Below are 144,179 nucleotides of genomic sequence, written 5' to 3'. Positions count from 1 at the left end.
ACATGCACAGTATGACTATTAGCAAGCAAGGTGGGTTTTCTTACTTTTCATTAAAAGTATTGGCTCATTTTTTTGCTATAAAATATGATAGCTCCATTGTAGGAAATGTAAATCATATGAGTTAAGCAGAATAAAGAAATATTTTAAACATGTATATTCCCATCATTTCAAAGAAATAATCATGGGCAGTATTTTAGAGTCTATCATTCCAGATTTTTTTCCTGTGTCTATATTTAACAATTTATAAAAAATATACATTTGAAAGATTTTTTCAATTTTATTTTTAAATTCAGTAATACTTCAAAAACATCTTTGTATATTCCGCATCTACACAATTTTTAATTGCTTCATCGTACTGCTCTGTTGGGTAGCTGTAACCGAACTTATTTAAACAAGACTATTGACATTTGCTTGTTCCCAATTTATTCTATTATGCCATTCCATAAAAAGATTCTGGCATTCCCCTCTTTGTGCAGTTGTTCAATTATTTCCTCAGGTAATGAGGATTAGAACTAACGTGTCAATGAAATGTACACTCTTTTATGCTTTTGACACATATTGCCAAATTGTTTCTGGGGGTGAGCAGCCTCCAAGATGGACCCCAAGGATTCTCATTTCTGGTTTTTATGTCCTCAAATGTGTGCACTAGAGTGTGGGCTAGACTGGTGTTTCTGAAAAACAACCATAAAGAATTGGAGGCCTGTTACCAGCAGGGAGGTGGGCCCTCCCCTGGGAAAGACTTGAGATGACTGGGCCCCCAGCCAACCCCGTGACTGTAGCCTTGGGGGAGTCCCTGAGCTAGAGGACCCAGTGAGGCTGCACCCAGATTCCTAACTCAGGGAACTCGCATGGTAATAAATGTTTATTGCTTTCATCTGCTAAATTCAGGGCAGCTTAAACATATCCCCTCAAAATACCATCCTAATCAGAGTCTCATCCATGGGGAACACGAGTGTATGTTTCCCGTGTGCTCTTCAACACTGAGCTTTTAGTCTGCGCTGGACTGTTTGTATATCTTTGATTTTTACCAAAGCTTAATATTTAAATATATATGTGTTGTTTACTTGTATTTCTTTTTTATTGAATTGTCCATTCATGTCCTTTGTCCATTTTTCTATGAAAGGTTTGTCTTTTTTCCTGCATTTATGAAGAGTGCTTTATATATTTGGGACATTGCAAATTTCTGTTCCATGTCCCTACACACATACACACACACACAGACACACACATTTTCTATATTTCTATTTTAATTTGATATTTTTGTTACAAAAACCTTTTGCAGTTTTATGTGGTCAAATTTTTACTTAGTAGATTTTGTCCTTTCTGTCTTTGATATTGTACTTTATATTTTCTTCCAGTAATTGTGTAATTTCAATATTTCTTAATAACTTTAAATCTGTCTAGAACTTAATTTGGCATAACATGTAATATTTATTTCAGCTTTTCCTTGAAATAATTAATCAATTGACCTAGTACTGTTTATTTAATAATTCTTTTCTCAATTATTGTAAGTGCTGAGAATTTAGAATCTGCTTTCATATCTTATAGGTCAAATCCCCTACCATTACCATTTTCTATAAAAATTTCTTAGCTATTTTATATATTTATTCTTATAATTAAAATAAAATTTTGACTCATAGTTAATTAGAATTAACATGTTTACAAGGTAACTATTCCCATCCAGAATATAGTATATCTCCACTTATTGAACCTTTCTTTCGTGCACTTCAGCTAAGGGCTAGAATTTTCTTTAAAATGATCCTGCATATTTTATCTTACATCTATTCCTGAGAATTTTGTTTTGTGCTATATTTTGTTATTATTATCATTTGTTATTATTATTATTAATGTAGTGGTGGTGCTGGTGGTTTTGATAAATTTTACACTCCAAGGGAGGATATAGTTGGTTGTGGTCAATATTCCATTGTCAGCACTGAGCACAGCTCCAGACTCAACAGAAAGCACTCGATTCCAACTTCTTGAATAAATGGATGAATTAACCAAAAGTGATATATTGAACAGTTTTTCATTATATTTTCTTGCACGTTATTGATAACACACGGGAAAGCAAATGGAATGGAAATTTCACACATAAATATATACAACTACTATACACATCTAGAATGCCATTAAAAATCTGCAACGTGAGGAAAAAAATACTTACAAAAGGGAGAAAAATATAAACATACCCTACTGTACAAAGAGCTCTTTCAAACAGAAAAGATTACGCCACAAAAAGGGAGCGAAAGACTCAGTAGGTAATTCATAAAAGAAGAAAGGCAAGTGGCCAATATCTCTATGAAGAGGAAAAACGCAAATGAAAACAGTACGAACTAGTACGTGGAGAACAATGTTGGAAGACAACGTTGATAATAAAAGTCAGGTTTGTCACCAGTAAAGAAACAACCAGTTTCTTGCAACCTTACCAGACAGGGTTTTAAACAGGGACAACCCCTATGGAGGACAAATGCATGTCAAAATTTTAAATGAGATTTTTAGTATATGCAGTGAGTTAATCCTAATTTTATCTTAATTTAAATCTTTCATTCCTTCTTAAAATAATTACACAGAAAAGTACATTTAGAAGAAATTAGTAAAACTAACCGTTAGGGAACCAGCTGCTTGGATCAATCGTCTTGAGTCTGTTTTCACGCCAATCCATGACCTTGTGAAGCTTTGCTTTTCTTGTCTTTTTTCTCCTCGTCCTTCTCTTTTCTTTTTTCCTTTGGGCACAAACAAAAAGGAGCATTAACTGAGAAGACTAATGAATAGTGACTGAGAACAGTGAAGGGTTGTTATTGTTTGCATTCTGTTGCCCAGAAATGTATGTTTCTCTAATCATGATACGATCGTTAATCATTTATGTCTATGGTTCCGCCTTCTGTAGGAAATCGAATCTGCTTCACGCACAGGGGAGTTCTCTCCATTCAGAACGTAAGCTGGAACCCAAAGCAGGCGATTGCCTTGGTGATGCTGCCCAGTCTTACCCAGTGCTGGCCAGAGGAAATAAACTTCCCGGAATCGAAAACATAGGTGAAACCTGACACATTTCTGACCATTTTCTGACTTTGAAACTCTACCAGCTGATTTTCTTTTTCTGCTGTGTTTTCCTGATAGCTGGAGGGAGACACCCTGGGACACTCAGTTGCAGGAACACTGCCTCTCCTCCATCATGGCCTTTATGATTTGAATCAGGTCCCAGAACAGATGCTGAACAGATGCTAAGGATTATTCCTTCTTCTTAATCAGAGATACAGAATCTTGATCATTGACCCTGTGTTCCTCTCTCTTCCTCTTCAGTAGGGTTTCTCCATCTTAGTATTTGAGGTCTGGCCACTTTTGTTGAGGGGGGCTGTCCTGAGCAGTGTAGGACATAGTATGTAGTGGGCTCTACCCACTAGATCCCAGTAACATTCCCTTCTCCCCAGATGTGACAATCAAAAATGTCTCCGGACATCGACAAATGGCCCCTGGGGGCAAAAGCATCTCTAGCTAAGAACCATGGCTCTAGACCCAAAAGTATTTCCTAAACATATTTATATGCAAACCATGTGCTAGGCTTTTTTTTTTTTGCTAGGCATTCTTTAAAAAAATAAAATAGAAGGGAGGAAAGGGGAGGAAAGGAAGGAAGGAAAAAAGGAAGGAAGGAAGGAGAAAGAAGGAAGAAAAGGAAGAAAAAGCCTGACCTAGGCCACTCTCAAGGCACTCACATCTCAAACAAGACATTGCACAGACATAAAAATATACAAAATGTTTGATATTATGGAATTGCATTGTGCAGTCAAGAGAAAACTAAAGACGATTTTCAACTCTTCTTTGTCCAAAGGGCAGATAACTCTTAATATCTTTCACATGAATCCGAGTAGAGAGACTGAGAACATTTTCAGATTTTATTTACCTAGCAAATTAGTCAAAATGCAGGATCTGAAGTTGAGGTGACCAGATGTCCAATTCTAGTAATTCCACTAACAGTGACTTTGAGAAAACCATGTAAACATGTTAAATCTTTGTTTCCTCTAAAATGTCACTCATCTCCCAGGACTCCGATGTGTGGAGCATTTTCAGACACATCAGGTACTATCCAAATGGTCGGGACTGGGTAACTGTACATTCTGAGTAAACAGGTAGGATTCTCTTCTCAAGGAAATGATGGTCTCATGTACCTACTTTATATCTATTTGGAAGGCTCTGGCTTTATTCAAGAGCATACAAAGAAGCAAAGTACTTTCTAAAGTAGTTCTAGGAACCGGAGAGCAAGGCCTCTGAGATACAGCAGGACAGTGTGGTGGGCTGTGATTCTGGTGCACAATTAAATTGTGCCGCCAGCTCCGTTTGGTTTGACTCAGAACTGGTGGTCCAGAGGCACTCGGAGGACTTTGTCTTTCTTTAGAGAAAAGGAGAGTTGAGGCACTCTGATGAAAGGGGTTGGCTTCATGGGTGTGCAACTGGCAGGTGGCGGTGACAGGCCCTGTGCTCCGTGTGATGCCCTGTAGTCGCCATCTTGAAACCCTTGCTTTTTTTAACAGGAGGGCCTGCATTTTCACTTTGCGTTGGACCACACAACTTCTGTAGTCAGTCCTGCTGCTGAACGATGTTTACTCCGGGTCCTTATAAACCGAATTAATCTCCTTCATTTCACCTGAAACCATCCCTCCCCTGTCCCCTAGCGATAAGTCTTCCTGTCTCTGAGGCTCTCGCTTAAAGACCAGTGGTAGTAACTACTAGCCTGTAGTAACCTGGCGTGTCTCAGTCACTAGGCACTTTATAGCCATTATTTCTGTTCATCTTCACAACATCTCAATAGAACAGTGCTATTAGTGCATCCATTTCACAGATGGGGGAATGGTTAAGGAATGAGCCCAGAGTCAGAAAGAGAAAGAAAAATACCATATAATATCACTTATATGTGGAATCTTAAAAAAAAGACACAAATAAACTTATTTATAAAACAGAAACAGACTCACAGACATAGAAAACAAACATGGTTACCAGAAAGGAAAGGGAGTGGGAAGGGATAAATTGGGAGTTCAAATTTACAGATACTAACTACTATGTATAAATAGATAAACAAGTTCCTACGGTAGAGCACAGGGAGCTATATTCAACATCTTGTAGTAACCTATAATGAAAAAGAACATGAAAAGGAATGTATGTATGTATATGTATGACTGAATTATTATGCTGTCCCTCAAAAATTGACACAACATTGTAAACTGACTATATTTCAATTAAAAGAGAAGAAATGTGCCCAGGGTCACACAGCTACAGTGGTCCCCCCTATGGTTTCACTTTCTGTGGTTTCTGTTACTCATGATCAGCGGCATTCTGAAAATATTAAGTGGAAAATTCCAGAAATAAACAATTAGTAAGTTTTAAATTGCTCATCATTCTAAGGAGTGTGATGAAATCTCACTCCACGCTGCTCCATCCCACCCGGGGTCCCCAGCATTTGCAATCATCTGCTCCTCATATGTGACCGTTGCCATCATCCTGGCTCAGAGATCCAGGATCACTTGAAGCAGGTGATCCTCCTTCTGCCCTATCATCAGACGGTCAACAGTAACCTAATGCCATGTCACAATGCCCACGGCATTCCCTCTCTTCATCCCATTACAGAGGCATCTGACTCCCACCATCACAAGAAGACGGCTGAGTACAGTACAATAAGGTATTTCAGGAGGAAAAAAGACCACATTCACGTTAACTTTTATTCCGGTGTATTGTTATAACTGTTCTATTTTATTATTAGTTACTGCTGTTAGTCTCTTACTGTGTCTAATTTATAAATTAAATTTTATCACAGGTATGTATGTATAGGAAAAAATGTAGTATATATGGGGTCTGATAGTATCCTTGGTTTTAGGCATCCACTGGGGGTCTTGGAGTGTGTCCCCCAAGGACAAAGGGGGGCTGCTGTGTTAGGGGTGCAGCCGGCATTCAGACCCACAGCCTGTGAGCCTGCCCACACTGCTGCCTCCACTCACCCCTGCTCTGTGGTCTTAACATGTAACAGGCATGCTTCAGGCACCATGTTGCCTGGCATTTAAACACGGGTCAAAGATACTGGTCATCCTTGACAGCATCTCTCTTTTTCTCACATCTCACACTCAGTTCAACACTATCTGTGAGCTCTCTTTTGGAAATACTCCCAGGGTTCAGTATCTCATCACCTTTCCCCATCTCCCCTCTGGTCCAAGCTGCCACCAGTCCTTCCCAGGATAATGTGTTTCTGTGGCACAGACACTGGGGTACCTCTGAAATGTAAAATCGCATCTCCCCTGTGACTACTGATCTCCCATTGCACTCAAGACCAAATCCTTCCTTGTGTGGCCTCTGTGACCCCAAGTCATGCGGCCCCAGCTCTCACCACTGTCCGCCTTAATGTCTCTGCTCTCCCCTCCCTGACCTTCTGGTGGTTCTGAAAGCAAAACCACCAGAAATGTCTTCTGCCAGATCTCTACACGGAACACTCCGTCCATTACTCCCTGCACGGCTCTGCTCAGATGTGCCCTCACCACAGAGCCCTTTTCGGACAATGCAAGAAGGAGAGAACCTCTCTCCTGGTACATTCTGTCTCCTTACCCTGCTTGATTTTTCCCCTTAGCTCACCCGTTACATACACAGGCCAGAGACAGCCTCGTATATCAACTCCTAGTTTATCTTTTTCTTCACTGCAGGCCAAGCCCCAATAGCTTAAAAGCCTCCTGGAGCCAAACTCAAATTTTTACACATCCAATTATTTAAAAAATAGCCCACACGTGCAGGTCACTGGTAAGATGGCAGTATAGACACCGGCCCAAGCCATGCCGCCCTTCAGAGCAGACCCAGAGACTCCCGCCCTGCTTCTGGGCGAAATCACCCAGGCATGGAGCCCCCTCCCCTGGCCCCCTCTCCATGAACATCTGGATGGAACCCCTCCCAAAGGCCACCCAGTAAAGCCTGTTGTGTGTTACTGCCTCTCTTGCAGGCATCTCTTTTCTCTTGATTGGTCCCCAAATCCATCGACCTCAACCCCTCCAACCTACCACTTTTGTGTATTTTCTGTCTCCTCTTAGAGGTAGGTAAGTCTCAAAGAGGAGGGTCCCTGTTGTCACTGACGTGTCCCCCACGCCCACAAACGCTCCCAGTAAAACGTTCCGTATATGTTTGTGGACCTACGTGATGAATGAATGAATCATCATGTTCTTCAGCTCCCCTCCACTCAGTCGCATTCTTCCACCTTCCACTTGTTTACTTCGCCTCTCCCAGCAAAACTTCCTTCGAGTCAAGAGTGGCAGAGCAGAAACGGAGGCTGCCAGCCCCTCGCCTGCTGCTACACCTGACCGTCTGCAGCTTCAGCCTCGACATTCCGGCATCGCCTCTCACCAAGTTTTCCCTGAACTCAGACGGGCCTTGCCCTCTTAGAAGAGAACAAAATAACCCAGCTCTTCTGAGAAAAACGTGTGGATCCGTGGGAAGGGCGGGTCCCTACCATTTGTAGGTGCAAATGTGTTCCTCCTATAACATTTGCTGGCGGGCACGCGTGCACCCCGACGTGCTTTAGGGAGGAGGCTGAGTTCTCTGGTACATTTGTTAGAAAGCCTGAGAGAAGTTCCCTGCGCTACTCAGTGCCGTCCGGCCGCCCTTTCAGAAGAGCACAGCGGCACTCGTGTGGTTGTTTCAGTTCACTCCCAAAGCCACAGTCTTGACTTTGTCACCGCTTTGGTCTGTTCTCCCAATGGCATCTCAGATTCCAACCTAGACTTAACCTACTGCTGATCCACAGACTCTCCCACTCCGGCAACTTCTACAAAGTCTCTTTTCGTTCTCGACAGGACCTTTCAAGTCCTTCCACCCTCTTTGGGTACCAGGAACGCAGGATCGTTCCCCATCCACGGTTTCTTAAACATTAATTCCTTCCATGTCTCAACCTGTGACCCCTTTGCCCCACTTGCATTGCAGGGTCCTGCCCAAACCGTCTCATTTTCCCCTCTCTTTCTGTTCCTGCATCCCATGTACTCTAGGGTTGACCTGAACATGCCAGGCAGTTAAATGGCTGCTCTCTCTGCTGGATGGATCGCACCCCCCACCCCTCAGCCAACCCCTGCCCACACACAGCCGCGCAGCCAACTCCGTCACTTCCTTCAAGTCTCGGAGGACAGTGAAGACCTCCCTGAACACCTGATTTAGAATTTGAAGTCCCAGCTCCCCGACCCCACAGCAACATCTGCTTTCCTGTATCCTGATCTATTATTTTCAGACCATACTTCACCTTCTAGCATTCCATTCTACTTACCAATTAATTATACTTAACTCTTTATTTTTAGTCCCCTTCCCCAACTAGAATAGTTCCCAAAGGCAGGGATTTTTTTTTTTCTCATTTGCTCACTGATACAGCCTCATTTCTTAAAATAGTGTGACCACATTAAGTAGTTCTTAAATGCAAAAAAAAAAAAATGTGAGTGAACAGTGGGTTCCAAGATGATACTGACCCTCACACGAGGTCTCTCCCTCTGCAGCTCCCCTTTTCTGCAAACATGCCTCATCCTTTACTTGCTATTCTCCTCACCTTTGGACACGACATCTGTATCTGTTTATATTCATATGTTGTGTATTTATCATATATCATGATGAAATATGAAGGGACACTGGCCCCAGTTCTCCCCAGTTCCCTTCTCCCCAAAAGCACCTTCCAACACGGCCTCCTTCTCTTCTTTTTCTTAGATTTTTTTTTTTTTTTTTTTGGTGTGTGTGGTGGGGCGGGGGAATAATTAGATTTATTTATTAACTGGCGGTACTGGGAATTGAACCCAGGACCTTGTGCATGCTAAGCACGCACTCTACCACTGGGCTGTTACCTCCCCCTCCTTTTAAAGTCTGGCCCTTCCGCCGGTGCTCTCTCTTCTGCTCTCCCAAGTTTTTAGGAGGAAGGGCTTCCTCAGTGAATGTTCTGGCAAATTGGTGGGGTTTGCACTCCGAATGAGGCACCCTTCTTTCTGTGAGAAAGTGAGAGGGGTGTTCCTGCACTCTGGGGTTGGGGAGGGGAGCTCTCAAGAAAGAAGCAGAGCCGTGCGGCTCAGAGTTTGTGCAACCGACGCAGGATCCCCGGACGCGGCCAGGACGATGGTGAACGCGTGCCTGGGGAAGGTGCAAAGACTACAGGTTTAGGCAGTAGAATGCTGAGTGCAGGTTGCCCAGCCACAGGGGCGCAGGTCTCAGGGAGAGACTCTTGGACACAGTGAGTCCGGGAGACTCCAGGGAAAGAGGCAGGTCCGAAGTCTCCAAATGTCTTCTCCTAAGGCGGCAGCTGCACAGGAGCTGGGGGAGAGATGGAACCCATCCAGCAGCCTCCCAGGAGCGTGCTATTCCTATCCAGCCCCTCTCCCCGCCTTCTCCTTTCCTCCCCCCTCCCCCCCATCGGTCCCACTCCCCAAGGTCAGGGACCGCTGCGGCCGCTGGAGAATCAGCGCCACCTTGTGGCCACTATAGCACAGGCCGCCCCTGCAGACAGAGCTGGCTGTCCGTTCTCTTTGCTTCCACTCTCCGTCCAGCGGATATCTTCATTAAATGCTTCATGGAGGGCTCAGTGCCTAGGCTGATCTTAAACAAGATTCTGGGGCCTTCTGGAAGGATATTTATCACACTGTCAACGTGATGCTCAAGCCTAGGTATTTATTTTCTAGGGCGCTCTTCACAAAAATACCACAAATTGGTGGGTTTAAACCCCCAAGAGGTGGCTTAAAATGTATTGTCTCCCAGTTCTGGAGGCTAGAAATCTGAAATCAAGGGGTCAGTGGGCCATGCTCTGTCTGATGGCTCTAAGGGAGGACCTTTCTTTGTTTCTTCTAGTTTCTGGGAGCTGCTGCCAGTCCTTGGCATTTCTTGGCTTACAGATCCATCCTTCCAATCTCTGCCTCTGTCTTCACTTGGCCTTCTGCCCTGTGGGTATCTGTGTCTCCACATGTCTCTCTCTCTCTCTCTCTCTCTCTCTCTGTAAAGACACCCATCATTGGATGTGGGGCCCACCCTAGTCCTCATCTTGACTGATTACATCTGCAAAGGCCCTATTTCTAAATAAGGTCACATTTCCAGGATCCGGTGGTTAGGGCTTCAACTATCATTTGAAGGGATAATATAATTCAACCTGTAACAGCCTGTATGTTGGTATTTTTTACAATGACAATGCATGACTTTTATAATGTGAAAGCATATTTCTATTAAAAATAACACAAGACATCTTTTAAAAAATGTACTGGACTAGCAAAGGTGAAAAAGAATGATGATACGAATTTATGAGAGGCTAGGAGGGAAGAGGGACCCACACTGAGGAGAGAGGAAGGAGTGATTCACTCTATTAAATTGCAGTGTGCAAATAAGTTTTTAAATTTTTAAATAAGCACACATACCCTTTGACCAGAAATTGCACTGCTGAAAATTTAAATTAAGAAAATACACAAATGCTCCAAAGGATGTGTATAAGGATATTCACAATAGCAGGGGTTATGAAACAAGGAAAAAATTGGAACCTACTTAAAATGATTATTTTTTAAAAAGCAGGTTATCAAACAGTACTTTTGGTAAGAGAGAGGGTGTGCATGTGGGGGGGTTTATAGAGAAAAAGGTATGGAAGGACATTGATCAGAATATAAATTCCGACAGGTGTACAGTGACTGAATGTTAAAAGTAGGGCTGGAGGAGGGAGGGTCCAGGTTACCTGGTCCTCACTTGAGATCATTCTGACTGCCTTCCCTAATGCCACCTCTTCCATGCAGGTCCTCCTCTAGAAGGCTGGTCCCTGCCCCTCTCTAGCCCCCTACTGTGGCTTTGCTGAAGAGCTCAGCTGGAAGGACATGTTCACCCATCCCAAGTCTAGGCTTATTTCTGGGTAGTGGGCTTTTATTTCTTTTTTTTAATTTTGTTTTTGTTTGAAATATCTCTCCATTTATTTATTTTTGTGTGTATTTTTTTTTAAATATGGAATGCTTCCTGAATTTGTGTGTCATCCTTGTGCAGGGGCCATGCTAATCTTCTCTGTATCGTCCCAATTTTAGTATATGTGCTGTCGAAGTGAGCACTAGTCTTTATTTCTTTACTATACATCTCTGTACTTTTTTACTTTTTTGCAATAAAAATATGTTATTTTTATAATTTACAAAAAAGCACTTATAGTCTTTTGGTAAAGAGGTGGGTAGGTGTTTGCCAGGCAGATGACAGGGGCAGGAGGGGGAGTGCGTTGCAGGCAAAGGAAGCAGCAGAAGCACTGTTGGGCTGGAGGGACAGTGGAGAACAGGGTGACATTTTAGGTAAAGTGCAGTTCTATCAACATGATTAGAGTTTAGGAATTACAACTCTAAAAGGAAAGAGGGATGGAGAAACCAGGCAGAAGTCAGCGCTGGGACGCTTTGTTTGACATACTGAGTTTGCCTTTTTATATGGGTCAGGGGAGAAGGATTTTAAACAGGGGAGTTAATTGATTGGAGACAGATGTATGGATGGTAGCAAACAGATGAAGAGGGAGAAGGAGATGAGAATGGATAAAAGTTGAGGGGCAACCATAATATCCCAGGCCACCCTGAGGGTCTGAGGCAGGAGTAAGGGATAGAGAGAAGCAAATGGATATGAGCGGTACCAAGAATGGGAATGGACAGGAACAAGCAATTGCTAGTCCATCGAGGGGGAAGAGGAGGAGGAGGTGTGTGTCTTGAGTGATGGAGTGGATGATGGTATCAATCACTTAAATTAGAGAATTGAGGAGGAGGAGCAGATCAGGGGAGAAAGTGCATGGGTTCACTTTGGGACGTGTTGGGTGCTGGGTGTCTGGAGTCATCCAAGAGGACAAGAGCAGTTAGGCAATTAGCAGGTGCACAGGTCACGAGGGAGCCCTTGGCTGGAGATCTAAGCAAGGAGTAGAGGACGTACGGGTGGTGGCTGAAGCCATGGGAGTGGATGGGATGCCTGGAAGATCATGTGTGATGAAGAGAGGTGAACCCAGATCCTAGGGTATCTGTTAGAGGTCTCTAGTTTCAGGGACAGAAAACAAACCTAACACATGTAAGCAGTAGATGACAAAAGAGCAAATTGGAAGCCTGATGAGCAGGTCACAGAATAAATAGCTGAATGAACAGACTGCAGGGAGGACAGGAAGGGAAGGAGCTCTGGGGTCTCTGGGCAGAATTTGTGGCCTGCTGTCTTTGTGAGTTCAGGCTGCGATACAAGAATATCATGAACCAGGTGGCTCAAACGACAAACAGTTTTCTACAGTGCTGGAGGCTGGGAAGTCTGAGATCAGAGTGCCCACAGGGTCAGGTTCTGGCGAGAGCTCTTTTCCTGAGAAAGTGGCAGTAAGCTGTCTCTCTTTCTCTCATACATAAGGGACATGTCTCTTCTTATAAAGAGCACTAAACAGTGGGGCAGGCCATCAGGAAGGGTAGGCTGGGGCTCTCCTGCATGGCCTGAAGCTGTTGTCCATATGCAGAATTTCTTCTTTTCAGGGACACTTCCACCAGGATCTGAAAGTCTTTCAACCCACTCAGATTCTCTAGGATAATCTCTCTTATTAAAGTCAACTGATTATGGACTTTAATCACATCTACAAAACACATTTACCATCCCACCTAGATTGGTGTTTGGCTGAGTAACTGTGGACTGTAGGCTAACCAAGCTAACACACCAAAAGATCTTCATGAACATATTGTAAATATTGAACATACTCTAAACATTATCCCAAATATTTTAGCCAGAACATTCCTTTGAGGTTCTATGCTTACTCTTTTTTTTTTTCCAAACAGACGAAGACATTAAAACTCTGAATGAGTAAGCAACTTGTCAAATGTCTTGCAGCTCATGAAAGTTGGAGCTAGAGTTTGACCCAGACAATCACTCCACCACCAACCAGCTGAGCCATTTACCCAGCTGCCTCTGGGGAGCAGAATAGAGTAGGTGCCTGCAAAGCAGAGACCAGCTGTACTTATTTTATATCCTTAGCACTCAGCCTGGTAGCTAATAGGGACCCACTTATTGTATTAGCTAGTCAAGGAATAGCATTTAAAATTGTGTGTACTCAGGGGGAAATCAATGAAATCCATTTAATGGGTTCCTGAAACTGTAAACTCCTAAAAACAATTTTCTTAATTTCTATTTAATTGTTCTTTGGTTAGCTACAGGAATTATGCAGTATTTAGTTCAGAACTGAAGATTTTAAGTGAAATACTTCAACTGAGATTTTTTTAATTCCCCCTTTAATTTTCTACCATGTGGCTTTATCCCTCTATGTGTGATATGAAGCCAGATTTCATATTTAATTAAAATTTAATATCTTTATGAGAATACAGGATGTATTTTTATGAGTTCTTTCTTTGAAAACTAAGTAGAACATGTTTAAATTTACTTAGTGACAAAAATTAAATTGGGGTTTTCAGTATTTAAGTATTTTACTGACTTTAGAGCCAAACATAATTAAATTGCAAAACAAATTCTATGTAGCTCACAAAATTTCTTTCAATCAAGAAAAGTAAAAGAAAACTACAATTATTCCAAATTCTGGATAATCCAAGTGGAAGAACACTTCACAAAAGAAGGGAGAAATGAGGCACATAAACCCTATTGTATTCATGAAGCTTCTTTTAAAACTGAATGATAGTTGATGTGAATCAAATGCAAATCAAAACTACAATGAGGTATCACCTCACACCAGTCAGAATGGCCATCATTCAAAAGTCCACAAATGATAAATGCTGGAGAGGGTGTGGAGAAAAAGGAACCCTCCTACACTGTTGGTGTAAGTAGAGTTTGGTGCAGCCACTATGGAAAACAGTATGGAGATTCCTTAAAAAACTAAAAATAGATTTACCCTATGGTCTAGCAATCCCACTCCTGGGCATATATCCAGAGAAAATTCTAATTAGAAAAGATATATACACCCCAATATTCATAGCAGCACTATTTACAATAAATAGCCAAGAGATGGAAACAATCTAAATCTCCATCAGCAGATGAATGGATAAAGAAGAGGTGGTATATATGTACAATGGAATATTACTCAGCCATAACAAAGAATGAAATAATGCCATTTGCAGCAACATGAATGGACCTGGAGATCATCATACTAAGTGAAGTAAGCCCGAAAGAGAAAGAAAAATATGATATCACTTATATGTGAAATCTAAAAAAAATGACACAAGCGAACTTATTTACAAAACAGACATAGAAAACAAACTTATGGTTACCAGGGGGAAGTGGAGGTTGGGGGGATAAATTGGGAATTCAGGATTTGCAGATACTAACTACTACATATAAAATAGATAAACAACAAGGTCCTGCTGTATAGCACAGGGAAATATATTCAATAGATTCTAATGGCTTATAATGAAAAAGAATATGAAAAGGAAAATATATACATGTACAACTGAATCACTATGCTGTACACCAGAAATTAACACAACATTGCAAATCAATTATACTTTAAGTTAAAAAAAAAAGAAAAACCTCAATGATAGCTGTTATTCTATAAGAATAAAACTCTGAAAGAGATTGGGCAGACTTGAGAGAACCCCAAACTCTAGCCCTTCAGAATGGGAAAGGGGCCTTGGAGATTACCTGTTCCCTTTTGGGGACTCAGCTTACCTTTGTACATTTCAGCTGTTTTCTCTTTTGGTCTTTAAGTTTCCTGGCTGTCCTGGCTAAAAACTCTCTGCTGCCTCCCCTGAACCTTGGACAGAGCCAGCCCTCACAGGGCATGGGAAGCCAGAAGTTCAAACACAGTGCTGTATCTCGGATTTGAGGTTAAGGAACGGGTTAAACTTCGGTAAGGAAGCCTGTCGGTAAGGTAGACTGGATGGTTATGTTCCCAGCATCTTGTACTTTTAAAGCCACAGAATCCCGGGTTCAGAGTCCATGTTTTGTTGTTATTGTTTTCGTTTATTAAATGAAGGGACTGGGGATTGAAGCCAGGACCTCGTGCATGCCAGGCATGTGCTCTAGCACGGAGCTATACCACCCATGTCTGAGCTAATCTTGTGACGTATGATTTACCTGGAGAGCGTTCTTGTCCTGGGATTGGTCCCAGTGCTTGGGAACAACAACCCATTCACCTTCAGAAAATTCTGGCTCTTAGAAAATGTTTTACATGGAGTTCAAAGTCTTTTCCTCGGAAGCTTCTATCAAGGAGCTGACAATGATGACTCTTGGAAAACAGCCCTGTGCTCCTGGAAAGCAGCCCCCTCCCGCCTTGCAATAATCCCTTTGAATGGTTTCTCCTTACTAATCCTGGATTTGTTTTATTTGACAGAGCTATTGAATATAGTCCCCTGTGCTCAACAGGAGGACCTCAGCCTCTCTCTTCATTGTCTCAATGGGGGCAATATCGCCCCCAAGAGGACAAAAAGTAGTTCATAGGGAGCGGGGCAAAAGTACCTAACTCCTTATGTATGAAGCACAGACACACATAAATGATGTACAGTATACATGTGGTATTCAAACTTCATGGGGCAATTAGGACAAAAATATCTAAAAAGCCTCCTACTTGTTCATGTTTACCTTCTAGATTAGAATCTTCATGAGGGTAGGGACTTTGTCCAGCTCATTCGGAAACCCCAGAACCGGAGATGGTTCTTGACACTGTGAAGTGAGCAGTATTTCCTGCAGGTATAAATCATGTGACTTAAGCTCAGATTTGGGGGACAATGTCATCATACGGCACTTCCAATAAGCTATAATATCTTTTTCACTAGCACTGCTAGTTAATTTTTCTTTGTTTTCTTGCTGAGTCTGCAATGAGGCCAATGAATCAGCATTTATACAAATCTCCTCCCTCTAGTGATTTCAATGCACACAGCATGGGTTAAAAACCATCAGACAAAGGAGAACCAGGACTACAATTATTCCCTGCTTGTGGATAGGAAATCTGGGGGGAGCAGAACTTGCTTAAATATGACAGCGGCAGTTTGAGAAAAGATGTTCCCTCAGCCTCACAGAAAAATACAAGAGAAAACATCCAGCTGAAAAAAGCCATCAGTTACAACAGAACGTGATGTCCACTCTAGCCATTTTTCCTAGAATGTTTTCTCTTTAAAATAATCCAGGAAAGGTAGATTCACAAGCTTTTTTAAAAAAAAAAAAAACTACCATCTGCACAGTTCCATCGCTGTGCCTTGCTCAGCACAAGGCTGGAAAAACAGCCAATGTTTATACAGCTTTCGATACACATGAACCAGAGGAGAGCTTCAAGGCTTAGGGAGGACCAGCTAGAGGTGTGCTGAAGCCTGATTGTATCAGCTCAGGAGAGCCGGTTGTGATTATTTCCTGAATCCATGTTCAGTCATGCTGCATATGCAACTTGACTTCAGCTATTGTGGGAGTATTTACACCATGAAAACTGGCAAAGGCTGCAAATCAATTTTCTTTTGGACTGCCTGATCCAAAAAGTCTGATGCTCACTCTTTGATAAACTCATGCCAAATATTCCCCTGCATCATTTGCTTTCAATGATGTGAAATTCTACTGCTGATTTTGCAGAGATGTGGTGGGGAGTCAGTGCACCGCGGCATTCAGCATGGCGCCATCCCATAGGGCGAGACTGGTAGGGTGGATACCAGGCCAGTCCCTTTGGTCATGTAGCTCACCTCTGTTCCAATTTTATCCACACTGATTGATCTCTGTTGGTTTTGCCTGTTTCATCATTTGGGGAACTTATGTTTGTTAGAATTCTGTATCACTTAATAATTAGACAGTTCTATCAGCAGTAACTAGAGATGCTCTTTTAAGTCTCACAAATTTGAAAACATCAACTGTGACATAGAAAACATCTAAAAAGAAAGCATGGAAGGATATTCTTCAAACTACTGACAGAAAGTGGAATTCCTCTCTCATAAGTGAGGACTATGTAATTTTTGTTGCTATTTTGAGTTAATTTGTAAGCTATGTGCTAATCTCATATATGGTATATGTAAAGGCCAATTTTTTTTTCTCAAAGTGGTATCCTGGGAAATTCAGAGACAATGTCATCTCAGTTCACATCATAAAATTTCTTTTCTTGAATAATTTGTCTCCGGGGGTGGTCAATTCCTATTCTATCCCGGACCTGGTAGACTTACTTTCTACTGATACAAATCATTTTAACGTAGAAAGACATCCCTTCTGTTACCACTTAATAAACAATCCTCAATCTCCTCATCCTTGGCCGCAGCATTTAATCTCCATCTGACATAGTACATGCAATGGGATTCATTGTTCTCTGCAGGGCTATGAACCCTGAATTGTTTCTATTCCCTCACACCATCAGTCCACTGAAGTATCTCTATTTTCTTGGCTTATTATTTGTTACTATTTGGCATCATTCAATACATATGGTGCCGCTGATGAGATGGGGCAGACATTCCTCAAGATGGAATGTAATTAAAAACTACTAGATTGTTTTTTAAAAGTTTAATCTATGCCACCTGGGGTTTTTGAAATGATTGATAAGTCCAAGAAAAACTGAGACTGAAGTCTGAGTTACTTAGCATCCATTTTCACATGGTTGCCAGAAATGACTATTTCGAGCCTTGGGTCAATGAGTGCAATACATTTATAAATAGAGTAGAAGTTATTTATAAATGTCTGTTAGTCCACTTCCCCGTGCAAGGGTCAGTATCTCTTTTTGGAGTGGCCCTGTCTGTAAGTCACTGCAGTGAGACGCCAACCTCTGCGCGCAAACCCTGGAGGGTAAGAAACGTCCTCCAGTGATTCCCACACCTTACCACTGGGGGCGCCAAAGAGCCAGCCATCCAGGTACAAAGCCAAGAGGCAACCAAAGATGCGGATGATGGCTGCCTGTTTTCCTACTTCACGTAGAATTTGTCAATAAATATGCAAACGGCCAAAAAAGTACGGTTTTAAAGCCAAACCGTGACAACTTATTTTTTCCAGAATGAACTGTTCAATTTTCCCATGCTTTTTTTCCCACAGAGCCCAAGCACATATGCCTTTCTCACATTTTAACTGAATTTCCAAACATTAATCTGTTTAAATGTTTATATGCTTTTAAGTAGAAAAAGAGTTACTAATGGTATTCTGCAGGAAAATTCAATTCATTACAAACTATCTGGGAGCTGGATGCGCCATTCCAGCTATGGAGAATCAATCCTTCGCAGGGAACTGATGAGCCCTAGCGTCTGTGAAACTGGTGCCTGTCATTTAGAATTATACACGGATGTGTACATACCTGCATGCGGGGTGAGTCATTTATATGTAAATACTACGTATGCCCTGTTTTTCTAAAAAGTAATTAATTTGCTTCAGACTTAAAAAATCTGTCTTCTTTACCTGTATTTTCAAAAAAAAAAATGTTATCAGAGCCCAAATTCAAAGCTATTTCTTCAATCAGCAAGCGAGAGTAGCAAGCAAATCCCTGAAGTGACACACGATGCAAAAGCAACGTGACTATTGATTAAATGATAGCTGCATTTCTGATCCCAAGCCTGCATCTGCCTCGAAATAGCAAGAGAAGACCAAACGTCCCCCATCCTGAGCCCACCCCTCACCAAAGGGTATGAATGTGTTGGATTCCTTTTGCATTTTTTCTCCACATCAGCACTAACATCCGGCTTCCAACAGGGCAGTTAGGGCTACTGAGCACAGCCACACGACAGGATTTGTAGCCTCGCAATGGCTCAGACGAAAACAAAAGCATAAATAAAAGACGTGGGCTGCAATGCCTGTGGGCGGGGAAGGTGGGGTCTGGAAGTGAAGGCGAGCTCCCTCCACGGGAAGACTTGGGCGAGCCAGCACACTGACAGGAAGATCGAAGTCCCTGAATCGGGGAGATTTAGACACCTCAAGAATAGTTGTTTGTTGGGAGGGTATAGTTTGTGGGGAGGGTGTAGAGTGCCTGCTTAGCATGCACAAGGTCTTGGGTTCAATTCCCAGTAGGTCCATTAAAAATAAATAAACCTAATTACCACCCCACCCCCCCACCAAAAAGGGAAAGAATAGTTGTTTGTAAACTGTGGTTACCAGGGTAGAGGGATAGGTTAGGAGTTTGGGGTTAACAGATACACATTACTACATATAAAATAGATAAACAACAAGGACCTACTGTATAGCACAGGGAACTATATTCAATTTCTTGTAATGAGCCATAATGGAAAATAATCTGAAAAAATATATATGTATGCATGTATATGTATAACTGAATCACTTTGCTGTATGTACACCTGAAACTAACATTGAAAATCGATTACACTTCAATAAAATGAGAATCAAAAAATGTATAAATATGAAATTATTCATAAAACAGCACTTTAAAAATCATCGGTAGTACCATTGCCTGAAGCATTTAAAAATCATTTCCTGCATAAAAGTGACACCATTTATTCTGTATTTGATTTATATTAGCCAAAATAAATCCATTTCATCTTCCTAAAAAAAATATAGTTGTTTATTTGTCAGTTGGTTTCCATGTCACTCTGTTTGAAAAATATGTACAATTCCTTCTTTTCACCATATTTTTAAAACAATATAACAATGTCTGCAAATATGGAGGGCAATGCTGGCCAGTGTTTCCTCCAGGGTTGCATCTATATATGTACGTAAAGAGGGAGACATACGTACAGTGGTGATGTCAATCATACCCTTCTCCCATGGGCACAGCCATGTCATTGGGCTCAGCAAATACGTGCATGCGCCCAAATTCCCAGGCAAATGTTTACTCCTATAATTTGCAATATCTGTAAAATGTGCAAGCCTAAATATGAGAGTTAATAGAAACATTTAAGATAATGCCTCTGTTGATAGAGCACAAGAAAAATTTTAGAACAAAGATGTAAAGGGCCATTTAATTTTATTATTGTTTTTACTGAAGTATAGTAGGGCAATTTTAGTAACATCAGAAATGTCAAAGTTTCACACTCAGCTGACACAGACTTTAAAGTCTTCGCTGCTATAATTTTAAAATTTTCTTTGAGAGCCAAGTTACAGGTTGGTACTAGAAATGCTTATGAGATATTTGGGTCTGCCCTACTCAGTTTTATAGTAGGTAAGTTTTCTTTATGGGGTCTCAGTTTCTGCTTTGGGGGAATTTTTCTCTGTACCTGCAATGTCTTCTGTCTTCAAGCTTTATTTATTTACTTGTGAAAAATCTAATCTTAGAAAAAGAGCTGATAACCTCAATTATGATAAAATATAAAACTGGAGAAGAACTCCCTGGAGTTAAGCCTTAAGCCAACACTAAAACAAATTCTGACAGTGGAATTTTAACCAAAATCACGGTAACAACTACATTTTACACTTAAAAATATTAAGAAGGGACTGGTAGTTTTTCCCTGAAGCATAAATAATACCCATGAATGAAATACCTTGGCTAAATTCTGTAATTAGAAATGAGTGTAATCTAAACATTTGCCAGGGCTAGTCATTTAAAAATTTGTAGCAAAATTTCAAGGTGAGCTAAAGTTATTTGAGAAAAAAAAATCTCTTTATCCATAGTGGAATGCATGTGATAAAACAGACATGTCTGTTTAGATTCATTATAGCCATATTTGTAATAGCAAAAAACTACTAACAACATAAATATCCACCCATACAAGAATGGTAAAATGATTGAAATATAAAGGAATATATGCATGCAGTAATTTTTTGGTGGTTAAAAATTCTGGTAAAATACACATATGAAACTTCCCATTTTAACCATCCTTAAGTGTACAGTTAGTGATAAGCAATCATTTAAAAATCAGGGTGATCTCTGAATGTTAAAATGATTTAAACCTCCAAGATACATGGGTAAGTGGAAAAAATACAGTTCAGAACATTGGGTATCGAAGAAATCTACTTTGCTTTTAAATTTTGTATTTGACATACATTTAAAAATACATAATGTACAGAGAATACATTTCACCCATAAACCGACTCCTGAGACTGGCAATTCTTAACATTGGTCGTATTTCCTTCAATGTGTGTGAATGTAAAAACAAAATCCCGGTAAATTTGAAGTCCCTTGTCCTTTATTCCTTATCCCTTGCACCTCACTCACCTCTTGAGAATCATGAGTTTCGTGTGTGTCTGATTAATCTATTTTTATCCTTTTTCATACATACATAGGTAACATGAACACAATAGTATTATTTTGTGTGCCCTTCAAATTTTGCTTAAATGTTATGACCTCTGCAACTTACTTCCTTAGTTCTCTATCACTCTGAAGTTTGACATTGTTTTTGAGTGTGGACCCCAGTTGTGCTTTTTGTTAAAAAGATGTGTGTATATGCTTGGTTTATACGACGACTTCCTGGGGGCACACAGAAGACACTATTAATAGTATTCACATCTGTAAAGAAACACTGGGAATCAGTGGTGGGGGTAGGTAGGATTTTTACTTTTAATTTCACACCCTCCAAAGTGCTTGAAATATTTCTATAGTTGTTATTTTGTAATGAAATAATTAGCTTAAAGATGTAAGATTTTGATCCTGTTCATGTGGCAAGGGATGTGAACGTATTGTGGCAACTTACATGGGTAAAATGACTTTTCCCTGTCCACACACCACATTGCCCAGGTGAAACAGGGCTGTCAGGGATGCTGTGCATTTCAGTGAAAACATGAGAACTTCTACAGAAGTTATAGGTTCTAGAGGGTAGGTGGTTGAAAGATTATACAGAGAAGGTCACTCAGCTCCCAGCTCACTGAGTTACTGAAAAACTAAAGGAAATTTGTCCACTGGGAATGCACTGAATAGAAGCAGAGGTGAATGGAAGCCACCAAAACACGGTCAGCCAAAACACAGTGGAATGGGAGTCAGTAAATCTTATTTCAAGTCCTGGTTCTATCACTAACAACCACATGTTTTGACCAATTCACTGAACTTTCTCACTGTAGTCTTTTTCCTCCATAAAATGAGAAGACACAGATTTCTCATTCATTCATTCAGTAAATATTTCTAGAACCTCTGGTAGGTGCCAGGCACTGTATTAGGTACTAGAAATATAAAAGTGAACAAGATGGAACTCTTAGCCTCATTCTAGAGGCTGCCTGACATCCCAAAAGCCCAGCCACCAAAGGCTAGAAATGAGCGGAGTGCCAGCTGTCAGAGGCCAGAGACTTCTGGCTATTTCCCTGGACAGACTCAGTGATGCTAAGCCAGAGGCCAGGTGATGGATGAGACAATTGTTACTCCAAAGGTTCCAGCAGGAGTCCTCCCCAGGAAAACAGAAAAAGTTCCCATGTTTCCTGAGACTTGGGAAACTCAGTTTCAGCTGAGGAGCAGCAGAATTAGGGGACTCACAGCCCTGACTACAAGAGGGAAACTGGAAGGGGAATGAAGCACTTAATGAATAGAAGAGGATATTTGAATCTTTTAACTTCAATCATGTGACATGAGAATATGGAATTTATTCTACCTCTTATTAGCTTATACTTTGAGATTTCCTTTAAAATTTTTTCATGTATATGAACTTTAAAGTGGCCGACCACTTCAACTGTACCAAAATGGGTCGCATAGGAGACAGTCACTATTAGGGGGAAATCTCCCTTTTCACATTGGAACTGCCTGTACAATCACTGCAGTGACACCATGAGTCATCCAGAGGCGGTTTCTACATCCCGGGCGGAGTCTGAGGAGGGTTCCAGGGGGATGTCAGGTTGCTCTGTGAGGCATTTGTCCACCAGAAGTGGAGCCAAAGTTGTGCATGAGCTGAAAAACACTGATTGCCTTGGGGTTAAACTTTGAGATCCACCCACCATTTAAGAAAGTAAATTAATACCTTGTAAAACGGGATTAACAATACCTACTTCAGAGGATTATCATGAGGAAGAATAAATGTTAAGACATGGACATATGGTATAAACTATCAAGGGCTTTACCAGCACGAGACTCTTATGATTATTTTAATTGAAGTTCTGGAAGATATAGGTAATATAGTTCCAGAAACTGTTTCATTGCCTGGACTCATGAAATGTACCAAAAGCCCAATTGGCTTCATCTATTTTAAGTCTCAACCTGTGAACAGTCTCCTTATCTCTTATTTGTGACAAGGACTCTCAATCCTGGAAGGTAGATTATGTGACCTAGTTTAGCAGAGGTCTGAGGACATTTAGAGAAATACGATTTTGACAAAATCCAGAAGGGGAATTCAGATAAGCATTTAAATCAGGAAACACAAACACACCAGAACCTTAAAAGTCCTTATGAGGTTGGGTGTATGATAGCAAATGAATTACAATTCAATTGAATTACAGTCTGTCTTTCTTAGATTTGTCTCAATTATTCCTAAATGTGACAAATATATTGTCACGAGAATCTGAAATCTAGGAAAACATTTCAAGGACTTCCAAGCTAATAATGGCAGTAATAAAATTTGTCTTGTAGCTTTCTTTTTCTTACTATCTTTACAATTTTTGTCACAAAAGATAAAGCACTCAATAGCTACGCATTTAGAGAGAAATGAGCCCAAAGATAAAACACTTTTGAAATTGCATGGTTCTTTTTTTTCTGTAAACACAAACAAGAAAAGCAATTTCTTAGCCCAATACAATCAATATCCTCAAAAGATTTTCCAGTGTTCCAATGATGAAATGCTTTATGCATACATAACTCAAATTTAACAATTTCTAGTCATTATTTAAATGAGAAACTTGAATATGTTAACAATTTAGAAGACATTTACATAAAAAGAAATCATTTAGACTTGATAATTATCCAGTCCACAAGAAAATTATGGGGCACTCCTCTGGGAAATACAGAGCAGAACAAATGGAAAGAAAGAGAAATAGAATATAATGGAAATTTGGAAAACAAAAAGAGGAAATCATGTCATTTGAAAAAGGACGAGTTCATATAATAGCTTTTGACTAGTTTGTGAGAGAGAATTTTGTGTGTGTCAGACCCAGGTACATATCTTTGGAAACAGTTTCAGGACAAATAGTTCTCCATTGGGAGTCTCTTTTTTTAGTTTGCATTCTTTTTTTTTATTGAAGTATAATCAGTTTGCAATGTTGTATAATTTCTGGTGTACAGCGTAATGTTTCAGGCATACATGTACATACATATATTCATTTTCATGTTCTTTTTCATTATAGATGACTACAAGATATTGAATATAATTCCCTGTGCTATATAGTAGGACCCTGTTGTTTAGCTATATTGTATATAGTAGTTATTCTCTGCAAAGCTTGAACTCTCCATTGGGATTCTTGAAACCTTAGGTGATGTGGGGATAAATCAAAGCCCAAAGATTAATGACAAAGGGAGCACATCCTTGAAAGAAAGTCATGGGCTGGACCAGCACAAGCCTAAAACAAAGGGCGACTAGAACAGGGACCAGACAAGCAAAAACACTAGATGTCCACCAAGCAGAAACACGGGGATAGGAGTGCATCAATGCATCTTGTACTAAAACGGCCCGTGAGGAATCTGAACTCACTCAAGAACAAAAATGAAAGTTTCTAATTTTTTTCCCCAGAAGCATTTACTTACTGGGCTCTACTAACCCCTCATTTGCATGCATTGTTCTGGTAGGTGATAGGCTCCCTCAAGGGCATCTCAGTCTGATTCCATAACTTGTCGAACATGCTTGGTTGTTAAGACAGGGTCACCGTCTTTGTTAAAAATGAATCATCTCCACTTAAAATTTCACTCTTACATTTAATTTAAAGATCTCTTCTCACCCTCTTGCTTCTCCCTGCAATCAACTAGCATGGACTAGCTTGAGGCTCCAGAGGCTTGGCTGGGAGGACATGGGATGGGTTTTGGGGAAAAGAGGGTAGAAATGGAAAAAAGTTGTATTCTTATGAGGTTACACAAGGCAAGTTGACTTTTTTCTTTCTATCGGTGCTTTGTCTGTGGTAATGAGGTTGCTGGTCCTGTTCTTTTGCTAATATAGTTCATTATCTATACTCATCCCGAAGAACTTCCCCAGGCACCATAAACCAAACTCTGGGGCCTCAGTTATAGGCACACCCTTGGAATTTTGGGGACAGTCTTGTCCTTTCTCTACCCAGCCATGCCACTGTGTAAACTTTCTTTCTCCCACTTGGAGACACCAAGAGATGTCATCAAACCCGATGGCCAAGCAAACATTCAATCAGGAAACAATAAACCAGTTTCCCCTTTTTAAACAAGACCACAGATCTTTACTGGATAAAGAAGTTGTGGTATATATACCATGGAATACTACTCAGCCATAAAAAAGAATAAAATAATGCCTTTGCTGCAACATAGATAGACCTGGAGAATGTCATTCTAAGTGAAGTAAGCCAGAAAGAGAAAGACAAATACCATATGATATCACTTATAATTGGAATTAAAAAAAAAAGACAAATGAACTTATTTACAAATCAGAAACAGACTCACAGACATAGAAAACAAACTTATAGTTACCAGGAGGGGATAGGGATGGGAAGGGATAAATTGGGAGATTGAAATTTGAAGATACTAACTACTGTATATAAAATAGATAAACAACATGTTTCTACTGTCTAGCACAAGGAACTATATTCAATGTCTTATAGAAACCTATAATGAAGGAGAATATGAAAATGAATATATGTATGTGTATGTATGACTGAAACATTATGCTGTACACCAGAAATTAACACAACATTGTAAATTGACTATACTTCAATAAAAATAATGAGTCTCTTGTCTGGAGGATCATTAGAGACCAGTGCCATACCAAGACAGGGTGCTGGGAGTGGTCTACCCAGGGGGCAGGCAGTGAGGCAGCACGTTATCTGTAGAGAATTTAAAAACAATAATAAACCAACTCTAAGTCCCTATGCTTTTTATCATGACCATACGTAGCAATTCTAATTCTAAACCACATCAATGATAAAACACTTCTTCCTGTAAATATCTTTTGTTGGTCTAAATTCTAAACAATTATTGGGGGAGGTGTGTTTCAAATTCATACAATTTATTGCTTATCCTTTAATAGATATTTATTCTGTATGGAAGTTAATTTGAAGAACTCCCCGTGAATCAGCATTCCTTTCAAGAGTAAGTTCATAAAGGTTCATTTTGGACACAACCACTGTGGTATTCCATATTCCTTCTTTTAAGCAGTGTTTCAGTTACTGTTTAGTTAGCTAATGTTAGCACGGTGACTGTGAAGAGAAAGAAGCAGAATTAGAGAGCTCCGATTCTGTTATTTCATGCAGCCACTTGGAGTTTTTATTTGTGTTTGAAATGTAAAGGAGTAAGACTGCAAACTGTGCGGTCTGACATGTCTGGTTGGTTTGTGCAAATTTCAGTTTGTACATGCAGTATTTTACTGAATTTGAATGCTATCTTTAAAGAGTTGAAATACATTCTCCTTTTTAAATTGCTAACTGAAAAATGAATCAAGAAAATAAAATGGTACCATTCAGCAGTGGCAGAGATTTAAAAAGCACATCACTTAGGAATTATTTTTGCTAGTATTCTCCATGTTTCGCTGGTTAAACACGCAAAGTGGTCAGATACATCCATATTGAAGAGAGTAGAGCTGAAATAAAGGAATCATTCTGGGGCTTCTTTGCTATTTCTGGAAAACTTATTGCTGAGCCCATAGAAGAGATGTTGGAACAACTGAGTGCTGGCAGAGGGGCACCATCACCTGTCATGGTCAATGGTATGATAAAGCTGACACCATGACCGATACCCACAGTGGTGTAAGGTGACAATCAAAAAACTACTCCCAAGGAGGGAGGGTATAGCTCAAGTGGTAGAGCACATCCTTAGCATGCATGAGGTCCTGGGTTCAATCCCCAGTACCTCCTCTAAAAGTAAATAAACCTAATTACCTACCCTATGACTACGACAACAACAACAAAAACTACTCCCAATCTTTCTGTGTGTCTTATATAAAGCACTCTGAAACTGCAGAATTCACTTCTTTTGGAAATGTTGTTTCAGATGTGGTTCTTCTGTAACTTTGGAAAACACTTCTTCGTTCATTCGATTTCACCTTGTTGATGGAAAACACCACAGAATGTGTGTGTAACAGTGAAAAGACCTTCCCAGACTACATGGAACTCCCATTCTGGAACTCTACAGTCAAAACAAGTTTGAAAACTTGATTTCAGTCTTCCAAGTACTATACCATCCAAAAGAAAATGTGGACCCAGGAAGATTCACTTAAAATTTCTCTCTGCTGCATGCAATTTTTCTTCTCAGAGTTACCTCTTTTTCTGTTAGATGAAATTCATCAGATCCCAAAATATTTGCAGAAATCCCAAATCAGCCTTGAACAACGTACAGCGGAACAGCCAGCTTTAACATTGCTGCTTGAATATCAACACACAGAAATTCTGAAGAAGGCTGTAATTATGCCACGTAACATTGAAAGGACCAAAAACCCACCAAAATGGTCTCAGAGTGCAAACATCTGAGCCGCAGCAGATGCAGAAAGAAATCAGACCTGAACTTTCCTTTTTCTTTACAATCAGTTGTCATAGAGGCAGCTGTCCTTGGGCGCTGAGATATTCCAAAAACTTGTGTAAACAAGCCTCACCAGAACCTTCTTCCACCCTTTGAAGCTCTAATTTGGCACCCCTTCCCCTCATGCAGCTGCTGTATAAACCTTTATCTCTGCAGGTCTCTATAAAGTACTCTCACAGGTGTAATAACATTTTTGTCCTGTTAATCTGTCTGTTGTCTTTTTTTTAATGGAACTATAGTCAGATTACAACATTGTGTTAATTTCTGATGTACAATATAATGATTCATTTAGACATATATATATATATATATATATATATATATATATATATTCCTTTTCATATTCTTTTTCATTCTAGGCTATTGCAAGGTACTGAATATAGTTCCCTGAGCTATACAGTAAGAACTTGTTTTTTTTTTATCTATTTAATATACAGTAGTTAGTGTCTGCAAATCTTGAAATTTCAGTTTATCCCTCCATCCCTTCCTTTCCCCACTGGTAACCACAACTTTGTTTTCTATGTCTCTGAGTCTGTTTCTGTTTTGTAAATAAGTTCATTTGTCTTCGTCTTCTTCTTCTTTTTTTTAGATTCCACATATAAGTGATACTACATGGTATTTTTCTTTCTCTTTTTGGCTTACTTCACTTAGAATGACAATCTCCAGGTCCATTCATGTTGCTGCAAATGGCATTATTTTATTCTTTTTATGACTGAGTAACATTCCATTGTATGTTCTTTATCCAGTCCATCTTCTTTATCCAGTCATCTGTTGATGGACATTTAGGTTGCTTCCCTGTCTTGATTATTGTAAATATGAACATTGGGGTGCATGTATCTTTTCTGATTACTTTCCTCCAGTTATATGCTCAGGGGTGGCATTGCTGGATCATATTCAGTTAATTCACAGGCCCCTGACCATGGGGACCTAAGCTGGTGGAGAAAGTTTTTCCTCCCAACAGGATATAAGAAAATGGATGTTTACATCAAAAAAAAAATAAATAAAATTTTAAAGAAGAACACCAGGAGAAGTAAAAAGAGTTGCTGATCTTACATTACTGTTTTTGCTTCTCCAGGCTAGATGTATGAGAGTCTGAAGGTGAATGATTCTCTTTGGGGGCTCCTCTTGGGAAGTCATCAATGCAGGACCACAAATAGCAGCCTAGGCTGTTCCTTGGTCAAGAAGGGGCCAGCTTTTGTTTTCCTTTTCCTCCTGTCACTGGTTGGTGATTTAGGGTCTGGAGATCAATGTGTATTTGATTTTTCTCTGTGCAGGTGAAGCACTTCAGGTACAGCCTTTGGAATAACATTGCAGGAAGGGAAAGAGAAAAACAAGATTGTGAAGCTTATGTGTCTTTTGCTTCGGAAGGGGATTTGTACTTTGTTTCATGATTTTTTTCTAATACACACTACAGGGAAAGAGAAAATTAAGGCTTTTGAATGTCTGCTCTCCATTTAAAGAGGTTGGTTCTAGTTCACTGACATAAAGGCAAGAAAATTAGTAAGCTGAGTTTAATCAAGGTAATTGATGGCTTCCTGAGAAAAATCTTTAAATTCTTGCATCTTTTATCTTTTAACAAAAGAAGCTATCTAGGTCTGATTTTTTTTTTAGTTCCAAGCTGTTTAAAGACTGAGACATCAAAGAAAAAAGCTTAATCATAAAGGTGAAACAATTCTGTCTTGATCTACACAATAAGGTCTTTTAATTTGGGCTGTCCCACCCGTGTTAGGCCATTTCTTTTTGTCCATTCTTTGGAATATCGATACTTCAATGAAATACACTTGGATCTGAAATAAATATTTTCCCAATTAAGATTGGCTGCCTGGCCTGTAATTCACAGACTGCCTGGGTTAAGTGCCTCAAAAATCTTTTTTTAATGCCCTTCACCTGCCTTTCAAATCAGTGTTTGCCTAGTGTCAGGAAACAATTATTAAACAATAAATAGGTGCTGACTAGAAGTAGAATACTGGTTGTGTAGATTTTATTAATTTATGGTTCATGAAGTCGATGGAGCCTGTGACTGGATCTTGTCCATCCAACAAGCTTTCCAGTCCTATTCTTCTCAAAACCAACCCTGGGCCTTTGGCCACCAGGATGGAATGAACTAATCTGAGTGGTTTTTCCCTCTTGTCAACAAAGTGTGAGTCTATGTCCACGCAGAGCAGCCACACTCCTTTCCCGGAGCCAACAGATAAACACTTAAGGGGAGAAAAGGTTCTTTCTCTCTGCTAAACTGGGGCTGCCAGGGGGCAGTTTCCCCGCCCCAAGGAGGTCAATAGGAGAGGGTGACTATGAGTATAAGACTTGAAAGCCAGAGAGAACCCTGGGCCCAGTGATCTCCAGGTCTGTCTCTTAGCTCTGGTTCCTGAAGCCCTGTGAAATCTACCACAGTAGCCCTTCCGGCTACCTGAGCACTAAGTCATCTCTTTCTCTCTTTCTTTCTTCCTCTCTCTCTCTCTTTTTGCTCAAAAATCATTTGCTTCCGCATCTTACAGCCCTAAATTCCAGCCAATCCATGTGCCATTTTTACAGCATTCCTTTTTACTTTGCTTTTTTTTAAATGTAGTTTTCAGTTTACATGCAGGAAGACGCACTTGTTTTTGATGTGCAGTTAAATCAGCTGTACTAGCTTTGGCAAATGCACGGAGTTGTGTCACAACTCCTGTAACCAGCTATGGAACGGTTCCGTCACAGCCCCAAATGCCCTTACACTGACCCTTTATAGTCACTCCCTGTATCCAAGCCCAGTCCCTGGGAACCAGTGATCTGTTCTCCATCCCAGCAGTTTTGCCTTTTCCAGCAGGTTATATAAATGGAACCACTGAGTTTGTAGCATTTTCTGTCTGGCTGCCCTCACTTAGCACAGGGATTGGCAAACTTGTTTTGTAAAGGGCCAAGTAGTCACTATTTTTAGCTTTGTAAGCCATATGGTCCCTGTTGCAACTATTTAACTCCACTATAGTAGCCTAAAAGCAGTCACAGACAAAACATAAATAAATAGCTGTGGCCGGAGCTGGGCTGCAGACCAAATAGTTTGCTGACTCCTGACTTACCATAATGCACTTGAGGTTCATCCATCGTGTCACCTATATTATTAGTTCACTCCTTTTGATTTCCGAGTAGTATTCCATTGTATGAATGTACCACAATGTGTTTATCCATTCAACAATTGAAAGATATCAGGATGGTTTCCAGTTTTTGGTGTTTATGACTAAAAATGCTATCAACATTTGCATATAGGTTTTGGTATGAACTTGGGTTTCATTTCTCTTGGGTAAAATACAGAGGTGTGGGATTACAAGGCTGTATAGTTGTTGTATGTCTAGTTTTATAAGAAACTGCCAAACCATTCCCTAGAGAGGATGTACCATATTGCATGCCCACCAGCAATGCATGATGATTCCACTTGCTCCTTACCCTTGCTAACGCCTGACATTGCTAACTGTTTTTTTTTTTAATTTGCCATTCTAATAGGAGTATAATAGTGTCTCATGTTTTTGTTGTTGTCAATTTGTTTTGCCTTTTTTAATATATTTTTATTGAAGTGCAGTCAGTTTACAATGCTGTGTCAATTTCTGATGTACAACACAATACTTCAGTCATATAGGAACATACATATAATTCATTTTCATATTCTTTTTCACCATAAATTACTGCAAGATATCAAATATAGTTCCCTATCTCATGTTTTTAATTTGAATTTCTCTATTGAATGATGACATTGAGTATCTTTTTAGGTACTATCCATCTATCTTTTTTGGTAGAGTGTCTATCCAAATCCTCTGCTCATTTTTTAATTCGGTTATTAGCTTCTTTGTTAGTGTTGAGTTCTGATCTCTTCATATATGCTAGATACAAATTCTTCATCATATGAGTGATTTGTAAATATTTTCTCTCAGCCCGTGACTTGTCTTTTCAGTCTCTTGAAAGTGTCTTTCACAGAGCACAAGGTTTAAAATTTTGATGAAGTCTGATTGATCTTTATTTTTATAGTCATGCTTTTGAAGTCATAGCTAAGATTTCTTTCCCCCATTCAAGGTCACAAAGCTTTCCTCCTATCTTTTCTTTTAAAAGTTTTATAGTTCATATTTTACACTTAGGTTCATAACCTATTTGGGGTTAATTTTCATATAAAGTGTATACTGTTAAGGTCCATTTCTTTGTTGATGGCTGAGTGGCTATTATTTCCCTGTTGAATTACCTTTGCATCATTGCTAAAAATCAGTTGACTATATCTGAGTGGGTCTATTTCTGGACTTTCTTTTCTGCTCTGAGGATCTATATGTCTACCCTTTTGCCAATATCACACTTTCTCAATTATTACAGCTTTACAGGAAATCTTGAAATCAGGTGGTGTCCATCCTCCAAATTTGTTCTTCGACAAAATTGTCTTGACTATCCCAGTTTCTTTGCCTTCCTTTATACATTTTAGTAGCAAATTTTTGCTATCAAAACAAAAATCTTCTCAGAGTTTTGACTAGGATTTTCTTGACTCTACAGATCAGTTTGGTGAGAACTGACTTCTTAATAATATTGAGCCTTTCATTAACTTAAATAGAGAGGCACACTTCTCTATTTATTTAGGTTTCCTTTGATTTTATTCATCAGTGTTTTATGGTTTTCACATAGAGAAATTGCATGTGTTTTGTTAAATTTATACTTATATATTTGATTTTGGGGGGAAAGGATAATTTCCTATCACTACAATTATCAATTTTCATTACCAATATATAGAAATACAATTTGTTTTATATATTAACTTTGCATCTTGTGACACTGTTAAACTTACTTATTAGTTCTAAGAGCTCTCTTGTAGATTTCTTCGGATTTTTCACAAAACAATCATGTTATCTTTGAAAAATACCAGTTTTATTACTTCCTTTCTAGTCTTGATGCCTTTTATTTTGTTTCCTTGCTATATTGCACTGTTTAAAACTTACATTATGAAACTAAATAGGATAACTATAGTGAGAAAGAACATCCTTGCGTTATTCCCAATCTTAGAGAGAAAGATGGTGGTAAGTTTATCAATTTTACCCATTTTCTAAAAAATACTAGCTCTCCACTGCATTGATGTTTCTTCACTGTTTTTCTCCTTTCAATATCACTGATTGCTGCACTGATTTCCTTATAGTTGCTTTGCATTTAATTGGCTCTTCTTTTTCTGGTCTCTTCAGGAGGAAGTACAGAACACCGATTTGAGTACTCTCTTCTAATGTAAGATTTAATGCTATAAATTCCCCCTAAACACTCCTCTAGCTACAGTCAGAAATTTTGATTTTCATTCAATTCAAAATATTACCTAACTTTGAGACTTCTTCTTTGCCCCATGTATTATTATTTAGAAGTGTGTACAAATCTCCAAATATTGGGGGATTATCCAAATATCTTCTTCTTACTGTCACATGGGCACATGGGATAATACAAAACCATCTAAGCTTTCATAAAAAGAATCAGAAGAGTCTGAGACATTGTCACAAAAATTGCTAACATGTGAAATATTAACTTTAGATAAAATTGTTAGCCAATTTTAGTTTTCCTGTCATCTTTCCCTCTCATGTTTTCACACTTTAGAAATTTAGATAAATGCTTTCTCACTTGTAAATTCTTTGAAACTTGCTTTCCCTTCATTTTAGCCTATTGTTACCTGCTGCTCCTGTTCACTCACATGACCTACTCTATCGTGAACCACTGAACAATGATGCCTACATTTATTTATCCATTCTCCTCTTGACAATGCTGTTTCCCGTCTTACGCTGTTGTAAACAATGACATCATGTTTCTAAGCATTTTATTCCATATTTTTTGTTTACCTTTATTTTTATTTTCTTTCATTCCCTCCCTCCCACCGCCAATTTAGAAGCTATAGGTAGTATTTTATACGTGACAAATTACCCTTAATTTTAAAATATAAATATTTACCTATATATTTTTCTAACAATACTTAAAATTTTTCAATATTTCAATCACCTTCCTGAACAGGATACAGATCACAGCTTGCTTCAGCTATTCATGAAATAACTCTTTCCCTCCTACTATTTTAATCTAATTTTAATTTTTAAATTTTGGGACACAAAAAAATAGTAGAAGCTGTATATTCAATAGCTAATTTAAGACTTAATTTAATGCCTTTTTATGATGAATTTTGTTTCTGGTAATTCAAGCCTTATGAATTCATTTCTTTTTGCATAGTGTCTCCTTTAATAATTCTTTAATGAGGGTTTATAGGTTGTACACAGTCTTGGTTTTGGTCTGAAAATATCTTTATTTTTTTCATCTCTATCTTGAATAATAATTTACCTAGGCTTAATACAATTCTAGGTTGATAGTTATTGTCCTGTTAGCAGTTTAAAGATGTTAGTGTATTACCCTCTTTCAGTCACTGCTGCCCGTGACAACCATGCTGTCAGCCTAATTGTCACTCTTTTGTAATAACAGCAAATGCTCTTTGAGTGCTTGCTCTGCAGCAGTGTGCTCAGCACAAATATGAAGTCACTCACACTTCACAAACACCCTCTGCGGTCAGCAGTGTTAATATTTTCATGTTATAGGTAAGGAAACTAGAGCATCTAGGGTCAAAGTGTCTTGATCAGAGTCCACAGCCAATTAGCAGTGGAATTGGAAATGTGTATTCATCTTTCTCAAGCTCAGGACTCTGAGCATGCTTTTGGATTAGTGAATCGTGTCCTTCAACTCTGGAAAATTCTCAGCCTCAATCTCTCCAAACGTTGTTTTCCCACTATCTCCATCTTACCTTCTTATCATATTTCTATGTTGGCAGAGTCTGTGCAAGTCATGCACTGCACAACCTTAGGGTCACCATTCACACCAGGACCGTGAGCCTTTCATTTGCAACTTCTTTTCAGTCAAATTGTGTACAATTTTGTCACTTGTCAAAAAATTGATGTTTCAATGAGAAAACTTCTACTACATGTTTATATATTAGCAATTCCATAGCTGGTACTCCAGAAAAGAAGATCGTTTCTAATGACTGATTCCTAAGTCGTTTGATTACCTCCCCTTCTTAAGTAATAATAATGATGATGATGATGATGATGATGATGATGATGATGATATATTCCTCATGCGTCATGTTTCACCATCTTAAGAATGATTCATGTACCTTATTTAACCTGGTTCTCATCACAATCCTGTGAGATAGTTTGGGAGTATGGTATCATCATCCCCATTTATTAGAGAAGGAGACCAGCTCTCACTGAAACCTGGTGGTTTACACAAGGTTACAAAGCTTTGAACAGCAAGTGGACACGTGTCTTCCGAATCCACAACAGCGCTCACAACACTCTCAAAGAAATACTTATGTGCAGAGTAAGGTCCAAGACCAAAGGAAGACCAGGGGAAATCAATGAGGCCTATTGTATCACTCTTGACTTTTCATTACTGTTATTAACTGTACCATAACAGAAACTGCATCAAGTAACACAATTAACCATGGTACAAAGTTTTGATGTGACATGCAATTATTTAACAGAAATATCACCAGTGGTTTCCCATGACTGAAGGATGACGTCTAAGCACCATAGCCTTTTGCATTTTGGTTCCTCCTTACATTTTTCGGGTCACTTTTCTCATTATCCCTGTTCCAGGCACTCTGAATTTTTCACATTCCTGAGAATCTCCAGCCATTTCAGACCCGACATTTCTCTTCTCTCTGGTTGCTGCCTCCTCTGCTCTTCTGTGGAGCCCACGGAGGAGGTGACCACCTGTGAGGTCGCCATGCATGAGATCACCTCATCTGTGACTTCTGTAACTAGCTCCCTTCTTTTCTACGCCTGTGTCTTTCCCACTAAACTATGAGCTCCTAGACAGTGGGGGCTAGTTCTTGGTCATCTGTGAATCCACAGTCCCCAGCACAGGGCTTGGGCCATACCCAGTGAGTGCCTAACATTTTGTGAATGAATTAACTAATTGAAATATAAAAAAGATTTCCAGATCTAATCGTTTTATGAAGTTTTACGGTTTGAAAGCACTTTCCTATGTTAATACCTAACCTTTTATTTTGAAGCTCTTTGAAAGAATACTAAATACTGCATTAATATATATCAAAAGAATAATAAACAAATTAACTAATGAATAAACTAGTGGATCATGGCAATAAAATAATGCAATACCTCCATATGTGTTTAATAATTACTACTCTCATTTTAAAACTTAACACAGTTTCATGGGCAATTAACTCTTAAACTTAACTGACATTTAAATCTATAATCTCACGCATTTGATCTTGAAAATTAATGCAATGTAAAAACGTTTAATATTTGTCAGGGGATCTGAACAAAAAGGCAGGAGCAAATATCACTTGCCATGTGAGGGGTTGATTTCATCATTTCTGACCTGGGAATATAAAATCGATGTTGAATGTGGCAGCCGATGATGAATGCTGGAGGCTAAATGAGCTTCCTGTGTGTGTTCGTTCGGACGGTAAGTGAAACAATAGGGATCCGCAGTGAATTTCGTCCATGGCGAAGTTGATTAAATCTGCACGTGCGGTCACGGTGTGATGGACACTCCATGGGATCCACGATGAGTTGCTGCTCCAGATAGCGTGTGACTTGCGGGAGCAGCAGGCAGGCAGATCCTCCTCAGCTCAGTGATTTTACTGCAGATACACAGTTGCAGACAAGTGCAATAGAAAATACTCAGAAGGGCAGCCCCGGAAACACAGACAAGCCGTAAACAGATTGGCTGTTTCGGAGACGCAAGGAAGCCGGCAGCTTGATAAGCGTTAAGAAAGAAGCAACGGATGCCTGGCATTCCATTGTCAAAGCCAGACTGGAGAAGCTCATGTCTCTGCTGGGTTTGTAAGCAGGCAAGGGAGGAAAAACATAGGCACGTATTCCAGGAGAGAAAACTATAAACACACTCTTCCCCACTCCATGCTAGATTAGAAGAGAAATTTCAGGGCTCCAGAGGGAGGCCGAGAGAGAAAATTCCATCATGCGGTTGTGCCGGTCCATTTACCTTTGCCACTCAACCAATATTAATAAGGATCTTGTAGGAGACAGAGAGACTGCAAAGGGAACAGGTCACATCTGTGCTCAGGGAGTTTTGTTTGGTTGAAAACACCTATGATCATTATCAGTGTGATTGTAGTTGGAGGTTACAATGAAGAGCACTTGGTTCTTGCAAGAGCACATGTTCCCACAGAGTCCAATGAGTTCCATATTATACCAGATTCCATTATTATTATGTTATCATAGAGATGTTTGCTTTGGGAGGTATTTAGCATCTTTGAGGCCAGAAGAATATTATTTAGGGAGTGATTTCGTCAAGTGTCTGAGCATGAGTATCGATTTCAGCAGAGGGTAAGAGCTGTTTTATTTATTTATGTGTTCAAATTCAGCAATTTATTTATATCCTAAGGCTTTTTATTCATCTGGTATTCTCCGAGGCCATTTTAGAAATCTCTATGAGGTATGAGCATTAGAACTGAATGATTTTGACACATTGTAACTGACTGTACTTCAATTAAAAAAAAATTGGACAATACTTCCTCAGCAGCTAGATAAGGTATTAATTCTAGGTGTCAGTTACTTACAAAGTCTTTTCAGCGTTTATTCTAATATAATCATAAAATAAACATGAATGCAGACACTCATAGGCTAAAATACCTGCCAATGAGAAACTGGGGGAACACTTTTCCTTTTGTGGGACCTTCTGTTTGCGGGTTTTCAAAGCAACGGGCTGTAAACATTAACATCATCATTTCACAAGCTGAACGTGAGAATTGGAGGAGGTGGCGGGGGGGAACATCAGCAAATGTGAATACAATGCATTTTGAGGGCCTTTTGCTACTTAAAATAATTCTCGGAAATATTATTCTAGGCTTCTTAATGACAAGCGGCCTTTATCTGTCTTGACTGTATTATCTCAAGTATTTGGTGTTTCAAACAAAGGCCTCACTTTCCATTACGTTACACTTGTTTAGTTCAATTCAATAAACATTTTAAACTTCTACTTATACTCTTTTCAACTGAGAAATGTGTATCCCGAGGGCCGTGTGCTGGAAAGCCTAACTAGCCAAAGCAAAAACTAGGGGGCGGTTTCTGGAGTCTTTAGTTTTACACAGGAGTTAATTTCAACATTTTTTTCATTAAAATTACTAATACTATATGATAGAAATCGGTATGATGTAAAATTCACTTGGATTTTTAAGACAAAGTACAGCTTCAAAGAAATTGCATCCTAATGCAGTCTGAAGGCATATACTCCTCTGCTGTAAGTGGTACCCTGCAGAGAAAATTCGAGAACATTCTGTGTAAGGTAACTGGTTAGCCCCATAGTAAAGGGAACTGCAAAGAGTCCGGCCAAGTTCCCGTTACTCATGGAGCTTATAATTAGGAAGTAGAAAATACGTTCACAATGAACACAGACAGAACCTGCGGAAAGATCAGTTCTGATCAACACAGATGCTACGTGAGTGTTAAAGTTTGGGAAGGGCCTAGAAATCTGAGCAGAGTTCCGAAAGGTGGAATGACCAGCCAGTGCAGAGGCTCAAAGGCATGAACCAGGATGGCAGATTTAGGAACAAGAACCCACATCGTGAGGCTGGAACCTAAGTATAGGATACAGGAACACAGATTTATCAAAAGTTGTGCTGAAGTATCTTTTTTCTGTGTCATTTCAGATACGTCAGTCTTTTAAGGAATCTTCCTGTGAAGGATTAATTTTGTAAAGTGAAAATAACTTTCCCATTTATCTGCCAGAAGATTGGATTTTTAAAATTTATTCAGATTGGGGCACAACCACATGTTATCATCTTTTATATTAGGTTGGGTGAACATTTTTTTCTTCATTTACCCACAGAGGGATTTTTTTTTAATTTCCACATACAATTATGTAGTGCCTACCATTGCCAAGCATGGTGCTAGAGCCAAATGGGAAAGACTGCCCCTCCCAAAGGGAACCCTTGTACACTGTTGGTGGGAATGTAGTTTGGTGTAGCCATTATGGAAAACATTATCAGAGATTCCTCTAAAAACTAAAAATAGACTTACTATTTATGATCCAGCAATCTTACTCCTGGGAATATATCCAGAAAAAACTCCAATTTGCAAAGATACATGCGCCTCAATGTTCATAACAGCACTATTTACAATAGCAAAGACATGGAAGCAACCTAAATGTCTGTGGACAGATGACTGGATAAAGAAAATGTGGTATATGTATACAATGGAATACTACTCAGCCATAAAAAAGAATGAAATAATACCATTTGCAGAATATGGATGGACCTAGAGATGATCATACTAAGTGAAGTAAGTTAGACAGAGAAAGACAAATACCACATGATATCACTTATATGTGGATTTAAAAAATGATACAAATGAACTTATTTACAAAACAGAAAGAGACTCACGGACAGAAAACAAACTAATGGTTACCAAAGAGGAAAGGGGGAGGAAGGGATAAAATAGGAGTTTGAGATTAGCAGATACAAACTACTATATATAAAATAGATAAACTACTGTATAGCACAGGAAACTATATTTAATAACTTATAAAATCTAGAATGAAAAAGAATATATATATATACACACATATATAACTGAATCACTATGCTGTCCACCAGAAACTAACACAACATTATAAATCAACTATAAACTTCAATTAAAAAAAAAAAGATAGAAAGCCTTCTCTGAAAGAAGGCTGAGCAGGCCCGCTGCCTTCCTTTTACCAACATATCCCAGCTGAGGCCTGAACTTAAGTGTATAAAAAAAAACAGTCACCATGATGCTGCCAGTTCCAAACAATAACTCCCAATATTCTCACAAACTTGGAAGAAAGCAAATAAATCACATCATTTAACTCAGTTTCAGTATTTCCTACCCCAGAGTCCCAGGAGTCCCAGGACGGCCCCCCCTTACCTCCATCTCCCCTCTCTCAGAAGCGAATCCTTGGTTTCCTATGAATAATACTGAGAAATTATACATTGTGAAAAATCAGGAATAATAACCACATGTAAAACTTTTCATCAGGGTGAAAAGAACAGCTGCTGTGTTGGAAAATTATTTCAGTTTCAAGAAGAATATTAACACTGACCCACATGAAGGTCACAGAATGACACAGACAGCAAAAGAAACTGGGGCCTGGTCAGAAAAATTCCAGGCTGCCTGAGACAGGTCTAGAGGGATGAGGTAGAAATGAGGGGTGAGATGACCAGTCACAGTCACCACAGCCAGTGCCTGTGTGCCAGCCCTCTGGGGTCAGGAACTGCATTTTCATAACAAAAAACAAAAAGCAAAGCAAATGGTTTTATGTGACAAGGTCAATTTATTAGTCTTGAGATCAAGGGTCAGGAATATTCCTTTGTGGTGGCGGGTCATACATTTCAGCTACTGGAGCAGCCCCCTCTGCCACCAGGATCCTGGAATGGCGTCCGAAGACTGCTTGGCCAGCATGAAATCCTACAAAGGGGAATGCTCTCTGCTGCACCAGATGATGAGTGTGCGGATCTGGGAGTTTGAGCTTAGGGCAGGAGGAGGTAATTAGGTTTGTTTGTTTGTTTATTTATTTAATGGAGGTACTGGGGATTGAACCCAGGACCTTGTGTGTGCTAAGCATGCACTCTACCAATGAGTTACACCCTCCCCATCAAGGTCTTTAGAAATATGTGACATACATCCAGAGGAGCATAAACCTGGCCAAGGTGGTATTCAGTCAAGAGAGCTTCTAACCTGGTCTTCCCACCCAGGCTTCCAGAATTGCAAAGATAATTACCAATTGTTATAAAATACAGGGTTCATTATTATTCAAGTATGCCAAGGCCAACAGATCAAGAGACGACACAGAAGAGATTGTCACGTTCACAGATCCCGAGAGGAGGGGGCAAGCCATGCCACAGGAGGAGGGCCACACCAGGGAGCACCGGGTTTGGTCAGGAGGCAGAGGGAGTGGGGGGAAAATGTGGGCACAAGCCTTGATCGTGGTTCCTGTGAGAAGAAGCCGGTGAGGCAGGGTTAACAGGCTTAGGATTGTCTAGTCTGAGTAACATCAGCAGGCTCTGGGGCATAGGGGCTGTCCCTGGTTGTCTGGCACCTGACCCTGGGGTGATCAGGGCAGCTGGGCAGCAGCCCAGAGTGTGAGAGCCTGATAAAGGAGGCAGTTGTGGGGCATGGGCTCTGGATTGGCTGGTGTCCTTAGGAAAGATGCGCTCACAGGTGAGTTGTTTGCTGTCTCCAGGCAGTCCTTCCAGGCTCAGCAAGGTCTCCAGGTGTCAAAGCATCAGAAAAGAAAAGGCATGGTTAATACACCAGCTGAGATCAATAGGATGTAGACATTCATACTAGAGAAGCTCATTAACTCAACTCTTAATAAAGATCACAAAAGGAGTAATTGGGAATAAGTTTATGAAGACCATATGGAATAAGAACTAGAAACATATTACTCTAAACAAGCCTGGGCATAATTCTTCACTACAAACTATAAACACGACGCACAGCGGTATTTATAGTAATTTCCAACATTGTCTCCCTACAAATCCTGGAACCCTTAGCCGCATGGCTAAAGGAAGTTCTTAGTTTTTGCCTTCATCTTAGTTCTGAGATCTCCTCATCTGCTGACCGATCTCTTTTGAATCCCATCAGTCTGTAGGGATGGCTATTTCTTTATATTCCTTATAACTAAACTCAAAACTTGTTTATTCTCTTCCCTGTAACCATTGAAAACTTGTATTTCAGGAAGGGAAATTTTCTCCAATTGTATTTCTACATCTTCGTCAATCTGTTATTCACTTTAAACTTTTTTCAGGAGTTTCTCCTGAAAGGCACACTGACAGTTACTTACCTGAGAATCATGGTGATACGCAGTTAAGTTACACTGGTTGGTGTCCTAAGAGGTTTTTATCTAATAAATACTTGGTCATAAAATAAATGACACTTTCTTCCTACTTGAGAGCATTCACTCATCCACTAATTACCTTCGAGTTTTAGCTCTCATGTTGAGGTTTAATCCATTTGGGGCCCACCCTGTCTGGGCTTCTCCCCCTTGCTCCGTACAGACTCACTTTCTGTGCTGAGCTCCGGTCAGTGCTGTGGGGGTGTAGCGGCCTTTCACAAGATGAGGGGCATTCGTTGGGGGTATTATTTTGTTCTCCCAAATCAAACTCCATATTCAAATTCTATTTCTGTCACTTATTAAATGTCTGACATTCAGCAAGTTAACCTAATCTCTCTATGTCCCCGTTTCTTCTTCTGTGAAATGAAGTTCATGACAATACTGGCTTCACAAGGTTGTTGTGAGGATTAAATGAGATAGTGAACATAATGCACTTTGTACAACACCTGGTGCATCATAAATGCTTGATAACGGAAAAGAATATGAAAAAGAATTTATCTGTGTATCTGTATGACTGAAGCATTATGCTGTACACCAGAAACTGACACATTGTAAACTGACTATACTTGAATAAAAAACATTTTTTTAATAAAAATAATAAGTGTTCAATAGTGGTCATAATTACATCACAAATGTCCCTACTTTGCTCTTCCTGGAGTCTTCCTGTAATTTGAATAGTTTCTGTAATTTATTGTTCTTGTTCATTGTGTTGATTTACTAGTTTAATTCCCAAATGTAACTTTATTTCTGGGTGTCACCACCAACTACCAACAGGTAGACCTAGAATGCAGAGCCCCTTAAAGTCTCCCTTTGGTTTCATCTAATTGAAAGTTTTATAACTAATATGGAGTTTCTCATGTCAATAGTTATATATTTATTTCCAAAAGTATTATTTTTTTTTACCCCACCTGGTTAATTTATGTCTCTTTGTCCCACTCACATGCTCAATACTTTTTATATTTCTTTAAGCATATAATACTTTATTTTATATTCTAGTATCAAATCTCTCCAGTATCAAACCTCTACTTCTGCAGCTTGCTGTTTCTGCTAATCCTTGCTTATGGTAGTTTATTTTTTCTTACATTTAAGTAGTTTTTAATTTGGGCTCATTTCCTGGAACACCCTCTGTAAGAACTTTCCGTGTTCTAGGTTTGCAGCGCTTACAGAAGAGAACAGCCCCATTTCCTCCTGAGTGACCTTGTTTGGAATGGGCTGGTCAGAGCTAGTTCTCACCTCTGTACGACATGTCCCACAGTCCCTCTAGGGCACCTCTTCCATGGAGGAAGGTTGTCTGGTCACAGCTTCCCTAGGAGAGGGCAACTTTCAGTGTGGTACCTACCTAGTGACTGACGTCTCAAAGGCCAAGGAGCAAGGTGCAGGGACAGAGAATTAATATACGTCAGGTGATTATTATATGACAAGGTCCAAAGTGGGTGTTTTATATCTAATCTAACTTTTAATGGAAAGTAGTCATCAATACCTCATATCTTGACTCCTACACCCCTACCACTTGCTAAGTGACTCAAACAACTGGGAAAGACTAGAGATAACTGGTTTCCTGAATATGCTGGCTCTCCTAGACACTGTCTTGTTTCGACCCATAATTTTGGAGTGAATCCCAACACTAATTTAGCCTCTGGGGTTGTAGATCCAAGCTTCTCCTGGATCCACATATTTTTGAATGTTACACTCTCTGGCAGAATGTTCCAAGTGGTCTGGTAACAGTGATTCCAGCTTTGCTATAAAACACAGGTTAACTATATCCTTGTGACAATGCCAAAAGTTTGGCTTCATTGCCCAAGGGACTGTGTTTCTCCATGGTGATTAAATTAAGCATTCATTGACATTTTTGAGAAATGTCCTAGCACTATTTCGAACCCTTCCTCATCCGGATAGGTCAGTTCTCCTTTGGACAAACCATCAATGTTTCCATATGGGTCATCCCATGCTAATATATTAAAATAGCACTTAAAATGAAATATTTAGCCTAAATGGAGAGGTGTTAAAAAATACCAGCTGTTGTGTCTGTGTACATGGTAAAGAAACAGCTGGAATCAATACAGCCTTTGTACACAGGGCTGAAGATGTGCTTTGTGTGAGGAACATGCCCCTGGGGGAAAAGAATCTTTGCATTTGTGTACAGCTGAAGTGGAAAATAGGAGAGAACCTTGAAGGCAAGGATTATCTTCGCTGCATGACAGAAGTGAAGACTGAAAGCTTTGAACATTATCGATTACAAGGCAGTCATGATAAACCATGGAGTTTAAATTAAACCCTGCACACTGGCCGTGAAGGCCCAGTCCCAAACTGATGCTGAGGGCTAGGGAGTGAGTATTAATAGGGCCTCTCAGGGCATCTAAGTGGCTTGATCATCTTAGATTTGTGCCATCCAAGATGGTAGTAGCACTAGCCATGTGTGGCTATTTACACGTAAATCAATTTGAATGAAATACAGTTTAAAATTCAGCTCCTCACTAGGCGCGTTTCAAGTGCTCAACAGTCACGTGCGGCTAGTGGCCACCGTACTGAACAGTGCAGGTATGCAACATTTCCCCTCTTGCAGAAAGTTTCTTTAGACAGCACTGTATTCGGTAGTCAGTATACACATGTTGAATGAATGAACAAATGAATGCCCACAATTTGAGAAGGGAGAAAAGGCACTGCTTTGTAAAGAGTTGAATCAGTCCTCTTAGAGAAGACATAATATTTATTTGGGGAGGAAAAAAACAAAACCCAGAAAAAACAATTCCATGTCCAGAGGAATCAAATGGGGGTTCTATCATTTCCTGTGACAAACATCCTCTGAAATCTCTAGTAAAGTCTGTTTTGTTCAGGAAGACATGTGTGTATGTGTCTGTTTGTGTGTGACTGAAGCATTATGCTGTACACCAGAGACTGACACAACATTGTAAACTGACTAGACTGCAGTAAAAAAAATTAAAAAGAAAAAGAATATGAAAACCAATATATGCATGCATATGTATGACGGAAACATTATGCTGTCCACCAGAAACTGACACAACATTGTAAACTGACTAGACTTCAGTTAAAAAAAAAAGCCAAAAAAAAAAATAGAAGACTTGTGTGGGTGGGGACTTTCTTGAGGAGCTCAGGGAAGGGGCTGTATTTCACAGGAGGGTCGGCACAATGTAGAACAGAAGCCAGATGTAAGGAAGGAGGAGCTAGAAGTTTTGAGAGGGTCATAGGTCCACCAAGAACAGACAGGAATCTTCGGCACAGCTTTGAAATTCTACAGGCCAGGAACTATGCTCAAGTCAATTTTACCTCTAACCGAATAACCTTAGCTGACATCTAGGCTGCACTTGAATCTACTACATAATTAGAGATGGTGAGAGGAGCAGAGAATTCCTTCACGGGAAGAAAACCCTCTCCATCAAATGTACACTGCTAGATTCTTATTGATAATGATAGCAGGAGACTAGACAGATAAAAAGACAACTGTGTGACCAATTAACCAGCTAATCTTCCTTAGGATCAGTTTACCGCCAGGGAGATGCCCATCCATGATACCAGAGGGTCTAGCACCAGATGTCCAGGTCATTTGGTCAACAAATGCCTATTTAGTGCCTCACCTGGGAAGGCCCTGTGCTAAAGTCAATGGGAGGGAAGGAGGGGAAACCTAAATTTTGGCTCTTATCCTCCAAAAAACATGTCATCTCCTTGGCAGGGATAAGAAAACATATTTGGATTATTGGTAATAATTAAATGGCAAATGAAAAATTCTGGAAACAAGTTATAGAACCATTCAGAAAGAAATGAGCTAAAAATTAGCAGACATAGTCAAGAAAGACCTCCTAAAGGAAGGAGGGGAGGAGTTGGGTTGGAGCTTGACGGCTGACTGGGCAGAGGGTAGGCATTCCAGATGGGGACATGGACAGGCAATGGCCCAGCACTGAGGGGGAGAAAGGCTCAGCCAGGCCGAAAGAGGAAAAGCACGGCCAGGCTGAAGCAGGTAGGTAGGATGGGGAGAAGCCAGAGACAGAGAGGAACAGCACAGGGATGGGGGCTTGGGAAGATCTTTCAAAGTCAGGATGAAGGGTTTCCCAGATTGACAATCAAGAAACGTAGTGTGTTCAGGTAAAGAAGAAGGACAAGAAATGGATATTCTTCAAAGCTACAGCACAGAAGAGAATTACACAAGTACAAAGAAAACAGACGAATCTGCTGTTATTCTAGCAGGACAGAGATGAGCAGTAAGCAAGAGTGTGCACCTGAGATTTTACAAGATAGGAAAGAAGTAGTCCTAATGGGCACAATATCTAGATCTTCTGAAGACAAAATGTAACAAGAGTCCATCAAAAAGGTGGAAACTGTGCAGCCAGCAATGGGAATCCAGGCACATCACCAAATGGCCAACCGCTGGCCACAGAGCCAACGGCTTTAATTACACAAGGATCTGATGGGCTTCTACAAGAGATAATGGGTAGAAGCATTGGCACAGACAACTGGCTTCGTGTCCTAAATGACTGGGGAACCACAGATGTCTCTCAACCTCCTGAACAAAGAATTAGGACAAAAAGTGAAGGTGGCTCAAAAGTGGGAAGAGTCAGAAAACATTTGCAAAAGCCATCAACCCTGAGCAGGGGAAGGAGAGACGTTCTGGATGCAGCCCTGAGTGATATTATCTCCTGACACAGCCTTTTCAGAGCTTCTTTCCAAATTCCTGGAGAGAAGGGAATGGAGAAAGTGTAATGCTCAGGAGTGAATCAAATAAAATATCTTTACTCTTACGGAAGCGGTTAAAAACACACAGCACAGTCACCATCTTTTTTTTTTTTCCCATCTTTTTTCTTGACCATTTCAGTGTGGCAACAATTAGAGTGAAATCATGGCTGCAACATTGACCTCAACGGCTCACAGGTGGCCACATCCCCATTGGTCATGTTGAAAAATAGAAGTCAGAGCCATGAAACTTGGGCATGACCATCATAAGAGATGCTCAGTACACATATGAAGGTCCATGATCCCCTGCCTATGAAAATGATAAAAGGAGCCTAAAACTTTCATTTCAGAGATTTCACTAAAATGGCTAATAGCCAATGCTACTGGTTTTTTCTTTTTTCAATTGAAGTACAGTCAATTACAATGTATCAATTTCTGGTGTATAGGACAATGTCCCAGTTTCACATATACATACATATATTCATTTTCATAATTTTTCCATTAAAGGTTATTATAAGACATTGAGCATAGTTTCCTGTGTTATACAAAAGAAACTTTTTAAAAATCTATTTTTATATATAGTGACTAATATTTGTAAATATCAAACTCCCAAATTTATCTCCTCCCACTCCCTCTCCCCGGTAACCATAAGACTGACCCTAGTCCAAGCCCTTATTGTCTCTGAATTAACTTTCTGATTGGTCTCCCAGGCTCTCCCCAACATTACCCTTCTCTGTGCGCCATCTTCTCCTCTAGCTGCCAACTCTGTGATTTTCTGAAAACGCAGGTATGATTCTTTGACACTTTTGATTTCAACCCTTCAGTGCTTTCTAATCTCTACAGCAGTGCTTCTCAAATCTCAACATAACTCTGAATCACCTGGGTGCTTGTTCAGATGTGATTTTGACTGGGTGGGGGCGTAGCTGGCTCCTCATGCAGCTGCCGCTCCTTGGACCACACTTCCAGTAGCAAGAGTTCCAGGTGCAAGTTCAAATCCCATAGCCCCTGACCGTCTGGTCTCTGCTTAACATTACAGCTGCGATTCCTGACATCACCTGGGAAATACCTGTCATACCCGAGTTGCTCCAAACCTTCATTCCACCCCGATCCAGGGACATTCACGATTTTCTAGTCACATTTCTCATTTCTTTTGTCAGCCAGTGAAATAAGCACCAACTGGGGATTTGTCCATATTCAAAAGACAAAAATCAAATATAATTTCCATAAGAGCAGGGAAATACATGTTTTACAACCTCTTTAGTGTGAAATGGTTCAATAATATTACATTTGTCTCACATTTGTTAATAATTCACCCACTGGGTCTTCACCATGGTAATCTTTTTTTTTTTCTTAATGAAAATCTCACTAAAGTTTTCATGAGGCCAGTGGTGAGAGAACAGAACTATATTGAGTCTTATGAAAAATAGATTATCCATCCATCTTTAGATACTGTCTTTTAATATTTTCATTGGATTCTCAATTGCTTATCTTCATTCTAGCTTTAGAGCTTCTTTTATCATAAAAGTGGCTCATACAAAAGTAGATTAAAATACATTCAGCTGTTTGACCCGGCTTGGACATACTTTCCTAACACCACAAATACTGGGAAGCGATGTTTCTGTGAAAGAAGATCAACCTCCTCCTTCTTGGAGCCCAGAACAGATCCTACTGTAGAAGAGCAACCTCTCATCACATAGTGGAGCTGTTAGGTTCTACCTCATCTCCCGCTATGTCCAACGACATAACCCAGCATCTTACTGGTTGCAAAAACTGCTGAGCTATTTGTACACATTTCTGTACTTTTGCAAATGCCATTTGCTCTGCTTAAAACTCCCTTTCTCACCTCCGTAGCTAGCTCATCCTGATCTTTCAGAACTAGGTCAAATGTCACCTGGATTAGGAAGCCTGAATTGATGGCCTCAGCTGAGCTAGCTTCTTCCTCAGTTACCTACGATGACCACCATTTGCAATGTGGAAAATCGGATTTATTTGCATGACCCCCCCATCTCCACCCCCATTAGTGGCCAGGACCTTATACCTCCTATGACCAGATGGCACAGTGTTGACTTATAAGGTGCTTGTGGTAGACAGAAGAATGCGCATTCCTCCCAAAGATGTGCACGTCCTCATGTCTCGAATTACTAGCTTGACACTGGTAAAAGGGAATTTGCTGATGGAATTCAGGATCTTGGAATGGAGTTTATCCTAGATTATTATCTGGGTGGGTCTAATGTAATGGCAAGGATCCTTCAAAGAGGTAGAAAGTGGTGTCAGAGTCAGAGAAAGACTTAAGGGGTGAAAGCAGAGGTCCAGTTATGCAGCCTGGAGCTCAGGCCTCTGGAAGCTGAAAAAGAAGCAAGGAAATAGATTTCCTTTCAGAGCCAGCGGAAAGGAACACAGCCTGTCAACATCTTGATTTTAGCCTGTGAGACCCAGCTTGGACTTCTGACCTCCTGAACTCTAAGATGTATTTGTGCAGTTTTAAGCCACTTCGTTTGTGGAATTTGTTACAGCAGCCATAGGAAACTAACACAGTGCTCAAAGAATGCTCCTTTACACAATGCATGCCTAGAAAAATGCCTCTGGGCTCATGTTCCTGTCCTCGTGCTCTTTCTAGCTCCTCCTTCTTCCCGTGCTTCAAGGGAAGCTGCAGAAGATGGCCCAAGACCTGACCTTCCCTTCACACCCACAGCCTTGAGCACCGCCACCGCTCCGCCTTCTGCTGGCCCGGCTGGGTCAGGGCTGGAAGAGAAATACCTTATCACTCCACCAAAACGCGAAGTGCGGCTTCATTAAATATCTTCTATCGCCCACTGGTGCAAGCCCCTGTGGCTGGTGCTGTGGGACACCTTATTTGGTCTGTACCATACTGTAAGATTCTCTAGAACTCCTTAAGAACCACTACTGCAACAAGGTAAATTCAAGCCAAACACCTCTGGCGATCAACTCCGCCCGCCACCGCCACGGGCTCTTTCCACGCTCCGCTTCTCCCCCAGGAAGACAACTGCCTACCTCCTTGGAGAACCCAGGTTTCCCGACCCTCTTAGGTAACTTTCTGAAATACAGCAAAACTTCCCTTTCCCAGGCCTTCATTTCCAGTTTAACGTATGTGAACATATACTGGAAAGGACTTTTGTTGAAAGGTGGGTTTCCTTTTCTCAGTTATCTTCACAGGTCTTTGCATTACTATGGTGACGGTTAAAATGCAACACAAAGTCCATTCTGCAACTTGTACTTAGCTGTCAGGCCTCTAGGTGTCGCTACCACTCAAATCCTGTTATCAAAGGGCGCTGGGCTTGCTCATACGTGCTAAACGTTCAGTACTTTTTTCAAGATCATCCAGGAAAAAAATGCATATTATATAATATATACAATGTATATATTTTGCCTATGTTATACGTATAATATATATTTAAGGGCCTAGATTTTATATATAAATATCTACTTGTATCTATATGAAGAACACTGTTATTTTCCTTTCCTCTGTTCCATTCCACCTCTAGTTTTCTGTGCAAAATTCAGACTCAGAGAGTAAATGATGTACCTGGTAACTTTTAAATTTTATTCTTTTGTTCTTTCTTTTACATCAACACTGGAACATCCAGGATTTTGTTTGACTATCAACATATTCATTAAAGACACACCTCACCCCCGCCACCTGTTTTTCTTGTACAACAAGGTGTCAGTGTTTTCCCTTCCTCTGGATTTGCATCCATTTTTGGAGACCACTGTGAGATGATTTGTTTTTTAAAGCAAGTGGAAAGCCACAAACGTGGAAGAATGGATGCATTTATAGAGTTCTGGAAATGCTCTGAAAGTACACAGGTTAGTCACTTACATTACGTTCTTCCCCCACCCATTCTGAAATTTGACAGCATGTGAATGTAAGTATACAATATTTTGAATCCGAAATAAGACTGCTAGGTGGGAGAATTTAGAAGGGTTCAAAAGTAGTGAAACCTTGCCCTCCAGTTCTGCTCCTTTGTGATCTGAAGTTTTTCCCTAAGTTACCACTTCAGAAGATTCATCTGTCTTGGTTTGAAAACATACAACAAAACTTTTACAAACACCATCAGTTTAGTTGTTCTAGTTTTTCACTTTATGCTAGAATTGCCTCCTTCATTCACGTGTCTTCATTTATGCTGGGGCATTGATAACCACTTCTGCAATTTTTCTTGTCACTCCCTAGATTCTTCTTGTTCCTGACTTTGTCATTAGTGCATTTTACTTCTGATGTCTGCTGTAGGTCACATTTCATGGGCTAGCCAAGGCTGAAATTGAAAAACTGGTAAGAACATTCTGTTTAAAGATACTCTTTACCTCTCTTTTTTGAAAAAAACAACTAAGATTTGGTAGAAAAAAAAATTAAGACAAATCTCCACTAAGAGATATACGTATGTCTGTATAGGCGTGCGTACACACAGAGATAAGTAAATGGGAGCTTTCCAAATGTTACATTTCAAATTTATATGGTCATTTTCTGACAGCTTTGAATATAGTCAAATCTATTGTTAGGCAAAGAACTTTGACTGTAATCAAGGTTATTGTAAGACAAGAGAACATGCTGTTTTTACCGCCCACCCACTCGCTCTACCCAAGAAAAATACCGAACAGCAATTAGCTCATACTAAGGGCTGTGTCTAGTTACTGCTAAACTGACAAACTTCGGTCAGGCTTCTAAACGCAATTCGCATCGATTTCTGACTTCAGAGTTAAAATTAATAAGGAGCCCAGGAAGGACAGGTTTTTCCTTAACAGAGAAACAATCCAAAGGCTATGTTAGTGAATGAATTGGCTGTGCTAGTTTCTTTTTCTTTCTTTTTTTAAGTATGTCAATCAAATTGAAAAAGCGGTTGGTTACACAGTAAAAACGAGTATCGGATTTTGGTCTGCTTTCATCGTAAGCCAGCAGAGGCCCTTCCATTCGGCTACTGGGGAAGTTAGGGTGTTTAGTTAACTGATATTTTTGTAAAATATTAAAGTCCCAAACCTCCCTAGCACATGTATTATGGTTGACAAGTCTGGGCTTGTCGGGTACGGGTAATTAATTCCCGGAACTAACATCAGTGTTACTACTGATTTATAGACACCTGCGAAATCCACACTGTGGGGTCCACAGACATCTGGCGGACTCCTGTTCCAAGGCCCTACTGCTCCAAGGCCCCTCAGGCGCCCGGCTGCTGCCCTTTAAAGATAACAAAGAACATTCCTTTCCTAATACATACCTGCCTTAGCTGAGATAATGATCATCTGTACAAAGCCTGGAAGCCTGACCTCCAGAACCAGTCACAGCCCCCTACCAGAGTCTGACAGCCCTGCCCTTTCACGACTCCCTCCCTTCCCTGTTACCTCAACATCAGCCAATCAGAGACTTGGGCATAAGCTGATCACACACCTTGTGTCCCCTTGCGATGGGACGTAACCCTCCTAATAAAAGACCAACCCTCAGGGCTCACACAGGCACTGCTGTTGTCTATGGCAGTGGACTTAATAAACTCCTTTCTATTTTCATCCTTTGTCCTTAGTAAAGTCTTTTACTGCCCGCACACAGGACCACTGTACCCCACAACACACACCATAGAACCTAAGAATGAAAAGGATGGAGGATCTGTCCAGTACAGCTCACCACCGCAGAACATTTTCTCCAGGTGCGCTTGGTGGCACCACGATGACATCCACACAGTAAACTCCCAAGATGACGGGGCCACACTGGAAGTTACTTGTCTGTTCCCAACCATGTCCAGAATGGTGCTGGTACTCTGAGTAGTTATCTGTTACTCTCGATATAGGAAACATGACTTGAAGGCACACAAAACCCTCAAATACTGTTCAGATATCGAAACAGAAAACAGGGGCAAACCTAGCATTCAAGCAGCAAGACGAGAAAGGCGCTGGGGAGGAATGGAGTATCCTGGACTAGTCATCTTGTGAAGCCAATTACTTTCTCAGGAAAATTAATTTTTCTTTCACTTCAGGCTCACTTGAAAGTTAATAAAGGAAGGCTATCTGGCAGGATCATCCATCTCTCCATTTACCCATCTGCTTAATCACTAGCCACCAAGGACAGAGAGTCTACGAATGCACATAATCGTTGGATTTAATTAGATCTGGCACCTACATTTCCTAATAACATTTTCTGCCTCGTCTTCCATTAGAGGTAGATCTTTTAGGGTGAGTAAATAGGTCAGACTTTACAGAGAAGTTTTTCAGTTTTCTGTTTGCTACAGGAATAAATTAAAAACAAAAAGAGAAAGAGCCGACGGCTATGTCTTTTATGGAAGTATTGGGTTCTTGGTAGTTATTGTTTTGGAATTAAACAGAAATTCCAATGTAAGGCTGAGACCAGTGCTCTAAAAATAGATGGCTGCATATCCTCTGAGTAACTGATTACATGCAGAGTCATTTCTAGAAGCTTTAAATTCCTCAGCACCATGCTTTTTCCTTTACATTAAAATTCGACAGCTTTTTAAGACTGAGAACCGCAGAGTAAGGACAACTGGAAGTCAGGTCACATCCCGAGTTTTGCACCTTCCCGTAACATTTATATTTGTGACGAGACACTCACCAGCTTAGTTAGCAACTGCTAGCTTCCCACAATGAAGTTCTGGATACTCGACAGTGAGGCATCAGTACTGCTTGTAATGCAAAATTTCATTTCAATTACCCATACTTCACAAAGCACTGACCATCCTATTGTTCCCCATGAACATGGCTAATTCCAAATGAGAAGTCACTAAGAGAATCCCGTTATGTTATGTGTCAGCTATCAATTTACTGTGTCTGAGCTTCAAATTCACCCTCCAACATGTGCTCTGTAACAATGGACAGAACTCCTTTAAGCATCTTTCCTTTGCAGCGAGCACGATGGGTCACTTTCTCAGTAGAAGGCGTGGGAGGGACACTGAAGGAAGAAGGGGCTCTCCTGTGGGGCTGCACAGTGGGTCAGTCTGACGGTGCTGCTTCACCATGGGGGGCCCAGAACACACGGTGCTTCAGGGACCTTGGAGTTCTGGCCTGGCCTGGCGATAACCAACCTCCTGGCAAGCCCCCTGAACACAGACACACGTGCTCCAGGTCTCCCGCCTGCACTGGTACCTCGACTCCCTCTGCCCGCACACACTGGCCAGGGCTCTCCCGGCCCTGCCTGCCCTCCTGGCCCCTCCTGCACTCCGGGGAGTTGCTTCCTGTTACCCAGAGACTGCAGACCAGCACCACCCACGGAAACCCACAACGCCCTCTGCTTCAACAAACTCTGAGGCCCTGCCTCCCTTCCTTCCACGTTTGTCCTCCCCCGGGTAGGCTCCCTCAGCCCCAGGGGAATACATAGCTTTCTTAGACCTGATATCACTCTTTGACTAGAGTTTAACCGTTCTTCATATTTAACTTCCCCTGTGTAAATCATCAGGTGGTGTGTATTTCTTGACTGGTCATGGACTGAGATACAACACATTTCCCACTTAGCAACCAGAAATTGCCAGTAGAAAAGACAGAAGGAATCAAAGTCTAGAAAAAAAAAAACAACCCAGACTTTTCAGGACATGGTCATATACTTAATGATCGAATAGACTATTGAACACATACTAATAAAGCATATTCCATTTGATTGTAGGGTCAGCTTTTACATAACAAACGTATTATCTACAAGTAAAAGGAGAACATGTAAGTCATTCCTCTCTTAATGAAAAGCTGACCCAGACCAAATAGTATAAAATAAAAAACATCCAAAAAAGCAGCTTCTGAGATACTAAGCAGTACACATTCATGCTCCCGGGTAAAGGGCAAAGACGATTACATCATACAAACGTCAACATAAACACGGGTACCAATGTAGTTATCAACACACTCCCCACGGTGGTCTCAGTCCAAGACACACGGATCTGGTTTTTATAACATCATATATGGGCTTAGCTGGGGGTTGGTGATTATGCCCTTTCTCAAACAGGAAAGGGTTTATTTTCTCCTTTATCAGATGTTTGCCAGGTGAAAGGTACAAACCAAGGTACAAAGGAAATAAACATGACATTAGCGGGTATCTTTGACTTTGGCTAGATACCTGATTTGGTGACATGTCTACCACAAGTCATGCAAAGGATGCTGTTTCAACCAGCAAAAAAATTAAAATATAAATTATAACATTAGCATATTGAGACTATTACCCAGCAAAGGGCCATTCGCAATGAGAATGACTAAGAAACAGTTTTCGGTAACGGTGGAGAAAACAGATCTTCACCAACATTTAAAATCCACCCTCTGAAAAAAAAATCCATTCTGTTAACATGACCCATGTTTAGGAAGACAGCTGTCTCCTTGGTTAGACACCACTTCCCACCCAAATTCCCCGCCCCTCAACTTGTCATTTTGCTGCACTGTGTGATTCCAGTGGTGCTCCTGTCCATCCTCACTGCAGATACACCTGCAGGTACAGGTAAAGCTGCCCCTAGAGAACCGGGTCACTCTGGAATGGTCTCAGTAAGTGGCACCCTGGTCCCTAAATGAGTCAATGATAAGGAAAGGGTTTCTTGCTGTCGTCCTAGAAACTGCCCACAAGTCTGAATGCTGTAAGCATTTTACCTGTTAAATATGTCACCACCAAATTGTTTGCCCAGTCACCTTATGACAAGGATGGGAAACCTGTCAGGATTTGGTTCCCCATTTATGACGGGGATCCGGAGAATGAATATGTAAAACAGGCCAGTAAAGGAAGCTGCAGCCGGAGTCATTCCTTCTGGTTGCCAGTCTGAGGAGTAGAATTATTGCTGTTCTCTTCACTTGTGCTACCCGTCCTGTTGGTTAGGATGTGATTAGGAACAGACGGTTTAAGAGCAGTTTACCACGAAAGGCAGGACGGGAGAGAGGAAAGGACAAGTCTGGTCTAGGGTGATGGAGTCAATGTGCCAAATGGCTGGTCTTTTTGCCCCAGCTATGGATCTCGGCGTCATCTTTGAGCCTAGCTGTGGGCTATCATCAGAGCCTAGAATCTGTATTAAAACCTAGTGATGTTATTAGCACTTGGCATGAAATGGATTGACAGGGAGAAAATTAAGAGAAAAAATATTATCCCAGCTGAACAGATGGAGTAATAATATCAATGAGCTAAATCAAATTAGCATGAAAAATGTGTGTCTATCATTTATCTGGGACAGGTTGCTCCACCCCTCCCCCAAGGCTAAATCCAGCCTAGGTGTGGTGGCTCATTAGAAAGACAAATACAGAGCCCTGAAGCAGCACGAGGGAGACACAGATGGTGGGCATCTCTTGGCTGGCAAGGGCTATACTATAATCATGTTCTTATTTCAGGGAAGGATTCCAAATAAAATAATCCAAAGAAACATTCTTCCATTTCACGAGTACTGTTACCATCAATTAATGACAGAAATAATACTGGTTTTCCCCAAAAAACTATTTTGCCAGGAGAGTAGCAAAAAGAAAATGGTTAAAAGCTCTGTGCAGGAAAAGGAATTTTCCCTTATACTCACATTCTGCTTTAATCTTTGGCAATGTGACCAGAAAGAAACGTTGAAAAAGCAGATTATCCGTATATTCTTATGAGCTCAAATGAGTTTTACAGATACAGAGAATGTAACATTTTAGGAAATCTAGGACAAAATTCTATTAATATTCATCACTGTTCTGCAGATTATACATGGTATCAGTGTGATTCATTAAATTCCCTCTTTAAAAAAAGAAAAGAAAAAAACCCAGAAAAATGCCACCAGGACTTAGTCACAGATGTGGACCACTTCAACAGGGGACATCGACTTTATCCGACAATAAAGGACCGAGAGGCTGGACACGGAGAGAGGTCCCATATTACAACACACACACATTACTCTTTTATACCAGGAGAAAAAGAGCCTCCCCCTTCACGATAAAAATGCTTCAAAGCTAGAAGGACAAAAGAGCAAAATGAGAAAAGCATTTATCTTGGCAGCAGTATTAGAAAATTATATTCCAGAAAATGTTCACATCTCCTTTCCTATTACAAATAAAGGAAGGAGATATTTTGCCAAAACCCAAAAAGCCTCTTCTTTCTCTATGGTAAATTCAGGTAAAGAGGCTGGGTCAGAACACTATCGTCCAACAGAATGAAAATGTAAGCCACATATATAATTTAAAACTTTCTAGTGGCCACATTTAAAAAAGATGAAATTCATTTTTAACATTTAAAATGCCACCATGACTTAGTTCACAGACATGGACCACTTCAACAGAACCCTTCAACCAATATATCTGAAACAGTATCGCTTTAAATGTAATCAATATAAATACTAAAGAGATCTTCTATATCTTTTTCATATTAAGTCTTCAAAATCTGGAATATATTTTACACCACAGCACATCACAGATTCAATGACATACATTTCAAGTGCACAATAGTTCTTTGCGGCTTGTTGGTATCACACTGGGTAGCACTGTTCGGTACTGAGAACTTTCATTTCCATTACTTAATGAGGATAGATGTTTGCACTGCAGCTTCTGCAGTGGAAAGTTTGGTTGTGGTGAATTTTATTACTATAGAACCAAAGGGGATGTATATTGTAAGAGTGTGGACTGCTGTTTTAATAAAAAGGTCTAAATCTTTGTGCCTTTCATTATAAGCAGTACCAAGTTTTCAGCTAATATGCTTTCAGATGCCAGGGTCCTTGGTGTATTAAAAATGCTTCCCCTACTTAGCAGGGGCCTCAGAAGAGAAGACTGCATTGTAGTTTCTTGTTCTTACCCCTGCCAACCAGTCGACATACATGAAAACATGCTACTATCACAACGTATTGGGTTATATTCACACGAGGTTGATATTTCATTTGCTTAAGGATTATTTAATTATGAGTTTGGGTTCACTGCAATCTCCTATGCCTCAAATAAAACATTTTAAAAATGTTCTTTTAAGAATAACATCATTTTGGTTCATTGCTGTAAGTCTGTATCTTGACATACTAAGGAAACGTGCATATACGAACACAGAGTCTATGTAAAGTTTATCTTTGGTATTTCTACCAAATAACTGGGATTGAGGAGTCTTAAACTACTTCAAAGAAGAAGCCTTTCTAGATCATAGAGAAGTTTCCAAAGTACATCTTCACTTGGCTGATATGCTGACAAGGTGAAAATAAACACACAATAAGAACATACAATACACACATTTAACTTCTTTTTTTTTTTCCAAATGGGATAATGTTCCACATGCTTTTCATACTTCTGGAAAGAGCCTCAGAAGATTTTTCTACTCCAAATGTAGTTTCTCTCTACTTTACTAGTTAAGCATTAACCAATAAAAGGTAAGGATAAAGAACTTTTTAAAGTTAATAATTAAAAAACACAACACAGTAGAAAACATGGTAAAAGACATGAAGAAGGATTTCCAGGAAGAAACAGGGATTCCCATAATAAAACACAGTCATCTTAGTAGTAATCAAATATACACAAAATGAAACCACAATGAGATACTATTTTACACTCCCCAGTTTGGCAAAATTTTCAGTCCGACGATCCTGAACATCAGTGAGTATCTAGAGTACCAGAAATCCCAGAGCACCAGTGGGAGTTCAGTTGGTACAATTACTTTGGGGGCAAAAAACCATCCTAATCTAACCAGGTTGATGACACACTTTATTGTATGAAACAGCAAATCTCTTCGAGGTTTACATCTACTCTCGTGTATGTGCACCAGAGATCACATAAAACAATGTTCATAGCAACATTTCCTTTTTCTATTTCAAAGCAAGATGTCCCTCAATATCTAGCAACAGGAGAAGGGTAATTTTATGACATATTCATCCAGTGAAATAACACTTAGCAGTAAAAATAAACTAGGGTACCTGTTTCAAAATGATTATGTCAAAATGCAATAAACATAAAAAGTAACAGAAGAATACAGTTTAATTTCATATAAAAACCAATAAAATTTGTTTTTGAGGACACGTACATAGAGACAAAATAATAAATAAAGGCTACAGTCAACACAGCGCTCAGGAGAGGGGCTCCCGCTAGCAAACAGGGGTGGGAATACGGTCAAGGAAGAGCACACGGTGCCTCAAAGGTAAGACAAGAAGCTGGTGGGAGACACGTGAGGGTTTGTTACTCATTCTGTCAGTGTGTCTCTTACATATAATGTGTGTGTGCATGTTTATTCCATTGCTTGTGAGAAATAATTTTAAAAATTGGGATGGTTGTAACAAACAAATGAAAAGATTATCCAACATGTTTCAGATGGCAAAGCATCGCCCAGAGTGCTGTGAACTTACCTCTTTCTCTCATTCACCGCCAGCTGTAATTGCTGCTTCCGCTTCTCTGGTTCTCTCCTCCTTGATGGCACAGACCACTGTCCTGCTCAGACGGTACCCATCACATTCCAGGGGCTCAACACATGCAGATTAAAGGAAGGCAGCTATGCTCACCACTATACCACCAACGCTGCACCATGCTGATTAAAGGGATGCCCAAACTGACCTGACTTGACCTGCATTTCTAGAAAACCAGGAAAACTTTGAAAATCTGAGTTACCAGTGGGTAAGGATGATTTGGCTCACCTGCTTTCATGATGTAGTGCATTTCTGGAAACTTACAGCCTATTCTCTCTCTCTCTTTTTTTTTAAATTAAGACTTTATTTTTTTAGAGCAGCAAAATTGCACGGGAAAATACAGAGCTTTCTCATATATTCCCTATCCCCATACATGGATAGCCTTCTCCATTATCAACATCCCTCCTCTGAGTGCTACACTTGTTACAACTGATGAACGTTCATGGACACATCATAATCACCTCAAGCCCACAGTTTACGTTAGGGTTCACTCTTGGTGTGGTACATTCTATTAGTTTGGACAAACGTATAATGACATGCACTCATTGTTATGGTATTCTGCCTTAAAATCTGTGCTCCACCTGCCCTAAATAAAAGAAATCAATCTGAAATGGCTACATACTGAATGATTCCAACTAATATGACATTTTGGAAAAGACAAAATTATGGCGATAGTAAAAAAATCAGTGGTTACCAGCCTATTCTCTCTTACCACCTCCTTCACCCTCCCTAAGCTTGGTGCTGAAGGTTGGAAGTAGTTCAGTGATGAGATCAACCTCAGACACTGCCTTCCAGAAATGTGTCCTGCCTTCAGAGGTGGCTGCATCAAAGGGGGCCCTGCTATTAAGGGTTGTGGCCACACTGCACTTTCTTCTGCACTGAATTAGGGGACCAGATTCACAGCCCGTGGCTTCAGGGTACTCACAAAACCAGTCATCTTTTGAACCAGTCAAGGGAGGAGTGATTGATTTAATGCCATCCTAGGTCCTGGTCACTGCCTGAGATGATTCTGCAGTCCCCTTCCAACACACACACACACACACACACACGAAACCACATGTGTGTCTCCTCCAATGGTCAAATGATCTGTCTGCATTTTACAACTAATCTGCAGCTTTCAGGTACGGGGTTCATGATGGGAGCAGGAACACAGTATCCCAACCGAACAGGAAGGTTTCAACCAAACACAGAACTAAAATTAGAAAAGGAGTAAGAAATGGAAGGGAACAAGCATTCCATTTTCAGAATAGGTGTTTTCTGGAATTTATTCCTCTTTAATGCTGAATATAAAATCTGAGATTTCACCAATGTCTTGAGAGACAAATGCACACAAATTGAAATCTAGAAACAATAATTATGCAGATCAAAGTGGGCCCTGACACTTTAGAAAAGATGTTAAATGAAAAGCATTTCTAGAAAAAGCAAAACCCTAGATAGCAAAATCAAATAAAAGACAAAACAAAACAAAACAGAAAGAGGCTTTGGTACCTTTCAACAACAGAAGACAAAAATAAATTTAGTGCATTATTAAATTCATGTAATATAAAAACATCTATGTGGGAGTGTTGCATAAATCTATAAAACAGAAACAAATCTAAAATGTATTAGAGCCTGAGAGAAAAAAAATCTTCCTTTTCACCTCTGATTTTAACAGAATACCAGAATTTGGAAAAACAAGTACTTCCCCAACTAAATTTTCTTCCAGTCTGCATACACCTTAGCAGGATGGCACTCTGTTTTATCTGAGTTTAAAATGGCATAATTTGATTTTGAGCAGCACATTTTCTTTGCCCCAATAAGCGTACTCCAAGAAACAAAAATTCTGTATTGAAATGCTCTTAGTATTACATGTATGTCTGCCGTTCCCATTCACCTCTTCCCGAGGTTTTTAAGACTGTGATGATTCAAACCTGAAGGCAGCTAGTTAAAGGAGGGAGGAAGAAAATCATTTCACGTCTGGAATCCAGCTGGTAAAACAGAACAAGGACATAATATTCTCTGAACACAGTGTGGTCCCAGAGGGCCATACCTCAGGACTCTGCAGAGCCTGGGTCCTGTAGGAAATACCCCACAATGTGCTTTGAGCTCATTCATAACAAGCGTGGTACCAGGTGAGGCTGGTCTCTCCTATGTCTTTGCTGAAGCAAAACTAAAAAAAAAAAAAAAAAAAAAATTGGGGTGGTGGGGTGGATGGTGTATACCTGTGGTAGTAATTTAGCACTGTATTCCTCTAGTCTCTTTAGGGGAATCATACTGGGCCTACTCTAACCAGAGCATTACAAAAGTTCTGAGGCCGGTCTGAGTAGCTTTGTCTAGCAAGTGTGGTATTGCCTGACCCCTCACCCCTAGAACTGAACTCACAGATTCAGCCTTCCCAAGTTGGTTCTTGGTGCTCACCACCAAGAGTAGACTAATGTTAAGTTAGAGCATTATAATATTAATTTTTTTAAATTGCTGTATCTTAAAAAGAAATTCTCAGTCTTATCAGACTTTACCATGATATCCAGTTCAAAAAAAAAAAAAAATCCTGGATAGTCCCTGGGATTGATCCAATAGAATTCGACCTGGATCTTATTTAATGCCAGCTAAGCAGTAATAGTCATACTTTCACAGCAGTTTTCCTTGGAGGGAAAATTGTGGATCCTGTATCTGTATCCAGTCAATCAGGAGTCGGTGGCAGGCTTTTCTTCCAGTTGTAGTCCTGGGCTGCAGATTTTGGCGTTAGCAATCAATAAGTTCTTTAGTCCACACTCAGCAAGTTGGAAGGAGACAGAACACGGGTGACAGTGACTTAAGTCTTCTGTTCTTTAAATTTCTTACAAAATTCCTGCTCAGAATCTAAACGGCAAAGTTCAGCATCAGGACGCGGAGAACAGCAGAACTTAGGCAGCCCTCTGAGTTTATCCTAGTCAAGACTATTCCCAGGTTTGGCAACTAGAAACTCTAAAAAAATGCATAAGCAGGGACAAGGATGCACAGAAGTAGTCTCTGCCCTGATGAAGTAGACACATTCAGTGTTTATCAGCACCCACTCCAAAGAGAGGAGAGATTTCATGTGCCAAGTACAATTCAGAGTTACTCTCTGATAGCCCCTTTCTTGTATGCTCTGCTCTAAAAAATCACTAGTGTTCAAATGCGGAATGAGAACACGTTACTCTGAAAATCTGGGACTGTGTACTGGCCAGAAATATAAGCTGGTAAATTTAGAGAACCAATGAAGAATCAAGGGGAAAAAATTAACGTGTACAGCCATATTCATATCTTTTAATATGCCTCATCAAGGGTTCACAAAATACATCTAACCGAGATCTCCCTTTCTCAAAAAATATAATCCTTTCACAAAATAGAATAAGCAGCTGTTAGTCAGGGGAGCTACATTTAAAAATATATGTGCACTTTAGCATAAATCAGTTGCTAGAGCTGAAATGTCTTCAGATATGAGTCAGATAATTTCCCTATAAATTTACTATCTAATGAGTGCACCTCTTTAAATATATCTTTTAAGCAATCTTAATGCCTTAGGTGAAACTTTCCCCTTGCAAGAGATAAAGAAGCATATCTTTTTCAAAATAGCAATCATTTTCATCCTTGTAACTTGGTTCTAATCACACATTGTTGCAATGATTTCTGGGAACATCTGTAGGAGCTGAGGGGATTTATGGGGTTGAGAATTTCCATTACCAAAAGGAGGCTAGAACATCTAATTCTTTCTACAGTTACTACAAAGCACTGGAAAGTGATGCTTGTGATTCTGCAGCAAAAATCTTCTGCCCTTTGTCAACCAACGCTGCTCTTTTTTTCTTTCTGATCAAAATATTCTAAGAGCCCGAAGACTAATTTCAAGGACACCATCCAGGCAGCTTAAAGAGAAGCAGGTCTGGGCAATACTGGTGTCAACTACAACCCAGGGCAGAGTAACATTTTCTCTCTGATGGTGCCACCCCCTTATCTCTCAGCCCTTCAGGAAGCACACCGGTAACAGGCTACAGGACCTCTGGGGAAGTGAGGCAACCGCAGGCAATTCGGAAAATAAGAAAAAACCCACCACAGTCCTGATTTGGTTTAAAGCAATCATGCAATCCCGTTACACCCATGTCTTCCCCAAACACCTTTTCCATGGCAAGCAAAGTTACTGGTAATGCATGTGGCTTTTGTCACAGTGATGCATTAGGTAAGCAGGTGTGTGCTGAGTACCAGGGGGTGCTCCGAAATGCATCTCTGTCATCTTCTACGTGTCTTCACTAAGGTTCTGCCTAGTTATTAAAAAAAAAAAAAAGCCAGTTATTGCATTGTGTTGACAAGAAAATTCACCCCGGCAGTGATATTTTGAATGTCAGGAACCGAGATGCTGGAAATCACAATACATCACTCCCATGTGATTGATAAGAGCAAATCCTGGGTTTCAGGATCAGAGCCCAGATTTAAATCACACCCACCCAATCTGCCAAATATAAACGTAGAAAGAAAGCCACATGTTTTCAACAGTTGCTGAAACTCCTCTCAGAAGGCTTGATCCACGCACACCTGGGTGAGTGGGTGGGCGGGGTTACCTCACTCAGGGGCAACAGCACCTGTATGGCCATACCTTTGGTAAACAGCTGATACCCAGGTCCCCCAGGTGCCACCATGGTTCAACCACTGAAGGCTGAGCTCCGGCATGGGGGTGGGCTGGGCTGGGGGCCTCCTAGACGCGCTCCCGCCTGCGGTGGCCAGTGCCCAGGGTTTACTGGTTGCTACGTATTTTTAATACCCCCCCCTGAATGGCAGAGGTCCAAAAACAGAAACCTCCTCTTCAGCTCTGCTTTGAGTCCATTAAAATAACAAACTGCATGATTTTCTACCTGGAAATTATTGCTGAAAAGGTCTTCTTTCCTCTTAGGGAGGTACCACAGTGGGCCAGTTATAGGTGACTGTGTCCCCCGCCCCACCCCACCCCCAGGGTTTCATCACCTTCAACTTTTGGAGGAAAGTGGGAAATCTGTATTTTAAATATCAGCAACCCACTTGAATTCTTTAAGAGTCTGTGCAGGACAAACACAGCCAGAGCCAGCGTGGCCGGCAGCCCACTGTCCTGTGACCTCCTGCCTCGCCCACCCATCCAACTGCCCAGGGTCAACATGCCACCCGTGCTGGTTGGGCCCGTGAACATTCTTTTCCTGCGGAGTTTCTTCTCTCTCCTCACTGTATAAGAGCAATTGCAAATGATAATGGTGTTTTTATACGTCCCCAGCAGGCTTTTGAGCCGTGTGTGTGTGTGTGTGTGTGTGTGTGAGAACTGCAGAGAGAACAGGAAAGGAGATGAGAAAGGGTGGGGGGCTTCATCCTTTCGTACTTTACCCCCGGGCGCGATCCATCTAGGGCCCAGAGTGTAGACGGGGTAATGAATGACTGCCGAGGTACAAAATAAGCAACAAGAAAGGAGGGACATGTGAATTGCTCTTCCAGATATTTTCACTTCTCACCTATGATAATGAAATATGAGCAGCAATTAACCCTGGAGCCCCTGAGTAGTTTGGGGTGGGGGGTGTGGCATGAACACGGCACCGTGGCCTTCCACTCTGGGTCCCTGGGTTCCTCCTCAGGTGTGACTGACTCAGGAGCCTGAAAATGGTGAGCTGAATGGGTCGGGGGGCCCAGAGCCCTCCCTGCCTTTGGAATGGTCCCCTGAAATCATGAAACCTCAATGGCGTCAAGACCAACTTTCATCCCAGGACCACGAGTTGTGCGAGAATGCAGATTTTGCAGATAGTGGGTTTCCTGAGAAAGTTCTGACAGAATAAATATTTTCAAAGAGAAAAAAAGTCAGCCCGCAGAGTCTCTAAGGGATCTACATCTTCAGGGAAAATGAGAGCAGAGATGGTAAACACGCAGTATTTTTCAAAGGGTTTTGTGTAGACACTGATGTCTGCTGGATTTAAGCACCCACCAGACTACTTCTACTCCAGTTTCTTCCCCAGTTCTTTGAAGATAAATCTGGATTGTTTAATATCTTTGCATATGATAAACATGTTATAAAAATACTATCATTTTCCTAACAAGTATTCCAATGTTCCATCTTTATAAAAATAGTTTTAAGAGCCTTTAAAATATTTTCTGTGTGGGCTTTGCCTCTGTTTAAAACATGTGCACAGAAACCACCCACGGCCATCTGTGGACTTACTGATGTAAAACAAAGCAAGATTTCACATCGGCGAGGAACTACAGGTGCCAGGGTATAATTTATATCATTGATCGTCACTGCCTTCCTCCCACAGGTGTTCCAGAAATGGTACAAATCCCGGGTAGCCTCAAAAGACCTATTACTTACAGACATCAAAGTTCCCAGTAATGTACTTTCATTTCATATTAGTGTTAAAAACAGACGCTTTAGAATTCAGTCTTAATCTGAATTCTAAAGCGTCTTAATTCTTAATCAAAACCTCAACTGCTATGGATATAAAGATTTCAAGGAAATACAGCAAAAATGTTTATGTGGTTTTCTCTGGGTAGTAGAATAATAGATGATTTAAAATTTTTTCTACTTTGTACTTTTTTTTCTAGGCTACTTTCATAATCAGAAAAAAATAATATTTTTAAAGGGGAAGTAAGACTCAAAATATTACCTTATTTAATAAAGAAATGCTAAAGTTTATTTTGAAAGTGAATCCACCTGCTTTACAAAGTTGCAATAGTACATATCATTTATAGGTCTAAATATTAGAAAAGCTTGCGGCTTTTATGTTCCCTAAAAGACATATGACAATAAAGTGGCTTCAAGAACATTTTGGTTAGTTTAGGAACTCAGGCATTTTTTTTCAAGGTTGACCATTTGTTCTTGCAAACCATCTCCTTTCCAATGTAAGTGACTTAAAACGTGCAAAAGACCTTAAAAATTTGGCTTTAGTTCTGCTAGTTCAAAAAAAGTAACGTGAACTTGCACTTTAAAATAAAAAGCACCTATTACTTTTTTGCACCTTAAATTTTTCTCGGAAGAGGGGGGTATAAATTATAAGTAAACCAAATTATCAATAAATAAAAATAAACTTCAATATACAGCAACAATTAAAAATGGGACAGGAAAAAACCTGGCTGCTTTGTGTGTTTTTACCCTGGGCAGTCCCAGTTGTGCATTTGAGAAAGCAAAAGCTAAACAGTTAGGAGACTATGTATGCATTCCTTCAACCTCAATTCCTAAGAACAATTCAAGAAAGAGAAATTTTAAAACAAGAAAAGATTTACCTACCTTTGATGCCAACTGTGATTTTAGGCCTAAGAATGAAAAGACAGTGTTGCTTTCCTTTGATTCAAAAAAACTGTCATAGTCCTAGAAAAGAGGAGAAAAGAAACAAAAAGCAAACAATCACCTTTGTCTTTGGTGCTTTTGATAAATTCTTTCTGTAAATAAAAAATGTACCACTGCTCCATCCAGGCCAGGGGAAAACTACAAGAATCTACTGGCTTTGCTCTGCTTGAGCCTAAACATGCCGGCCTGATGATGAAAGTAACGAATTTTTAATCCTAAACCTGTGACAGATTAAAACGTAAAACCCTGACGACAGAAATGAAATCAGAACACGCACCCTCCTCCATGTGTCAAACTAACATTCATTTGTGTGGAATCACCCTGACCTAAGATTTCACTCAAGCACTTCAATATGGAAGGCTGCCTCCCAATTCCACTCTTGATATTTTGTTATCTAGAGCTTTGGAAAAAAAAAAAATCCCAGAGTAAACAGAAAAGCCGTAAAGCTCTCCGTGTGTCAATACACGTGCTTCGATGCTGCTTTTGAAGTTTTCCACATTCTTTGCGAGTGTGTCTTCAGAGAGAATAAAAAGATCAAATAAAAACTAGAGGAAACTATATTCTCTATAACATTTATCTTTGCCTCTGACACAGAATCACTCTTCTTTTTCTGCTGTCATGAGAGAAGCCATTGAGAAATTCTGGTCAATATGTTCATTAGCTGTTTTCTTCTCAAAAGTTTGCATGTATAATACTACATAGTTTCTAAGATGATATAAAGCAGTTTTAAAATTTGATAGAAGTCCCTGTAATAACTTTATGCAGAGGCTGAATATTGTAGGCAGACAATGGCCAGAATCATTTTTAGGCATCTGCCCTGTGTTGGGTGCCTTACAATCAGCATGTCGTTTAATGCCCATGATAGCCCACCAGAGTAGAGACTGGCTCAGAGCAAGAAATGTTGCCCAAGTCTGCCAGCCGATATGTGAGAGAGCTGAGATTTGGGCCGAAGCATCACTGGTGTTGAAATCAACACTTTTTGGATTCTATGATGCTTCTTGCCCAAGAGGAAACCAGGTACAGGGCACCCCGTATACAGGAGTCACCAAGCCCTGATGAACCTACTGCTGAGCTGAGTCAATGGCATTACAAGTACTTTTGAAACCTGTCCAGGAATCTAAATAAGAGCTGATGATGTAGAGTGGACATCTGCTTCTTGCAAAGCATTGCCTCTGCTGATGAAAAATTTTTGAATTATTGGATTTTGTGCAGACTCTCTCGTCAGAGTGCAAGAGTCTCATGTGGTTTGAGGGCAGCTTGGTTTTGGTTCCCGGTCATCTCAGCCTCAGGCCTCACATAGCTGTTCCTTCTGCAGAGCTTCAAAGGGTCCCTCCTGCTGTCATTCAGATCAGCTGTCAGGCAGTCACCCCCAGAGAGAAGACTTCCCTGACCCTGCCAGGAAGGGGCAACACATCCGAAGAGGGAGACTCAGGGAAGACCTCCTTGGAAAGTGGAGTTTCAAGCTGAAATCTGAAGAATCAAAAGAGTTGGCCAAGTTAAGTGTTGGGAAAGGAGCGTGTGGGACAGGGAACAGCATGAGTAAAGTGGGGCCAGGTTTGAAAGGGATCAGCATATGCCAGACTTCGTAAACCAAGAAAAAGATTTTGAATTTTATCTTAAGTACAAAAGGGAATTGTATCTGGATTCTGAGCAAGGGAGCAGAATGATCTATTTCCTTTAAGAAAATACCAATGTTGACTGTGTAGAAAGTGGCTCAGAGAGAGGGCAGCAAGAAGGGAAGTGGGGAGAAAGATCAGGAGGAGTACCCGCTTCTGTGGTCATTCAGGTAGGAGATGGTGGCAGCCAAAGCCAGAGTGATGGTAATAAAGGTGGAGAGGAATGGATTGGAGAGAGAGTTTGGAGGAAGAATTGATCACACTAAATTGTGGAATTGGTGCAGAGGGCTGGGGAGAATTAAGAATTAAAGCAGCTCTCATACAATTCAACAACAAAAGAACAAACAACCCAATTTAAAAAAAGGGCAGAAGACCTGAATAGACATTTTTTCCAAAGGAGACATGCAGATGGCCAACAGGCACATGAAAAGATGCTGAACATTGCAAATCACCAGCGAAATGCAAATCAAAACCACAATGAGATAATCCACACCTGTCAGAATGTCTATCATCAAAAAGACCACAAACAACAAATGCTGGCGAGGATGTGGAGAAAAGGGACCTCTTGTACACTGTTGGTGGAAATGTAAATTGGTGCTACCACTGTGGAAAATAGTAGGGTGGTTCTGCAAAAAACTAAAAACGGAACTACCACATGATCCAGCAATTCCACCCCTGGGTGCATGTCTGAAGAAAATGTTAGTTCAAAAAGATACATGTACCCCAATGTTCATAGCATTATTTAATAATAGCCAAAAGATGGAAGCAATCCAAGTGTCCATCAACAGATGAATGGATAAAGAAGATGTGGTGTATATATATAAATGGAACACTACTCAGCCATAAACAAGAATGAAAGTTTGCCATTTGCCTCAACACAGATGGACTGGGAGGGTATTATGCTTAGTGAAATAAATCAGACTCAAAAAAACAAATACTGTATGATATCACTTAAGAGTATAATCTAAGAATACAACAAACTAATTAATATAACAAAAAAGAAACAGACTCACAGATATAGAGAACAAACTAGTGGTTGCCATTAGAGAAAGGAAAGGTGATAGGGGTGGGGGACTAAGAGGTACAAACCACTATTTATAAAATAAATAACTTTTTACAGGATATATTGTACAGCATGGGAATATAGCCAATATTTTATAATAACTATAAATAGAGTATAACCTTTAAAAATTATGAATCACTATGTTGTACACCTGAAACATATATAATATTATAAATCAACTATACCTCAACTTAAAAAAGCATTTTGGGTAAAAAAAATTAAAAAGAATTAAAGTAGCTTTCTGAACTTTGTGACTTGATGGAAAAGGCCAGAGAAAAAGCAGGTTTGAGGGTAAGGCTGGAGTTGAGTTTCAAAACGTTAAGTTTGAGAAATTGTATGAGATGTGAAGAAGATATCACCTGGGCAGTTGGGGGTTCCAAGTGACTCTAGGGTATTACAGATTTCATAGAATTTTATGGAAAAGTTGGCAATTTTTTATAAGGAAAACTATGTCACAAATAATACAGGTCTCAATCTGATGGACAATTTAGGCAAAATCCCAAGAACTGAGAATGTTGTTACTAATATTCTTCATAACAAAGATAGTTCCAAATAGTTGAGTAGCAATTCACTCATCTGGGTTCAAGAAATAATCCTGTTGGACACATACTTTCTCTACCTGATCATATGTGGCTTATGTTCTACTTGGTAACAGGAGGAAGAGGGCTAAACTGTAGCCAGGTGGTCTCCCCCTTGTAGATACCCACCATATAAAAAATCGGTGTACTTGTTTGTTTCTCTTTGTACATATTCTGCCACTACTCGGTGTACATTCTTTCCCTAGGGAATGCCATTCACAGCCATGGCCCTAATTAACTTATATCTCTAACTCTTACTTTTCTTCTCAATTCCAGTTCCATAAGCAACTAACTGTTCATAGACTCAAACATGATGGATCTAAATCACAATTCATGATCTTCCTTCCACCCCGCAAGCTGGACCTCTCAGAAAAATGGCACTACTATCTCATGGGCTAGACCAGTCAGAAATCAAGGCATCACAGGACTCCTCCTTCCCTCAACCAATAACTATCTTACACATCCCTTTAAACTCTCTATTTTTCTACATTGGTCTCATCGCCTTAATTCAAGCTAGACTTCCGCAGTAGCACCTCAATTCATCAACCCTTCTCAGTCTAACCTGTTTCCCTCCAATAATTCTCAAGCAAGGACAGACTGATCTTTCATGATTGCCAATTTGATCATATCACCCTCGGCTCAAATCCTTTCTTTCAAGATTTCTCATTGCTTGTACAATGCAAATTAAAATTCTTATTACGACATAAGAGGTGCTATAAGGTCTGACTTAGACAAGGTAGGGAAGAAGAGAGGTCTTGTCCTTCCACCTATACCAACATCTACATCTGGTTCACAGATTCATTTCTGGGAAACCCAGTGGCCTACATGCTCAGAGAACTGGAGATGTGATGTCCAACGATCTACTATCCGAGTTATGACCCTGATCAACTCATTTCACCTCCTTGGACTGTTTCTTCTTTTCTGTATCAGATACCACCAAAGTTCCTTGAAGCTCCAGAATTCTATAAAATGATGGAGCACTCAGGGGAGTGGCTCTTAACTGGGTTGTTAGCTGTGTCCAGATGTAAAGTCCAGCCTATGTATTCCTGTTGCTAGACACCTCTTTGAGGAGTTTACCCCTCTCGGAATAGGAAGCATGTTTAACTGAACAAGAAAGAGAAGAGACAATAGTGAGAGAAAAAAATTGAGGACTAGTGACTTAGTCATCAAAATGCTGTCCCTGTTCTTGAATTCTGAAAGGACTTTACCTGTTTCTACTTGATTAATAATCTCTGATGTCAGTGTGAAATGCAAGGAGTGAAAAAATAGAATAATGTAAGACATTGAAAAAAGAGTGTCTGACTCAATCACTGTGGCGTGAATTTTAAAGACTGAAGTGTGAACATGAAAATACAGTGCTTGCAAAAGATCAAAAGGCAGGTTACAATGAGACTTAATATGTATAATTCAGATTTCAGTGTTCATATTAAAAACCTTAATCTCAAAATGATTACAATTCTCCAAATCACAAAACTAGAAATAAGGTCAACTCTCACAAGCAAATTTCATATATACAAAACAAGATGTAAAATATATACATGTAGAGAAGATATGTAACATTAAAAACTTAAAACATTAGAAAATTAAAACCCATTTAACTAACATTGACCCAAAACTGTTCTCATCAATGTTAGTCACCCACAAAGGTATTGAGAAATGTCAGATATTTAGAAATCTCAGAATGGCAACATTTCTTATTTATATAAAAAAAATTCTCTTGAGCTGTATTTCTGTCATAAAAGTTATAACCATTATTTTAATTTTATGAACCTTTAACTCAATGCCACATCACTACAGGCAGGAGACTTCCAACCTGAATATTGAATTGGATCCTCCCAACAGTTAAGCAATTGTCACTTAAGGTAATTAACTCCTTCCAAAGTGACAAATACAAAACTTGGTAATTAACCTTAAAAGCAGAATAATTGAAAGGAAATCATTTTTAAGCGTCAGTGTTAGAACAGTACCTGACACACACCAGGCAATGTGGAGGGATGAGCAGTGTTTGCGAATTAATGACGGACCTGCTACGTTTGTAGGTCATCTTATGCTAGTAACGTAATTTGAGTAAATTCCATTTCTGCTCTAATATTTACAGATTTTAAAGCATTATATAAAAGTTATACTTTCTGACATAACAAAGTTTTGAATGGCCTAATGAATCTCAAAGTGTAAGAGGTTAAATTATTTTCTTTGTCATGTTTAGACAAAGAGTAGGTGATTTATCATTTAAGATCTCGGATTTCTTAACAGTTAATCCCTTCTTTTAGAGGATTAATCGATTATTTTAAATTATAAATTAAATGGTATGATGTTAAAGAATTTAAGTGTAGAAAGTGTTAGAAATTTTTTTATTTTCAGTTTTATTAGGTAGAATCGTTACAGTTTGACTGCACATATACAATATATTGCATGTAAATATATACACACAACATACTGCACATATTTTTAAATTCACACATATGTACTATTCATTGTTTCTAAGAAGTTTTAGAACCTTAGTTTTTTAAACTTACATAGTTATCAAAGGAATAAAGCCAACCACAAAATAAAAATTAATTCAGAAAGATACATACACCCACTATTAACAGCAACATTATTTATAACTGTCAAGATATGGAAGCATCCTAAGTGCATATCAAAAGATGAATGGATAAAGAAGATGCAGCATATATAAGTAATGGAATACAACTCACCCATAAGAAAGAAGGATATTTTGCAATTTGCAGCCCTTCATTCACTTTTTTCCCAGAAGTCTTAGAAATTTAAAAATCACCTCCTATTAAGATATAAGTTCTTATACTATGGCCTTAGGCATTCCCCAATAAAAGGGAAAAATCTGCTTTCTTATCAAGTTCACTTCACTTATCAGTCTTATTTAAAAAAAAAACATACTAAGGCTCATACTGCAAATGTCAAAAGCAGTGCATTTTAAAAATTCACTATGAAGTTTCTAAATAGGCTTGCTGAATTCCTTATAGTCAAAGACACTCTTTTTCAAATGTCTGTAAATACATGTCTGCAAATTGCACATTGTAAGACTTCCTGTAACTAAACAATCTAAGATCTGTTAACATCACCTTTGGAGAAGAATACAAACATAAAGCACATCCAAGAAAAAATCATTCAGTTTCAGAAGCTGGTAGGTCTTTACTACATTTAAAACAAAGGTGGAGAAAATTCACGTTGTTTCCAGTGATGACTGCTTATGAAAAGAAAAAAATTCTGGACTACGTCGATATCGGGATATGTATGTCAGTAACTGAGCACTGTTACTAATGGAGTATTTATCTAAATGCTGCCATTTTAAGAATAAAGCAAGCTTTAAAAAAAAAAGAACAGCTAAGCAGCTATTTAAAAGAAAAAGGAAAAAAAAAGTAAAGCTTCCATTATCTATACTTCTGTTTGCTTTTAAGTGAAAACCAACGTTAGAAGCATTTATAAGTTCATGATAAAATCTACAACAGGTACAGCCCACAATAGGCCCATTCTTCCACGGAGCTTACTTAAGGACATCACCCGACCGCTGCCATTAGACTATTCTGGACCAGACGAGCACTGGAGACAAAGGCCTGAAAGTTCTCTGCCCTTTTAGCGTTCCCTAAGAGAATGGCAAGGAAAACCCGCAGCAGCCACTCTGGAAAGCTGTATCCTTCCCACGCTAAGTCAACAGTTAAGTGACGGACCCACATTCTTTCTCCGTGCCACTGGCCTCTCCAAGCAGAAGGCTGCGGGGAACGAAAACAGCACGTGGCCCCCAAGGAAATGGTGGCAGCAACTGCTTCTAAATGAGCCACAGCAAATTTGGTTTACCCCAAAGAAGAAATTCTTTAAAAAAAACAAACACCTTGGTAAGACTAAAAGATTTACTGCTGCTGCTGCAAACAGGCAGAGACGCCTTCCTGAGATTTCTTTTAAGCCTGAGGGTTGCTTTTGAGCGGAATTTCTAGATTCAGTGGTTAAGGGTCGTTAACGCTATATTCTATTTTGTGAAATCCTGATATAGAAGGAAAAAATGGTTGACAGCTCCAGTCCTTGGAGGATATGTAAGATGGAGTTGTCTAAAACAGCTTCATTCAGCAATTTTGAGGCCAAATACCAAAAATATGAGTAAGCCCAGAGCTGGATTTAAAATTCCTCACTCGTGTTGAACATTTCTGACCATGACTAGTGTAAGATGGCAGAGGAAGCAAATTACATCTACCCAAGCACCCACTGAAACTGGATGGGAAAAATTTTTTTGCTAAACATAGGAAAAGCAACCAGCAATAACAATTTTAAGGAATACCCAGAGGATTAAGTGAAAAGGCTAAAATTAATTAAGAGAATCTCTTAAATAATCATATTTGTGTCATTCTTCTTTAAGCCACAGGAGTTTAGAAAAATAAAATTATATAACTCTTCCATGACCGCTCATGAAACTAAAGAGTTCTATAGACAGTAGGGTTTATATACTACTCAGCCATTAAAAAATTGTAAAATAATGCCATTTGCAGCAACATGGATGGACCGGAGATTGTCATTCTAAGTGAAGCAAGCCAGAAAGAGAAAGAAAAATACCATATAATATCACTATATGTGGAATCTAAAAAAAAAAAACCACGAACCAACTTATTTACGAAACAGAAACAGACTCACAGACATAGGAAACAAACTTATGGTTACTAGGTGGGGAAGGGATAAATTGGGAGTTTAAGATTTGCAGATACTAATATATGTAAAATAGATAAACAACAAGTTCATACTGTACAGCACAGGGTACTATATTCAATACCTTGTAGTAACTTATGGTGGAAAAGAATATGAAAATGAATATACGTATTTTCATGTATGACTGAAGCACTGTGCTGTACACCAGAAATTGACACAACATTGTAAACTGCTATACTTCAATAAAAATATATATATATACAAAAAAGAAAATAGTGTTTATGTTTATAACAATATAAATGTACTATATTTACATATTATATACTATAATAGCTATTATATTTACAGAAAAGAATGTAACTGTTACAAACATTTGCTATGCCGTGTGTGTGTGTGTGTGTGTGTGTGTGTGTGTAAATCAAAATGGGGGAGAAATGACAGAAGCTCTAAGAATGCAAATTTCTCATCTTCCAAAGAAAAAAGGTAAGTACCATCTAAATTTTAAAATCAAGTAATACAGATACTAGTATCTGATACACAGAGTGGCAATAACTTAAGAAAACCACAAACCAGTACCTCAAAAAAGAGGCTAGCTCTTGGGAATCTGGGGGAGGTCACTTACCAAGAAGGGCAGAGGAAAACTAACATTTCACTTTGGACCCTCCTGTCAACAGGCTTTATTGTCTTAACGCTGACATTAACATGGCCTTAGTGTTTTAAGAGTTTTGTTTTCTTTTCATTAACTTCAGCTGCATAAGGCTCAGTAAAGAGGAAAATTTTAACAAAAGGAAAACCGCCAGTTTAGATATTAGTTCAGATATACCACAAAACATGCAATTGGGGTGCCCTGAAACTGTCCAGATGAAGGTTTTCCATATTCAAAGCACAAGGCATTGTTTTTAAGGAAGACACGTCCCAGGGATTCATCACTGTAGAATATTGAGGCAAACATCTCAGTAAGGTGAAAAGAGAAGATTAAACATTTATAGACAGAAGAATAAAAACTAGGATTACACAGAAGAGAAAACCACAAGAGTATCTAATTAAATTGCTATGCTTCTGGGCATCCAGCAATCAGCAATAAAGAGGAACTGATACCACCCTTTCCCACTGCCCTTTCCTGGTATCTGAAAGGATGCCACATGAGATCATTTACGGTAAAGCATCTGAAGAAGATTCTCCTTGACTAGATAACTGATCTTTAAGACAGAAAACCTGGGAATACAGATTTTCAAATGCAGATCAAAAGTTTCCTAAGAAAATTCTACCTGTGGGGTGGGTAAGCTTCTAATAGAGGTGATTTCCCAAATAGATTTCATTGTAATCAGAAAAAAGGTTCAATAAGCTTGCTTTTGAGATATCTGGCTTCGAGTTTTATTAATCAACAGGAATGCGTGGACACAACATTGTAAAATGACTATAAACTCAATACAAAAAATATATAAAAAAAAAATCAACAGGAATGCGAATGCTCAGAATCTTGACAAAGTAAGACCCAACAGACTGGGTTAGCTACCTGCTCGGCCGAAAACATCCATGCAGCTATTCATCCATTCTGACAACCAATTTTTGTTAAGTATGTCCTAAGTTTCTAGTATTTTGATAGGTACCGGGTACTACGATAAATAAGCCACGGAGTCTGCGGAGGGTGAGCACAAGGAACTCAGACACTGCCTGAAGGCAAAGACATGGAAAAAATTTCTACAAGCTGAAAGTCGTAACAGGGTGATGACACACAGGTCTGCTGGGCGAGGAGGAAGGGGAGAAATAATCAGAGTCCTAGTTAATTAGAGAGAGTCAACAACAAGGCCTGTTTGAACTGAGTTTTGAGAGAAACAGGACAGAATTATGTAGGAGGTAAAAACCACAATATTTGGTAACCAAGAGGGTGAGGTGAGGAAAACGAGTGTGTGGTGATTTTCAGGGCTTTGCCTTAAGTCTCACATAAATGATGCAGCCATGACCTTACATAAATAACATCTATACTTTAGATAGACCGCATCTCCGGTGGATGATGAAAATCTTAGACTTTAACTATAATATGTAATTACTACAGACATTTCGACCATTTGGACTTTGATATAGGTCAAATTTCTGTCCATGACAATGTTCCACTCCATTCTGCCAGATTTTTATGAAGGAGACTTGGGGAAAAGCTAATCCTATGTCTCTCCAATGAGACCACTACAGAACCCCAGGAAGCAGAGGGAAATGCAAATGGACCGTGGAGAAGCCTGCAAGCCAAGCATGACATTTTTAAAGGGTAGGAAAACAAAACAAACAAAACCAAACAAAAATCGAACAAAAAAGAATATGCAGCAGAGAACTATGTGACCCAAAGCCTAAAGTATTAACCAGGTGGCACAACCCCTGATCTAGAGAATTAGAAGATATATTTTGAGACAGCCCCTGGAGATGTGAAATGTCTTTGGAGCCTTGTTTAATCTCAAAAATTCACGGAAATCAGATGTCCTGCCCCATAATACATCAATGTTTGTTTTGCTGTTAAAAAAAATACTATGTTTTGGAAAATCTTCCAGTCAAACGGCTGGTCTGGGTAGATGGGCAGTCTGTACTCATATGACTTTGGGCACCTCCAGGCCCTGAGAAACCAATTCTGGTTTTACCAGCAACACATACAGTAATTATTTCATTTTAACTCTTACTGGGTTTCACTAAGTGGCTTTTTCTCGATCTTGAACCCAGATTTTGAGGCCCCTGACAATAACCCTTCATATCTCGATGACAAAATATCCCCCCAAATTTCTGCTGTTTGACAGAGGACTCTCACAAAAGCAAGAAGAGTGGAATAGCCTAAAATGAGAACACATTTTCTATAATAAAATTCAATTTCATGCACTTTTCAGAACAGCTTGCCAGTTACAAACTATTGTTTCACGTGGCTAGAAACAAACCAAGTAGCCCATAGTGTGGGGGATGATTAAGTTAATTATAATAATCCACCCAGGGGAATAATATGCAAACTCTAAAAAATTAGTTTACAATGACATGGAAGCTATTTTTGTTAGAGAACAGAGCAGGGTACAAAGTGGAATACAGGATGGTCTTTTGCAGATTTTGGTAACCATGGAGAGTCCTGGAACTAAGATACTGACGGACAACTGTATATATGTGTATGTATATATACGAGTGTGTGTGTTGGGGGTGGTGTCTCTGTGTGTATAGAATCTTTTTAAAAATAAAATCATACGTATGAAGCAGGGATTTGTAACACTGATAAGGGAGCTGGTTCTTCAGCTTCAAAACATCCGCAAACACACTAAAATATATTATCGCAAGGCTGTCTTCTCAAAAGTCTTACATAAACACTGCACTTGGGAACATACATTTAGGTGCTCTTGTGGTGTGCTTCTGAATCTCCACCAATGGCTAGAAAATGCTAACACATCTCCTTGTTTCTTTTCATATTTAAGGAAGAAAAGGAGAGGAGACTCTGCCAAGGACCACTGCTGGTCACGCAGCCTTTCTGAGCCACCTGAAGGTCAGTCTAACCTATTTCTGGTCCACTTCAAGGCTCTAATTAACCAAGGTAGTACAGAGAAAGGCAGTAGTAGCTGGCCCCCAAATCATGACTTAAAACTAGTCTATAGCTTTAATGTACCTTTATTTGGTCAGCAATACCACATGCTTGGGTAGGTACAAATCTAACATTCTATAAGTATCATCTAAAAGTACAAAAAAAGTAATTCAATAGTTTTAAAACATAAATCATCTTATAAGTTGCTGCATGGAAACTGATCAAAAGGGTATTTTTCTATAAAAATAGTCTGCCATCTGTCTCTCAGCTGAGCTGTCCTCTCCTCCTTATGAGGGAGGACTTCACATGAGTACCTCCAGCCACACACTCCACCTCACTTCATCTCTCTCCCCACCTTCACCCAAAGCCCATTCTGAGTATTGGCATCCTCAGCCACGCATGCACTAGCTTGTCTTGATTATCTCAACAGTCACTGTGTTTTTCCCCCTTGATGGTGAATCCACAGACTGGTTAATATGACACCAATCAAATAAAACTTGGCTGCATTCCCATTTCCAACTTCCAGGTTTTTTTTTTTAAATAAAATGAAAGAATTAATAAATCAATTCAGCAAAGTAATGGGGCAAAAAACTAACATAAAAATCACTTGTATCTCTACACACTAATAATGAACAAGTAGAAAAGAAAATCAGGAAAATAATTCTATTTACAGTAGCATCAAAAAAACAAAAACAAAAAACTGAACTTAGAAATAAACCTAACTAAGGAGGTAAAAGGACTTGTACACTAAAAACTATAAAACATTGCTGAAAGAAATGAACAGATACACAAAAAAATGAAAAGACATCCTATGTTCATAGACTGGAAGACTTAATACTGTTAAGATGTCAGTGCTGCCCAGAGCAATCTAAAGACCCAACATAATCCCTATCAAAATCCTAATGGTGTTTTTTGCAGAAATAGAAAAAAAATCCTAAAATTCACACAGAATCTCAAGGAATCCCAAATACCCCCAAAAAGTTTGAAAAGGAACAAAGTTAAAGAAATCATACTTCTAATTTCAAAACATACAAAGTTACAGTAATCAAAACAGTGTGGTCCTGGCATGAAGACAGACATATAGAACAATGTAACAGAATAGACAGCCCCCTAAAATAAACCCTCATGTATATATGGTTGAGTGACCTTGAACAAAGGTGACAAGACCACTTGATGGGGAAAGCAGTCTCATAAACAAACAGTGTGGAAAAAACTAGATATCCACATGCAAAAGAATGAAGTTGGATCCTTATCTTACACCATATACAAAAATTAACTAAAAATGAATTAAAGACCTAAACATAAGACCTAAAACTATAAAATTCCTAAAAGAAAACATATGGGAAAAGCTATATTTGATGAGTAAAGATTTCCTGGATATGACTCCAAAAGCATAGGCAACAAAAGCAAAAACAGACCAATGGGACTACATCAAACTTAAAAACTTTTGTTCACCAAAGGATACAATCAATAGATTGAGAGGCAAACTAAGAATGGGAGAAAATACTTGCAAATTAGATATCTGATAAGGGGTTAACATGTACAAAGAACTCTTACAACTCAACAACAAAAAAGTCAAAAAACCCAATTAAAAACCAGGAAAATGACTTGAATAGGTATTTCTCCAAAGACAATACACAAACGGACAACATGCATAGGAGATGCTCAACATCACTATCAAAGAAATGCAAATCAAAACCACAGTGTAACATTGTAAACTGACTATACTGCAATAAAAAAAAAGTGGAACCCCCCTCCATAATAAGGTATCACCTCACACCCATGAGGATGGCTACTCTCAAAACAAAACAAACTAACAAAAAACCAAGAAAACAAGTGTTGGTGGGGATGTAGGGAAGTTAGAACTTTTGTGCACCTTTGGTGGGACTCCAAATGGTGCAACCACTATGGAACACAAAAAATTGGGAATAGAACTACCATACGACGCAGCAACCCCACTTTTATGTATACATCCCAAAGAATTCAAAAGGATCCTGTAGAGATTTTCGCAAACCCATGTTCAAAGCAGCACTATTTACAATAGCCAAGAGGTAGAAGCAACCCAGTGTCCATCAGTGGATGAGTGGAAACCAAAATGTGATACATACATATAACAGAAGCCTTAAAAAGGAAGGCATCTTGTCACATGCTTCAACCCTAAAGGCTGAATGTCTGTATCCCCCCAAAATTCATATGCTGAAATACTGATGTCCAAAGGCCTTTGGAGGGTGATTAGTTCATGACAATGGAGCCCTCATCGATGAGACTAATGCCTTTTATAAAGGAGAGCTGAGAGAGCTCCCTTGTCCCTTGCCCCAAGTACGGATACTATAGTGAGTTGGCAAATGCAACTCAGAAGGGAGACTTTACCAGAAGCCAACCATAATGTAACCCTGATCTTGAACTTCCAGCCTCCAGGACCGTGAGAAATAAACTTCTGTTGTTCATAAGCTACCCAGTCTCTGGTTTGGTTACAGCAGCCTTAATGGACGTGCAACATGGATGAACCCCGAGACCATTATGCTAAGTGAAGTAAGCCAGTCACAAAAGGATAAATACTGTATGATTTCTCTTCTATGGTGTATCTAAAGTAGTCAAATTCATAGATACAGAAAGGAGAATGATGGTTATCAGGGGGCCAGAGAGAGGGAACAAAGGGAGGTTACTAAATAGGTATCGAGTTTCAGTTCTGCAAGCTGATCAAGTTGTGGGGACCTGTTTTACAGCAATGTGAATATACTTAACATTACTCAGCTGTCAACTTAAAAGTGCTTAAGACAGTAAATTTTGTATGTTTTTTCGACAATAAATTTTTTTAAGAAAAAATATAAAGAAATCCAAATTTTTTCCCCCTCCTGAATGGGGAGGGAGAAAAGAAATGGGAGTAACTTTTTCCTGTTTTGTAAATGTATGCCTTTTCATTTCTGGGGCATTCCACATCTGCCACTTGCACACAGAGAGAAGAGAGTTTAAACCTTCAACATGAAGATCTGAGATTTCTAAACTCCAAATCAGGCACTAAAACCCATGAGAGAAGCCTAGGCTGGGATATTTACCTTTGGATCCCATTTCCAGAGAAGAATCTTGCTCATGGTAGGACACACCAGGGAACCAGCGAGAACAACCAGTCTATGTCAATGAGCATTCCTGACTACAAATAACTGAAATGGATGCTGGCAACTTAAAAGGAAAAAAAAATGTATGGAGGTATAGTCGGGGAGCTCATAGAATCCAAATTAAGGCTAGAGGACCAGTTTAGAAAACAGGAGGAATTTCTGTGCCTGGGAAGCCAAGAACACACCCAGACCACATCCCAGGATCAGCCACCTTAGGACACCAGCCACGGCTGTGCCTCGCCCCATTACCCCCGGACACTCACTGAGCCACCTCCTACTCATCCTGTGTTTCTGCATCGTTCCCTTGATGTGCAAACCTGAGCTGGGAAGAACTGATTGCATTTGCCAGGGAGCTTTCATTTCGGTGAGGAATTCCTCCCAATGGGCAAGATATTCAAAAGCTAAAGGAGAGGGAAAAGGCAACTGGCCACACTGGCTAGCAAGTAGCTCAGCAGCTGTTTATATCTCACATGCCTAGCGCATCCAGCTTAACATAAAGTAATAAGTTTCCAGCCAATTCCAGGGAACAGGAGAAGCTTCATATTTACTGGATCCCGTCACTTGCAGTATGGTGTGTTTCCATAGGTCATCTGACCAGACAAGATCCCTCATGAGCCATCCCTGGTAAAGCACGGTGCACAGGAGCAGGTGGGGCGAATGCAGCCACGGTTAGTTGCCCTCTAGTGCTTTTCCTTTAGTCAGAGTTGAATTTATCCGACCTTGATAAGAACAGACACTGTCTTCACAACTCCTGCTGGAACCGACTATAAAGACAGAATGCACACACCAGCTCTGCTGTCACCATCACCACGGGACTAATGCTGCTCAAACAGAGAAGATGCCATTTATCCGGAACAGTTTAATCAGTATGGAAGCTGCTGGCCAGCTGCCAGACAAAAATGCCCATAGACTCCGTATGGCAAAGATACATAGAGATTTAGAAAGTCATAAAGGGGTGAAAATAAGGGGAAGGAATTAACTTTATTTCACATCACATCCTTTTATTCATTAAATACATTCCTCTACTTAAAGGACTCTGAAGACTTCTGCTTTTATGGTGATGGAGCAAAGATGTCTCTACTTCCTTTCTCTTGAGAGGTCAATGAAATACCAAGGGTTAAAAAAAAACATTCTATTTTTTAAATAAGACTGGGAGACGTCAATGTTCCTGAACCATAACATAAGCAGGAAGTGGGTAGAAAAATGGTGAGGGATGTTCGAGAGCAGAGGGTGGTCAAACCTCAGTGTCTGCAGAACAGCATCACCAAGAAACAAGCTGCAGGACCCGTGGGAAGCATCAGGAATTGGAAGTGCCAGCTCTTGTGAAGATGGGGTGAGTGGCCAATGGCAGGAGACAGGGAGACTGTTTGAAAGTCTGTAGAAGCAGCAGATACACTGCCAGGTGCCTCACTCTCCCCAGAGGAGCTACACTGTTAGTAGACATGGCATCTCAGAAGCAACAAACTTATAAACAGCAGCGCTGAAGGGAGTGGGGGGTGAAAATGGGGATACGAAGTGAGTTATGTGCATGATAGAATGTGACCCTCCAGTTCTCTCCCCCTACAGGTCCAGAACTCCAGAAGCCAGGCTGATAGATATTCCTGAAGCAAGAAACTGAAGGGCCATTCTCTGGGAATATTAAACCACCATCAGAGAAAAGGCCACAGACAATACTATCAGTATCTGCAGTGAGAATGCTAACAGGCTACCCAGTCATCGTATAGCGAGGTCCAGTGAGAAACAAGCCTACAGGCTTATACAGGCACACACAGCTTCTAATCAGCCTTCTAGTGCCTCATCACTTAAATAAACAAAAGACGAGGATCATCAGACATCTGAGGAAGGCTCACCACACCCATAGAAAGGACCACGATAAACAAAGTGAAAAAAAGGAAATTAGTGGAAACATGGACAATACTAGAAAAGAGAAGAAAATATCAAACAAATCATATTTAATGTCGCCATTGAGCTAAGATCTCGCATTCATCTCATAAAAGCACAACGTTAAGAAAGTAAAAAAGAGGGAAAAAAGATGACATAAAAAAATTCAATGATACATATAAAATAGATAAACAACAAGGTCCTACTGTATAGCATTGAGAACTATATTCAATATCTTGTAATAACCTACAGCGGAAAAGAATCTGAAAAAGAATATGTGTGTGCATGTGTGTGTGTAAATTACTGAATCACTATATCGTATACCAGAAGCAACACAACATTGTAAATCAACTATACTTCAATATAAATTTTTTTTTAAAAATCCAACAAAAGAATTCACAGGTAATTTAGAGAATCTCCTAGAACACAGGACAAAAAGTTAGGGAAATGGGCAATACAAAAAAAAAAAAGTCCAATGTCGAACTTAATAGGCACTTCAGAGAAAGAGAGCAGGGAGAAAATTTTCAAAGAAAATAATAGAAGAATATATTCAGTAAAACTCAATCATATAATTCTTAGACTATAAGGACCTACTGAGCACTCAGCACAGTGAAGGAAAAACAGGTAATTTACAAAAAATTTTAGATTACACATGAGTAAGAGATTGTAAAAACTTGCATACAAGAAATTGAATAAAAACACACAACTTGAGGAAAATGGCATTGGATATCTCAATTACAGCACTAGAAACCAGATGATAATTCTTCTCAACCTTGAATTCTATACCCAGCCAAACTACTATACAACTACAAAACCAGAATAAAGGCATTTTCATAGCTGCAATGGCTGAGTGACCAAAAACCATTGGGTTTTTGTTTTACACTTTCTAGCACCATTTGACTAGTAGCTTTACTTTATTTTGAACTGTACAGTTCACATACATTTTCAACTATTATCTCATTTTGGTCTGTGGGCACAGAGCACATTTTCTAGACTCTGTAATCATGAATGGGATCTACCCCTGGTTGGCATATACATCCCCTAATAAAATATGAGACCATGACATTAAAAAACTCCATAAAAGTAATGACCATTATTCTTACATAACCCTTATCCTTACATAATAATGTACTTAAGAAGTACCTTAGAAAGAGTCACAAATACCTGGGAAGTAAGATAAATATTATCATCCCTTGCTTAAAGATGAGAAAATTGAGGCGTAAAGGGTAAGTGACTTTCCAAAGGTGTCAAGCCAACACGAAGTAATACTGGAACTCAAATCTGTGTCTAGGGCCAGGTTCAGGCTTCTCCTCATGACACGTAAGAATGCTGTGCACAATCTTCATGGCTTTATGTCTCAACATCTCATTCTCCCTCATGTTCACGGAGAACTGTTTCCTTTCTAGCCACCAAAAGCACTGCTATCCTTTTGCTCATCCTAATGACAACAGTTATTTATTTCACCTCAAACACCTCTGCCCTGTAGTCCCACCCCCTTCTCCAGGCCATCCTTAAAGAACTGTTGTGCACGTCTCAGAATAAACACTGACTCATTTACTTAGAGCTATGGCAAAGAGCAAATCCTAACTACTCATTAGAAAGACATTTCTTGATTTTTTTTCTTAACCTATAAAGTCAGAAGGAAAACATAATAGACAAAAGTGCCTTCAGCTTCTCACTGCTACATATAGCAGGGAGGCCCCTAATGTATTTTATTTTTTTAACCTTTTTTTAAAAAAATTTTTTTAAAAATTGGGGGAGGAAGTAATTAGTTTCATTTAGTTAGTTAGTGAAGGGACTGGGGAATTGAACCCAGGATCTTGTGCATGGTAGGCATGCGCTCTACCACTGAGCTATACTGTCCCCCCATCATATTTTAGATGTCATAATGACCCATCTGGCTCATGATCATATAAAAAAGGGAAACTCCGGTTTATAATCAGAAAAAAATGAGCAGTTTTTTTATACTAAAGAGGAAGATTCAAGAATATTTACTCCTTCCACTCTGCCTCCCAAAATGTATTAATCAAAAAAATAGAACACAGTAATTTAGAACACAGTAAACACGCACATACACAAGTGCCCTTCCCACCCCTTTCCCACAACAAACAGGGAGGCAAGAAGACAGAGACACGCACGCATTCACGTTCACACAGTCTGGGACCCTGAACTCATACACTCTCCCAACTTCACGTTCTGTTAGACTTGTGGACCTGAATTGGTACTAGGTGAGAAGGTCACAGTCTTCACTGATAAAAAACAACTGCACTCCGGGTGACTCTGTGTTTTGAGTCAGGCAGAGAAATAACGTGATAACCATCTAGCTACTTACTCCACAGTATCGGTCGTCATTGAATATCTGAGGTGGCAGAGGGTTGCCCTGAGCAGGCTTCTTCTCCGGGGGGATGTTTTTGTACATCCACTGCCTCTGTTCTTCTGACATTGTGATGTCCACCTCCTCAAACTCTATCTTGTTGGCTTCCAGAAATCTCACCACATCCTGCTGCTTCTTCTTTATCTGAAAAGAGAAGACAGACAAGGAGAAATGTTCATCTGAAACAATGTGTGAATATTTCCAAATTGAACTAGATTTGATTTCTCTTTGTCAGAGGTCATTGATACAAAAACAAAGGCATTTTCGCAGATGCCACACACTTTCCAGTCCCTGGTTATCCAGGAGAGGCCTAAGCCAAGTCCTGTCACAGTGATTTCTCTACTTAGACTCCCCAGAATCCTGGTGCACAACTCAGATTGTCTGAAGGAACAGACTAGGCAGGAGGTGGGAGATTCACTTAGTTCTCAGGGGGCCATAACCACTCCCCACTCCCACCCCCAGAAGCTGACATGTACAGTCATGAAAGTCCCCTCTGCCCAAAATCATTTGAAAACCAGGGATAGCCCATCTAAGGTGTTGACACTTCATTGATTCCTGGGAGCGGCAATTTTTATTCCCCTCAGCAGCCTCTTTCAGATATTCCACAGCTGCAGCCACTGTCATGAAAGCATCCTTTCATCAATTCACACGAGAAAAATGTTCTCCACGTCTAAGGTGAGAGTAAACAGCAAGCACCATCCTACTTTGAACTCTTCTTAACCCTTATGTTTCCTTTGATCTTTCACGTTTCCTTCTCCCGTCACTAGGGGTCAGGTGTGCTCTTGAAGAGCTGCAAACACATCTGGAGGTTTTCGAAACGTTACCGAGGTTCGTACTAATTAATTGAGATGGGGTGACAATATTCAGTATCTTAAGCGCAACATGTGAAACATGAGAAGACAAGCATGCTTTTTCAAAACGATTCTGGGAAATCTGCATAAAGAACAAACTTAGGCAGTAAAGTAAATTTTATAATGGCCAAAGAAAAGAATCACGTCGAGATGTCAAGCAGCTGGAAAGATCACTCATCACAGAAAACAAAACGTTAAAGAACAAACTTTCAGAAAAATACCATATGTTATCACTCATATGTGGAAACTAAAAAGAAAAACAAAAGAAAAAAGTACACTATGAACTCATCTACAAAACAGAAACAGACTAGCAGACACAGTAAACAATCTTATGGTTACCAGGGAAAGGGGGTGGGAAGGGATAAATTATATAAAAATAGATTTTAAAAAAGTTTCTTCTGTATAGCATGGGGAACTATATTCAATATCTTGTAATAACCTTTAATGAAAAAGAATATGAAAATGAATATATGTATGTACATGCATGACTGGGACATTGTGCTGTACACTATAAACTGACACATCGTAACTGACTGTACTTCAATTTTAAAAAATTTAAAAAAAAAACAAAACTTTCACATACCGATTTTCCCCATCCAATTCCCCCACAAAAGTCTCAGTGACTTGTGTCTCTGAGGTAGGAATTTGTTACATGCCATGAGCAAAAAGGTTCTGCTCCCTGGATTCAAGTCCATGAATGACTTAACAAGATGGCATAGTTAGTAGGGACAGAAATAAAAAGCTGGCAAAATAGGACATCTTTAAGCTCAATGATGTTATAAGAGAATTCCTTATGTACAGTTATAAATCCGAGTTGAAAATGACACCTCAACTTTAATTAAGCCACTTCTCATGTCTGAAAAAGTTAACTTTCCCGCCTCACTCATACAATTTCAGAATATAGTTATATTATTTCATAACTTCAGTGTGCAAAAAAATATCATTCATCCTACTTAATTTCCCCTTATAGCCTTACCAGGTCGTTTTTATTGTCTCAGAGGTTAAAAGTGTTCACGTATTTTGATCAAGGTCCTAGTGTGTGTTCTAGTCAAGACAATCATGTCATTGCCCTAAAAATCCTTCCTTAGTGGGTCCCCACTGCCCTTTGTAAACCAAACAACAAAAAGGTACCTATGGCTGTACTACCCAGATAACTGCCAAAATTTAAACAGAGGAAGGGGTCTGGATTTAAAGTCCATATTGGGAGCTCTGCATACCCAGCTCATTTCAATTGTTCATGAGAGTGATCAAAAATGAAACTTATACAAAGTCAAATCCTGGTTTTCCATATTTAATGTATAGACATATGACATTCACTATTACCCTTAAATGCAGGTAATTAAAAACTCACACATTCTCAATACAAGCGTAAGTCAATACATATATACAGCTTTTTTACTTCCCCACCTCCTGGCCCTAAACACATAGACACACTCACACACATACACACAATATTTATTGTTGGACTATAATTATCTACAGCTCAGCTGGTCTTTCCTTCCACAGGATTATATTCAGTAAAAACAGCTGCACCTTGCCCTTTCCACTCACCGAAATATCATGAGCACTGGCCCCTGTCATGAAAAATTTTTCAAAAGCATTAATTTTAATATCTTCCTGGCAATTCCATCATGTAGCTGTACAGTTAACTATTAATACATTGTTGGGCAGTTGGCATGCTTATAAGTTTCACCACTAGGAATAACAGCATGCAGTGAATATCGTTATTAATAAATCTTTGACTGTATCTCTCAATACTCCTTTAGGACCAAGCCCTGTGAATGAAGCCCAGGTCAAAGGGCGGAGACATTTTTCGGAGTCCTAATGGACTCAGGCCAAACTGCCTTTCAACAAGGTCATATCAATTTATGCTCCCGTTTGCAATGACTAAGAGTGTCCATGTCCCAACAGTCCTCTGTCCTGAATGCCAATATTTGAAAGTTGCATTGTGGAATATTAAAAATCAAATGATGTGAGGTGATGGACGATGACTAAATTTATTGTGGTGATCATTTCACAGTAGATACAGACATCCAATCATTATGCTGCACAGCTTAAACTTACGCAGTGTTATATAACAAATTATATCTCAATAATATAATTGGGGGGCGAAATGGTTGCTGTTCTAAGAAAACATTCAAATGCGTCATTATACACTATCACTGCTCAGGAAGCAAAGGATAGTTCCTCACCAACCCTGGTGACGGTTGGCGGTAGTGTCAGAAGTGAAATGTCTGTAATCATATCTGCATTTTAAGAGGAGAGCAGGAGAGGCGTGACCAGGTTTGTGTTTCAAGGAGATTGCTTCAGCACTATGCGCCTTAAAAAGAAAAAAGGAGAAATTCTGTATGTACTGTCAACACTGTTATGAAAAGGTCTCCAAGATATATGAGTAAGAGAAAAAAAAAAGCAAAAAAAAAAAAACAAGAACTGTGTGTAGATTAGACACTTTTTTTTTTTAAATAAAACAAACCAAAAAAAGAAGAAGAAGAGGAGAAAGAGAAACAGGAACACTTTTGTCTTGCATTTTCTCATTTTTTAGAAAAACGCTTGAAGAGTATATAAGAAACTAACAAAAGTGGTTGCTCAGGAGGCAGGGCATGGGAACTGGATGACGGGGGCAAAGTCAGAGCAAGAGTTTTCCCTCTCCATGTGTGCAAACATTAAACTTTTTTGGAAAGTGTAAATGTGTCAATATTCAAAAGATTAAATAGAAGAAATTGATTCTGATAGAGAAGGAAAGATTCCATAGAAGACAACTCGGAGGGGAGCAGCAGTGCCCAGCCGTAGAGGCACGGGGCGTTTCATAGAAAGCAAGTTTCCCAGCAGGGCAGGAAGCTGGACTTAGAGCATTTGGTTACTCGCTGGCCTCCATGGCTCCTTACACTTAGAAGAAAGGCCAGAAGATTAGAAAGAAAAGAGAGAGGGAAAAGCTAAGGCCACAGAAACTTAACTAATACCATGGTGAATCACCCAAATAAACAAGCAGAGGCATTTAACCCAGAGAAGCAAGTTTCGAGGGGATGTTTGTGACATTAGCCTCAGGAAGGAAGATGAGTCAGCCACCAGCTGCTTCTGAGATCTCCCAGGTGAGCGTGGCTGGAACTGTGGGAGCCCAGGCATGAGTGGCAGGGGCAGGCCAGCTCAGGAGGCAGGACTGGGGAGAAGCTGGGGCTCGGGGTCATGGAAAGGCTTCCCACGTGGCAAGAGGAAGCCATCAAGGTCACTTCCCGCTCTGGTATAAACCCAAAGTTCAGATAATAATAGCACAAACCATCACTTCCCTGACACAAAGAGCTTTATTTTCCTCACATTTCAACCATCCTGAAACAAAATGCATCCTACAGTCAACATCAAAAGAAATGTGGTGACACAGGACTTTCTCAGAGAGAAAACCTCTAAACGTTGATAACCAGACAATCAGGGTGGTGCTAAGAAGTAGAAGTTAAGTCTCTCATGATCGAAAGGCCTACAAATTTGAAAGATGTCAAAATTATTCTTTTTTTCCCTTTTGTTTCAGGGCTAAATTTATCTACAGATAAATTTACTTTGTGAATTTCATCTGTGCATCACTGTATACAGGTATTTGTGAACCACGTGGTATGTGCAGTACCTGTTAAAGGGCTTGAGAAGTCATGAAGCAAAGTTTACACAAGTATGTACCAACAAAAAAAAAAGAAAGAAAGAGGGGGAGGGTATAGCTCAAGTGGTAGAGCGCATGCTTAGCATGCAGGAGGTCCTGGGTTCAACCCCCAGTACCTCCTCTGAATAATACATTAAACCTAATTACCTCCCCCACCCCCACCAAAATAATTACATTTAAAAAAAAGACATTCAAATAAAAAATTGTGGGGAGCAAGTGGAAAAGAAGAAGTAATTTGTGCGGCAATAGTGGCTGCCTTCACTGAAGTCGATTTGGACACGGGATCATGGTACCTATGACTCGTGTAGCTGTTTTTTTTTTCCTTCAAACACACTTGGAAGCCATGGCAGATGATGCTAGTTACTTACCCAGTAGCCAATCTCCCTTTCTTAATTACAGAAGCCTGGTTTTGTTTACGAAAGCAATGTGCTCAGCTACAAAAACTTGTGGACCAGAACTCCTCTGCAACTAGGGGTGATCCCATGCCACAGTGCTGGCCAGTGAGATGTAAGGGAAGCGCCACTTAATGAACAGACAAAGCCCATTCTGCACTTGGTCCTCCTTCTCCTTTCCCTTGCAGAAATGCACACGTGGTGACTGGAGGTGCAGAAACCCTTTGGCAGATGTGGTAACCAACACTAAGGATTGCCAAGCAGAAGGACAGGAGCCTGGGTACTTGATGAAATTTTACAGCTGCCACTATAGTCCTGTGCAGCCTCCTCGAAACCATTCTCAGTTAGACAAATAAACCCCTAATTCATTAAGCCACTCCTTATCAAATTTTCTACAGCATGCGTCCAAGTGCAGCGCTACTTGGGAAAACTCTTAACTGCTACATAAAATGTCTTCAGCAATACTGTAGTATGATGGATTGAAAATAAAAGGTATTATTGCACAGCAGAGCCCAGAAAATAAAAGCTGTAAGACATCAATTTCACATAAGTGAAATGAGTATTTGTCACTGGATAAATAGATGAGTTTTCACTTTTTTCTTTGTAAAGCAACCACAAAGTTGTTGGACCTGAAACAGGAAGATAGCTACAAAGGCATGAAAGTTGCATTTCACCTTATCATTCAAACATACCCCATTACACAGCATCCAAAGTGATTAAAGGGGACGGACGCTGTTAAATCTCTCGGGCTAGATCGCAGGTAGGCCCACAGGCCAATCCTAGCTCGCTAACTGTTTTTGTGTGGCCCACAGCCCATAACAGTCTTATCTTTTTAAATGGTTGAGGGGAGGGGAATCAAAAGAATAATAGTATTTCATGACACATCAAAATTCAGTGTCCATAAATGAAGTGGTATTGGAAGACAATCACCTCCATTCATTTACACACTCTCTCCGGCTGCTCCTGCCCCACAAAAGCACAGTTGAGCAGTTGTAACAGAGGCTGTCCGGTTCCCAAAGTCTAAACTACTTATCACCTGCCCTTTTCAGAAAAACGTTTGCCAAACTCTGCCCTAGATCATGGATCTTCATTTCCGGCTCAAAGCTCACTCTCTCAGTGAGGCCTTCCCGAAACCGCATGATTTTACATTTTTACCAGCCCTTCCCAGAACTGTCTATTCCCCCTTCAATTCTTTTTTTTTTTCACCATAGCATCTGACCATAGCGACTGACATACTGATCGTTTTACACATTTGTTTGTCCACCTCCTCTTAGGATAATACAAATTCCACAAGGGCAGGGGATTCTGTCTGCTGTTTTGTTCGCTGCTGCAGCCCCAGGGTCTGGAATGGTCTCTGGAACATACCAGACGCTCAATAGACAGTTGTTAATGAACAGACAGGATTTTCACAAGGGGAAGGACTAGTGTAACAGCAGAGCTGATTCTCTCGTCAAGGAGGATGAGATACCTCACATACCACCTCCCAGGCGAGCCCTCTCTGACCACCTCAGCTGAAGTTTTAATTAAATGCATTACACTTTTATTTATTTATCTGTTTACTTGTTTTCATGCTCATCTCTCTCTCCACAGGATCAGTTCCGTAAGACAGGGACTGGCGCACAGGAAGCCCTCAGTAAATATTAACTGAGTGGATGATTAAAGAATTATCACTCCAGTGCTGAACATCAAAGATTTCCAGGTGATATGCCAGCGATCAAAATGAGTTGATAATTTAATTTAGGAACAAATGGAACTGAAGTTTAGCCAAACAGGAACGTAGATCAAACACCAATATTTCTCAGTTAATGCTAAAACTGCATGAATTTAAAAAGTAGCATGTCTAGGAAGCTACATGGAACTGTAAGAGAGCCTAAATAATTCAGAAGACTCTCTAAACCCTGGATGTGAAAAAGGCTTCGCTTCTAACGTTGACACTGATATTGAAGAAAGTTGTATGCGATCACATGTTTCAAGAAATGTGATTGTCAGTTAATTTCAAAAACTGCAAGTGAGTAACGTAGTACTTTGTTTTGCCCAAATGTTTTTATAAGATCGCTGATATATTTGCAAATTGATGGCAACTGAAAATTAAGCAAATATGTTGGTATTTCTCTGACTCTGCAACCCCAGAATTCTATTGCCCTCAACCCCTTCCCCCAAATATCTCCCAGAGCTCTGAGACAAGCTCCTCACTTGTGCTTCAAAGCAGCCCTCTTGGCCACTTCACTGATTCGTGCTACAGCACTGAATGCATCGCCCCAAAACTCCTATGTTGAAACCTACCCTGCTCCCAGGTGATGGCGTTAGAAGGTGAGGTTGATGGGACGTAATTAAGTTATGAGGGTGGAGTGCTCTTATAAAAGAGGCCCAGGAGCTCTTGTGCCCCCACCTACAATGTGAAAAGACTGCAGTCTGCAACCTGAAATTAGGGTTTCACCAGAACCCGATCATGCTGCCTCCCAGATCTTAGTTTCCAGCCTCCAGAGCTGTGAGAAATTTCCACTGTCTAAAAGCCACCCAGCCGGGGGAGGGTATAGCTCAGTGATAGAGTGTGTGTTTAGCATGCACGAAGTCCTGAGTTCAATCTCCAGTACCTCCATCAAAAATAAATAAATAAATAAACCTAGTCCCCCTCCCTACAAAATAAAAATTAAAAAAAAATAAAAGCCACCCAGTCTGCTGTATTCTTATAGCAGCCCGAGAAGACTAAGGCTGTACACCTCTACCCTTTCAACTCAGGACCCAGATCTGCTGAGGACCCCAATCCTGGGCAACCCACCCCCACCGGCGCCTGGGTGGTAAGCTGTCTGGGCTGGTGCCGCTGATTCTGCTGACGTGACATGAGAACTCAATGACCCACGGAAATCTCAGTGAAGACAGGGGTAGCTTTCACTGGCAACGTCCTGACTCCAGGAATCCCTAGGGATGGGATCTGAGGACAGGCAAAATAAATTACATTGCACTTGACTTAGATCTACCCCCTGTTCTGAGGCACTGACTTATAAGTAAACTTGCACTCCAATACCCTCTCTTCTTACAGGATTAGTTCTTTCCCAGGCGGCTGCCAATTAACTTATGTAATTAAGCAGCCCCTGCCAGATTCCTTCCACACGCTTTCAGACGTGTCTAGTCATGTTTGAATTCCGGGGTGTACACAGCTGAGGCTGCGCCCTGGGACCTTGGGAGTCACTAGTAAATACGGAGACATGATCAATTTGAAAAATAAAGCACTTGGTTTTTTTAAACTGAGATTTAATGTGAGCAATTGTGGGAAAGCAAGTTTAAAGGCAAATAAAACATAGGTGGAAGACAACAAGGAAAACGGGGGGAGGGGGGAATGTATTTTAGAGTTGGACTGTCCTGGTTTTAATCCTAGCCCTGTCAGCTGAGGAGTCTTGGAGAAATTACGAAGCTTCTCTTCTGGCCTTAGTTTCTAGATCTGTGAAATGGACCCAGTATCTATTTTCATAGGTTTATTGAGAGGATTAAAATAAGAAGAGAGCCAAACACAAATGGGCATTGCCCAACTGTTTCACTCAACCAGGCGTATTAACTTTTCTTCCTTTGCCCTAGATGTGGCCTTCTGCAAAAAACATAAAGTAACTTTCTGAGAACTTTCAAAGGCTTCAAGTATTTGATGCAATAGTTCTTTATTTCACCTACTTTCACACTTCAAATACACAATTTTCTTTCTTCTGACTTGAGGCAGATGTAAGGCTGATCAGGGCCTTTTATGTATCTCACATGAAAAAAGTCAAAGACAGGCTGAGGAAAGAGAACAGGAAGGATGGATTTTCTTGTAACTTGGTAAGACTTACAGAGGAGGGGCTGGGCGAGACTAGGACGGGTGGAGGACCCCGAAGACAACTCCTCCTTCCAACTAAAAAGGGAAGAAAGGACTGATGATCTTTCGCTGGTCAAAGACCCCAGAAAATTTCCAGCGATGGAATAGGATACCTCAAAGATACATCATTTCCGAGGTGGAGGGTATAGCTCAGTGATAGAGCGCGTGTTTAGCATGCACAACGTACTAGGTTCAATTCCCCAGTACCTCCATTAAAATAAATACACAAATAAACCAACCTAATTTTCTCCTCCCAAAAAACAAACAAACAATAAATAAATATTAAAGAAAAAGATACGTTATTTCATGGCAAATTCTTTAACTAATGCCACCCCGTTGGACTCACTAGGCATCATATTGTCATAAAGAGGATGCAGATAGCAGGAGGTGTGGTGGCAGATGCTAGGCTAGTTACCCCAAAGCTCTTTGCTACCTCTCCGGTGAAGACTGGAAAACTAAAGCCTCTGTAGTTATCTTATTGCACGCGTTAATTCTCTTAAGTGGTATTTTCAGCCACCCTTGCAGCTGGGCAGCCACGTGACCCAGATCTGCGGTGAGCTGTGGACTGACGTCAGTGGGGAGAGCTTCTGCACGAGGGCTGGCTCACCTGCTGACAAGGATGGGTCAGGATGCCCTTGGTCTCTGCCCTTCCTCCTTCTTCTTGCTTGGAACCCCAGTGCGAGGGCTGGAGGTGCAGGAGCAGCCGGTACACCGTGAGGCAACAGTATCAGGAAAAGGCCAAAAGAATCCCCAAAAACACAGGCCCTGAAGAATGAGGCTCCAGACTTACCAAGAAAAGCCAAAATACCTGTATTGATTTCAGCTCACGTCAGTCAGGTTCTCTCCCACCTGGAGATGGGCACATTCCTCCCTAAAACACCCATCAATATGTTTCCTTGCTGGGGAGCAGGACGGAGGGTGCAGAATAAACCCCCACAAGCCCTCTGCTCACCGTCAGCATTCAAAGGCTGTTTAACTAAACGTGAGGTTACACACAAACTATTGTGTCTCTGGTGTCTATTTCAGTCTGTCTTACTAGAAAGCAAATAGCAGGTTACCAAGCCAAAGATAACAATGAGAGGCTGTCTTGCAAGAGACTGAAACTTGAGTTTTAGGGAATCAGAGTGTCAGAAAGGTGAATTATGAAATGCAGGGCAATTTTTGAAAAAAAAAATTATTATATGTTATAAATCAAAGCAATACAATTTTAATGATGGAAAAGATGGTGATTGTGTCATTAGTACAGTCCTGGCACTTACTAGGTATTCAACATATTAGTATTAAACAAATAAACATTATTGAGCTTGAATAAATACGTTTAACACATTTTTTTAACCAGGAAATATTTTGGGGTCCTGTTTTCTTAACCAGCCTGCACTAGCTTCTTTTTCCCATGATTATAATGTTAAGTCATCTTGTCAATTAAAAAAAAAATATCATCCTGAAATAATTATTTTTTATATTACCTTCCAAGAATTCAACATTTAGAAATAGACTTTATAAAGCTGTCGTAATGGCATACAGATTTGGGGTAGGATGTTTTGGTTGTACTACAAATATTTTGTTTTTATAATCTTTGTAGTTATCTTATTACATGCATTAGTTCTATTAAGTACTTACTCTAATGTTTGGAACATCAGCCTACCATGGGAAATTTAGGTGTGTTCTAGGGAAATTTTTCTTTTATAAGAAAACTGTTCTGAATGGGCCGACATTTTTCATAAAGACAACTAATACCAATAGTAAGTTACCTAACATGTATTACATCAACCATCCTTCACTTTTAAAAAATGGTAAAAATGGAATATCAGGGGGAAAAAAAGCACATAGAGACACACAGACACAGACCCTCTTCTTTCTTGGTTTGTCCCTTCAAGGTAAAGATGATATGTTATCAAGGAACTAATTTATAAAATGGACTTTAGGAAATGTTTGATACTATTATTTTGTTACTGAAAACACTGCTTACTGCCTACAAAAATTGTCCCTGTGAAAACCTAGAAGCAATTTTCTAATCTACTTAAAGTCTTTCAAATGAAAAATTCCAGTGAGTTTTTTTAATGTAAAAATCTAACATTTTTCTTTTGCTTTTTGGAAACAATTAACTGACATCAGGGAAGACAGTATGATACAAAATTGCATTACTGATGAATGGGATCAGAAAAATCATTACTGTCCTTTAATTCTAATGACGATCTCCTCCATCTGCATCTCCATCTTTTTAGGAGTTACCTTTTTGACAGTGACAACTGTTAAAAGCAGACCTTCAAACTGTACTACTGATCTTTAGCGCTCACTGTTTTCATTTAGAAAAAGATGTTTTTGATGAAAGAGAAATTTCTTATCATTAAAAAACAAAACAATACTATTTCAACTGTCTCCCATTACTTTATAATTGCTTTTGTTGACATTTTATAATGCACATATTTTATTAGAATAGTTACATATATAGAGAATTTATTTAAAATATGTATAGAGAGGAAATACGCTCAAGACTTTTTTTTATTATTGGGACATGCGATCAAAACACTCTGCAGACCATTGCGCCAGAAAACCGTGAGTCTGCAAACACACAAGCTTCTATATTATTTTCTTTGATGATATAAAATAACGTCTAAATAACTTTCAAGCCAGAAGGCAAATCTCTTTTCTAAACATGTGAGAAGTACTAAATGCTATCATTCTAATTTTTCAGTGCCTTATTTCTTAAACTAGGTTTTGAAGGTCAATTTATAAATTCCTATCTTGCAAAAATGGAGGGAGAAAAGAATGCCACCATATTTCCTGAAAGTGTGGCTTACATCTTGGTAATCTTTGCCAAGAAGCATCCTCGCATACCTGAAACCGGGAAAATTACCCGACTGATAAATCCTAAAAAACAAACTAGAATTTCACTGTAAATATATAAATACACTATAATGCTAATATAGTTTCTGAGAGTTAACATAAATGAGACACGGTAATAAATTTAGAGGCAGGAAAGAAAAGGATATAAGCATATACTAATGTACTTGAATCATCATAACATCTTACAAAAGCCTGCATCATCAGCTTTCTCTTCATACCAATACTTTGAAGACAGCACATACTTCCGCAACTTCAACCATCTCTTGTACGGAGTTATAGCTAAAATGTGCATTTCAAAACTGCCCTCTTTCACAAGGGCCAATCCACAGTTCCAAAGCCTTTCTGGAAGTATATGCTTAAATGTCCCACTGTCACCTCAAACTTGACTGCTTAAACAAAACAAAAATGACAACAAAACCTTGTTGTCACAAGGCAAACCTACTATCCACCACCTTTCCTAACTTCCCTGTTTCTGTTAACAATACCTCACTGTGTGGATGACTCAGCATGAACACAGAACTGCCTATAAGTCTGATATTTATTGTTAAAAAATAACCTACCTAGGGGGAGGGTATAGCCCAGTGGTCGAGTGCAAGCTTAGCATGCATGCACAAGGTCCTGAGTTCAATCCCCAGTACCTCCATTAAATCAATCAATCAATCAAGTTACCCTTCCCCCCCAAACAAACAAAAATAACCTAACTAAATTAATGCCTTCACACACACACACACGCGCACGCACGCACTGTTTAACTTGATGAAGACAGCCTCTCCGAGCTCAGTCTGGTAGCATTAAAACAGGGATGGTGCAGAGAAAGTACAGGGCTGTGAGGGGCCCTGGTTCATCTGAGACTTTTTCCAGGACAGTTGGAACATCTGATGAAGGTGTCAAAGGCAGTGGCCTGATCCTCATTTGCACCACTTAGCTTCAATTTATGTTCCTGTTCTGGACAAACCGGAAAGTGGATGGATCTGTGTCGCCTGGGCAAGGTCCTTCTATCAAAGCCTCAGATTCCTCATCAGTGACATGCAGATCAGAATTTGGCACAGACAGTGGCGATGAAAACTAAATGATGTAATGCTCACAGGGTTCTTAGTGCACGGCACACTCCGAAAGAGCTCAACACAACACATGGTAATTACTATTAGTGTCACAATTTTATTTCTAAGGCCACAAACCTCATCAGCTACTCTGTTCTCTGGAAAGCTTTTTCTCCCACCAGTCACTGGAGACGCCTCGGCCACTACAAGTCCATGGTCATTTAGCTCCTCTCTCTCCACTCATTCAGTGAGTCACTCATTCGTTCATTCCAGAAGGACATTCTGGGGGTTGGGCAGGTGCCAGGCACTGTGCTAGGCATGGCGCAGGGGTACACACATGCCTCTGCCTTCTTTCAGCTCGTCCCCGACAAAAAGCTGGGACCTACAGGGAGTGCATGGTCAAAGCACTGATAGTGCCTGAACCATAAATCTTGATCTAAACACGGAGAGGATCTACTCTCTGGAAACACACCCTTTGGTGAGAACAGGTTTCCCCTTTAGATCCGAGCATGATGCTATCACAGGCATACATGTTCTGGCAGGCTGAGTTCTCACGCCAGCCCGGCTGCACTCCATCCCGGCCGGGAAGCAGGCTAACGCTGCCTGCAGGTGATGAGGGCAGGAAGGGGTCTCTTCGGGTGCACCCCTGCACAGAGGCTTGTCACAGCAGAATGCGGCTCAGTGCGGCGTCTAGATTTGCCAAACCCGGGAGCAGACAGGTGCTATTCCCTGACTTTCCCATCCCCACTGCACATGGGGACTGAGAGGAGGAATTCTAGAGTTAAAACTAGGAAGCAAAACAGAAAGAACCACAAATGTCATCCAAGGAAACAGGAATCAACAAACGTCCCCATGGCCGTCCTCAAGGACTCAAAGTCCACCCTGGTGTATTTATGTTATAAATTTATAACCAACATCAATTTTTTTTAAAGCTGATAACCAACATCAGTTTAAACACCTGGTTATTTGGAGTCACACTCGGTTGTCTCTTTTGGAATTACAGGTTTAAGATCAAGAAGTTAATATGTAGGATAGAACTAGACATTATCATATTAACTGAAGTTAGAGATAGACAAATATATGATATCAGTTATATATGGAATCTAAAAAAATGATACAAATGAACTTATTTACAAAACAGAAAGAGACTCACAGACATAGAAAACAAACTATGGTTACCAAAGGGGTAAGGGGAGGAGGGATAAATTAGGAGTTTGGGATTAACATGTACACACTACATATATAAAATAGATAAACAAGGACCTACTGTATACACAGGGAACTCTCTTCAATAACTTGTAATAACCTATAACGGAAAAGAATCTGAAAAAGAATACATATACATATATACGTATAACCTAATCACTTTGCTGTACACCTGAAACTAACACAGCATTGTAAATTAGCTATACTTCAATTAAAAACACTTTTTTAAAGGAAGTTAATATGCAATTAAATCATATCATTTCATTTACCTTCCTAACTGAAACTAAGGCGGGTATCAGAGTTTATGGTCTACAGATGCTGAGTTTAAAGAAATATTTCAGAACTGCTCAAAGAGAGGTTCTCGTGGCCCCGCCACTGGCAGAATGACTCTTCCCGTGAACTTAAATCTAACCCACAACTAAGGACAACACTACCTGTCGTATTTCCTGACTGAGAACCAGTACTTCAGAGTAGCTCAGGCAACTCCCCTCACATGCCAGATCACAGGTTACTGAAACAATATTGGCTTCTGATTCTGGGTATAATTTTGAAAGACATCCACGTAAGACAATGTGAGAACTGAATTCAAATTTAAAAGAAACGAGTCCTAAAACAGGCCACCTCAAATTTACTAACTTTATTTTCCAAAACTACACTTAAATGTTGAATCCCATGTGATCACATATTAGAAAACCAGAAAATTCAGAAGCTCTAGAGTCTAGTACCACCACCAACTCACCTGCCCAACCCAGAAACCTGGATTTCATCCTTGACCCTCCCTGATGATACCATTAATCATCAAGTCAGTAATAATCAAGCTTCGGCTTTCAAATTTTTTCCTGAACCCATCCACGCTGCTCCATTTTCACTCCCAGTAGCCCACGCCACGCCACCATCTCTGTCCTGCCTATTTCTTCCTGTATCTTTCTTCTTCTAGCCAGATTTCCCCAAAACCCACTTTTCACAAAGAAGCTAAAGTGAATTTTTGTTTTGTTTTGTTTTGTTTTTCGGAATTTGTTAAAGAAGCATAAACCTAATGGATTCACATCTCTGTTTAAAAACCTTCCAGTAATTTCCCATTATCCTTGAGATGAAGGTAGAAATCCATGCCCAGGCCCACAAGACCCACCTCTGCACCCCGCACCCCTCTCCCACCCAACCTGTAGCAGTGGTTCTCTCCCCATCAGTGCACCTGGGTCCCCTGGAGGACTTGTCTAAAACACAAATTGTGGGAAGGAGGTAGACTCCAAACTTTCTCCTTCGGTAAGACTTGAGTAGTGCTCGAGAATTTGCATTTCATATCTATACAATGGAATGTTACATAGCCATCTCAATGAATGAGGTACTGATACATGCCACAATATGCAGGAACCTTGAAAACATTATGCCAGAGTGAAAGAAGCTAGTCTTCAAGGATCATGTGTATAATTCCATTTATGTAAAATGTCCAGAGACAAGGCCCATCTATAGAAAATAGATTAGTGGTTTTCGAGGGCTGGGGTGAGGAAGATGGGGCACTGGAGCATGGCTAAGGGAAGTGGGATTGGCACCTGAGGTCCCAAATTCATGTAATCTCACACCTCTCCTTTCCCTACACTTATGTCCTCACCACAGTGACGAACGAACTCTTGCTTCCCTTGCCTTGAAATGCCCTCTTGACTTCTTAACATTTAAGTCCCACTCCTTCTACAAAGCCCAACTTAGGGCCCACCTCTCACCCAGTACCACCCCAGTCCAGAATCTTCTCCACTTACGTCCTCTGAACTTCTACCCATATCCTTCTAGTGTCTAAGAGCCACTGAGTCTTGTCGAGTCAAGTAATTTTCAGTTCTGCAGGGCTGGGAACATATGCTATCCTTCTCTGAATTTCAAGTATCTTGTACACGGCCTCAGCAAATGATGACACGGGCACAGAAACAATGGACGTGAAATTGCCGACACCCAGGTCAACGATCTGGAAATGAGTCATCTGCCCTACAACTATTCAATGACCTGGCAACCGACACTTTTGACAAAATGATAGAACAGAGACACAGAGAGGTTAGTTAGGTAATTTACCCTGTAGTTGGGACTGGAATCCAGATCTCCTAACAAGAAGCCCAACGTCCGCTTCCCTCTTCTGCCAAATGATTTATGTTTAGGAGTTGGGAAACCAAGAATCCTTGTCCCAGAATATCACCCCCAAATGAAAATTCAAAGCTTAAGCTCCATACATTATTTCCAGCAATTAGATTAAGGATATTAGCAAGGCAGCAGTTAATATTTAAAAATTAAGCATTCCAGGAAACACACAATGCATCATGAGTCAGAGATGCAAAAACAGAAGGGAGGAAAAAAAACCCACAAACATTTCAGACATTGAAATGGTCAGATATGGAATATAAAATAAGTATGTTCAGGATGTTCAAAGAAAGAAAAGAGGGGTAATTAAAAAATAAGTGGCAGGTGGACTTTGAGCAAACTAAAGTTCTTCAAAGCTTCTAGAAGACATGAGCAAAGGACCATGGCCACAAGCTAACCAATCAGCCTCCACGCCCCACACCAGTGCCATCCAGGAGTCCAAATAGGAATCCAAATTACAAACAGAGAGGCACAGACCCACCACGCCCCCATAAAAACAGTGCCAAGGGCACAGACCTGTTTCCACTCACAGCAAATGCAAATGAACCAAAAGCACTCTCCTTTATTTCTTTAAGGGACAGCTTTAAGTACTGCCAAATAATCACAAAAGTTACTTTGTGCCAAAGACATTAAAGTGTTTACAAATCCCAAGAGGGGAGGACACCCACCATTGGAGCACAAGGGCTCAAATGTAGAAATTAAAGTTTCAAATGGGCAATTATCCATTCAAAATCTCAGTCCAAGAGCAAGCCACTAGAAAGGGTTTCTAAATGGGAATAATCAGACGACTGAAGATTAAATCCAGAGAACAGGCCAAATGACAAACACACCCTCCTAAAGGTCACTCTCATCTCAGAAATATCCACTCCCTACTCCAAGGTCCATTCTGCTCCACGTGGAGGCTTTGCGGGCATTCAGTCATTTTGTCCTGAAAACAGTTACTGAGCACCAGGCCTAAGATGTGTCAGGTTCACTGTGCGATCGCAGAAATCAGTCTAACTTTGTGGTTCACGTGGGTCATACCTAACTTATCTCATCCCCCACTGTGCCCCTCAAGTCTGCTCACAGCCTCAGTGCTCCTCAAAGCAGCAGGGGTCGAGGACCACTTTGCTCTTGTTCTTGCGGTCTGCACGTCGCCATACTTCCAAGTGCCAATGTTTTAGTATTCTGATACTTTCAAAAAATGAACTTCTAGACAAAGGAAATCACAAAGATCTACAAAGTAGACGCTTAAAGTTTTCATGATTGTAGTCAAAAAACCATAAAGTTATTCTGTAAACTTGCTAGAGAAGTTTCTAAATGTTTACCCTCAATCTCAGTACTTCTATCAGCAACAAGGGTGGGTCCATAGAAACTTACTTTGAGGAGCCCTGCTCCAGGATGGACTGATAAAGAAATTGACTGGGTCTTTACATAAGGGCTCCTCTCTACTAAATCATTTCCGTGTTGTCCACACTTCCTATCCAAGTTCTGTTTATTCTTCAAGGCTCAGCTGCAAACCCACACTGCACTCAGCTCTGCCTACCCAGTGTTTCTCAGGTGGGGCAATTTTGCTCCCCCCGGAGACATCTGTCAATGTCTGCAGACATTTTTGGTGGTCACAGTTGGGAATTACACCTAGTATCTAGTGAGCCAGGGATGCTGCTAAACGTCCTATGACGGACAGGACAGCCCCCCAAAATGTCAATAATTCTGACGCTGAGAAACCCCTACACCAACCACCACCCTCCCTAATGGTCTCCTTACAAACCCCTGTTATGCCCCACGGTCATCAGCAATCTAGCATTTAATGACACAGAGCCCGCACTGTTTATAACAAAATGTGTGTCTGTACCTCTTTCCCCAACTTAACTATAAATTTCTCTGGAGGATGAAGATCATGTGCATCTCACATCTGCACCTCCCCCGGGACTCAGTAGGGTAGCTCTGAGGAGCTGCTCGCCACGTACCTGTTAGCTGATCTGTCTCTTTTCCCACCTGCTTGACGCAATATAAATGGCTCTAACTAATTTCTCCATCAACTCATGTATTAAACTACTTTTACTCTGCATTTTGAAAAAAACAAAACAAAACAAACTTGTATTACTTAGCGACAGGAAGACACAAAATAAAAAACATGAGCAAAAGTCTGAAATGAAAGATGTGAGTGGTTTGATGTTATTGTTTTTACATTCCCCGTCAAGATTACATGTTTACTTCCTTCAAGGAAGAAGTCAGCCAAGTATAAAATATGAACCTAGAATGCCACTATTTTGCCAGACTATCAATGAAAATTACATACAACTGTTCTTATACACGCTTCCTGCTAATTAGAGGATACTTTGCAGAAAAAGCTGCTCTAGCAAAACTTGCTATGATAGTCGAAATCCTCTGCAGTGAGGAGGAAATTCTGCTGAGGATGGCACTTTGCACAGGCAAAAATGACAGGGCTGCAGCCCAAAGCCATGCCTTTATCAGGGGCCAGAGGTGCTGCACTGCAGCAGGGTGTTTGGAGTATGTTCCTCCCACGTCTCCAACAGTCCATCCACAGAGATCCTGAGAGATGATCTCCAAACTACGTCTATTTACATTTGACAAAAAATATGGGGACAGTGATCATTTTCACAATTACATTTTATAGGGGATCATATAATGAGTTCCTGTTTCCGCAGTGGGGGCACACTGATGCCTCAGAGAAAGTCTGGGCCTCCCCACCTGAATCCTATGGACCCGCCCCATCAGTTTTCCCCTCCCTCTGTGGGCTACTGAGCCAGGCTGGACGTTCTGTTTCGGTCCTACACAACTGCCAGGAGGAGATTTCAAAGCTTGCTGGAATCTCCACAGGCATCTCACCCTTCCCACGTGACCCTCAGTCCTGCAACCCAGGCAACATAAAGTCTGTCTTGAAGAATGCCTACAAATTCAAGTGTCTCCACCTCAAACTTCTGCCTATCTTCAGCCATGTAAATTCTGCATTCTGTCTTGACTCAAAACAGTAAGTGGAGAAAGAAACAAAGTAGAGTTAGGGACAGAGCACAGAGAGGCAGCACAACGAAAAAGCAGAGTCTCTCAAAGGTCAAGGAGCCATGGGTCACTCAACAGGTTTTACAAGACCTCATGGAGACCTTGCGATATTACAGACACTGCCCGAGGAACTAGGGGAACACAGGTGACAAAACAAAGCCTCTCATTTGATGCAGTGCATATTCACTGGGGGAAGGGGGTGGGAAATTGGGCTTGTCACCAGGTAACTGTTTCACCATATGAAACTGTCAGTGACACAGAAGTGCCTGCAGGCTCCGTCAGGGAAGGAAAAAGGCAGGTGCTTTGTAGGGAAGAAACACGGGAAGGGCTATCATGCTGCAGTGATGTGTAAGCAACGGACAGAAGCACGGCATCAGATATGTAAAGAGAAGGAACATAAACAGCTGCTAAGATGATGAGGAACAAGAGTCTACAGCTATTAAATCAGAAGCTAGAGAGGAAGGCAGATGGATGGCAAAAGAAGACTACAACTGGGGAACAGACTCAAGAGCCAGGAAGTTACTTTCTCCTGGGACTGGAGAATGAGGTTTTCCGTGTAAGTGAAACCCAACCCTTTAAGCACAAATTTATTGTTATCTTATTTCAAGCTCCTTTGAGTTTAGAAATCTTTCTAGAAGGCACCACATGTGTTCCTGCATTGTTCAGTGGAGTACCTCAAACCAAGATATGCAAACCTGATTGAAGCTGTTCTGGACCGAGAATCACGACGATGACCCATTTTAAGGTCCTTTGATGTGGTGTGCTGACATTCTCAGGGTCCACTTAGGTGTCACAGCCTGCTGGGTTACTTTATGCCAAACAGAGCCCAAAGCTGTGCTTCTGGAATTCTCCATTTCTGCCTTCCAAAGTCAGCTGTCCCCTCTCAGGGCTTCCCGTGGTGACCCCCCTCCTTGCTCTGGACGCCCCCTTTCCCCTCACTCCCTCTGTCCTAGCAAAGACTCCTGCGTCATTCACAGGACAGCCTCCTGCCCCGCAGAATGCAGAACGGCCAATTGCCTCTCAGAGGTTTCTCTGCTGCCTTCCAAATGAAGGTTCTAGAATTCTGCTATCTGGCTAAGAGAAGTAATACTATAATAAAATTATCTCTAATAAGGTAGATTGTTCATGCCACTTATTTAAGAAGCAGTGAAATAAATCATATCCCTCGAGGGCTTGAGGTTGTGCATTCAGACTTTCATCTACATAATCCACTCTAGTCGCGCCTTGGCATGGTCACCCACTCTGGATTAGCTTTCATTTTTGCTGTGGAAGCTACCAAAACAGTATTTCTTTTTTATGTGTTCAATAAATACAACATGCCAAGTTCTCAAATAGGAAACTCAGGGGGAATAAAAAGATGAACAGACCCGTCCTTGACCTCAACAAACTTAGAACTTGTAGTTCAAAGCACTTGGGTACAAAATAATTGTAACCAAGGCTGTAATGTGTTGAAGCCCCAGGAGAGCAGTTCCATGGGCTGGAGGGCAAAGGAGGGAGGGAGAAAGGGGCCTGGGTACGGCTTCACTGGGAAATGTTACTGGCGTGGGCTTCAGACGAAGGCGGGGACTCTGACTAGTCCCAATGCAAAGTGAGCAAAGTCAAGGCAAAGAAAACGGCAGGAGAAAAGGCATGGGAGTGGTGGAGGGTGTAGCTCAGTGGTAGAACACGTGCTTAGCATGCGTGAGGTCCTGGGGTCAGTCCCCAGTCCCTCCCTAAAAAGTAAATAAATAACTAGAAGTTGACACAACAATGTAAACTGACTATACTTCAATAAAAAAAAATAAATAAATTTTTAAATAAAAATAAATAAAAACCTAATTGCACCCCCCAAACAAGGCAAAAAAACAAAAAAAAGAAGAAAAGAAAAGGCATGGAAGGCAGGGGTTAAAAAAAAAAAAAAAACCTGGTGTATTTACACAGAAGTCCAAAGGACAGTGAGAGAAATGCTGTAAAGGTAGGTCAGAATCGGATCCCAGAGGACTTACCCAAGATGCCAGGCCAAAAAGTTAGGCCCCAAAGACAGAAGCTCTCAGAGACCAATGAGGTTTTTCTATGCATTCTGAACCTAACACACAGACTTACTCTTGTTGAAAGCATGATGCTTTCTCCCCCTTCTTTAATGGAAAGGGAATTCAAAAAGGTGAATTATTAATCATCTCATCTCCGCTCATTATCTCTTAGAACCAAGCTCGCTATTAAAATATCCCTGTGGAGCTAACCACAGGGCACCCACGTGTCACGCTCCCTCACGCCACAGGAAGTGCCCACCAATGGAAAAGCGCCAGCCAGTCTAGAACAAAGGGCAGCCCGCACGGGCAAATCAAATTCATTTCTTTGACAAAAAAAAAAAAAAACAGGAAAGGTGACATCTGTTCCAGTTCACAAGCCCATACAATATATTTTGGGGAAAAAAAAGTCAATTTTCCATGGAAGACTTTTATTTAAGCAGCATTTTCTAGAATCTTAAAAACAGCCACCCTCCCAATTCAAGAGATGCTATCATTCTGTCTAGCTCTGAATATGACTTTCTTTGCCTTCATCCAAATAAATACACCTGCTCTGGAGACTTACCTAAGGGACAGATCATTCTAGCATAATATTCCCTATGGCTCTGTTTTCTGTATTCATCTTTTCTCCTCAATCAGAATCTTAGCTATTTGAGGGGAAAGGATCATGCCAGATAATCATGCCACGTCCTGAACATGGCTAAACACTGGGCGATAGAAGATACTCATATAAATGGGAATCGATTAACTCAATTAATTTTCAAAATATATCCCCTCAAGACTCAATTCTGTCATATTGGCTTACATGCGGAATGAAAGAAAACATTAAAAAGTGAGAGCTAGATCTTTAAAAGAAAAATAAGATCTAAACCAGTTCTCAAGAGGCAACAGCAATTATCAGTCATTAGGAAAGTACAAACCAAAACCATACTGAGACACCACTACACACCCATTGAAATGGCTAGAATCACAATCACAGACATTAACAAGTGTTGGTGAGGATGTGGAGAAATTGGAAACCTCGTACATTGCTGGTGGGAATGGAAAATAGAACACTGCTCTGGAAAACAGTCTGGTAGTTCCTCACAAGCTATTGCTGTATGAACCATGAATTCCTCTCCTAGGAATATAGCCAAGAAAACTAAAAACACACTTATGCAAAGACTCCAACACAAACATTCACAGCAGCATTGTTCATAATAGCCAAAAAATGGAAGCAACCCAAATATCCATTAGCTGATGAATAAATAAACAAATTGTGGTATATTCATATAATGGAATATTATTCAGCCACAGAAAGAAACAAAGTGCTGATACAGTCTACTGGACTTTGAGAGCATGTGCTAAGTGAAAGAAGCCAGATACAGAAGGTCACATCCTGTACAAGTCCATTTATATGAAATGTCCAGAATCGGCAAATCCACGGAGACAGAAAGTAGACCCGTGGTTGCCAGTGGCTGGGGGAGAAGGGAATGGAGAGTAACTGCTAATGGACATGAGGTTTCTTTTGGGAGGATGATGAAAGGAATTAGTGGTGACGGTTGTGCAACACAATGAATATACTAAAAACCACTGAAATGATCTTTTAACGGGGGAAAATCACGGTATGTGAATTATCTGAGCTACAAAACAACAATAACATACTGAGAAACCTGAAGCCCCAAGAAGCCAAGTTTCCTGTCCAAAGACACAAAGCTGATTAAACGGCATTAACAGAACCAGACTCCAAGTCTCCCGATTCCCAACACACTGCTCCAGAAGGATCAGGACAAGCAGCGTAGACGGGAACTAGTCATTTAACACCTCACACCTCACACCTCAGCAGAAGAGAAGGATGAACTATATGATCTCTTCAGTTCCTTCCAGTTTTACCACATTCCAAGTCATACACTGTGAGCATTTCCTCTCTGCTACTATAGATGAGAGCAAGGGTTCTCAGTCGGGCAGTGGTGGTGGGGGGGGTCCCTCTAGGGGACATCTGAGAACGTCTAGGGATATTTTTGGTTGTCACAACTGGGAGGTAGAGAGCAGGCATGCTGCTCTATGTCTGCCACGCATAGGACAAGCCCCACGACAAAGAACTACTCAGCCCAAGATGCCAATAGCAGTGCTGCTGATACACCCTGGCTGAGGGGATGATCAACTTCATTTTCAACCTTTACAAAGAAGTTCTGTCCTAGAGTATGATGACCTCAAGCAGCAGTTCTGAGAGTATAGAGTGACTGGGAGGCTGGCACAAGAAAGATGGGAAATAGACACTTTTTACCTCCCATAATAATTAGCTTCCACAAGGAGCCAGATATTCAAATACCCACAGAAGTCTGGCAGTTAACACAAAGAGATGAAGCCAACAAACACGTAATGACCACTTAGGGCTATTACTTCCTTCTTCCCACAAAAAAAAATTTCTCTGGCTCCTACTCCATGAAACATATATAATCCTCTTGATGTGGTCTCAATATGACCCCCTTTTGATAGACATAGCTGCAGAGAAAGACTTTCTATTATAAGCATAACAGAATAAGCTCAGGGACAAATGGTTCAGAGTTGGGAAGACGTGGGAGTGGTGGGGTGCTGTGGCGACCCCAGGGGTACATGCCCCAATGAAGCGGCCACCACTCATCAGCTTGAGTGGATCCTCACCATGATGGAGTGAGGCACTGGGGTCAAGAGATCTTCAGATGTCTCAAGAAGAGAGGGAAATCCAGATTCTGTGTGTGGGTGAGAAAGACATCTCCCAGGATTTAAAATCTTTGCTCACATGAAAAGCTGTTCAATATTGCTAATTATTAGAGAAATGCAAATCAAAACTACAATGAGGTACCACCTCACATTGGTCAGAATGGCCATCATTAAAAAAGTCTACAAATGGTAAGCACTGGAGAGGGTGTGGGAAAAAAAGAACCCTCCTACATTGTTGGTGGGAATGTAAATTGGTGCAGCCACTATAGAGGACAATATGGAAGTTCCTTAAAAAACTAAAAATAAACTTACCGTATGATCTAGCAATCCCACTCCTGGGCATATATCAGAGAAAACTCTAATTTGAAAAGATACATGCAACCCAATGTTCATAGCAGCACTATATACAATTGCCAAGACGTGGAAACAACCTAAATGCCTACCGACAGATGACTGGATAAGAAAGATGTGGAATATTACTCAGCCATAAAAAAGAATAAAATACTGCCATTTGCAGCAACATGGACGGACCTAGTGATGATCATACTAAGTGAAGGAAATCAGAAAGAGAAAGACAAATATCATACGATATCACTTATATATGAAATCTAAGAAAGTGACATTTATATGTGGAATCTAAAAAAAAAAGACAAGAAATTACTTATGAAACAGAACAGATTCACATAGAAAGCAAATTTATGGTTACCAAAGGGGCAGTGGGTGGAGGGATAAATTAGGAGTTTGGGATCTGCAGATACAAACTACTATATATAAAATAGTTATCAACAAGGTGGTCCTATTATACAGCACAGGAAATGATATTCAATATCTTGTAATAACCTGTAATGAAAAAGAATATGAAAAAGAATATACATAAATGTTTAACTGAATCACTATGCTGTACACCAGAAACTAACACAACATTGTAAACTGACTATGCGTCAATAAAAATTAAAAAAATTTAATAGTTCATTTATTTAAAGGTGAAAATTCACAAAAGACTGGAGAATTATTGCTGACTTAATTTAAATGAAACTCATAATATTATTGATGGCTGCCATCTCATTAAGCTCCAACAACTCTACAGATGGGGATGCTGAGATCCGGAGGAGTAAAAAGACTTGCTAAGCTACCCTGCCAGTTAGGGTCCCAGAGCCATAATTTGAACCCAGGTCTTCCTACTCCTAAAATCTACATTCCCTCCACTTCCAAGGGGTACCATGCCAAGTTACTTTAAGAATACAAATTACAAATGCAAAGCCCCGTGAATGGTAGTTATTATTATGAAATATTAGCCTGCATTTCAACACATACTCCTTACAGCTTTTATCAGTCTCTACAGAAGCAAAGCCATCATTTTCACAGGACCTGAGGACACCGCACCTAAAATGATCTGCTCAACAGCTGAGTGAGGACCCCTGGAACTGCTCTAGGGGTCCAGACCCTTTCCCCTTTCTTTAGCTTGAGCTCACACACTGTTATCCTAGCCAGCTTTCTGGGTCGGCATGACCAGGTTCTCACTGGTCTCCAATCAGGGGCTCATTCTGGTGGGCAACATTGGGTAATGAAAAAAGAACCAGATGCAAAAATCAGAAGACAGGGGTTTGAAGCCGGTTGCATCAAGCTGAATGATCCTAGGCATGTTACTTCATCACTCTGTGCCTCAATATTTTCATCTGTAAAATGGGTATAATAAGTTGCCATCTGCAAGGATTAAACAACATGCAGAAAAAAATCCTCCCACATTGCCGGGCACAGGTAAACACTCATTGTTCACCTGCCGTTTCAGCGCTCCCAGGCTCAGTGCGGTAGGCAGGCTTAACCTAGAATCCACCTATCCTGGTATTTTTCTCCCTCTCCTGTGTCCACCACCTTTTTCCACAAAGCCCCCTTATCTCTGTTACCACCATCCACTGTCCATCTGCCAGATTTGAAAGCACCCTGCCTATATCGACAAGCATCAAGATTCAATGATCAGCTTCACAGTCAGGATAATCACTGTCTTTTCCGGGAAGTATCACTCATCTTCATTAAACATAGAAATCGTGACCTTTCTCCACTGCCACCTCCCACCCCCCACCCCAATATCTGAGGTGAGATGTTTGCAGAGGATATTATCCATCAATTCAATCCATTGTCTCATATTTCTCTTCCCTCTTACTCACAGACTGAAAATATTCTATATTAAGTTACACAAATTTGAAAGACAGAGTTCAACTACACAGAGCCTAAGACAGGGCTGGCAAACATGTGGATAAGCCCTGGTCCTCCCTCTTCTGGAGACAGGGTAGACATCAACAATCAATCACACTGTGTGTTTTCCAGCTGATCCCAGAACAGGCTCCCAAACTCCTCTCCCAGCTCTCCAGGCAGCCATCATCCATCAGACAGAGCTGCCATTTGGGATGAAATCTACTTGCCAAGTTTAGGAAGCCTTAAATCAGACCGGGACTCTAAAACCATGTACTATGTAGAGCAAAGAGCAGTGCCCACTTGCACTGTAGTAAGCACTTTGTAGGCAGTGAATAAATACGGTTTTGTGACTTGTGCACAACATGCTGTGTTCTATAATGTGTTCAAAAATTACAGAAGAACTCTAAGTGGTTTGTTTGGGGGGAACAACCTCAAATTGGAATGTTCTTATTAATTCAAGTTTCAGCTGAAAACTCTGTACTTAAATTTACTAAAAACTCTCCAAAAATAACAGCATGCACTCTTGGTTTAGTAAGTATTATGTACTGTACATAATATTTTGATTAATGAACTTGCACGATCCAGGGTTATAATTTTTCATGTTTTTATTACTGTTATTACTACTACTGCTGCTGCTAATGATGATATAATAGAAATACTAAGTAACACGCACTGAGTACTTCCTGTGAACCTGGTACTCCACTAAATATCTTATGTGGAAGAGTTCATTCCTTCAATGCTCACAGCGATCTTACACAGAAGGTACCAGTCCTATCCCACTCTTACAAATGAAGAGGCTGAGGCTACTTGCCTAAAGCCATATCCTTCACCAATGGCAGACAAGGATTTGGACCAAGCCTCCTTTAACCATGAGGCTGCACCAGTGCAGTCACTGGGCTACACTGTGCTCTGTCCATCTGATGACAGAAAACCCATAGATGAGGCAGAAGTAGCTGCTTGGGTTGACTATAAACTGATTCTAGAATTAAAAAGTCAGCAGATACTCAACCCAAAGACCAACTTTGACTAGTATGTACTTTATCATAAAAGGACAAAGCAACTCAAACCTCCTGTCAGCTGGGGACCCAGGCTTTGGGAAATGGCTAATTCCATTCAAAGGAACTGTCTCTAATGAATGTAATTACTACAACAGAGAACCTGGAAGCTTTAATCTACATGGGAATGTCGTGAATGAAGACCATACTCCCAACTTCCTGTGCAACCCACAGGTGGAAAACTAACTCAAAAGCTATGCTGGCCGAGTTGCTTTGGGTTTGTTGTTTTGTTTTGAACATTGGATGGGGACAGAGAAGTGGCTGCTGCCTTTAACTATACGTATTTGCATTTACCAAATACCACTGAGCTGACTTCTCAAGCAAGTCACCTAACTGGGTCTCTCTTACTCTGAGCCCTTCCACACCCAAAGCCACTAAAACCAAGGTGACAAAAAGCGACTTCCAAATCTGAGCTCTCTATAACTGGTTGGAAATGGAAAAATGCATCCTGGAGTGGCAGAGCACTCGGCCCGCAGTCACAGCCAACGTCCCATTTCCGGCTTTGAGAACTTCGAGATAATTTGGCAGAGAGCCCACAAAGGTCCCACAACAAGGCGGACACGCCCTGATGGACACCGCGCCCCACTCTTCCACTTTCAGGGGTCAGTGTCAGGAAACCCCCTCTGGGGTTTTGCCAGTTCCTACGCCAGCCCCAAAGAGCCAGGTCCCCTCAGGAATAAATAAGCTGTCAATGGTAACAAAGGGTATCAGATCTAGGAGACCAGCCGAACTCTTTCAGTCTCCCAGGGGCCGCAGAGCCTCAAAGTACCTGGGATTATAGGTAAGGGGGGGTCTCCCCACCTCTGCTGGAATCTCGTTCAGCTTTCAGTCCTACAGCAAAGCTGTCATGAGTCCATAAGGGAAACATTCAATTAAGAACTTTTCCTAGGTTGATTTCTTTGTTGGAGTTTGGAAAAAAACCAACACACAAGTTATAACAACATTACCTTTAAATGACCACAGGTCAGTTCCTGAGTGACTAGCCCATGCTGGCAGATAAACTCAGAAAAATCCATTAAAAGGACTAAAGGGAAACCACTGCTTTAAACTAGATTGCTCAGTTGCAGCTGCTGTTGGTTTCCAACCTCCAACTCTCCAACCCCTCCTGCTCCGCCTCTCCCAGCCACCCAAACCACCAATCAAAAACTTGGCAGTGGTAAGTACTCATCACTGTCGGTCTAAAAGCACCAAACAGAAGGGTTCAATGACATGTTGTTCAGCTCCAACTAGAGAGAGGACCCCAAAAGACAAATGGACATAATCAGAAGTGGAAAATCTCCCTCACATGCTAATAAGCATTTGCCATTCCATAGGAAAAAAAATAAAATGTTCACTAGGTTTCTAATTGGAAAAGCTAAGATCCCTTTTCACCAAATGGACAAACAGAATAATACAAAATTAATCACAGAAAAATAATGAACACAGGAATATGATTTATATCAGAACTTAGGTTTCTAACTAACTGTGGCTAAAATAACACCCATTAAAACAGTTCCTACTGAAAGATTGATGAAACCTGAAAGGGTCTCCTGAGTTTAGAGTTTGGAGGGTAAATTTTGAAAAAATTAACATTTAGCAGCTGAATGAATTATTTCTTGATCCTATTTTTTCAAATCTGCATTAAAATAGTGTTTTAAAATTTCATATATAAAGATCAGTAAGTCATGCTAATTTTTACATTAGAAGTGAAACATTTATTAAGAATCTAGACTTTTTCTATTCTGTCACGCATTTTTAACTTTACTGAAAAAAAAACGCAATTCACTTCAGAACTTCTTATAAACTAAACATGAAAAAAATTTGAAGAAATATTCTTTAGTTAGGATCTCACATTGCTTCCTGCAGAACTGTTGGGGTTTTTCCACAATCATTGTTTTCTATTTTTGATCAAAAAATTGGAAAACACAGAAAAAAGACTCAATTAGTCTTACATTCCTGCAATGTGGAAACCACCCCATACTTTTATAAATAGTTGTCAAAATATAGTTTTCTCAAATAGAATGCAATATTTATTTAAAGTGTCCTAACGCAAACGGATTTTTTTTAAGTCCCTAATTTCGTAATGGAGTCCATGCCCCTGATTATATTTACTATTTACAAGTTTTAAATATCATAGAATGGAAAAAATATCAAATTTGGGAAACATTAAAATGAACAAGAAAAACTGCAGTCAGGTGTCTTCACTTGGGATATTGATAAATCTCCCTTTCTAGCCATGGACCTTACTATATATTGACTATATTCCATATAATTCAACATCCAGCTGCTGATTTTAAGATTCAGGAAATTTGCCCACAGTCTTTCTAATGAAAGAGGGGGAATGCCATCAATCAGTCTTTCTATTTCAACTCTCATCTTGCATGCTGTTACAGGTGTAATTATGTCCCCGCAAAAGATGTAATTATGTCCCCCCAGTACCTATGACTTCTGACTTATTTTGAAAATAGGATCTTTGCAGATGATCGAGTTAAGATGAAGAAGTCATTAGGGTACGCTCAAGTTCAATTCAACTGTGTCCTTACAAAAGGGGGAAATATGGACACAGAGACAGACATACACACAGGGGAATGCCATGTGGACACGAAGACACATCACGGCCCTCCACCTACGTGCTGAGGAGGGCCAGAGATTGCCAGCAAAGCATTAGAAGTTAGGAGAGAGGCATGGAACAGAGCTTCCCTCACAGCCCTCCAAAGGAAGCCACTGAGCCAACACCCTAACCTTGACTTTTAGCTTTCAGAACTGTCAGACAGATTTCTATTCTTTAAGCCCCACAATTTTTGATACTTTGCTAACGGCAGTCCTAGAAAACCAATACACAAGCCTTCCCAGCCTGAAGTTCCCTTACAACTTTGTCCTCAGGGCCCCAACTTATTCCTGCTTCTTCTGATTATTCCTTATACACTCCCCACCACCTCCCTAAATGCCCTCCACGCCCTGCCATTCCAACGCCCTGCAGTGCTGTTCCTTGTCTGGGGTACCACTGGCATTTTTCACAAGGCAGCTCTTATGGGGGATTATACATCAAGCATCCCTGATACTCTCATTCCCCCAAGGGCGTGACAGTACCCACAGTGGAGAAATTCTGCTCCAGGAGCTTTGAAGCCACCTGTCTGCCAGACTTCAACTGGGGGTCCCACCGTCTACCGCGTATGAACGCATTCAGGTCAACTTCAGCTTCTCCATCTATAGAATGGGAATAAACCTTGCCATACATGACTCTGAGGATTCAATGAGTTAAAGATCCTGGCAAGCCCAGGCTTACCCTCACTAGCTCCTTCTGGCGTTAGAATCACTTATGAATTAAGGCTCACACCTACCTGGTCACATCCTGACTTTAACTGCCTTAGAACTCCTTTTAGAAGCTCCTGTACACAAGTGAAGCTTCACAAAACATCCTGTGGAGATGGAACTGATCACTGCATGTTTAAAATAGTTCTAAGTCATGCAAAGCCAACCATGGGTATGCCCTTGTACAGCTGCAAAGAGCGAGAGGAATCTGAGCATAGTTTCTATGTGTTCCCCTCCACCCCTACCCCTACTTGAAAGCATAGTAGGGCAAAGGTCCATGTTTTCCATCTCTGCTTCCAATTTCTTTGTACCTTTCCCTCCCAGGGACGGCCCCCTCCAACATCCAGGGATGTACAGCTATAGTCTAGCTCATATCACCTCGTCCCAGGGAAACATCCCCCAATCAGTCCTTCATTCTCCCTGAAGAAATGGCTTGCATCCCACGTCTTTGGGAGGTGGAGAGTCAGCACTGATTTGTACCATGAAGGCAGAGTCTGTGTCTGTTCTCCTGACCATCATACACACCTAGCACCCAACAGAGAGCCTGGTACTTAATAGGTTTTCAATGATTGTTTGATGAGTGTGTGTCAATCAGTGTATGAGTGGATGCACGAACAAATACATTCAGGAGTCAGGAGATCTGGCTTCCATTTAAGCCTCAGCTCTGCACCGACTGACATAAATGACCTCAGGGAAGCCACTTAACCTCTATGCTCAAATCTTCTTCTCTGTGAAATGAGGTGGTTGGACTCACTAGCAAATCTCTTTCGGGGTTTGTCCAGCTCTAACAACCGAGCCCAAGAACTTGAACAAAGAGTGGAAAACTTTATTTCCTTTTTGAGAAATTTCAGGCAGGACAAGCAGGAGGGTAAAGGTTTTTTGAAATCACATACCAGGGGTCCCTCCCTGCCAGGCAGCACCCTGTTCCCTGCGGACAGAAGACTCCAGACAGCATGCCAGCCACAGGTCCTGAAGACATCTCTCAAGATGCTGAGCACCCTGGAGTTTGTTATTATGGGCTGCTTTCAAGGACTACCTGTCCTCAAAAGAGATCCACAGGGACTTCTGCCACCTGCCCCTCCCACCCAAGGTCCCTCCCTTTCCAGCCTGAACAAGGTGGGCTCAGGCACTCTCTCCCCAGCTCCAAATCCAATTCAGTCCCTCTCCCTGCCATCTGCCTGAGGCTCCCACATGCATATTTTATGATTTCTGGCACATTTCCTCCTTATCTGACATCCTGCAATGCCTCCCTCTGCTGCCTATATTATTTCTATCTCTGGTAAGAATGGTCCCGAAAGAGGCATGTGTCCTTGGGCTGTACTTTATTACCGGTGGTTTCACCTTTCCTATCTTATCTCCCTGCCTGCTCCCCACCTGAATTCCTCGAGGATAGAAACCACCCTCTGCTGTCCTCCAATTCCCAGAAGACCAAGGACAGAACTGGGCAAAGAGCAGACCCTTCGAAAACGCTTGTTGAAAGAATAAAATAATGAATGAGTGAAATCACCGATTCTAATGTTTTTCAATTAGAAAGTCATATTAACATATTTCCTGGGTAAAATTACCAAGACCGCCCCTTTTGGGTATAGAACCAGAATAAGTTAAATTTAAAATGGTGCTTCTCTGACTTCGCTATTTTCTTTAGACTGAAATAAAACGTCCTTGAGTACGACATGAATGACAGCAAGATGATGGGCTGCATAAGAAATCTGATTTTCAGGATTCCATAGCATAATAATGGGGCATTATTTTTATTCCCTAGTGACAGCAGGTTGTACCTGGAGCTGGGGAAGAGAAAAGGACAATTATCCCTTAGTGTTAATTAATTATTCCAGTACCACTTTAAAGTGTTGAAGCAGGAGAGTTCAGGGAAATCAGAACAAGACATGAGGATTTTCCCTAAACAGGTGGTTTATTTAAATCTTTTGTTGATTCAGGCAGAGCATCTTTTTGGAAAATTCCTGGGACTGACTTAGCTGCTTAGTCTAATTCTAGTCACATTCTTTCCTTGCAGTTTAATAAACTTCAGCTAAAACCAAACTGACTCGGGAATCAAATTCTTTGTTCCTCCGTGTACTTGCTGGTGACGGTTGGTCATCGAATGGAACAGAGCCAATGGACAACACAACATTGCTGGAGGGGAAACACTGCCACACCGTCATGGCAGCGGAACTCGGCATCATGCTATCAGCCCCAGTGAGCCTCTTCTGCTCAACAGTTGACCTAAATGATCCCATTCCATCTTAGGACTCATTAATTCTTGCATATGAGCATAACCTTATCGTTATCAAAAGTATCTATATGATATAATTGCAGAAGAACATAGGAGATATTACAACGGGTGAGACTCAATGACTAAGGATTCTTTGAGACCTGAAAAGATCAAGTACGTTAAACTAGATAACTAGTGTTTACCAACTGCACGTCTGTGATAACCAGAGTGTCTTCCAGCTCAGATCGATTCATGTCGGAAGACATACCATTGGGCGGGGCAGTGAGGGGACCTGAGACCTCACCAGAGACCTCTCACCGCAGGATGAGAATAAATTCACCTTGATACTAATATGTATATTGTTAAAGTGAAGGAAGCTGTTATGAGGATTTATCTACATTTACCCAACGAATGAAGTCCAACCATTTTGAAGCTAGAGTGCAATTCTGAGTTATTTATCTCAATCCTTCATTCTCTGGACAAGAAACTCAGGCAGAGATGAGGTACCTCAACCAAGCTCACATCACTCGTCAGAGCCTATCTCAAAACTTGGGTATCTTTAGTCTAGCTTCATGTGCAAAACACCTAACATTAAATTTAAATATTAAAAAGGCACACAGCAGGCAGACAATAAATATTTGTTAATAGTACTGAGAAAACAGAGATGCGGGGTTCCAGAACTCTCCTGATAAACTACCTACTGACAGGATAGGCCAATTACCTCAAGTTTTGACTTTGGCTTGTCCAATGTCAAATGTAGTGTGGGCTTCTTAATACTATAAAACATCCCTTCTGCAATCAATAAAAGGCTATGGTAACAATTACCGAAATTTGAAAAAAATCTACCCACAAAACAGCAAGGGTCTCCGCACACATGAAATATTGCTTCGGTGGAGAAATCTATAAAAGGCAGGTATGACTAAGCAGTCACAAATCACAAGAAACACCAGAACTATCAGGAGTCTGCGGACCAGGGCAAGCCTGCAGAGAAAGATAAATTGTAGTTTCCCATCTACTTTTTCTAATGCAAAAGAGGGCCTTTATTCCTATTATAAGTTAATTCCTTTAAACAAACAAACAAACAAACAAACCTCAGTGTTGTATTGGAAGCAACATTTTATTTCATCCTCCATCTCACCTGTTTCAGAAACAAATTTGGGGAAAATCTGGTTGAGTTGCTGAGCAGGTAACTGGCCAGACCAAATTTTAAGCCATCAATATTGCGCTTTTTTGTTGTATTTGTATATATCTCACCAAAGAGCTACTTAAATTTACAGTTTAACTCTTAGCTAAGGTAATCAAATCTTAATAATCGCATAAAATATTGCTACACGTCTTATTTAGTGGGCTATCAAGTATATTACTGAATTTTTCCTTAAAGTCTGACATCTAGCTATGTAACTTCTTCTTAAAAAAAAATTCAACGATATCGACCAAACAAAACAGCTTAAAATAATTAAAATGGCCACAATTTATATATCCTTAAGGTGAAACTGAGCACAGTATTCCATTACAGGGGAAAAAAAACAAACACACCACATCTCCATATAGATGTAAAAATATTTATAGCACCCTAGGCAAAAAAAAAAAAAAAAGGACAAAACAAAAAACCCTGGCACTGCTGGACAAACCTGGTTTACGTTCTCTTTGCTCAGGTACAAAACTGAAGAAATGCACTTGGCGGCGGGGCAAGGTGGGTGGAGAGCAATTCCCACTTAAACTTGTTCCATTCCGAAGCTAGGGGAGCACACCAAGCAGCCTAACAAGCGCCCGTACAAAACCTAACCGGGCTGAAAGTCCCAAATCGGCAAGAACTGACACCAAGGGAAGTGGGGACCCCCCCCGGGACCCCCCACCCCACGAAGCTCTCGGACCACCCCTCCTCAAATTCCCGAGCCACGGAACTGGCGCTGGGGGCTTCCCGCCGACTCCATTTTCCTGCCGAACTGTCTCCCCCTCAGGCGGTGCAGAGTGGGCATGTGGGTGAGTCCGGGGTCCCGCACCCACCGCTGCTCCCCGCCCTATTCATTGTTGTCCATGTGCGATGGATCACCTGCCGGCGCGGGCTCCCGCGGCCGGACGCGCAGCGCGCCGAGACGCGCAGGGGCGAGCGTCGCGCGCCTCCCTCAGGACCCGCGCCCGGCGCCCCCGGCCCGCGCAGACCCGACCCCGGCCCGCGGCCGGTCCCCTCGGTGCTCACCGCCACGAAGCCCGAGGAGGAGGCGATGAACACGCGGATGACCATCGTCTCGCCGCGCCGGGACGGACCGTGTGCTCCCGCGGGCTCGGGGCTGGCGCGGACACGGAGGCAGAACTCGGCTGAGAGCCGCCGCCGCCGGCGCCGCCACCGCGGGGCACAGCGCTCGCGTCTGGGAAGATCCGGGGATCCGGATCCCTTCCGCCGGGTCGGCAGATAAAAGCTCAGCGCCTCCCGGCCGCCGGCCGAGGTAAGGGGGAGTGGGGAGAGGGAGGGCGAGGGCAGGGAGCCGGCCTCGGGGCGTGATGGGAGTTGTAGTCTCTGTCCCTCCCTGGAGTGGCGGGTGAACCGAGCTCCTTCCAGCCTCCTCCTTCCTACGCGTCCATCCCGGACGCGCGCAGGTGCCTGGAGGGCAAGCCGAGGCTGGAAAGAAGCTGTGACGGGGGTGGCGAGGATCCTGGCCAGACGAGGAGGGGAATAGAAAGCTAGGCAAAGGGGCTTGGCTCGGAGTCCTAGCTTGGGTTCTGTGTTGTGGTTTACTGGTTTGGAGCATCCCCACCCAGAAACGTCAACAAACACTGTGGTGCTGCGGAGATCAATCGTCTCCGGGCCGCCTGTGACCCCGCGGCTGGCGGGGTGGGGCGGGCCGGGCGCTTGGAAGGTGGCGGCGGTGGCGGCAGTGGGAACCTTGGGGACGATGGGGGCGGTGGGGCTGGGCGCTCCTCTGTTTTCCCAGCGGCTCTGGAGATTACAGAAAGGTGATTCTCTGGGGTAAATGAGAGGGTTTCTTTTTGTGTAGACGCTTAAAATTAGAAACCCAGGTGAGAGAACAACCGGCATTTTATTTTTCTAGCAAAACTGTAATTGTAGTAGAAAAAAAAATACTAGGAAAATTAGAATCCTACTATCAACATCGGGAATCAGGACCCCACCCGCCCCACCCCCTTCCCTGCACAATGGCTTCGCCTCATTGCACCTAATATTTACAGTTGAGCCAAACCTGTGCCTTTTTTTAGACCTGCTGCATATTCCAGCGCAGTCTCCCAGGAGGGTGCTGTTAAATAAAAGCTTTTATGTAGTTGCTAATAGTTTAGGAATACTTCTTTAGCAAGTGGTTTCTGTTTCACAAAAGCGCAAGCCTTTCACAGTTTCGTGAAAATGAACCTGTTTTCCCGGCAGTACTGTATTTACTTTCTTCCTTTCGGCAGGGGAGTTTTAGCAGAGTTCTGGGAACAATGTTAATTAATAGTTCTAGAAAGAAAGAAATTAGATGATGAGGTCTCTGGCTCTTTGGTGAGTTTCTTGCAAGAATGCTAATCGTTTTGAAGAATTTGTTTTTTAGAGCGATTTCGAATATTTCAGGTGTATAACCTTTCTTATTATTTATCTTAAGTCATTTCTGTAGTAGTGTATTTTTTATTTAGTACAATAACAGAAGGTGCAATCCTAATGGGACTTCATTTCTTCTTACTGTTGAACAATTTTACCTATAAATTTTGCTGGAAATACTGTCTCTCTGCAAATGTGCTTTAACTTGGCTACCACAAATGCAGAAATGAATGTTTATAAATTTTAAAATAATTTTCTTAAAGGCAAATGCTGTATTTCCTGTATAAATGAAACTTTATAAAAGTCTAAATTTTCTTCCCTTTGGAGTGGTTCAGCTTGGATGATGTGGTTAAACTCAGCAAATGGGAACCCAGAGCCTATGCTCTGAAAGGTACCAGAGTGGATGAGAAGCTGAATAAGTCATTTCCTGAGTCAGCAGAGCACCTACTGTCTGCAAAAGAAAAAGACAGGCACAGAAATAGTGCCAGAACAAGACATACTGTACCAATGGAGTGTTGTGTGATATAAAGGAAAGAGGGTGGAGGGTGGGAAGGGATAGACTGGGATTTCAAAACTGTAGAATAGATAAACAAGATTACACTGTATAGCACAGGGAAATATACACAAAATGTTATGATAAATCACAGAGAAAAAAATGTGACAATGAGTGTGTATATGTCCATGAATGACTGAAAAATTGTGCTGAACACTGGAATTTGACACAACATTGTGAAATGATTATAAATCAATAAAAAATGTTAAAAAAAAAAAGAAAGAGAGGGAAAGGGTGGCCTTGTAGAAGAGACTTTGAAGATGAGTAGGATTTCTGCTGGCAGACAGAGAGAGTGCAGGATGGACTATGCAGAGTCTGTGAGAACAGCATGGAGTGGGTTTGGCTTCAGGAAGGGCTACGCGGGTAGGGGATGGTGCTGAAAATACAGCTTTGGATGAATGCAGCAAGGGATTCTCACCGGGTTATCTGTCCAGCTCCTCGCTCTTTTCTGTAATCTGTTCCTCCACTTTGATCCAAGGGATCGTAGGGGTGGTGTCCCGACACCCTTTCTGTTCACACAGCAAGACCCAAACCCCTGGACACAGCTGATTGCTCTAGGGCTGAGCACCTGACCTTGGCAAGGCCAGGCAACATCTCTGCCATAAGGATTTGGAATTAGGACTAAGAGAGAGAGAGCTTGAACTTTAACTTGTGACATGGGAGCTCAGAGCTTTTAGAAGCCATGTTCCAACATGAGAACCGGAGAGGCCGAGGCAGGTAGTCAGCAGGAAGAGAACAACACAGCAGATGTGTGGAGGGCAACAGAGATGTGCTTCTGAGAGTCCTGATAACGCTTTAACCCAGGAGCCCTAAAACTGGTCTGTGTGTCAAATCCAGTTGCTTGTCTATTTTGTAAATAAAGGTTTATTGGAACACGTTACTTTTCATGTTGCCTATGGCAGAGTGACAGACACCAATATGGCCTGCAGAGCCTTATACAGAAAAAGTTGGCCAGTTTCCATGTTTATGGTTCAACTCCTATATCCCTTGAGGCCTGTGTCATATTCCTGTGTCCATATCTTAAAAGTCCTCATCTTACCTAAGTCACCCCAAATATGTTTCTGTTTTGTGCAACCAAAAGTGCCCCGAGAAGTTTGTACTTAGTTTGTAAGCATTCTGAGGAAGAGAAGCATTCTGAGCTATGGTTTGAGATGATTACTCTGCTAATAGTTAGCTCTGTGCCCTCCACCCTGGGTGAAGAGGTTTATCTCCAGAGCTCATGTGCAGGACAAAGTGTTAGCAGTCCAGGAACCTGCAATAACCTGTCTGGGGTTGAGACCCAGAGAGTGACAGAAAGTAGAAGGCAATCTGGGATATCAGCTAAGAGTCCAAGATCAGCATCAGGGTAAAATAGCACGAAGAGGATCTGATGCCGATCTCACAAGTAAAGTCTGCAGATAAAGCAGGTGGCTGAAACTTAAAGACAGAACTCAGAAAATGGAGTAGGTCATTAGGCATTAGGGAAGTTGCTCCTGCATTGCCTGAGAAGTAATCCCTTTTACGAGTCATCATAGACCATCTGGTGAGAGTAGGTTTTTTTCCCTTAGCTTTATTGACACATAATTGATGTATAATACTGTGTAAATATAAGGTATACAACAGTGATGATTTAACATACATATATTAAGGTTAGTTGACAGACTAGCGTGTTTTAAAGCAGGGGTTTTTAACTTTTAGTAGTATGAAGTCTACAGATTCTTTCTCAAAAAAAACTTTCTAAGTACAGAAAATGAGAGATAGGATTACAAAGGAAACTACTTATATTGCAAAACAATTATCAAAATATTAAACAAAGTCACAAATGTTTGCTGCTATTACAATGGTGTGTTGCCTACATTCCTAATTGAAGACATAGGTAAATTTCAGTTACAGTTTAGTGAAAATAAAAAGATTGTTTTTCCTCTCATTCAAGTTCATGAATTCCCTAAATTCTTTCCGTAAGTCCCTAGTGGAATGAGTACGTGTGGGTGTTTGTGTGGGTATGTGTGTGTGTGTGTGTGTCAAGAATCCCAAGTTAAGAAATCTTGGTGTCTGACTGTATCCAAATCTGTAAAAGCCTGTGAATTTGCCTAAGAAGAGGAGCCGTGAAGAGTTCATTGGAGAATTCCTCCATTTAAAACTTGGAAGGAGAACAGGAATTAAAGAGTGGAGGAGCAGGGGGAGTGGGTATAGCTCAGTGGTAGCATGCGTGCTTAGCATGCATGAGGTCCTGGCTTCAATCCCCAGTACTGCCATTTAAAAAAAAAAAAAGAAAAAAGAAGTGGAGGAACAATCAGAAAAGTACAAAACCAAAAGAATACAGCATCGCAGAACCCAAGAGAAGGGTTTTAAATTTCAGGAAGTAGGGAATAGCAAGAACACCAAGGAAAGCGATAATAAAGATGGAGGCTTTGAGTTTGTTAGGTAGGCAGCCTGAGTTCATATTCCCGCTTTGCCACATAACATCTTGGGCAAATTTTGTCACCTCTCTAAGCTTTGGTTTTCATGCCTATATAATGAGTATAAATAATGGCTGTCACTTCAGATTGCTATGAAGATTAATTTTGCTTAGGATTTTCTCTTAAGTTATGCCTTATGGTGTCTGTCAGCCCACAGCCCTGCTGCAGGATACTCCCAGTCCACCTGGTTACAGCTGTTTGGACCACATCTGTGTACTCCCCACAGTGCGACTTATTACAGCCTGAAAGTAATTTATGACAGTGTGACCAGGCTTAAAAAAATACATGTTGGAGAGGGAGGGTATAGCTCAGTGGTAGAGTGAGTGCTTAGCATGCACGAGGTCCTGGGTTCAATCCATTAAAATAAGTAAATAAACCTAATTATCCCCCACAAGATAATTTAAAAAAGGAAAAAAAAATCTGTTTCTTAAAAAAAAATTACATGTTGCTCCTCTTTCAGGAATTTGCAGTTGGAAAATGGAAAGACTCAGGCGATTAGCAGTAGGAGTGCGAAGGAGCATGCTGCGAGTTGGGTGGTGTGGGGATGCAAAGCTCTGAGCATGTAGACGCAATGAGGGAACTGGTTGAAGAATAAGAAGATGCAGTCGGTCTGTGACAGGAGGAGAGGAGCCGCCATGGAAGAAGTGGAAACCCTAACAAGGTGGCTGGTGGCCATCTTCCATCCAGTCTCAGTGCCCGTGAACCCACAGCTGCCAAAGTTCTTGTCCTTGGGTTGCTATCTTGTATCTTCTGCTAGTTTAAAGGGTCTCTTTTCCTGGTAGCTACACCATCTAGACCAGAATACCCACGTAAAGTGCAGATAATAAATCATGTTCCTATACGGGTTAGGAAGCAAAGTAAATGAGGGAGGGGAGGTAGGTCCCAGAGCACACGTTTTCCCTAGGAGGGGTGTAGTAAACTCGACAGCACGACTCAAACATTTAGATTTTTGTCTAAAATATTCTGATTTTTTCAATGTGGACTTGATCTTTAAAAACTGAGCCAACTAAGCCAAAACCATCCGCAAGCCGTGTACAGCTCTGCAGTTCTCCAGGTTTCTCCCTCCCCTGTAACTAGAGCCCTGAGCCCAGTGTTTGGTGCCCAGCAAATCCACAAGAAGCACTAGGCATTATTATAATAATGGTTTGTTATCATCACTGACCTTTGCGAGAGCAGGAGGGCGGAGGCAGAAGCCAGATTGCAGCTGCCTGAGGACGGATGGCTAAAGAGGCAGCAGAGGCAACGATCTAGGCTTTCTGATTGGCCGTTGAGGAGTGATAAGAGGGGAGGAATGGGGACAGAAGCTTGCAGGGGAATTAGGGAGCCGCAACATTCTTCATTCAGGTTTATCTCCCCATTAAATGAAGAGCTCTTTTAAAAAGTCTGGAGTCATAGCTGTCCAGATTTTATTTGGGAATGGAATTGAATTTGATTGTTAATTCTGTTTTCTCAGGGCTGCCCTGTTCTTAACATCACTTAATCCAGTACTACATAGCTTCCCAAGAATTTAAATTTTTTTTAATTGAAGTGTAATTGATTTACAAAGTTAATTTCAGGTGTACAGCAAAGCAATTCAGTTATACATACATATTTTTTTAGATTCTTTTCCATTACATGTTATTACAAGAAATTGAAGATAGTTCCCTGTGCTATACAGTAGGTTCTTATTGTTTATCTATTTTATATATAGTAACGTGTATCTGTTAATCACAAATTCCTAATTTATCCTTCCTTCGCCATTTACCCTTTAGTAACCATAGTTTGTTTTCTGTGTCCATGAGTCTATTTGTGGTTTGTAAATAAGATTTGTATCATTTTCTTTAGATTCCACGTATAAGAGATATCATACGATATTTGTCTGATTTACTTCACTTAATATGAAAATCTCTAGGTCCATCCATGTTGCTGCAAATGGCATTATTTCATTCTTTATTTTTATGGCTGAGTAGTATTCCATTGTAATATACCACATCTTTATCCAGTAATCTGTCTATGGACATTCAAGCTGTTTCCATGTCTTGGCTATTGTAAATAGTGCTGCTATGAACATTGGGGTGCATGTATCTTTTCGAATTGGAGTTTTCTCTAGATATATGCCCAGGATTGGGATTGCTGGATCATATGGTAAGTCTGTTTTTAGTTTTTTAAGAAATCTCCATACTGTCCTCTATAGTGGCTGCACTGGTTACATTCCCACCAACAGTGTAGGAGGGTTCCCTTTTCTCCACAGCCTCTCCAGCATTTATTATTTGTAGACTTTTTAATGATAGCCATTCTGACTGGTGTGAGGTAATACCTCATTGTAGTTTTGATCTACATTTCTCTAGTAATCAGCCATATTGAGAATCTTTTCACGTGCCTGTTGGCCATCTGGATGTCATCTTTGGAGAAATGTCCAAGAGTTTAACTTTGTAAGGAAGGTCAATAACTACACCATGCCTGTCACAATCCCTGTTCTGCTCCAGGCAGCTGCCCCTCTGAAAGCTGAGTTAGCACATTTGGCTGTCAGTGAGCCACAGATTTGTGGGAGAGAGGTTATAAGCCAAAGGGCAGGGGTAGGTCAGAGTGATTAAGAACCAGGCCTCTGAGTCAGACCTGGATTAATGTCACAGCTGTATGACCTTTCTTAGGTGGTTTATGTAACTTGCCAATACCTCCAAGTACAGGGGGTAGGGGGCACTTAATGGAGAAGATGTGAGTTAAGTGCTTTTCACTCAGTGCCTGGGACATAGTTTGGACTCAGAAAGTATTACCTATTATGAATCATGCAGAGTGAATCAGAGAATGGCCTTCATTTGCATAAAGCATATGAATCCTATAAATATTTCTGTTTCATGTCTGTGATTGGAACTTTCTAAATACCAAGGATCTGGTTCGTCTAAGACTCTTTGTATAGTGCCATGTTCAGTTCAAATACTTAACAAAATCTTTTTGATGTTAATGAAATTTAGAAGCCGTACTTAAGATAAAAGGAATATTAGTGAAACAAAGCAGCAATGAAGTCAAATAATGCAGCTAGAATTTCATAGAGAATCCATCTGCTGCTTTTATGTGGCTTCCTGGGGCCTGTCCTGTCTATTCTTAATAAAATAAAATCCTAATTAACAGAAGCATACTAAGCCATCCCAGAATTGGATGGAACTGTCAGCACTCCTGTTTAAGCACTGGAGGCAAGTCATAGAGCAAGGAATTAAGCTTGAAACCAACATTCAGGACATATCCTTGAATCAGTTCACATTCAAACCCAACCAACAGAGTGCCCTCTCCTTTCTCACAGGAGAAAACACTTTCATTTCCCTGATGCTTTTGATCCAGGAAAAATGGGGCACAAGAGGATAGCCATGTGCCAGGTCTTGGGCAAGTCCCTGGGATGCACCCCACCAAGTAAGGGTCTTTGGCATCATGCAGGAAAGAATTCAAGAGTGAGCCATAGTTGAGTAAGGGTGGATTTATTCAGAGAGATGCACACTCCATAGACAGAGTATGGGCCATCTCAGAAGGCAAGAGAAAGGCTATGAGATATGGGGTTGTTAGTTTTTATGGGCTCGGTAACTATGTATGCTAACTAGTGGGAGGATTATTCCAGCTACTTTGGGGAAGGGGCTGAAATTCCCAAGAACTGGGCCACTGCCCACTTTCTGACCTTTGATGGTCAGCCTTGGAACCTTCATGGCACCTGTGAGAGTGCCATTTAGCATGCTATTGTATTACAATGAGCGTATAATGAAGCTCAAGGTCTACTGGGAGTTGAATCTTCCACCATCTTGGTGCTAGTCTCTGTGTCACTCTTTCAGTGGTTGTGCCCTGCCCCCTCTCCTCCTGTCTCACCTTGTTCCCACTCGAATATGAAAAACAGTTAGGAGAAGAGAGCTGAAGAGCGGGAGCCACCATCCTGGAGCTGTATTAGAACTGTCACAAGGAAGGTCTGAGCTCTGCTGGGAACCACAGGAAGGACAGGAAACCTCTGCGCAGTTAACATCTCACAGCTGTAGTCATTCAGGACGTATCAGATGCTGGGCTGCGTGCTGGGGACTCAGCAGTAAATCACAGTCCTGACCCTCATGGAGATTATGGCTAATCAGGAAGGTGAAAACTGAACAAGTGTATGCTAGGTGCTTGAAGGAAAAACTATTTTTATTGTTTGTTGTTGTTTTTAATCTTGTAGGATTCTCTTAATCAACTATTTTTGTTGTGTGTATATATATATGTATGTATGTATTTTTTTTGATTACCTTTTTAATTGAAGTATAGTCGGTTTACAGTGTTGTGTTAATTTCTGGTGTACAAGATAGTGGTTCATTTATATGTATATATATTCCTTTTCATATTCTTTTTCATTATAGGTTACTACAAGTGTTCCCTGTGCGATACAGTAGAAACTTGTTGTTTATCTATTTTATATATGGTAGTTAGTATCTGCAGATCCTGAACTCCCAATTTATCCCTCCACACCCTCATTTTCCCCACAATAACGTTGTTTGTTTTCTATGTCTGTGAGTCTGCTTCTATTTTGTAAAGAAGTTCACTTAAGACTTTTTTTTAAGATTCCACATATGGTATTTGTCTTTATTTTCTGGCTTACTTCACTTAGTGTAACAACTTCTAGGTCCATCCATGTTGCCTCAAATGGCATTATTTTATTCTCTTTTTTATCACTGAGTAGTATTCCATTATATAAATATACCACAACTTCTTTATCCAGTCATCTGTTGATGGACATTTAGGTTGTTTCCGTGTCTTGGCTATTATAAATAGTGCTGCTGTAAACACTGGGGTGCATGTATTTTTTTCAAATTGGAGTTTTCTCTGGATAAATGCCCAAGAGTGGAATTGCTGGACCATATGGCATGTTTGTTTTTAGTTTTTTAAGGAAGAGATGGATGGATAGACAGAGAGAGAGAGAGAGAAAGATAGATAGAAAGAAGAAATATTCACATATTGAGGTAGGGAGAAGTCATTCTGGCTTACACATAAGTTAACTTGAATTTTTTGCTAACTGAAACAGCCTGTGTGTGGCCTATCAAACTACATGGTACGTCTGCTTTAATTATTAAAGAAAAGGGAACATTGACCAGAAGTAACAAATGTCCATGTTAAAAAGAAAGATTAAATGCCCCTCCTCCCGGGAAGTCAGTGCTGATTCTTCCTCGATGATAAAACCCCCTTCCCAGGTGTCAAGTCCGTACTGACTCACTGTGTACGTGCTGGTCTGTTTATTTTTTGAAACCTTGAAGAAGTGTATTCCTGACTTGTTCAATGTTCTTTTTTCTGACAAAATAGAAAACTGTGCTGAAAACCCTGCTTCTCCAGAGCAGTTTCACGGAATAATCTGGGAAGATGGCTTCTGGGCTATAGTTCTTAGTCTGGCTCAAATAAAGCTCTTTTCTATTTTTTATTACAGATTGTTTATTGATGATTTTCATTGTGCATATATATATGTATCTCCCTAGGCACCCCCCCCTCCCAAATTGTATGCCAGGTTGGGAGACGATATCACAATAACAAAATAAAGGTTAAGAGTTGATATTGCTTAAACATCTAGACAACACAAATTAGAGGAACTCCCAATACTCTACCATATTTTGGTTATTAGTTCACTACTTTATAAATGAGTATCATATTATGATAAACAAAAATTTATATTTAGGTTGTTGTTGAATTCTGAGACTATTTTGATTCCTCGTGAATACATTACTAATGAGCTTTCAGTTCATTATAATTTCTCATTATGCTAGGTATAAAGGCCATTTAAAATAATTGCAACTGAGGAAGTATATGAAAATGTTTATCTGTAGCTACAATTAGAGAAAATGGAAGAGTCAGGTTAAACAAACACAAAGTCTTGTTGTTGCAATTATTACTTTCTTTTAGGGTTTTCCTATGATTTTGAAGAGCCTATTGAGTGGAAATTATGAACATTATTTCTTTTAGTACTTTTAAATACCTGAGCCATAATGATTTTGAAAAGGACATGGAAGTCTTTGCCTTTAAATTCCTCAACTCTTTCCTACAAGTAAAATCAAAGGGTGGCAAAAAATATACAGCACTTCAATAACTAGGTTACCACTTCTTTTCCTGAGTCCTTTGCATCCATCTCGAGACAGTTCATTCAGAAGCAACTTAAATTGCAGGTATCGCCCTATGTTGGTCTCCACTGTGGTGAGCGCCGTTGTGTTTCAGTAGCATCTTTGAGAGGGAAAGCATTTCTGCATTAAGTGAAATTCCATTTAACACTGAAGTCAAGGAGCAAGACTTCCCTGTGAATGTAACTCATTGTATTTGGAAGCCATGATCTGGCCTAGGTATCACTAAATTTATGGCAGAAATGAAGCATTTAACAATGGAGTTCTAGTTCTTCCAGTGCTCATTGCTCTCTGGTTGTAAACCAAACGTATTTGAAACATTCACTAAATTCTTCTTACCCCAAGAACAATGTAATGGAAATGCCTTATTTTACTTTAACCGCGATTTACATTTCCCAGAATGTGGAGCTTTTAAAAAGCCAACCTGTTCGCTTTAATTGTTAAACACCTGCTCCCTATTAGCAACTTAACGAATGTCTTCTTCTCAGCAATTTGCATTTCTTTAGCTTTTTAATAATTATTAAGACCTCATCTCTCAGGACCAGGAAAATATTAATATGTTTTTGTAATTCCTGAGATGCTTGTGACTTTGATAGCTTTTCAACAGAGAGGGTATTCTGCAATTTAAAATCCATACCACAGCATTTATCGAGTTCCTACTAGGCACTGGGCACTCTTCTAGGTGCTGGGACTATCAAGATTCATAAGACAGTGTGTGTGTTGGAGGTGGAGTAAACAGTTTTAGCACAAACTAACTCCTTGAGTAGAAGCACAAAGGCCAGTGAGTGAGTGAGTGTGTGAGAACTGTGCCGGGGAATGTGGAATATGGGTCCTTGGAGAGGAATCTTTGTAGTATGATCCAAAGTTTACTTGCAATATGTATCATTACTGTTCTGGTTTTAGGTGGTAAAGTAGAATAAGTTATATTTTCAGTAGTTAAAAATCTCATCAGTGTCTATTTTCCTACAATTTGCTAGTTTCCCTTTGCTCCTCAGTTAAGGGCAACAACTGTGTATGTGGAGTCAGGGTTGAGGGTCAGAGTTGCAGAAGCAGACAGAATTCTGCAATGCTGAATAGCAACTTATCAGCCTGAAACAGTGACAGGCTTCCTGTGTCCAAAATCCACTTCTGTTCCCATAACAGTTGATACACGTGCAGTGTCAAGTTTGGCTAAATCTGACAGACCTCTAGCAGCAGTGGTGGCGTTTGATTATTTCACATAACAGGAAGAGTACAGGGAGGTGAACCCAGGTTTATGGAAGCAATCCAGCAATGTCCTCAAAGCCCAGGACCCTTTCCCCTTTCCAGTCTCCATCCTCAGCATATTGATGTCCTTCCTTGGGCTAGTTGACTCTTGGTTACAAGATAGCTGCCTCAGCCACAAGTATGGTGTTGTCATACTATCATCCCAAGCAAGAAGAAAGGAAAAGGCAAACAGAAAGATGCTTTACTCTTATCACAGAGAAAAAGCTTTCTCAGAAGCCCTCAGTGGACTTCTCCCTAAACGTCTTTGATCAGAACTGGGTCACATGGCTAACTACAAGGGAAGCTGGGAGAGTGTATAACAGGAAGGAGAATGCCAGAGGCAAGACAGGTTTAGGTCTAAATCCCCGGGGACTGGGGTGGAGGGTGGGCATACAGCCAACCCAACTACCAGGGTTCTGCCAGCAAGATTGTTGGGCTTTCGACTAACAACTTATTCAGGAAGCCAACAGACCGAGAAGATGGGAGACTAATTAATGTCCTAGAGAACCATCTTACCCAAGTCAGAGTTCAGGCTCCTTTTATACTAAAAAAGAGGGACAGGATGTGGCTGATTGTTGCAAACTCCTTGGTGTTGGAATCCTTTGTTCTTGCAGCCGTCCACATAGGTCAGGTCACGATGTCCCTGTAAATCTCTAATAAGACAAATGTTATTTTCTATTCTGCGTTTTATCTTTGTATGAATGGATAAGTGTTACACCTTTCAAGGTCAGAGCCTTGAGAGTAGGCTGTCCTGTATATTTCAGGCTATAGACAACATTTTTTTTTTTTACAAAAGGTGCAGAACCAGCACGACTGAGCACAGGAAACAGAGCAGAGGGTTAGAACCAAAGGAACAGACCTAATATGGAGTCCGGTTTGTTCTTCCCTATTACAATTCCCCACTGTCAATGTCCATTTCACAGTCTTGTGGGAAAAGGGGGGACAACCATTCTGGCTACTTCCTGCTGAACAGAGGTGATGAGGGGGTGATCATGGAATGGAATTGATCAGCCTTGTACGGGGAACATTCCTTAGAATCTTTAGTCACTGATACAGTCCTCTTTCCTTCTTTATCCACAACTGTTTGAACCTGATGAAACCCCGTAGGACTTCACTGAATTCGGGGTTTTGGGTTCCAGTTCCCAATACATATCTATTAATGTTAACTTTCTTACTGTATCATACTAGATTCCTGTGCTCTTTATTTGGACAAGAGTAAACAAATAGGTTGGCATTTTTCCAGCTACGCTGAAATTATCATCTCAATACTTATCTTTTTTTAAAGAGCAACCTAAGTCTTCCAAGGGTTCACAAACCCATCGCTCTTCAGGCCTGTCAGGAGTTGGGTCATTTTTTGATTCTGTTGATGGTGGTGCTGCTTTAATCCGAGTGTGATGAATCCATTGCTCTACCCCAGCTAACCTGACAGACGAGTGCGTGGTGAGTAATACCACGTGTGGTCCTGTCCACCTTGCAGTTAGCTGATGCTCAGGCCGTTGTTCCCTCCAGGTTTTACGCAGGACTCAGGCTCCAGGTTGGGAAGGATGTAAGGCTACTTTGGTTGGATAGGCAGACCTCTTAGGGGCAAACTCATGAAGAGAGGTTAGTATAGCGCTCAAAGTTGTAATATAATTGGCAACTTCTAGGCCTTTTAGAGCATTTAGATTCTCCTGCCTGCAGAAACACCTGGAATAGCCTACCATACAGTATTTCAAAGGGACTTAATTTACTTCTGCTTCTGGGAGCCACTCTGATCCGTAGCAGGGCAACTGGCAAGGCCCTGTCCCAAGTTAAATTAGTCTCTTGACATGTTTTAGCAATGTTCCTTTTTAATGTATGATTCATTTTCTCGGTTTTTCCTGTCGATTATGGTCTCCAGGATGAATGTAGTTTCCAGTCAATTTGCACTATTTTAGACACTTGCTGGGTTATGCTAGAGATGAAAGCAGAGCTGTTGTCACTTTGAAAGGTCCTGGACAGTCCAAATCAGAGGATCGTTTCCTTAAGGAGGGCTTTAACCACTTCAGAGCTTTTTCTGTCTGGGGTGATATGCTTCCTCCCATCCTGAAAAAGTGTCCATAAACACTGGCAGACATCTGAAATTTCCCGCGGCTCGAGGCATTTGAGTAAAGTCTATTTGCCAGTCCTTGGTGAGGCAGGTTCCTCTGTGTTGGGCCCCCATCTGGAGAGGTCTGACGGTAGTCTGGGTCTTTTTTAAGCACAAATCATTCCATTCTGAGCTACTCGCTGAATGGTCTTTTGTAGGTTGGGCCCCGTTGTATGCTTTTGAATCCACTGTAAGGTGGCATCTCTCCCATAATGGGTACTGTTATGTATGTGCTGCAGCACAGTGTCCACAGTGTCTCAGGGGTCAAGACAATTTCTCATGCACTGTATCTCCAGCCAGGTGAGCTGTGATCAAGAGTGAAACCCCAGTCTTTGGCCCTCTGCTTGCCCATTTCTGAATACACCAGCTGGTATTTTGACAAGTCCGTCTATGGGAGAAGTGACCCTATCAAGACGTGATAATTGCCTTCCTTTGCTGTTCTCTTTGCAGCTTGGTCAGCTAACCAGTTGCTTGTTATTACATGAGTTTCGCCTTTTTTGGTGGCCTGGGCAGCGCATTATGGCCACTTGTGAGGGCTTATGGACTGCTTCTCACAGTGACAGGATCTCAGAAGCATGTTTTGTCTTTATTGTTTGAAGTGAGGAGCCCCCTTTCTTTCCAGATTGTTCCGTGAGCATGCACCACGAAGAATGTGTTACAACAGTCTGTGTATGTATTTGCTCGTATGCCTTCAGTGAGTAGTAGGGTCCTTGTCAGAGCAAGGATTTCTGCCTAAGCCAAAGAAACAGCTCTGATATGGTGTCAGATTTTTTCTTCCCTCCTACAGCAGCAATCAGTGACTGCTACGGTCATTTGCTCAGTGGGACCTTGGGTAAGTCATTTAGCATCCCTGCCTCAGTTTCAACATCAGTATAAGTAAGAGAATTATAAAACCTGATTCCTAGATTTGGGGTAATTATTAAATGGCATAAACCACTCTAAGGGCTTGAATAAGTGCCTGGCACATGGTAAGCTCTCATAAGTATTAAAAAGAGGCACTGTGTTTCCCAAAGTTTATTTATAACCCAATTCCACAGAGTTTTGGAACTGGACCCTGTGCAGAAGATACAGAACTGGAAAACATGCTTTCCAACCCGCAGAGGAGAGTTCTTTCTACCAAACATGTCTGTTACATAATGTTGACCCTTTCTGCTTTTTCCCTGTGTTACCTCCTATTCTTCTCCCTTTCTCCCATTCTCTCCTCTCTCTCTTCCCCACTTGCTCTCACATCTACTCTTCTATCTTCTTTTCCCATACCTGCTCCTTTTCCTTGCTCCTGACCCCTTTCGCTTCCTTTCTGGCCAGGAAATTATCACAGCTTTGCCCTGTTCCTGACTCCAAAGGCTAAAAAAAGGATGCTGACCCTCACACAGGGCTCCAGATCGCTAGGAGACAGTTATCCTCCAAGGACTAACAGGTGATGTATTCAGAGCTCGGTTAATTTATCCTGTGTGTGCTAAAGCATAAGTAATTCACAAGCCAGGCGAGTCATGCACCGAGTGTGCCAGGATTAGGTGATAAACAGACTTCATTGCATTAGGTTCCTTTTGCCATATCACTCTCAAAGATCAGAAGAAAATCATAGGGAAAGGCAAAACCCTTCCAATTTAATCAAAACGGTTTATCCACCTTTTAAAAAATAATAAGTAGGGTAGAAATAGGACAAATGACTTAAGAAATGAACATTGAAAGACTCTATTTGCCAAAGAATTACCCAGCAAGAAAGAACATTTGTTAATCTCAAATGAAAAAAAAAAAAAGAAAAAGGTTGAACCTGGCTCCTGGGAGACTGATGAATGGAACACAACGTAAAAAGAAAACAAGAGAATGAATGTGTTATGAGCTTTGGAGACAAGCATGGAAAGAAGTCAGCATCAAGAGAATTCACATATGGGGGGAGAGTATAACTCAGTGGTAGAGGGTGTGCTTAGTGTGTACAAGGTCCTGGGTTTGATCCCCAGCACTATTAAATACAAATAAACCTAGTTGCCTCCCTGTCACAAAAAGTTAAAATTAAAAAATTTAAAAAGAAAGAAAAACAAATGCTGAAAAAATCACGTATGCTATATATTTAAAGCTATTCTGAGAAATTTGAAATATTAATTTTTGAATTTAGAAGCTCCAGCCTCAGTGTGCAGTATAATCTTTCTTCACCCAAAGGGTATGTCTTGGATGTTAGCAAAATCCTGTGTTCCTTTTTCTTTCTTTTTTTAAAAAATTGCCTTTAAGTTAGCACGAGATGGAAAAGATTCCCATTTGTGCCTACTAGAGAAGAGGAAGGGAGGAAACCGGAAGTTAGACCAAGCGGTGTCAAAGCCCCACCCTTCCCTAGTTCATTACTCCCCAGCTGTCATCTAAACAGGAAAGTATCCAGGGTGCCTGGGGCAGGATCTGAGGGAAAACAGCAGAGTTTCATTCCTAGTTACCCTCATCTCCACCAAAAGCAAGTGGGTGGTTGGGATGAATCTTCCAGGAATCGACTGTACCTGGGTTCTCTGCCTCCAGCCAGCTGGAAAGCCTTGGCAGAGGTCAAAACCTCAGATGCTGGTGAGGACCCAAAGGGAACGAACAAAGGCCAAAGGGGCCACCAGTAAGATAATACAAGCAGCAGTGCTTGTTTTGAGATTAAATAGCAACAGAAGTGCAGGACTGCAGAATGAAGTATGCAGGAGCGAAAAAGGAAGGTACGTACAAATGTACGTGGATTCGCAGGAGTATTGTTAGGGAGCAATGACCGCTTTCTTTTGTGTGAGAAGGGAGAGCAAGATATACATACAGATAGAAAGTAGCAAACCAACAGAAATAAAGCAATTGGTTACCTGTCGGTGGGGAGGGAGGGCGGCAGATGGAGGAGATACGGATGAATATAGTGGACTTCCTTGTGTTTTTACATAATTTTGAATGTGAGCTGTATAAATGCTCAAACATGTTTTTACCTATTCAAAAATGAAATTTACTGATAAAGAAAATAAAAGCAAACCAATTTTGAAATCAAACTAAAACAAATTAACTATATAGTATATGGATATATATCATATATATAGAAAATAATTTTCAAGTGACTTTGAAACATAATGCGCTTACTGTTCAGCTTTAATTGACTATATTCTGAGGACAAAAAGAAATGCCCCTCCAAAAAAAAAATCTAAAATTCACCAAGTAATTTTCAGCTATTTCCATTGTAAACGTACTTTATGTATATTGTAAACTATAGCAAACTATTAAATGTTATTAGAAACCGGTATTTTTCTATGTAAAAGAAAAGAAGTACAAATATAAAATTTAAGAAGTTAAGAAAAGCTGTGTAACATTAAATTTGAACTGAGAGTATCAGGAGGAACTCATGATTTAAATGTTTTTCTTAGCTTAAGCCACTGAAAGAACTTACAGGCAATGACACTCCAATGGTCATGAGCTCATCAAATACAGAGATATTGGATTTTAAATACTATTCTGCAGTGAAAGGTCCCAGGGCTCCTTGGAGAAGTGGCTGATTCTGGATCTGGGGCGTGGAAAGAACAAAGTGAGCCCAGGACGTTTTTTGCATCAAGAAGCAGGGAAGTGCTCAAGCTGGTGGGGACATCTCAAAGGACACAGGAGCCAGCCAGCTTGAAGGAGCTTCCTCTGGCCAGGTTTGGGACAGTTTGAGCACCAAAAGTGACTGCAGTTGATTATAAAAATTGAATAAGAATATGAAAAGGAATATCTGTATGTATATGGATGACTGAAACATTATGCTGTCCACCAGAAACTGACAGAACATTGTAAACTGATTATACTTCAATAAAAAAGAATGCAAATTTTAAAAAATTGAAAAAATAAAAAGCCACACATCATAACACTGTTCAAAGAGAGAGAGACAGAAAACAACTGATTTGCCACCATTGAAAGTGACTGTAGCAACTCTTCATTCTGAAAGTTAGCAACCAAAGAAAAAGAGGCACTTACCCGGCCTTTTTCAAATTCATCCCCAATAGATAAGGAAAAGCTCTCGTTTACAGAGACATGCCTGCAAATAAATGAAGAAGAAACAAAAATTTAGAAAATCACCATTTTGCAAATAAATAGTGTCAATGGATGTGTATTCCATTAAGTACAGAACAGGTGATCCACACACCCTGCCAACCAGATTTTTAAGGGAATCCCACCTTTACCATGGAAAGACCTGTGGGTTGTCATGTTAGCCAAATGATCATATTTAGGGTCACTGTTGTTGGACAACCTGGCATTCTGTCTCCTGATTGAAGTGATATGAGGTACAGATCACCTGTGAATTATCCCTGCTAAAAGTCTTTTAACATAATTCCAATCCAGCCTTTCAACCCAACTTCCAGTTTATGGGAAAAATCAGGGGCAGGGAGGAAGTTAAATGATACGACAAGAAAACAATCAGAGAAGTCCAGAATATGAGTTATTCTCCAAACTTTGGCCTGGACTCTCCTGAAAGTCAATGTTCTAAAACCAAACAAACATACCAAAGTTTGAGGGGCTGTTCTTGTTTAACTTGCTAAACCAAATACGGTGAGTGAAACTTGATTGGTTCTTAGTTCAAAAACCAAAGCAATAGCTATAAAAGCCATTGGAGACAAGGACATTTTAAGCTGGACTGTCTATTAAATTTGGATATAAATAGGGAGCTACTGTTAATTTTCTTATGTGTGATAATGGTTTGTGCTTGTCTAAGAAAATAACCTTAGCCTTAAGGAGATGCAGGAAGAAATAAATCTCTAGATGTCCATTACGTCATTTCAAACATTCATATAGATGATAGATAAATAGTTGTGTAGGTAGGTAGGTATGGAATAACCAAATATTGCAAAATTTTAATACTTGTTGAGTCAAGGTTTTGATATTTGTCATAATCAAAAGTTGAGTGGAAATCCACATGTGAGTTAAATAGAGTAGGAGACAGTGTCTGGCACTTAGTAAGTTCATGTTCCATGCATTTTCTTTTTGCTTGCCTGGGTCACTGAGCAGAGTTTCCCACAGTAACAAGGGCAGCATGTGAGAGGTGGAAGTCACCGAGGAGATCGTCTGTCCAGCCCCTTAATGTGACCGTCAGGAAGATGAGGTCTGGTCCCTGAACACAGTGGTTCTTTGAGGCTTGGCTGCTCTCCCCAGTGAAAGAATGAGCTCTGGAATCAGGAAGATGTGGATGCAAAGCCCCTGTGTGATCTTAGACAAGTCACTTAACATCTCTGAGGTGTATCTCCCTCCCATATCCTCCTAAAGGGGTAATAATATGGTCTCACACAGTCATTATGAGGATGAAGTGAGAAAAACGTGCATAAAGAACCTGGGGCAAACCGCCACAAAGCTGACAGTCCCAGTACATGCTGGTTCTTATTGCTCCTGCCTCCAGCTGCTCGCCATCCTCTAGTTTCTCCCTCCTCTGACCTGTCCTGCAATTGCTGCTTTCAGCATCCATCTCACTTGGGCTTCTGTGAGAAAGGCCAGGTGCAGGACCACAGTGCAGACGGGCTCCTGCACTCCGCTACCATGCTGATGTGCCCTTGTGCTGAGGAAGCGTCACTAACAGCTGTTCAGGGCCACCTGCTCTCCAACACGATCAAAGACGGTGGCTTCAGCCCCCATTCTTACCAGAGAAAACGTGGAAGAAATCAGGGTGGCTCAGAACAGATTTTATAACAAGAAATAGAGAATAGGAAGAAAAGTATAAATCCGGAAATCACTTGACAGTAGACAGGTGCAATTTACTGTGTGCTGCAGCTCACAGACAGGAGGAGACAATGGCTCTTGAAGTGAAAATAAATAACCACAGCTGGGGGAGTGTTTAATCCATATCAGTTACTGCAGTGGGCGCTTTGCAGGTGTGATCACACTTGATCTTCATAGCAACTCTTTTTTAAATGAATCAGCATATTTATTTTAAAACATTTTTAAAGTTTTTTTTTTTTGTAGGGGAGATAATTGGGTCTATTTATTTATTTATTACTATATTTTTTTTGATGGAGATGCTGGGAATTGAACCCAGGACCTCGTGCATGCTAAGCACGCACTATACCATTGAGCCACACCCCCAACTACGGCAATTCTTTAAGAGAGGTATTATTCCCCTTTTTCAGATGAGGCTTTGGAGGCTCAGAGAGATGGAGTGATTTTTCCGGTTAGCTGCTGCAGAGTCATATTTGCATCTGGGCTCCATTTCAAAGCCTGCACTTTAATTAACCAATAAGGTACATCAGCTGCGGAGTTATCCTGCCCAGAAATGGCCTCATGGAGGTCACCATGGTGATAAGATCCATTCGGCTGAACCCGAACTGCTGTATTTTCCAACCACGTCAGCCAGGGAGTAAGCTCATGGCCTAGTCAGTGCAGCCCTTCTTGCTAACTGTCTGACACCCAAGCTCCACTTGCGCCCCTTGCTCTTACTCCAGGAGCAAGTGATCCCCGCAGTGGGGACCCCAAAATTAAAGCATCTGTGGGGCCTCATGGCATCCAGAGCAGTGGGGTGATGCCCAACCAACCCAAGAGTGTCTCTTGAGTGCTGGTGCCAAGGCCACTGTCCCCTGTGGATGTTAACAGTGAGTCCTCCGGGCCACCTCTACCCACACCCGTGTCAGTCCCTGTACAAGGAGTCTCTGGGCTGAGCCCTGACAGGGGACCAGGAGTGGCTTACCTGGCCTTTGAGCCCTCTTCCTGGGGAACAAATTGCCAAGCCACCTTGGGTCACTTAAATGGCTCTTCCTGTTTCTGCTCCCAGAGTCCCACCAAATCAGAAAAAGGCTGTAGCCCTCCTTCTCCAGGGACCAGCCTGCTCTCTGTCCTAAGTTACAGTCCCAGCCCTTCCTAAAACCGCCCTTTCCCTCTTCTGTGGCCATGTGCTTTACCTGTAATGTTGTCTGTCATTTTTCACCTCCAACTCTTTGCTCTTTTTTTTTTTTAAACTTTTTTGCTCTTTCTACCTGGATCACCTCTTTCCAATCCACAATCTCCAACTGGCTAAATCTAATCACCTTTCAAGACTTAGGTCAGGGGTCACCTTCCCCAGGATAGTCTCTATGACGTGCCTCCCGACAGACTCCCACAGCATCATGTGTCTCTAGCATCGATGTAACTTATTAGCATGGCTTCTGGAGCCAGACTATCTGGCTGTGAATACCGGCTCTGACACCTACCAGCTAAATTACCTTGACTTGTTTCAGAGGACTGAGTTCATACCCACATGGCACTTAGAATAGCGCCTGGTCATTGAAAGCACCAAACAGATGTTAATTATTACTGTTGTTAACTCCTACTGCTTGTACCACTGGCAGCCTGGTTATATCACTCTGGGTTGTAATGCTTTATTTGTCTGTCTATCCCATGATTGGGGTCTTCTCGAGCACAGGATTGTATACTATACACCTTGGTATCCCATTCCTCATGTGCGCCCTTGCACATAGAAGCGTTTAATGAATGCTTACTGGAATTGGAGGTGGGTGGGTGGAGAAATGAGGTGAATGTGGGCAATTCCATAGGATAAAACCTGAGAACAGTGTCCAGTGCTGGTCTAAGGCATGGCCTTGCTTCAGGTGATGCAGGTAGAATGGGGGGGTCATCAGTGTCCAGGGAGCAGAGAATTATGAATCCTGGTGTTCGCGGGATCATCCAAATGGGTATTTTAGTCACCAGGACTGGGACCAGGAGGTACAGGGATGTGCTGGGAAGGCAGGAGGCCCAGGGATGAGATCCTTGCATCAGCTGGGAATGTGGGCAAGAGCTGGAAGATGCTCTTACAAAGGATGAGAGAAGGTACGGCATTAAGAGAAGGAGATTGCCTCTCCCTGCTCTCCAGCCCCACTACATCCTCAGTGTCCTGGCCACCAAGAGCTGAAAACATGGACTTCGTTGGTTAGCTGGTTGTTGGGAATCCTTCCTTGTCTCCCATAGCTGTGGCATTTGTATGTGTGAACACATGTGTGTGTTAGCACACGCAGATCTTCCTGTTTTGGCTCACTGGCTTACTGACCTCACTGCCCCCGAATTCTTCATCTCCCTCGACCTCCACTACATCCTATTTCAGTCCTCCTTGCCTTGGAATTTGCTGTCCTATATATCTATCTGCTATGCGACCTTGGAGCAGTCACTTCATTTTTCTGGGCTTTGATTTTTTTTTTCTCCATATAACATGAGGAAGTTGAATTGTGATCTCTATAGCGGTATTTTTGAACCTTCAAGTCATGACACATTAATGGGTCAAGAAACCAATTTAACAGGTCAGACGAACATCAAAATAGAAGACAGAATAAATAACAAACAATAATGTGAAATAGACTTTATGTTAATGTGTGTGTGTGTGTGTGTGTGTGTGTGTGTGTGTGTGTATGTATGTGTCCTGGGTTGTACATAAGTGTGTTGCTTACTATGCATCATGATCAAAAAAAAAATTGAAAGCACGTTTCTTTAGACCCCTTTCAGCTTTAAAATTCCAGATGTGTAGAATATTATTTCCAACTTTTTTTTTGCAAGTTTGAGGATGGAAAGGAGCAGAAAAAATTTCATTTTTAAGGAAGAGTTACTCATGACAACAACCAGCAACTTCAGGTTGTGCTGACAAGTCAGTTGTACTATCTTCAATCAAGAAATTGTTCATGACAATGCAATGGCAGGTACCAGATCTAGAGTAACATACTATGTGTAGCTCAGAAGTTCACGTTGAGGGGTCAGGAGGAAGCCCTCTGGCTCCCCTTTGGTGGCAGTTCCATGTTGAACACAGAGCATCTGCCAAAGGATGAGAGGGCGAAGGGCAGGAGGAGGAGGAAGACGAAGAGGAGGAAGAGGAGGAGGAGAAGTTCATATTTCTGGGGGGGGAGGGGGATAGCTCAGTAGTAGAACACATGCTTAGGATGCATGAGGTCCTGAGTTCAATACCTCTATTTAAAAAAAAATAGTAAAATAAAAGAAAGAATAAAATAAAGGTAATCAGAATGAAAAGACTTAAAAAAAAAGGAAAGAAGTTAATCCTTCCTTCTCCCAAATCATGCTATAATTACGTGGTGCTTCCTTCCTTGATGCATAAAACCCCTGCCTTACCAATCTAGCGCAGTGTGGTCAGCACGACCCCTTCTCAAGATCCTGAGAGTGTTACTCACTAATAACAACAGGAAGGACAGACTCAAGTCCGGCTCTGACGTTCGAGGTCTGGTTACTTTTCAGTGAGTGTCTTTTGAGCACCTATTTGTTTAACTGCAGAAGTCTGCTTTTCCTTCTCTAAAACAAGGAGGATTAGTTAGAACTTCTCTGAGCTTCCTTTTGTATATAACTACCCCCATAAACTGAGATCCCACTGTGCTCTATACACAGGACCTCTATACATTTTCTGCTTTTTTTCTTATAATAACCGCATGACAGAGATATTTCAGTGCCTAGTTTTTGGACATGGTGTGGAGAGTTAAGTGACAGATCCCATGACTTGAAACCAACTCTGGTCTCTGCCTCCAAAGCCTTGGCTCTTTCTATTATACTTGTTTTGTTGTTGTTGTTATTGTTTTATTTTGTTTTTTAATTTTGTTAATTCCAACTTGTTGACTTTCTCTTTTTTGGGCGGGGGTGTGTGCAGTAATTAGGTTTTTAAATGTATTTTTTAATGGAAATACTGGGGATTGAACCCAGGACCTCATGCATGCTAAGCATGCACTCTGCCACTGAGCTATATATACCCTCCCCACTCCTTGTGGTTTTTGAACATTGATCCCCTCAGGCTTGCTTGGAGGGCAGCAGCCCTGGCCCGGGCTTACTGTCTCAGAACCCAGCCAGGGAGACAGCTTCCCAGGCAATTCTGGTTAGTCTCAAAGTTTGAGGACTGTAAATGTAAATTAAAATGTAAAAACAGTCATAACCAAAAAAAAAAAAACCAAAAAGTCAGACACACTTTAGTCCAGATGAGTTGATGATGTGGCTTTCCTAAGAGACCACAGCACCTAACACTTACAATGTACTTTCTAACGGCCAGGACTCTGCTGGCTTCTTTATGTGAGCCCAGTTCATGGCAGTGCCGTGTGAAGTGAGTGCTCTCCATGTTTTACAGGCGAGAAGCCTGAGGCTCAGGAGGTGCTGCTGAGGGTGAGGGGCAGAGCCATGAACCAGGCCATGTGGCTCCACTGTCCCCAGCAGCCACAACTCGCTCCTCAGGCAGGAAAAGAAACCAGATAGCACAAAAGAACAAGGAAGTAGGAAGACTGGACAGAGAGTAAGAAATGAGACTGAGAAGAAGTTGTGAGGCTACTGATGCCAAATCTTTATTTCAGTGTTTTCTATCAAGAGCCTCACTGAGAGAGCCAGAAAAACCAGGAACATTATGTGACGTTTATTATGAAGCAAAATGAGGAAAACAAACATCTGCATTTCCAAGTTCTGGTTAAAAGAGGTGGCTTTTAAATTGGGAGTTCAAAGTTTGCAGGTACTAACTACTATATATAAAATAGATAAACAACATGTTTCTTCTGTATAGCACAGGGAGCTATACTCAATATCTTGTAGTCACATATAATGAAAAAGAATATGAAAACAAATTTACGTATATATGACTGAAGCAGTATGCTATATACCAGAAATCACCATATTGTAATTGACTCTACTTCAGTTAAAAAAAAAAAGACAAAAAAAATAGAGGTGGCTTTGTCATCAAGGAAGAAGCCAGGACTCAGAGTGTGAAGACGGGGGCTAAAACCAGCTCTGCATCACTGTGGGAACAATTCAGACTTCTATGGAGCTTCTACCGTGTGACAGGACACCTTAACCACAACCTCTCACTTAAGGTCTCTGTGCTTCTTTACCTGCAAGAGGGGCATACAGTGTTGCTGCAAGTGTCAAACCACATTAAATATTTGGACCTGCCTTGTGGACCATAACAAAATTGACAAATGTTCAAGGGCGTTGCTATCAATATGAAGTTTCTTCATCATCATTTGTCTGCCAAGTACCCGCTGTTCGCTCAGCATTGACTAAACATGGGGACAGAAATGAATTCCTGGTGTCACAGCCATGGAGACCAAGAGTGGAACAGCCAGGGACTGAATGTCAATACCTCATTTTGTGCCTGTTTCTTGTCCGTTCAGTAAGTGCCTTCTCAGTATTGTGGATGAAAAACTATAGGGTTCCAGAGGTTAAAGACATAGCCTGACCTTGAATTTCCTTTGGCAGGATAAAAGTAAAAAAGCGCTTCTTTTGGTGCCAAGAGCACTGGCTCCGGGTGAATTTGACTTTTTTTTTTTTTTTTGTAAAATACAAAAGATGGACAAAGTAGAATCCCATTTATTATTATTACTTCTGATTAGTGGAAATTGTGGGACTCTCAAAATTCAAATACAGGATGGTTCGAAAATAGAAAGCCACCTGTCTTAGCGCATTCAGGCTCCTATAATAAAATGTCACAGACTGAGTGGCTTATAACAACAGAAATTTACTTCTCCCATTGCTGGAGGCTGGGAGTGTGAGGTCCGGGTGCCAGCAAGGTGGGGCGAGGGCCCTCTTCTGGTCACAGACTTCTTACTGTGTCCTCATGTGGTGGGCGGGGTGAGGGAGCTCTGTGGGGTCCCTTA

At 40.8% G+C, this 144,179-nt stretch overlaps 1 protein-coding gene and 1 non-coding gene across 2 annotated transcripts; both read right to left on the bottom strand.

The window, feature by feature from the left end:
* Window positions 1-10,947: 10,947 nt before the first annotated feature.
* Window positions 10,948-11,054, bottom strand: LOC116281670 (U6 spliceosomal RNA). The gene has a single exon (XR_004191131.1). It is a non-coding gene; the product is annotated as a U6 spliceosomal RNA (small nuclear RNA).
* Window positions 11,055-59,447: 48,393 nt separating this feature from the next.
* On the bottom strand, window positions 59,448-119,387 carry SH3BGRL2 (SH3 domain binding glutamate rich protein like 2). The gene is made up of 4 exons (XM_072965529.1): window positions 118,885-119,387; window positions 84,257-84,442; window positions 65,423-65,503; window positions 59,448-62,453 (listed from the first exon to the last, which is right to left on the bottom strand). The coding sequence occupies exons 1-4, from the start codon at window positions 118,927-118,929 to the stop codon at window positions 62,442-62,444; spliced, it is 324 nt and encodes a 107-aa protein (XP_072821630.1). The 5' UTR covers window positions 118,930-119,387; the 3' UTR covers window positions 59,448-62,441.
* Between the last annotated feature and the right edge of the window lie 24,792 nt (window positions 119,388-144,179).

Source organism: Vicugna pacos, chromosome 8 (genome assembly GCF_048564905.1).
Source record: "Vicugna pacos chromosome 8, VicPac4, whole genome shotgun sequence".
In the NCBI taxonomy this organism is placed as follows: Eukaryota; Metazoa; Chordata; class Mammalia; order Artiodactyla; family Camelidae; genus Vicugna; species Vicugna pacos.
Note: the sequence above shows the minus strand (reverse complement) of the source record. Positions and strands in the feature narration are given on the sequence as shown.

Bases quoted from the DNA above. Each gene is read 5' to 3' on its own strand.
- SH3BGRL2 (XM_072965529.1), bottom strand. From the start codon at position 118,929: ATGGTCATCCGCGTGTTCATCGCCTCCTCCTCGGGCTTCGTGGCG. The intron at 84,443-118,884 runs GTGAGCACCGAG...TTCTCTTTTCAG, and splicing joins CCTCCTCGGGCTTCGTGGCG to ATAAAGAAGAAGCAGCAGGA. The intron at 65,504-84,256 runs GTAAGTAGCTAG...CCTCTTTTCTAG, and splicing joins ATGACGACCGATACTGTGGA to GACTATGACAGTTTTTTTGA.